The sequence below is a fragment of the Cynocephalus volans genome, chromosome 10 (assembly GCF_027409185.1).
Source record: "Cynocephalus volans isolate mCynVol1 chromosome 10, mCynVol1.pri, whole genome shotgun sequence".
Lineage (NCBI taxonomy): Eukaryota > Metazoa > Chordata > Mammalia > Dermoptera > Cynocephalidae > Cynocephalus > Cynocephalus volans.
In genome coordinates this window covers 78,586,163-78,730,341 of record NC_084469.1, presented here as the reverse complement: position 1 = coordinate 78,730,341, position 144,179 = coordinate 78,586,163, and the positions used below count along the sequence as shown (strand labels likewise).

General features: G+C 38.6%; 1 protein-coding gene across 2 annotated transcripts; it reads right to left on the bottom strand.

Annotated features, from left to right (window-relative positions):
- Positions 1-39,654: 39,654 nt before the first annotated feature.
- On the bottom strand, positions 39,655-141,449 carry TOX3 (TOX high mobility group box family member 3). Of its 2 annotated transcripts, none has more exons than XM_063112924.1 (7): positions 141,363-141,449; positions 67,760-67,825; positions 63,482-63,736; positions 50,746-51,015; positions 46,473-46,700; positions 44,840-44,920; positions 39,655-40,416 (listed from the first exon to the last, which is right to left on the bottom strand). In XM_063112924.1, the coding sequence occupies exons 1-7, from the start codon at positions 141,447-141,449 to the stop codon at positions 39,655-39,657; spliced, it is 1,749 nt and encodes a 582-aa protein (XP_062968994.1). The 2 variants fall into 2 exon arrangements, with proteins under 2 accessions (XP_062968994.1, XP_062968995.1); XM_063112925.1 differs by having other exon boundaries at positions 63,482-63,733.
- Positions 141,450-144,179: the final 2,730 nt, after the last annotated feature.

Below are 144,179 nucleotides of genomic sequence, written 5' to 3'. Positions count from 1 at the left end.
AGTAGTAGATTTTGGATTATCCAGTTAGAAAGGTCTACATGACTCTTCCTGTACATTGCTCAGCGCTGCCTCATTTGCATTTAATAACTCAGTGTCTCCTGGATGATGATGACCATATGGTAGCCTCAGAGAGTCACAGAGTTGAAAGGGATAAAGAAAAGACCGGAGGAAAAGGGAGTTGCCTCCCCCTTCATATCATGATCCATGGGGATGTTAATAAATGTGCATTTTTTATTCAAAAAACATTTATTAAGCATATGTCATTTGCTATGAGCCCAGCGTTGTCTAAGCAGTGGGCATGTAATGCTAATCAAGAGTGACAAGGTTCCTGCTCTCACAGAGTTTAACTCGTGCAGGAGACATTCAAAGATGCCTAAGGAATTAAACCAAAAAATCTAGATAGTGATGTGTTGTGAAGAAAACTAAAGAGGGTGATGGGATGAAGAGTCCCTGAAAGGGAGGAGAGCTAGTTTAGATAGTTCATGGAAGGCTTCTTAAAGTGTGCAATCTGAGTAGAGAAGAAAAAGAGGTACACAATTTGGAGAGGTCAGGGAATGTGAGATCCAGGCAGAAAAAAAGTACAAAGACCCTAAGAAGAAAAGAGACTGGCATGTTATAAGAATTTATAGTGGGACAGTGCGGCCTTTGGAATGAGAAAGCATCGTTTGTAACTTGCCTGGATTCATAGGATGTCAACTCAAGAGGTGTATGTGGTCACAGGTGAGACCATATCAATTTTCTGCTCATAACCCTCAAGAAGCATTTTCTTTCACTCAGTGTAAAGGCTCGAAGGGGCTCACAGCTCTCTGTATGACTTGCTCTCCTGGTACCTCTTTGACCTCATAACCTTCTGCTCTTGCCCACTGTTCACTCCACTCTAGCCACACTGGCCTCCTTTCTGTTCCTTTAGCATGTCAGGTAAGCATTCGCCTCAGGACCTTTGTACTTACTGTTCCCAACATCTAGACATCTCTTCTCCCAGATACCCACTTGGCACCTTCCTTTGCCTTGTTTAGTGCTATACTCTAGATTCTGGAGGACTGCCTGCCATACAGCAGATTCTCAGTAAATACTGATGATGGCAGAACATGCGACAGCCTGCAGGTCCCCACCTTGTCCACAGGGGTATCACAAGAAACCAGGCCCAGAGATGTTGAGATACAGTAGGCTATTGCATTCCCTTGAACTACCAGTCTAATAATCATATTTTTAAAAGAGAGAGAAAGAAATGAAATTAGTTCTGCATAGCTGTTAGCTCCAGGGTCATTGCTTTCTTTACTTAATGCTAACAAAGGAGCTGTTTAATAATCTATTTTCCTTTATTGGCTTTCTTAAATTGCAAAAGCAATGCATGCTCATTGAAAGAAATTCTAATAACACAGAAGAGTATAAAGAAAAAAAAAATGATGGCTATCCTCTCCTCCCTTTCTCTCTTCCCAGATGTGACTTCTGTTAACGGCTTGATGAATATTTTTCTCTTCTGTGCATATGCATAGACATATATAGAGAAATATACTCCTGTGTATATGTAGTTTTAAGAACAAAATAGAATATTTTGTGTGTGTGTGTGTGTGTGTGTATTCACTTACTATATGGTAGGCATCTTTCTATGTCCACACAGTTCTTGTTTTGTTTTGTTTTGTTTGTTATTTTGACAGTCAGCCAGAACAGGGATCTGAATCCTTGACTTTGGTGTTATCAGCACCATGTCTTAACCAAGTGAGCTATCCAGCCAGCCCTTCTATGTCCATACAGTTCTATCTCCTTCATATTTAATGGCCACATAGAATTCCATTGCATTCATTGATTTATTTGTTTAAAATGTACTTAATTATTTTATGATCAGAGACATAAAAATGTGGGGGTATAGATAAATAAGAATAGCAAAATACCGATCATTGTTATAACCTGGTGGTGGACATATGGAGTGTGTAATAGTATTCTCTCTACTTTTATGTATATTTGAAAGTTTCCATAAAAGTTAGATTTAAAAAGAAATACACAGTAAATCTCATATTGAATGGTGAATTACTGAACACTTTCTTCTGAGATCATAAACAAAGATACCTGATATCACCACTTCTATTTAACATTGTAATAAAGATTCTAGGCACTATATAATAAGGCAAGAAAATGAAAGACATAAGAATTAAAAATGAAGAAATAATACAGTCATTATTCATAGATGACAATTTCATATAAAGAAAATCCTAAAGTATCTAGAAAATATTAGAATAAATTAGTGAATTGAGCAAGGTCTCAGAACACAAGTTTAATACACAAAACTCAGTTATAGTACTATATACCAGAAAAAAAAAAGAAAAGAAAATGAATTTTTAAAAAGATCATGAAAATATCAAATACTTTGGAATAAATGTAGTGATAGATAAATAAGACTTCTATAGTGAAAACTACATACCATTGAGAAACACTAAAGATAATCTAAAAGCAATTACTTAATAAACACTTTTATGTTATATGCCAGACACTCTGCTAGGCTGAGGATGCAGTGATAAGTAAAAACAGACACAGTCCCAGCCTTCTTGAGTTTGCAGTCCAGTGGGATAACCCACATTCATTGGATAACCATGCAAACTAATGTGATATTGCAAATGTAGGAAGGATTACAGGGAAAGGTACCCAGTGCTATAAGAGCTTTGGAAATGGAATTTAACCTAGCCAAAGAACCAGGGAAGACTTCTTGAGCTGAGCTTTAAAGAACAAACAAGTTAAATAGATGAAGAGAAAAGAGCGTTCCAAAAAGAGGCAAGAGCAAATATGAAGACTGGGTGCAGAGAGTAAATATGAACTATAATTCACTCAACCATTCACAGTATTGATGGTTACTTAGGTTGTGTGGTAGATTGTCTGCCAAAAAGGCTGCAAAGATTCCCTTCCCTTGGGTAGTACCCTCTTACATGGACTCTGGGCTAAACCGTGTGATTTGGTTTGGCTGATGGGATAATAGCAAATGTTGATGTGAGCGGAGACAAAAAAATGTTGTACATTGCAGCTTTCCCTCTCTTTCTGCACTTAGACCCTGGGACCACCATGTGGACAAACTCAGGCTAGCCTACTGTAGGATGAGAGGCCATGTGGAGTAGAGGGCTGCTGTCCCAGCTGCTGCACCACCCAGTTTGCCAAACACCAATCACAGGGAGAAGGCCATGTGAGGCCATCCAGCTGCAAGTCAAAATGTCAGCTGACCTCAGTCAGACATGAGAGAGCCAAACAGAGATCAGCCTAGCCAGCCCAGAGCAGAAGAACCACCATCCAGCTCATAGAATCATGAGCTAAATAAAATAGTTATTGTTCTAACCCAATACATTTCAGAGTAGTTGTTAGGTAGAGTAACAAATGTTGTTAGGAAAATTAGGAAGTAGCATAGATGAAGAAATTGAGACATGGCTAAATTAAACTGAAATACCAAACTCACACATAGGGAAGCAGATATTTGAAATTAGTAGCCAGGTCTTCAAATGTCAATTCAACATTCATTGAAATCCATCATCCTCTTATCTTGCTAGTGAAGAGAAAGCAACACATTTTTCAAAGTCAAAAATCAAAGAAGTTCAAATTCAGTTTGCTGGGTTTCAATCAGCCAATTTTTTTTTTTAACCTGTGCCCTTTAATCCTGATAACAAACCTGAGCTTGTCAGGCTTTTAGGAAGAGAGTTCCAACAAGAAAGACCAGAGAGAAGGCTGGCTCCAGTTTCAACAGAGAAACATTGCTGTCCCATGGGAAGGAAATGTAATAGACAATATTTCTCTGACCTGACTGGTCCAACACTACCCACAAATCATGAAGAGTTAAACAAAGATTATGAACTTTCTTCAGCAGGGGGTGGTCAAGTGTGTATATATATATATATATATATATACATATTTTTTTTTTTTTTTTTTTTTTTTTTTTGTCCAGTTTGGGAATTATAAAAATATTATTTTCCTAGAATTTGGATGAGAGTTTGGCAGACAATATGAATTTCAAGAAAATATTTTTGCCATTAATTATGTCATAAGCAAAAGAGTAAAATAAACTGTTTATTATCACATATAAAATGCTTTTGATCAGTCAACTGAAAAACTAATTTCATTTTCTCATTACACTGCCTCAGGCATCCTTTAACGTCAATTTTTATTATAGCAAAAGCAAGGAAATTAAAATGATCAGTTATGGTGCAGAGAGAAACATTTGCTTCAGAGTTTTTAAAAGTTAAGAATAATAAAGCACTGAACCTCTTTTATCATTCATAATAATCACAACCCTTAGGAGGAATTCTGTTCCAAGGGTCTGAAGTACCATCCCACCATAACCCTCTCCTTCAGCCACATGGAACCCTCTGGGTTGGTCAGTACTGAGAGAGATGCTAGGGGTCCTGTTCATGTGTCTAGAACAAGGCGGGTTACATTTTTGGCCTAACTGGGTCACAGTTTCACTGATGGATCCAGGTGGGAGGGGGCTATACACCCAGAGGAGCTAAAGAAGAAAGCTATGCAAAGGGCTGCAGCACAGAAGTTGGTATTATGGGAAGAGAAATGATTCTGAAAAAAGCAAGAAGTTAGGTGATAGGTGTTTCAAACTTGGCCCTGCCCCTTACCAACTATGTGATCATGGGCACCTTTCTCAGACTAAATGTTCTGACTCTCTGCAGTGTTATGCAGGGTCTAACAAGCCTGTGTATGTGAAAGCACACTGTAAAGTAATAATCAAAGGCCACTGAACAATGGTCATTAAGATAATAGAATGCATTGGCTGGGGTGGACCTGGGACTTGGTTGCTTCTGTGGAGAATCATTGGCTTTGAACAGAGCTTTTGCTTTCTGGATAAAGGAAGAGGAAGCTATTCTGGTGACAGGGATGACAGAATGGGCAGAAAGAAGGCTTTGACAACAGAGTGATATCAAATGTCAGCTTAAATGATCTGACTGAGCACCCCTTCCATGGAGTCAAAGTACTGGTCCATTTGAGGCTCCCTTGTCCTCTCTGAGCCATTCCTCCACACACAGTACAGCATTGGCAGCCTGAGCCAGTTACATTTCGTGAAACAGATGTGCTGATACAAGTCTTCATAAGACAGCAAAGGCAGAAAGAAATGAGGTGACTTGCTCTAGAGTACACATCCCTGCCTGCCTCAAACCTGGGGGTGCCCTAAAAAGCTCAGGTAGAGTTTCTTTGTTGTGACTGTTGGGACTGGTGAGAGAGGCGAATCTTAGCTAAGGCCACCCACTCTGGCTATCCACAGGCCTGATGGTGTCCTCTGTGGTGAGAGTTGAACAGACATCCCCATTTTCCCAATAGTCCCAACAGATATAAGAAACGCTGAGCCTGTACACTCTAAGCAGCTCTGCATGCCAGGTGAGGGAGAAAACAAGTCTTAAATAGAGCCTGCCCTCAAGGATAGGTCAGTTTACCAAGAAGTCAAGACTTAGAGAGCAAATAGAAAATACTATGTGACTGTGTGGCTCCAGTTAGGAAGGATGGACAATGTGGAGGGAGGGTCTTCTCAGAGGAGGTTTGGCTTACAGAAGGATAAAGCACGTGCCGGTATATAAGACCTTATTCTTTTTTTTTTTTTTTTTTTTTTTTTTTGTCTTTTTCATGACCGGTACTCAGCCAGTGAGCGCACTGGCCATTCCTATATAGGATCCGAACCCGCGGCGGGAGCGTTGCTGTGCTCCCAGCGCCGCACTCTCCCGAGTGCGCCACGGGGTCGGCCCCTATAAGACCTTATTCTTGATAACAATCTCCTTTACTTTTCCTTTGCCTCACTTGCTTCTGAGAGATCTGTGCTGGTTGTACTCCCATCATGAACTCCAAGAAAGGACTTGCTGATGGGTGGCTATACCCAGATACTCAAATGACATGGCCAGTGTCTTTCTCCCTCAGTTTTGCTTTCCCCAGCATGGGCTCAATTCTCAGGTGTGCTCTCCCATGTGTGACTAAAATGGCTACCAGGAGTTCCAATCTGGCATCCTTCTAGCATCAAAAGAAAGATGGCTTCTCTTTTCTAACAGTTCAAACACAAGTCCTAGAATCGAGTCTCTTTGGCCCTGGATGGCCTGGCTTGGGTCTGGTGCCCATGAGAGCCAATTGCTAGTCCAGGACAATACAATATTCTGATTGGCCAGGTTTGGGTCACATGATCTCTCCTGGGGCAAGGGTAGAGTCAGTTCCTCCAGATACGCATGGACTAAAATTGAGAGAAGGGTGGTTTCTCAAGGAAAATTAGGGTGCCCTTCCAAGAAAGGGCTGGGGATAGGGCAAAAATCAGCAGCTGGCTCTCTAAGCCCAACAACATGCTTAATGTTTTCCAAGCTTGTTAGGGTTTGGTTTGGAGCAGGGAGGAGATCTGAGGGCAGATCCTGGATCTCCTCATGCCTGTGGCACTCGACAGGCACATGCAGGTACCAGGTGAGTACAAGACAACCCTGTTTTCCTCCAGCCAAGATCACCCAGCCTGATGAAAAGGACGATTAATCTGGCTGCCTCTCAGTAATCCCCCAGCCCATTTGGTAACCATCTGTACTCTTCATTCCACAAGGCAGCCGAAATTAAAGAGGCCTATATTTGTTTTCTTGGAAAATGTTATGATTTTTCAAGTAAACAGTCGAAACTTCATGAAGCCATGAGATTTATTGAAACTGCCAAACTGTCTGGACTTGATCAAATTGGTTTATGCTGGTTTAAATATGTGCTCTCTTCCTTCATTTTATTATCATAAACAACAATTTCTATTTATTTATACAAGACTAGAATTTCTCTTTATGTTTTTCACATATTATTTTATTTGATCCCACCAAATCCATGTGTGGAACAAAGGTAAGTACTATTGTCAGGCCTGGTTTATGAACAGGGGCACTGGCAACCTAAATTTTTATGGGTTTCCAGAACTCAATTTGGTGCCAGGCATGTGGGGTTTTGAACTCAGATCTTCTGGTTGAAGATTGTCTTCATTCTGGAGTATCCTGTTGGGCCCTGTCTCAGCTCACACCTATAACACCATTCACATACCCTATGGCCTCATTCTTCACCAGTCCAATCTTTTAAAAAAGGAATAAATAAAAGAGTCATTTGCTCATTACCCACACCTGGGATCTGTAAGACTTGTGACCTAGACAGGCAAGGTCATTATATTCAATTGGCAGATTTATCACTTCTGTGGAAAAAATAAACAATAATAATAAAAAAACACTTTTCTAAACACTCTGGTAAGATACACAGATGAATAAAGAATGTCACTTGTCCTCAAAATCTTGATGTCAAGTTGGGGAGACAGGATAAACTTGAGGAAAACTATACATGCTTTTGTAAATTTTATAAAAAAAATTTAGATAGATGGATTGATAGGCAAATAGACACACACAGAGAGACAGAGAAAAGTTTGAGACAAAAATAAGTGAAAAGTTAGCCCTACACAATATATGATAAAATTCCATACAAATCATACAGAGGAAAAATATAGAAAGGGTTCAATGGAAAGATGGTATCTTAAAAAGCCACCCTTTAAAGGCCCTCCTTGGCTGGCCAGTTAGCTCACTTGGTTAGAGCATGGTGTTGGTAACACCAAGGTCAAAGATTCGGATCCACATACCAGCCAGCACCCACCCCCCACCCCTGCCCCCCAAAAGCCATAAGGGCCAAAGGCCCTCCTTGCCTGTTAAATGACAGCAAATCACTTGAAGTTCAGGGTTTTCCCTAAGACCAAGTCAAGACTCTGGTCCTACTAAAAGCATCATAAACCCTACCCCTTAGGCCATTTGTGAACAATTAGAAATTATTATTTAGCAGCTAGTTAATGATGTACTGGAACTGTTCTCAAATATAGAAGTGCACAGACTTGTCTTGTTGTATTAGTTAATCATAAGCCTCGGGAAGACGGAAGCCTTGTTCTCTACCCCATCTTGTGGATATGAACTCTTGCCTAGCAAGAGTTCATATCCACAGCAAAAGCTAAATATTCTAAAACTGGCATTGAAATAAATCTAACTTAGCTAATGAGCTCTAAGCACATAGCTGCTTCATCCATGCAGTGTTTCACGAATACATTCCATGAGAGCCTGGCATAACTTAGAACTAGATGGCGACCTCAGAGCAACTGGGAAACAGGACGCCATAAATTCAGGCTACCACTAGTAGCAGACACTCATTTGCCCTTGCCTTTGATTTTCCACCTAGCACACCATGGGTTACCTTGAAAGAAAGGAAGGGATGAGTAGCTTGACTGATCAGGGATTTATCCTAGACCATTAGGATAGGGGATACCTATAATAGCTCTCAGTGACCTCTACCCTACCTTACTGACCTTTGCTCCATGATCATTTGAACCAAGAAAGGGTTTCCCATGGACAGGCAATTTAAAACAGTACTGTGCACCAAGAACTATAGGAAGATGCACCTGAATGGGAATTAGCACACGGGATAAATTAAATAATTGGAATTTCTTTTTAATTCCATGCTTCAAAAACTTTAGCTTTTTTCCCTTCTCTACCCCGTTAAATGCTTCCACTTGTGCTTGTAAGATCCATGCTGAAACTGCCTTAATAAATTATTTCTCTTCCGAGCAATGAGTTGATCCAGCCTTGTTTGGTACATCTGTTATAACACATCACAGCCTCCCATAATTACTCTTTTATTTAATTCTACACATTCTGATTAGCTGTGTCTGTTCCAGGCAAGCACTAGCAGTGTGGTAAGTGCCCTTCATTCAAAAAGAGTTCTTCAGAACAGTATGAAGTGAAATTAAAGTAATTATTAAGTCATAGAAACTCAACGCAATTCCACAGTAGGCAGAAGGGCTGGCAAATAGCTCGCACACCACAGTCAGAGAAATGTTCAAAGCTGCTTTCTGAAATAATTCCTAGTATATGGCTCTTGGTAATGACACGCAGTGAGTAAAGAGGCAGGAAAACATAGAGTTGGGGACCACTTTAAGTTTTAGAAGGAGTCTTCTCCCAAACACTGGTAAGGAACTAGAGAAGTAGTCTTGGAGAAGGGAGGTGGGCGAGCCTCTCTCCTTTAGCTCTTCTCTTTAGCTCTCATGAATATTCTGTGGGCCAAGAAGTCTTTAGTACAGAAGAGACAATTAAATCCCAGCTTTTTACCGTTACTTCTCTCGCACCAGAGTGAGCAATAGGGCATAGGGCAATAGACTGAAATTAGATTGTAGCAGAACATGTGTACTGACCTTTTCTCAGAGCAGATCTATTTACTTTATAATGCAGTTCAACTTGTAGGAACTGATGTACTCCAAGCTGGAGGAAAGGTTAAGAAATATGTGCATCTTAATTCTTCTGGATTTCCAATCTGCTCTAGTCTTCTGCTTACTATAGACAAATGCATATTGGCCTCAACAAAACTGAGAAGGCAAAATTGTTTTGAAGTTAGTAACACATGGGATCTTTTATCATTTAGTGCAAAGGTTCTTGAAGTGTGCTTTTCAGCAGTAGTGTCAGTATTACCAGGGATCTTATTAAAAATGCAAATGTAGAGGCCCTATGCCAAACCTACTGAGTCAGAAATTGTTTCAACAAGCCTTTCTGATGTACACGCTAATGTTTGAGAACCACGTGTGTGTGTGTGTGTATGTGTGTGTGTGTGTGTGTGTGTGTGTGTGTGTGTTTTAACCCTCCAGGAGCTTTTAATGTGTAGCCAGAGTTGACAGCCACTGAAATAGTCCATTGTTTCCTAACATGTGGGATGCAGCAGGTACCACTAGTGATATACAAATGTTAAGTGGTAGATAAGTCACTTTGTGGGGTCTGGGGAATGTGATTTTAAATGACACTGGAATGCAATTTTAAATATTCAAATCTCTTAGTGAGAAAGCCAGTTCTTTTCTACCCTTCTCGCTATTCAAGAAGACTCAGTTTGCTGTTAATAGACTCTCAGCATCTCTCTAACATTTGTTAATCTCCCTTTTAAAATAAAGGTGGAGCAGGACCCATCTGAGCTAGAGCTCAGAACCTCTAGCATTCAACGGTGTCAAGACAGAATTTGATTAATATCATTAAATTTTATTTGGGCTATGTTTATAGGTTGCTTTTTACTTAAGTCAAATAATACTAGTTTTCATTATATGATAGTGATACAAATTTTTTATTTTAATTAGCTTTTTGTCAAATAAAAAAGTAAACCAACTTAAAAAGAAATATTTAGTAAATCATTCAAATAATAGAATATAGATGGCTCTCAAAAACTCACAGGACAGGGAGGGAAGGCAATTTCCAGGGCATTACTTGGTCAGTACACATTAAGCCTAATTTCCAACACTGGCTCAGTCTCTATCGCTAGGACTTGACCTTCAGAAAGATGACCTGAAGCCTGAGACATTTGCCACCACTAAAGAAAAATTACATTTCAGTTACTACACAGTTTACAAAGAGAGAAAAGTGACTCATACATTTCAGAACAATTTCTCATTACAGCATTTAAAATCAAAACGGTTCTGAATTACCCAGATAATTAAAAAGTCAAAAATAGCCCATTTGGCAAAATTCAGGGTAACTGAATTTGGGTTGGTTTTGAAAAGAAAACAGATTTCTAATTTTTATAAAAACAATGAGGTTTTTCAATATAACATTTGAAAAAAAATAGAATGAAGAAAAATATTTCATCATCCATGGTTATGACTCTTAAAGGGACTGTTGGACTGGAAAGATTTTGGTCAATTTCCTTCCAGTCTTTTTTTCTTCATGTAATTGTGTACCAATATATTTACAATTCTGTGCTTTACTTTCAGCATGAGAGTGTAATTTTTTCTCTTATATTTTAATTAGGATTTTATTGTGCAGATAATAGAATAAATAAATCACTTTATATTAAGGGTTTTTATGCCCATATTTTCAGTATAAAAAAGTATATCTCTTAGATTGCTTTTGGCTGCAAATAACAGAAAACCAAATTCAAATTAGCTGAAACAATAAAGACATTTATCATCTCACATCACAGAAAGCCCAGAGTAGACTGGAGGATGCTGACCAGCTTGACAGTGACGTCAAAGACCTAGGTTTTTGCATCTTCCTGATGTGAGCTCCATCCTCAGGTTGGCAGTAAAAGTTTAGCAGTTTTAGTTATCAAGGCCAGATGCCTATGGAAGAAGAAATATCGTCTCTTCACTTAGACTCTTCTTGGAAAAGAGAAAACTTTATGCAGAAATTCCTCTAACAGACTCCCCTTACCTCTCATGAGATGGAGTCAATTCATATGCCCCATCACTGATCAGGGAAAAGGACCTACGCTAACCACTTACACCAAGCTCTTTGGGGGGAATGCATGTTGCTGAATCAACTATCTTTCCTTTCAAAAAAAGGAAAACAGATAAGGAGATCTTTTTAGTACATTGACATAGCAAATAGTGTCATACAATGTTAAAAGAAGATATTTAGCATCTCTCAATGACTAATTGCTTTTACATAGTGCATAAAATCTAACTAGCTAATACTTAACTTCTAATCCCTCTATATTTTGGTCTACTCTGCTTCTCTAACTTTACTTACTCACTGTTTCTAAGATACTTTTACATTCTAATCAGTCTCTTTTCCCTTTTTCCATGAACATGGCATTTTCTTCCCCAATAATGCTATTTCTAACCAGGTTTTACTTCAACTCCCACTCCATATCCAAGGCACTATACTTTCTTATATTTACAGAGCACCTCTTAGTGAAACAGCATTTTCCCTGTACATTTGATGATTCACCTTCTACAGTAACCATATCTTGCCTTTGTCCATCCAACATCTACTCCCTCGTGTGTCTTACTGGGAGCCCCCAAAATTTCCATGGAGGAACACCCCTCCCCTAATTTCAATTTACATGACTCTAATCTCTGTTCAACAGAGAATCATGACTAGACAGCCACAAGATTACTTTAGGGATACACAGATGACCCAATCAAGGCTCATTAACCTGAATTCCAAGACTTCTGGAACTGTTGGGAAGAGCAAATTTGCTTTTCACTAGGGTTGCTGATGAGATTTAAATCTAGAAATCCTGTCAGCAGACCAAACACAGAAGAGAAGGAAATAAAGGGCATCCAGATTGGAAAAGATGAAGTCAAACTGTCCCTGTTTGCAGATGACATGATCCTATATATCAAAAAGCCTAAAACCTCTACAAAAAAACTGATGGAATTGATAAATGATTTCAGCACAGTGGCAGGATACAAAATCAACACACAAAAATCAGTAGCATTTCTTTTCTCCAATAGTGAAAATGCAGAACGAGAAATCAAGAAAGCCTGCCCATTTACAATAGCCACCAAAAAAATAAAATACTTAGGAATTGAGTTAACCAAGGAGGTGAAAAATCTCTATAATGAGAACTACAAACCACTGCTGAGAGAAATTAGAGAGGATACAAGAAGATGGAAAGATATCCCATGCTCTTGGATTGGAAGAATCAACATAGTGAAAATGTCCATCCTACCCAAAGTGATATACAAATTCAATGCAATCCTCATCAAAATTCCAAAGACATTTTTCTCAGAAATGGAAAACACTATCCAGAAATTTATATGGAATAACAAAAGACCATGCATAGCCAAAGCAATTCTGAGCAAAAAAAATAAAGCTGGAGGCTAACACTACCTGACTTTAAACTATACTACAAAGCTATAATAACCAAAACAGCACAGTACTGGCATAAAAACAGACACACTGATCAATGGAATAGAATAGAGGATCCAGAAATCAACCCACACACCTACAGCCATCTGATCTGTGACAAAGGCACCAAGCCTATACACTGGGGAAGAGACTCCCTCTACAGCAAATGGTGCTGGGATAACTGGATATCCATATGCAGGAGAATGAAACTAGACCCATACTTCTCACCATATACTAAAATCAACTCAAAATGGATTAAAGAATTAAATATACACCCTGAAACAATGAAACTTCTTAAAGAAAACATAAGAGAAACACTTCAGGAAATAGAACTGGACACAGACTTCATGAATACAACCCCAAAAGCATGGGCAACCAAAGGAAAAATAAACAAATTGGATTATATCAAACTAAAAAGCTTCTGCACAGCAAAAGAAACAATTAACAAAGTTAAAATACAACCAACAGAGTGGGAGAAAATATTTGCAAAATATACATCTGACAAAGGATTAATATCCAGAATATACAAGGAACTGAAACCACTTTACAGCAAAAAAACAAGTAACCCAATTTTAAAATGGGCAAAAGAGCTAAACAGGCATTTCTCTAAGGAAGATATACGAATGGCCAACAGACACATGAAAAAATGCTCAACAACACTCAGCATTTGGGAAATGCAAATCAAAACCACACTGAGATACCATCTCACCCCAGTTAGGATGGCTAATATCCAAGAGACTGTTAGTGATCAATGCTGGCAAGGTTGCGGAGAAGAAGGAACTCTCATACATTGTTGGTGGGACTGCAAAATGGTGCAGCCTCTATGGAAAATGGTATGGAGGTTCCTCAAACAATTGCAGATAGATCTACCATACGACCCAGCTATCCCACTGTTGGGAATATACCCAGAGGAATGGAAATCATCAAATCGAAGGTATACCTGCTCCCCAATGTTCATTGCAGCACTCTTTACAATAGCCAAGAGTTGGAACCAGCCCAAATGTCCATCATCAGATGAGTGGATATGGAAAATGTGGTATATCTACACAATGGAATTCTTCTCAGCTATAAAAAAGAATGAAATACTGCCATTTGCAACAACATGGATGGACCTAGAGAGAATTATATTAAGTGAGACGAGTCAGGCACAGAAAGAGAAATACCACATGTTCTCACTTATTTCTGGGAGCTAAAAATAAATAAATAAATACACAAATAAACTGGGGGGGGTGGGGAGGAAAGAAGGCACAACAATTACAATTCCTTGAAGTTGATACAACAAGCAAACAGATATGAGGTTGTTGGGAGGGAGGGGGGAGAGGGAGAGGGGAGGTAGATTTCAGTAATGGGCCACAATAATCAACCACATTGCGTACTGACAAAATAAAATTAAATTTAAAAAAAAAAGAAATCCTGGCAACCACATTGCCACCAAAGAGACAGCCTGCCTGGAAGTGAAGCCAGCATAAGGTAAAGCAGACATGAACCAAGAGTTCGGGAAGATGAGACCAGGCTCTGAGAACACCACTGGATCCCCTGGATACAGCCATGCCTTAAACACAGTGCTCTCTCCAGACTTTTCAGATACCAAAGCATTCCCTTTTTCACTTAAGTCAGTTTCACTTTGATTCTATCCTTGCAACCAAGAGAACCATAGCTGATATGGCTCCTCCTTCATCATTCTAATTCTATTTATTTTCTCTCTTTTTTTTTTAAGTTACAGAACTAAGGTTTTTATTTTAATTATGTGTGTGTGTGTGTGTGTGTGTGTGTGTGTGTGAGTGTGTGTGTAATTGATTATACATATTCGTGGGGCACAGAGCTGACCACCAGCACCTGTGCCCAAGATATGATGACCAGATCAATACTGTCAGCATGCCCACCACCATAAATTGCAATTAGGCTCAGTTCAAGTGACAGCTCCTGCAAGAATTCTTCCCCATTAGCCAGTCTTCACTTTTCTCTCTCTTTCTGAACATTTCCATCTGTTTATGGCCTATTTGATTTTTTAAATGAGTTTTAACCCTAAGTACAATATTGCAGCCAGAGGCCATGTTTCATGTTTCTTTTGTATTCATCTCAAAGCCTGGAACAGAGCGTAGCACATAGTAGAAACTCCCTAATTTACTGAATGACATTTCTCAAAAAATGAAGTAAAGATGCTTATTATGAATAGGGTACTTGGGAAGGGGTCAAGATGGTATTAAACTTTTCAAATATAATGTTGTGAGTATCTGTGTACACACCTATTTCAGACTCTGAGGGAGGTCCCCCAAAACAGAGCCCCTCAACCCTACCTGGCATCTATATACATTGATGAAACAAAGAAAAAAAGGGATGAAGGCCAAAACATCACTCATTAAATTAATAGAGACCCGGGTGGAAGAGAAACCATTAGGAATAATAACCATGTGATCTTACTAATATTGATCCCCAAATCAGGGAGACTTAACTGCCTAATCTCGGTAGCACTGAACGAGGGGAGCTCTCTCTCCCTAGAGTAGAAGGAGAAGCAGAGAAATTATGCTCCCTGGGGACAGTTCACTACCAAGAGGAATAAAGTCAGGATTGAGCCAACTACTCCCAGTTAGTCTTTTCTTTTGCAATCAAATGTCATCCCACCTCCCTAAGGAAAGAGTGGAGAGAGGAAGAACATAAGTGCCACACCTGAAGAATTCCCTCTGCCTTGAATGAAACATCAGGACTCAGGGAAGAGGCATGCCCATCCCTCAACATGTACTCGCAGCCACTTACTTCAGCCATACCTTAGGAACATATGACTGATGGCTGCTAATGGTCTCCTCTTACACTCCTAGTGATAGAAAGTAATTCCCAAAGAGATTTTGTGGAAATGGTCTACCAGACTGTGTAATACCATTGAGGAGAAGTAGACATAATATCACTTCCTATGAAAATGTTCTCTTCTTTCATTATTTCTATCCTGGCTTTTTCTCTTCTAAAGTTTTCTTTCTAAACCTTTCTTTTCCATGTTTTTGGGACTGTGCTGAAATGGAATTTTACGCTTCAAGAAGAGAGTTGATGAATCATGGAAAGAGTAATTGACAAAGAATTGGCATGTTTTTCGCTCTTCTTTTTTCTGCATCAACTGAATAAGATTAGTGTCTTACATGGATTATTTTTTCAATAATAGACAAGGCTATGTTGGCAACAAAAATTGCAAAACAGCAACATCATAAGCTTGCCTAACCATCCAGTGGAAGAGAATTTTCAACTTGAAAAACACTCTTGGTCCAGCAAACCAAGGACCTGAGTAACAATTACAATTGAAATCATTAAACATCCACATTTTCTCCTATGGAGAAATTGGATCCTGTGGGGTTCTTAGAGGAAAAAGAAGAAACATTAGAGGAAGACCTTACATAATAACCTTTCTGTAAAGCTTGAATGGCACAAATGATTTTGTAAGACACTCAAGTCACATGTCATTAATCAGAAATGACAGTCTTTATTCACATATATTTGACTGAGCTGCATAATTTCAGACTCCAATAGGTCTAGATAAATGACCCTAAGTATTGTACTTTTTCAAATTGACAATGATTGATGATGGAGAAAAAAATGAATGCTGAAAAGGGACCCTGAAGTAAACATTAAAAATCAGTTGCACTACTTTGGGGAAAAGAATTTTGAGGATTTCCTTCTTCAAGGCTTTTCCTCTTTTTTAACATCTCTATCTCCTTAGTTCTCAGTTCAATAAATTGGGCATTGCCAAACTCTCCATATTACAACTCAATTCACAATGAAAAACTTAGCCTGAGTCTATTTAAGCAGGAAGAGAAGATAATTATGATTAATACAAATTCATTCACTCACCAGCATTTCCTGGGCCTGTTATGTGCCAGGCACTGTTTTAGGTACTAAGGCTTCAGTAGAAACTAAAGCACGTATAGTTTTTGCTCTTTGGGCACTCACATTTTAGTGAGGAGAGACAGGCAATATCTAAGAAAACCAATAAATAATTGAGATTATTTCAGAGTTCCAGGTTGCATACAGGAAATAATACAGGGTGACTTAATAGAAAGTAATGGGGAATGAGGATTTTATTTGGGAGGTCAAGGAAGGCCTTGCTAAGGAAATGACATTTTAGCTGAATAGAAGCCAGGTTTTCAAAGAGCGTATTATGCAGAAGGAGAAGCAAATGCAAAGGCTCTGAGGCAGGGACAAGCCTGACACATGGCAAAAATAAAAAGAAGGACAACACGTCTCCTTTTGTGAGTAAGAGAGAATGGTGTAAGTCAGGACAGGGAGACAGGGACCAGATTATATAAAGCCTTTTAGGTCATTATAAGGAATTAGAGCATTAGGCTATATGAGGTTTTAGTAAAACAGAAAGACGCTCCAGTCTCATCAAAATAATACCTACAAATTCCATGGAACCCTTATGAGCAAGGCATCATGCCTGATATACTTCATTTTCATTATTATACAACATCCTTGCAAAGAAAGTTATCATTGGGTTTTAATGATAGGGAAGCAACAAGCTCTGAGCAAGATTGCTGAGCTAGTAAGGAATGAAACCAACATCCAGATTCAAACCTTAGTTCATCTATTCCTGAAGTCAAAAACTGCCCACTACTTCCACAGTGAGTCCTACCATCATATTTTATTATTAAAGGAACAAATACGCAGATAACCATATACATATAGTTGGCCTCAATGAAGTCATGAGAATGTTGACCAATAATACATTGTGGGATAATTCGTAAGATCTATGTTAAATGTTTGCATACATTTTTTAACCTTTTTTGGTGCTTGATCAGCATGTGAGGCTGTTTCTTACTAATTCTCCTTGGAGAATAGCTTTTCTTAATGATTTGAGAGGAAGCTTCCGATGGACAGGTGTTATCGAACACCTATTGAATCATTCATTCAATCATATATTGAGTGGCCACTGTGGTTCCAGATACTAGGGATGCAATAGTAAATAAAACAGCAAAAATACCTCTCCTCATGAAGCTTACGTTCTAATGGAGGAATTATCTACAACCAATATGACTTCTTCACCAGAACTTTCCACAGTCCTTGTGGAAATTTTGAGAGCTCTTTCTAAGTACATTCTCTCCTCTCCTGTACTCTGCTCCAGAAATTCCAGCTTCTTAGGCCTCCACAGTATCCAATCTCTTTCTCCTGAACTCAGTAAGACTGCTTTGCTTTCATTGAATTTTCCCACACTGTGCTGTAATCCATGACAGGTCTCAAGCAAAAAGTTTTGGTGATAATTGGTCTCATATTATTTGTCTTCCTTCTTTCAGAGATTATGGTCCTGTGCTATCTGTTGTCCAATATCTGAAAACCACAGTGAAGAAGGTAGGTAGTGATTACTCTGTCACAGTCAGAAGTGCAAGTCCAGCACCATTAAGATGAGAGAACAGTTTGGAACACATGACAAATAATATGTGATGGAGAAAAAGGGACATTAGAGAATCTTCATGGGAAACAATCTAGAATTCTGGTTAAGAAAATGATCTTTGAGGTCTGGCCGATCTTGGTTCAAATGCTAGATATGCATTGTGATGAACTTGGGGAAAATTATCTATTATTAATTCTAACTCCTTAATGGGATAAAGTGAGGACTGAATGAGATGATGCATGTTAAGCCCATAGTATAATATTGGCCCAGAAAAGAACCCAATGAACACTTGTGAAAAATAATAATGAAAATAATAAATGAGTACTATCTGGAGAATGCAAAGTCTTGTGGAATGCTTCAAATAGTGAGAAAATAATCTCACATGCATACAAAAGAAGAGATTGATATAGTACATAAATGAGAGAGGGCATTTACAAATTTTTAAGCTAGATAAGTTTTCACAGGTATTGCCTCTGATCCTATTACTCATACTAGTAAAATATTACTAACATGATGATTCAATGACAATGAAAGTAAGAAAACAAGCAAAGAAAACAGCTTGTGAAAGAGTGAACAACTAGATATGGAGATCTTGTCCATGTGGCACAATGTCTTGAAGCTGGGATGCCATGAATTCTGTGGAATACAAGAAGTATACACTAAGCGCTACATTCATTCATGCATTTATTCAACGAATACTTAATGAATATTAATTTAGATTACACTACATGTTGCATATCAACAGGCATTTTGAGCCCCCTTGGCCCTGTCCAGTCCCATAAAATAAGTTACAAATACCTAATCTCTGTTGTCCCAGGTTCTCTGGCTGCTATGTGTGATCATATGGTGCAGATCTGATATGAGATAAATTAATTTTCCCTTCTTTTTTTCTTTGGATATTCTCATGTGAGAACTTGATACTTAGGGTACAGTAGCCATCTGTGAATTTGAGGTGACAAGCCTGAGTATGAAAAACCAAGAGACTATAGATAGAGGAATGGATGGACAGAAAGAGCTAGGATCCTATATGCATTAACAACTAAGTTATCTGTGGAATCACTGAACTGCAGAACTCTTATTACATGAGAGAAGTAAATGTCTTCAGTTTTTTATCCAGTATGAGTGGAGTTTTCTCTAAGTTTCAGCTGAAATCATCCAGACACCATCAAGACTACCAAGATGTCAAGTCAGTCTGACACTCTCATTTCCTATAACAGGAAGCTGGGAAATGCAGACATATAGCAATAAAGTTTAAATATAGATTTTAAAAATGAATCATAGGTAAGAAAATTTCCAGCTGGGTCAGTCATAGAAATCTTAGTGGAATAAATAATGTTTAACTGGAATTCTTGTTGAAACTGTAACATAATTCATGCAAAGTAGAACGTAATAAGTGCCATAAAGGAGTACAAATAAGTCAGTGTAAACTTGGAGAAGGGAAAACTACATACTTGGCACTTGAGGTTAATGCTAGGTGTTAACTTGATTAGATTAAGGTGTGTCAAGAAACCTGGTAAAGCTGTCTTTTTAGGTGTGTCCATGAGGATGTTTCCAGAAGAGGTTAGCATAAGAGCCTCAGTGGACTGGGTGGGAAAGATCCACCCTCAATATGGGCAGGAACCATCCAATCTGCTGGGGTCCCAGCAAGAAAAAAAATGGAGGAAAAAGGCAAATCTCTCTCTCTCTATTCACTGGAGCTGGGATACACACTTCTCTCCTGTCTGTGGGCATAAGAGCTCAAGACTCTTCAGCTTTTGAGTTCCAGGACTTACACCAAGGATACCATTGGCTTGCCTGATTTTGAGGCCTTTGGACTTGGACTGAGCCACACTACTGGCATCCAGTTTGCAGACGGCCTGTCATTGGACTTTTCTTCACAATCACATGAGCTGATTCTCCTAATAAATCCCCTCCCTCTCATATATTTGTAACATATCCTATTGATTCTGTCTCTCTGGAGAACCCTGACGAATACAGCACTCTTGAAGGCAGTGTGGGACACAGAATAGAAAAATAAGATGTTCACTGGTCTTAAGCAACTTAAAATCTCTGCTGGCAATTTATCAATGCTAATACATCTGAAGCAAGAAAGATGAAAACATGGCAGTTTTCAAAGTAAGACTATAAAGGACATGAGATCTTTCCCTTGGACATGAGATCTGAGAAACAGTTCAATAGTACCCCTGGGTAGTTTCCAGGAAAGTTTTGTTGGCATCTCAGCCAGTGGTTTCCTGCTTGCAGCCTTGGTCTGTGGCACCTCAATGAACTTCTCTTCCCTCTGGTGGGGTAGAGTCACATTCTCTGCAATGAGATGTGAGTATTGGTCTTGGGGAAGCCCTCTCTCAAATTTATTCCTTTCTGTATTCTTTCCAGTTCTCTTTATTTCTTGGTAACTAGTCCCTTAAAGCTAGTTAATAATTATTTTATATTATTTTTGTATTAAAAATAATCATTTTATATTCAAATTACTGCACAGCTTGTGTCTCTTGACTAGACCGTGACTGATGCTCATGCTGTTTTATATCCACATCTCCTGTATTCTGCCTGGAGTGTCACATTGTTTACTAGTGTAATAAAAGCTCTAAGAAGCACCAATTTAATTGTGTTTAACTAAGAGTTTCCTGGGTTTATTTGACCATAAGACCTTTTTATAGCTGAACACCTGTTACTCAAGTACCTTAAAGGACACCAGTATTTCATGGATCAGTTTGGGAAATGCTGCTTTGGGGACTCATTGCTAATCTAATTGTTTCCTAAGAAGATGAAAGTGCTCACAGGCTCCAAAGGCACAAATTTCAATTCAGTACATTATTGAATATCTACAGCATTCAGGACATAGCACCACCAGAAAGCTTACAATAAGCTTACAATAAATGGAAATGTGAATGGTGTATGTGAATGTGAAAAAAATGCCATAGGGAATTTTAGGATGTTGTGGAAAATGAGAAGAGTGAGCAATTCATTTGGACTATGAAAAGTATCAGGAAAGTATTTTTGGAAGCAAGGACATGTGAATTCAATCTTAGAGGATGAGCAGATTTTGACAGAGAGGCAGATAATGGAATGGGACAGTAGAAGAAAAGCAGGCATGTGAAATAGGATGACAAAAGGTGTGGGTATTGGTGAGCACTCCTAGTCTGCCAGTGACAAAAATCGAACTCAGTGGCTTAAGCAGAAAAGGGAATTTCTTGGCATGAATAATTGAGAAGTCCAATTTATGCTGCAAGCATAACTGGATCCAGAGATCTAAATCATGTCACTAGACTTAGACTCATGTCACCTCTTGGCTTCACTTTCCTCAGTGGACACCATTTCCCTTCATGGAGTGTCTTTTTGAGAGTTAGCTGTTACATTTGATTCTGAGCTACCATAATACAAAAGAGGATTTTACCTTCTGTAAGAGACCTAGGGAAAAAAACCCAGAATTCAGTCCCATCGACTGTGGCTGAGTCCTTTGTCCACTTCCAAACTTTTTCCTGGGCCAGGAAGACACAACACTCTCATTGGCCCACCTGGTTCACACGTTCATCCTGGGGCCAAGAATGGAGACAGCAAAAATCCAAGCCACATAGACATGGAAACACCAGCAAGCAGTTGCAAAAGAAGAGAAATGGCTACTAGATACGCAAAAAGTGGAATAAAACAAGAACTGCAGATTATACTTCACTATGGATATAGGAAAGAGTAGAAGATGGAATTTTATGATGTTAAACTTAATGCTGGAGGCCGATGACCTGAAAGTTCAGGTTAGATTGGTTCATAAATGAATCATTATTTTACACATGAAAAATAGAAAAATCTTGCTTCACCCTAAGGCGCACATCAACCTTCTCAGGATAGCAACAAAACTGGAGCAAAATCCGTAAGCATAGATCTAAAGGCAGCTTCATTACAGCAGAGGAAGCATTAGGAAGGTTTTAAATTTTCAGAATTCATGTGGACAATTCCACTATGGTATTTTGTGATCAACTGTAATGCTCATGGGGGGGAGGGGTAGGGACTAAAAATAGGACAAGATGGCATTGCTTCCTGACAGTGGGTTCATACAGCTGATAGATACTGAGCTACAGTGCAGAAATAAGGACACTAAACACTGCCCCATTGGAATGTTCTTCCCCAATTCCTCATTACCTAGGAGACTTAATATTAGATTAACAAACTAAAGCTGCCACAATGCTGATGGGCCCTGGTGAGGAACTGCTAACAAGATGTGAGCATGCTTAATAAAACGACCAACTCTTGCTGATTTATAGCCAACTAATTACCTGACAAATATCCAGGCTGTGTTTTCCATGCCGGAATTGATAGCAAGCTGTCAACGTAAGAAGGGACAAAAAAGCCATTCAGGGTTAAAGAATAAGAAGGAAGGTTTGATATATTATAGTGGACATTGTAACTCTAGATCAATTTACCTCAGGCTGCCTAGAGTCACACTGTCAGCCAAGTCCAAACTGGTATTTCTAGAGAAACCTAGAGTGACTTAGAATCCCATCCACATGCCAAATATTAGTAAGGGATGGTAAAAGATATTTGTAAGGTCTGGCTCTCAGGATCATAGAAAAGAGAAAGCATGTTAGTGCTACAGAAATCAATTCAAGAAAAAGATGACTTTTTGCAGATATTCCTTCCTCTGAGACCCTAAAATATGCATACATACATCCTTCTTACAAAGATTCCTTCTTCAAAAGACTGTCCATTTTGGAAAACTCTGCTTGTTGCATTGTTATTAATTTGGACCGCATTGTGTTGCAAATTTTCTAATGCTCAAGATTGAAGTTAAGCTAGAGATTTTTGGTTAAATAAAAAAAACAAGCCAAGTAACATGACCACTAGAGTTTGACCCTTTGGCAGGAACATCCATGTGCATTTAACAGACTCACCTCCCTTAAGTAGGCAGAAGCTAACTACCAGTGTCTGGGAATTAAGAGACTTTAAATAAAAACAGAACAACTCACTGACTGTGTGCTCAAGGAAAAAAAAAAAAACATTTGACCCCCTGGCTTTTCTTGACCCAGCTGTCAAACAGGGGATCCTGGTGCTTTTCCAATTTAGCCAATGTTTATCTCATATATCAATGTTATATCCAATGATGAACACTCATTCTTGCACAAAGGAGATATTGACCAAGAAAGCCTGGGGCATTGGCTACTTTCTGAATAGAAAATGACAGAAAGAAAATAAGGCATCAGACATATAATAATAGGTCACATAGGTCTGCAAAAGCAATAGCTACAGTTTGTTAATTTTCTTAAAGGGTCAGGGTCCCTTATTATCTTTTTCTCCTTTCCAGGGAAAATGAATGTAGGGCATACTATAGTATGGAACCTTCCCCAACCAGCTCATGGTTTTATTCAATTAGCTTATCTACTCTTGCATATTTATCTGTGGCTTTTCGTCTCTTCTGATTTCAATATGTAATTCCCTTTGGCTGGTCCCTCAAGAAATGATATATTTTCTAATTAGTAGTCTTTTGTTGTAAGCAATAGAAACTAACTCTGGTCAATTTAAAGACAAGAGAGAATGTAGTAGGCTTATTTATGGAATGAAGAGTTGAATGCTCTCAAGGACTTGGGAAGGCACGAGCAAGCCTGACATGGAGATCCCATAGTGAAAATTCCTAGACTTTAACAAGTTTTTTTTCAAATCAACCTGATGATAAGAATCACCTAGGAGTGCTTGTTAGAACACTGATGCCTGGGTCCAACCCAGACTTGTTGAATCAGAATATAAGGGAGAGTAGCCTGGAATCTGTACACGTAACAGGAAAGACAGAAATACTGCAGGCAGTGCTAACATTAGCTCCACTCCACTGGCCCTCAGGCTCTGCTACAGCTGGCAAATTTCACTAAGTACTAATCTGATTGGCTCACCCAGGGACAGGTATCTGCCCCAGATTCCATCACCTATGACCAGAAGTGTTATGTGGAAAGACCCTGTCCAATTGATCAGGGCCAGTGCAAGAAACGGAGAAATCATCAAGGGCAGAGAATCCGCAGCTAAGTAGTCTATTACCAGTAAAATAAGCCAAAGCCATACAGATTTTATTATCCAGTCCTTAAAATTCATTTAAAGTTCTGAAATACTGTATCAACTATTTTGTTTTAATTATGAAACATGGCTGTGCTGGAACATTGGAGGAAGTGTCCCAGTGGCAAATCCAACCTGAATCAGGAGTTTGCATGGAACAAGTGGAAAGAAGCCAAGACACAGAGTCTTACAGTGACAAATGCTACATCTGGCATATCACATGCTATGGAGGGACACCCCCCTCTTCCCAAACCCCAGCCACACACCCTAAATGTCCCCAAATTGAAGTGCATCCTCCTGTGCTCCATGAAAAGCATCAAGTCAGTGTACATACTTGGGAAAGCCCCAGCACCTCACTCTTGGCTAGCTTGTGGGGGCTACCTTACATATCTTCTGCTCTTCCCCCACGAGGCCTCGTGACAACTAATTTCGCCAGATGATGGCAGCTTAACAGACAGTCTTCTTTGTCCACAAGGTCTTAGTCACCGTGAAAATTCAATAGATGGTTTTGCTGTGGGCATATTTTCAAATGCCAGGAAAGCATCTGACAGTGTTGGATGTTTGGAGGGCTATTGTTAGAAAGATTAAGTGCTGTGCCACATTCAATCATTTATTCAACAGCCACACACGGAAGCTAACGAGAGGAGGCAAGTGTGGGATGGGTGTTTGGTGGGTTTTATAGAGCAGAGTTTCCTTATTTTATGCATAAAACAAAGAACAGGGAATCTGAACAACAGGCAGGTCATGTGGCCTCACTTTGAAGGATAGAGTTGACTCTAGGCAATGTCCTCACATAAAAGGCAGTCTGAGAATAAGAGAGAACACATTCCCAAAGCCATAAAACTAATTATTATGGCATCCACCAAAATGCAAGTTTCCCTTTTTCCCAGACTCCTGCTAAATGCTTTGTATCAGCCAACCCTCTGAAAAGAATTTCTTGTGCAGAAAATATGTTGTATTCACTGTTAATGCCACCCAGCATCCACTCCCTCTTCTTCTGGCAACAGAACTCTAGTTTTCCACAGGGGAGCTACCTCTCACTGTTCTCAGTCCATATACTTTTAGTGTGGAGCTGAGTCCATGCTGAGTTCCAGGGATGAGCAGGTGACTGGAGCTTGACCAATCAGATCAGCACGTCACCATAGCCCACAGTGATTGATTTATGCTTGGGCACAAGACCCAATCAAAACTGACTTAACACAGTGAGATTTTACTGAGATGCTGAAAGGAGAGACCCTTCTCTTTTCTGCTGGGAATGCCAGCGGTAAGGATATCATGAGCTGGGCTTCCGGGAGTCATTGAGTGGAACCCGATGATGAAGATAATACATTAGAAGACAGAGCAAAGACACAGAGAGAAAATGAGTCCTGATGATTTTGCACTGTTGGCACCAGTTGTGTCTGAAATTAATCCTGTTCCTGGACTTTCAGCTACACAACTAAATAAATTTCCTTATTTCCCCTAAACCAATTTGATCTGGGTTTTTATCTCTTGCAATTGAGAGTCCTAATTAAAGCAGGAGTAAACAGAACAATGCATTTTCTTAATTCTGATTCTTTTAAAACTATCTATTGAGCATGAAAACTGTCTATCGAGCACTTGCCATGGACTTCTAAGAAGGCATTGTCCTTCCAGGTTGCTCAAGGAATAGACAACGTTCATTCACAAAGTAGAGAATCACTTCCAAGTATAGCAATGAAAAGGGTTTTGTATATCAAATGATATTTTTAAAAAAAGAGCTGAGGTGATGCAAAGAGGAAGATCAACGTGGGAGGCAGAGGTAGGGTTTTCCTGGAGGTGAGATAAGCTGGGTCGATGTTGAGTTTGGCACTTCTCCCTTAGCCAGATGGGCCTGGGCCGAAAGGGTTTAAGCAGGAGGCAGCATTGAGAGTCTTGGCCAACACTGTGATCCTCTTAGGTGCCACTGGGAAATCTAACCAATTCAGCTTTCCCTTCTCATTTGCTTTTTGGTGAGTTAAATTTAGGGAACTATCCAGATGCTGCAGAGGCTAGATCAGATCAGCTCTAGTTATCCTGCCATCCCCCCACAATAACTGTAAGGAAGGACACTATTCTTGAACTACATGTTGAATTACTGATTTCACCTAAAAATTATCTAGAAATCAGTCAAACAATATCTGTAAGCATCTGTTGAGGACCCAGCTTGGTGGAGAGGGGAACAAATGTTCATGTATAAAACACGGACCCTATACTCCTTGAGCTTTAAACTCAGTAGTGACCTCCATAACAAATTAGATACTCATCAAGTGCTTATTTGTCTTCTTTTTCAAAGTGCAATGATTGGTTGAAGAAGAGGGGGTATCAGAATGTAATCTCCCTAAAGACAAAGTTTGTGCCTGAGGCAGATTTTCCTCTGCTAAGTGCAGGGCCTTACAGAAGGCACATTGACTATCTAGTTGTAGGTTAAACAAAATTTACTGAAGAAGGTGTCTGAGAGTAATATTTGGAAGATACAGCCCAGGAGGATGGGGAATGCTCTGCTTCTAAACTTGTAAGATTTCATCATATAGGGAAAATGCCAAAAATATCATTGAAGACTGGTTGGATAGATTTGGCTGGACTTCCAAAGTCTTCTGTGCATTCACAAGTGAGTGAAAGTTGAGATACTAAGTTCCTATATGTTGGACTCTAAAAGCATTTCTTCTTTCTAACATTCTTAGCCTTGCCCTGCTCATTGAAAATCAGAAATCAGGGCAAAGATTGAACAGGTAACTGTAACTACAACATTAATTGCTTCAGGTAAAGGAAATCAAAGATCTTAAAGGACATTTGACTTTCCCTGCTATGGGAGATTCCCTGAGTCATCTCACTCTCTCACATACCACAGTCTGTCCATGGCCTGAAGTACCATTACCCTTTCACAGTATATCATCTGCACATGTTCCGCTTTGCCCAGCAATGGTTGGGTGGAGTGACAATATGTGTGTTCAGCCTACCTTCCTGTGTGCCCAACATTCTCCCTATCTCAGCTTTTGTCTGTAATTGGCTGGATCTCCCAGCCTCTGGCCTTGCTCCCCTATAGTTTATTCTCAACGCAGCAGGCAGAGTGATCTGTGTCAATGTAAGTCAGACTGAAAAAGAGTATAATCCCAAGTCCTAGTAATGGCCTGGAAGACCCTATACCAGCGGTTCTCACACTAACAGGAAATTAACAAAGAGGCTTCAAACAAACAAACAGTGTCTATGCTGCACCCAAAACCAATTACATCAATTTCTGGAGATGTTATTTATTTTAAAGATTCCCCATATGATTCTTTTTTATATTATTATTATGGAGAATTTTGAACATACACAAAAGTAGACAGAATAGTACACTGACTTACATGTACTCATAACCCAGCCCCTACGTCTCTCAACCTATGGCCAATCCTGCCCCTTCCACATTCCCACCCACTTCCCCCATCTTGTATTATTATGGAACAAATCCCATCATCTCATTCTATCTATAAATATTTAAGAATGCAGCTCAGACATTTAAGAACACTTTTTTTAAAAAAAACACAACTGCAATATTATTATCATAACTAAGAAAAAAAAAAGAACAGCTACTGTGATCCACAGTGAGGATTGAGACCCAGCCGCCCTACACAGCCTGCCTCCCACTTGGATCTCATCTACTGCTTTTCTCCTTTTCATGCCTCTCGAGCCACACTGGCTGCCTTGCAGCATCTCAGACACTCTAAACATCTCTTTGCACTCACCTTCCCTGGCATGATCTTCTCCCAGAGACAAACAGCTTCTTCCCTCACCCATTGTCATTTTCTGGATGAGCCCTTCTTGACTATCCTATTTCAACCTGTGGTTCATCCTCTATAACCCCCCATATCCTCTCTATCCCCCTTTTCTGATATTATTCATAGCATTTTATTGGGTACCCAAATGCTTATTGAATTAACAAAACTGTATCCCTCATCAGAATATAACTCCAAGAGAAGCACCATGTAAATATTTGCTGAATGAATGCACGAATGAATGACTCAATTGGATAATGTTATGTTTACATGTGAGCCAATGAGATGATGAGATGAGAGGTAGCAAGTCAAATAAATAGATACTCTATTTCATAAGCTTAGAGAGAAGCCCTAACATTTGTGAACATGAAAAGGTGAGCATTATTAATAGGTAATACATTCACAGTGAGTTATTAGTGGAAGTTAGGGTGTTTGAAATAAAATCCTAAGTGCTGAGGTTAACATCAGAAAAGACAACTGTTCTCTTTTATTAACAGTCCCTTGGGCTGCTTGTATCATAAAATTAAGGCAGGTTGGTAAAAAGGGGTACTGTATAGTCATAAAGAAACAGTTGCAATATATAGGTCAAGCTTAGCAGTACATAAATACATATGCATATATTTATGTGCAAGTCCAGGCCCATGAAGGCAAAACCCAAAGCATCCTTGCTCATAAGCATGCATATTCTCTTTTCTCGGGAGAACTGATCCTGGATTTCATTGTATGCGTTGCTGTTCTCACTGAGTCAGGAGTATCCTTGGCCATCCTCGAGGTATAGGAAATAGCAAGGCAATTGAGAATCCAAAAAACTACAGCTGCACACTCAGGTGTAAAGGTACTAAACCTATACTTCACTGCCTCCCTCCTCCAGGGCCAAGGAGGACATTTGGAAGCATTCCCTTTGGAAACCATACCTAAACCAGGTTGTCTGAATCTGGGCTTGGAACATTAAGCACTGGCCTCCAACATAACAAGGGAGCTTACTGTCACTCTCCCAGGCTGCTAAGGCACAAGATGTCCTGTTAGTGGTTACTCAGCAGATAAATATTCAGGGGCACCGTTGTTATGACACAAAGAAATGGGCTTGCATGTGTAATGTTCTCCAGCCTGGCACACACTCCTCTGTGTTAGAAATCATGGAAACTGGAGAGATGTCTAGACAATAAACATGCTTCTCACTTCTCAATATTAGCAGCACAGATTAGAAACCTCTTCATACTACTGTGACAAAGACTCCAGTCATCAAAACCTAGCAATTACCCTGAAGAGTCACAGGCAAAAGTTCAGCAACTGGTGCCACCATGAACAAATGTGAAGGAGCTGTGTTGATTTCCATGCCCATTACATGTGTGTTAATAAATAAGACTATCACAAAAGTCAGTTATTCTAAAATTTCCTTCCATGCAATACTGTTCCCCGCATGAAGAGCTGCCATGCTTATGAACACAGATTTGTATTGTAAATGCAGTTAAAAGGAAAGGAATTGATTGGTGGGGGGGCGGCTGGCCAGTACAGGGATCCAAACCCATGGTCTTGGTGTTATAAAGCTGAACTCTAACCAACTGAGCTAAGAAACAGACCTTTGGACCAGTAGAATAAAATAGAGAACCCAGAAAAATCAAACCACAAACTTACAGCTAACTGATCTTTGACAAAAGCACCAAGAACATACACTGGGGAAAAGACTGCCTCTTTTCAATAAATGATACTGGGAAAAGTGGACATCCATATGTAGAAGAATGAAACTAGACCTGTACCTCTCACCATATACCAAAAGCAACTCCAAATGGACTAAAAATTTGAATATAAGACTTAAAACTATAGAACTCCTAAAAGAAAGCAGGGGGAACACACACTTCAGGAATTTGGACTGGGCGAAGACTTTATGAATATGACTCCCAAAGCACAGGCAAGAAAAGAAAAAATAAACAAATGGGATTATGTCAAACTAAAAATCTTCTGCACAGCAAAATCAATAACTAATTGAGAGAAAAGACAACCTACAGAGTGGGAGAAAATATTTGCAAACTATGTATCTGACAAACGATTCATTTCCAGAATATACAAGGAATTTGAACAACTTAACAGTAAAAAAACAACCCAATTAAAAAATGGGCAAAGGAGCTGAACAGGATTTCTCAAAGGAAGATGTACAAATGGTCAGCAGACACATGAAAAAAATGCTCAACATCACTCAGCATCAGGGAAATGCAAATCAAAACCACACTGAGATATCATCTCACCCCAGTCAGACTGGCTATTATCAAGGATGCAGAAAAAGGGGAACCTTCCTACACTGTTGGTGGGACTGTAAATTGATGCAGCCATTATGGAAAATGGTATGGAGTTTCCTCAAACAACTAAAGATACAACTGCCATAAGATCCAACAATTTTACTGCTGGGTGTATGCCCAGAGGAATGGAAATCATCATGTCATACCTGCACCCCCATGTTAATAGCAGCTCTATTTACAATAGCCAAGAGTTGGAAACAACCTAAATGTCCATTGTTGGACAACTGGATAAGTAAAATGTGATACATATACACAACAGAATACTGTTCTGCTATCAAAAAAGAACAAATACTGCCATTCTCAGCAACATGATGAACTTAAAATCATGTTAAGTGAAATAAGCCAGGCACAGAAAGAGAAATACCACATGTCCTCACTCATAAGACGGAGCTAAAAAATAAACAAATAAACAAACAAAAAGAAAGATACAAAAATCACAATAATAGGTCGAACTTTGAAAAGGAGAGAACAGAACTGAGGTTACCAGAGGTGGGAAAGGCGGAGGGGAAGGGGAGTAAAGGAGAAATTGGTAAAGGGTGATGAGAAATGATTACATTTTATAATGTTGAATATACCAATTATCCTGATTTGAGCATAGCATATTGCACACAGGTGTTCATATTTAACTCTGTACCCCACAGATATGTACAATCAACTATGTCACAATAAAAAATAATAATAATAATAACATATTCACCAGAGGTTTTTATTTTGAAATAAATGAACAAAAGGAAATGAAGCTTCTGTTAAAATTTCAATGAATTTTCTTTTGGGTTGTTTTGTAATTTGTGGGTGATGGGGACATAGGCTTGTCTTTTCTTCCTATTAGAAGACACAGGAAATTATGTATATAATGAATGGATACGCTAGATTCACTAATTTCGTCCAGAAATATTAAAATAAGCATTGTGCTAATGTGCCCATTGCCACACTTTGTCCCAAGAGAACTTTCCTTTGCTGGCTTGGAGAAAGCTAGAGAACTGGGTACTTTCAATAGAACAGACCCATTTTTCCTTTCTCTTTTGTAACTGATAAAATATTGTTATTCATCTCCATCTGTTCATATGGGTGGCCCAATGCAGTTGGCTCCAGAAGTCCCACAGGTGACTAAAAAGGGAGTTGCTACTACAGGTGAGTAAAGACAACTGGTTCCCCTAAGGATGCAAGGAAAAAATACAGACTTTTATACCTAAAACTTCATCAAACCTTGTATAAGTTTGTAAACACCATAAAATACATTACGATGCTTACAGCATATGTCTCTTATTGTTAAGAACTATTGTGGAACTATGAGCAGAGTCTACTTCTTAAAATATATTTTATATAATAGTTATGGCATTCAATTATACAATAGTAATTGTGAATAATTATACCAAGCCCCAGTCTGTTTTATGACGACTACTCACGCTGAGCTCCCATACTCTATATAAACACCATCTGTATCCAACATAAAACTCTTAGTTGTTGTAAGAACACAGGCTTACCAAATGTAGCTTATTAGTTCTGGGGCCAAGCAGTTTCATGACTATTGCCTGGGTCCCCACAAACCACATGAATCCAATGATGTTCTCAGGCTGTGCTGTTTGACTTAAAGCCTAGTTTTCCGTATAGCTCAGGCTCGTTGCAGGAATCACGGTCCACATGCCCAGAATGCTGACACACCTCTGCAGAATTTTGTTTAGCAATGAGTGTGCTGAGTTCGCTCTGCAGAGTTCTGCACATTTCCTATATTTGTGGTGGAGATTTAAGCACCTGAAGTTGGCCAACAGTGGTGCTTTCTAAATTTCCTCTTGTGAAGTGCTGGCACGAGGTCTTTGGGTTCCAGGCTGCTCCTCCAGAAATCCCCAAATGAAGCTTTCCCCATAAAGACACCCCTCACTATGTCAAAGGTTAGAACAGCAACATAAAGATCACTCTGATCTTTAAACAATTTTGGGGTCAAGAACTTAAACCTCTATTGACAACTATCTAACCTATTTAAAGAGCATGGCTTTGCTAGAAAAATTGAACAAGGTGCCTATTTTTTCCCCCACAGACAAATAAGTTGTTCTTTAGCAATAAACTTCAGATACAACCTATGAATAAACAGAAATTTCTTCACAGGAATTAAACTCAATTGAATGAAGATCATTTGTGCCCATTATCAAAAGTCATTCTGCTTTGAACGGTTGCTTTTGTCTAGCAGTTGATTAAGCCCAATCAGCACATTTCTGTGCTTTTGGTGATCTAGAAGCAAATATCATTGTCAAATTTTAGCATTTTTAAATCTTGAAACTTTTCCATGGGATAAGTCCTAATCTCCTTGCTAACTAAGATTTTAGGATTTCAGCTATGAGAAAACATACTTCTTCATCTTTTTTTTTTTCAATAAGGAATTTCTACCTCCAAATAGCATAAGCAATTATGATTTTCTTTGCCGCATGCAAAGAAGACTGAATTTCTCCCATGGAATTAGGCTCTATGTTGGAAAGAACTATGGCTATCCTCATATTCACTGGCCAAAATATTCTGAACATCATTAAAAAGTTCCAAGATAGGTGTGCCAATATTTGGACACAATTTATAAAAATGTTTTATTATGAACAAAATGATACCAGTCCTTCCAGGTAACTGTCCAAAGATCCAAAGACGATGTCTTCATTTGGCATCCAAAAAACACACAAGAGATCAAACTGTATGTAGGTAATTTCCTCAGATGCTATTATTTGTCCCCTGGGATTCCACATACTCAATACCAATTACAGAGGAGAAGATTAAGAATGGGCAGAAAGGGTGAGGGCTGGAACAGCAGGCTTGAATGATTTGGACTAAGATCTTGTATCAAATTTTCAAATTACCAATTAAGGCAGGTTTAGAACATGGCATCATTTTCGCTCATTGTGACAAACTGAAGATTAAGGCTCTCTGTGCATGTCAGAGGGAATGACAGCAATGACATATGACAAGGAATGTTATCAAAAGCATCTTTCTTGGTAACAACATATCCTTGGACACGAGGCAAATTGACTGGAAAGAAAAAGTAGGCCAAAAATCTGAGAATAAACCCAAGACCTGGATCTCAAAATAACCATTACTGTATTGACTCTGGTTAAGTCACTCAAATACCTTACAAACAAAAGCTCCAAATACCGGAATGCTTGTGCCTGGTGTTCTGGATGAATATGTTTAGAACTATCATCCACTTCTACTCAGTCTCAGCAAGTGACCATTTGCAAGGTAGTTTCAGTGCTCTGTTCATTTAAAATTAAGACAATAATAAAATCTTATGGACACAGGACATATCTCCTTTGACGAGTGGCAGCCTGTGGTAGAAGACACCCCACTTAGCAAAGAGCTTGTGGTCATAGAAATGGAGTGGTAACTTATGAGGCAGTATGCAGGGTTTTACTACGTAATCCCTGGGAAGACACATTCCCTATTCTGTCTTTGATTTCCCATGTTCAATATTGGAGCAATTCACTGGATTACCTAAATAATGCATAACAATGGACACCTATCTGATGCTCACCCATCTCTATCTTCCTTAAAACTTGCTGCTGCTTTTTTTTTTTTAAACACATAGAATAATATTATGAGTTGACACTTTTGTGGCACCTCCAGCCCTAACACTTGAATACCACAAGTCAAAGCTGTTTGCCTGAATACAAAATAATGACAGAAAGAGAGACCTTGATAGGGGAAATAATCAGACTGGAAAGTGTTCACATCAAAAAAATTGCCATGTGGCATTATGCCCCATTGAGAACACAGGCTAGGTGGCACTTGCTCTGGTTTACTGCCTAGCCATGAGGAAAACATGGACTTTTAGTATTGTGATGGATTTCTGTCATCTCTCTAGCTACATGCACAAACATGTATATTTTCACATCCTATATACAAATATATATGTCATACATATACAAATAGTTGAAGGCAAATGAAGTAACAGGAGACCTAGAGTGAGAAAATTTCCATTCCAATTCTGTCTGTGCCTCTTATCAGCAAAGAGCTATTGGAACATGCTACAACTCCTTCTGTGCCTCAGTTTCCTAATTTGTTACATGAGGTTAACTCCTGTCCTATATAGAGAGGGAACCGAATGAAGTAATCCACAGAAAATTGCTTTGAAAAGTACAGAGTGCTATACAAATGCCAGGGATAATGAGATGTTTTACAAAAGAGCATTATTCCTTTGCTAAGAAGTGTACATCCACATTCACGTTTTCTATGTGTGAAGATTCTTCTTTGAAATTAAATTGAGACCATAACCAACATCCCTCCCAGTGCTGCCTGAGGTTTTACTCAGCAACAAAGCAAGGGCTCCTTTTCATCATTCATCACGTTGGAGTTCAAGCACCAAGAGGTACTTTTTACACAGCAGAAACACAGAAAATGATCTTTCTCTTGATACTAATGTAAGGATAAGGCTTATTCTACAGTTGCCATAAAAAAAAAAAAAAAAAAAAAAAAAAAGAAGCTTGATTTGGCTTTGTCGATGGTGTGTCCCTGCACCAGGAAGGTGGGAGTGGTATGAGAGAGAGCACAAAGTGACGGCTTTATTTATGCATGTGAATAATTAAATACTGAGATACATTTTCAAGTGGGGATCTTGTTCCATTTTTCTTTCAGCTTTTAGTGCCAACTGAATTGTCCCTTCTAAAAAATTAGACAAAGCCCATCATGCATTCAGTCAACTCTGATCATACCTTCCTTACTCATAACTTTAGTGCTTTTTGAGTTAAGCACACTCCCAAGCAGACCTACAAATTTGATCCCAGACTTCCCTTCCAGTATTCTCCTGCTCACCTCCACAAAAGCATTGTGTGTCCACTTTTGCTAGATTCTCTACTGCTGTTTTGAGGTGCCTGTACTTTCAACCTGAATGGCTTTTCTCTGCTTTCCCTGGGCTGGAGATGTCTCCTACTTCTATCTACCTAGATACGTACCAGGATACGACTTCCATCTCAGCCTATTGAAACCCTATGCAACCTTCAAGGCACATTTTAAGTGCCTATAATTTCATGCAGCTTTCCCTAATGCCCCTAACCAATTACAATCTCTCCCCTTTCTAAACGAATTTTAATTTTTGCAGATAAAACACACACACATACACATGTGTTTTATGTCTCTTTTGGCACACATCATGGTTTGGTGGGTATTTTCTCCACCCCAATAAAAAATGAAAGCTCCTAAAGTTAAGGATGGCCTTGTTCTTTTATCATTTTATTTTTTTAAATGTTTATTATGGAAAATTTCAAACATACATAGAGTAAACAGAAGGCCCTGTTTATTTTTGCATCTCCTTTGGGAGCTATCACAGTGTTTTGCATGCAGCAAAAGTAAATTTAAGTAATTAGGGCCTTAGGCAAATGGAGCTGTCTGTCTGCATATCTGACTCCATGTCTCCTGGATGGTTAAGCTTTTCCTCAGTGACACACACTGACACACACAACACACACACCTGTAGGATCACAATCTATGCTGACTAAACCCATCCACCAGCTTTAAAATTCAGGGAAAGTGTTTATCCTTGAGGTTAGTGTGAATAGTCAGTAAAGCTAACTATATTTGCGTGAATATTTAAAATTGAGAAAAATTTATATAGTGAAGAATATTTTCCAAGAGAATTCAAGTCTGGTTGTGTCTATGTGTGATTTCCTTAATAAGGCATATTTCTTATAAATGCACAATATTTGGTGGATAACCTACAAATATAAGAGCTTTTGACTCATATCAGAATTACAGGTTTTATCTCACATTAACTGATACAAATAACATTTTTAAATGTCCTCCCCTTCCCAAAACCTCAACTTCAGACTCCTAAGTCTACTGTCTTAGACGCATATTTTTTTAAAACTTGTGCCTACTTAGCCCACTAATTTTTGCGATTACTAAGGGTGTGCGTGCGTGCGTGCGTGCGTGTGTTGGGGAGCGGTGGGATCCTTAAAGCAAACCAGAATTCTAGAGTGATAGATTACATGTCCATGCTGTGTCATATCCAATTAACTCAAATTGACTGTACACTGCATTATTCTGTTAGTGCATGGAAGATCAATAAATATGGGGAAAATCCACTGCAGCTCTCCACTTTCCCATGCGCATCTTGTAGGTCCGAGGCGGATCATGCTACTGTGATGTGAACGCCACGGCTAAGGCAGGCAGGTGGTGCATAGACACCATTCAAACTTGGCCTATTCAATCCCAACCCCTCTCACTCTCCATTCATGCATAGCAAAACACCATCTGGTCCTATTTTGCCTCCAGCAATCACAGCTGACCAAAAAACGATAATAACAGCTGTTACAAAACAAAAGCCAAACAAAGGGGGTTGGGGGAGGGAGTTAAGGTTAGATTGAAGTCCAGTGCTGAAAAATGCTCCATGAAGTGAGAAATGGGAAAGAAACCATTCAGATGTCTAAAACCCGCTGAAAGGACAGGGAGGAGGACTCCTACTTAAACCTGAGATATTAATCCATCTGTCTAGAAAGCCTTCAGACCTCCGTCAGGTGGTAAGATATTGCAGAAATTAAGCGGCATGAAGGCATTTAAGCTTTTGTTCTTTGAGTCGGGGACTAATGACCTGGTATCAGCTCAAAATGAAAACTCCTTACGTTCTTTCATCATATGGCCAGTGGCAGTACAGGTTAATGCAAAAAAGAACATGTTTAGCCAGAGTAATAAAATAATGTCCACACAGCAGGGGGACAGACAAGGTGTGTGTGTGATGGAGGTGGGGGCGGGGGGAGAGACTCGTTAATGTCTGTAGGCCACTTAAGAGGGGAGGCACTCAGGCCATTCTGGCGTCACACTAATCAGATACCACATTTCTCATGCCTATTTTTCATTACCCTGATTTATTTCTGACCTGGAACAAAAAAAACTAAACCAAGTACTTACTTCAATCTCAGGAATAGAAACCAATCACATGTGTAAATTGAAATACAAGTTAATTCATAATATGCTTTCATGAATCCTGAGAAAAATAATTTGGTAACAAAATTGGAGAATTCCTTTCATGATTCAAGCCTTCCGACATTTAAATATATAGTTTTGCCTGGTGATTAATTTTTTAAACTGTAGGGATTATACTTTTTTTTTTTTCCTGGAATCAACCGTCAGTGGTTTAGCAGCATTTAATCAAATGTGATAAAACCTAAGATTTATAAAATCATTTAATAGATGTTACAACACCTGCTTCTAACTGCAAACAGTTGAAAACAGACTTCACTCGCAATTAAGTCTTATCAGTAGTGACATTTTTTTCCAAGCAATACTTCATGGGTTTTCAAAATGACAATTACAGAACTAATACACAATTACTGTCACATGTAGTTTAGCAATTAATTTTGAAGACATTTGTCTAAAGGTTTCACAACAGAATATAAAATGGTTCTTATTGTTATGTAACGTTAGTTTCAATTCACAGAAAATCTTTTACCATCAGCTCTGCTTCGGATAGGTCTGATGCAAGCAGATCATTTCTTTGTGGAATACAATCACCCCCTTGTAGATGTGATTAGGTATCATTCTAAGACTGTTTGAACACTGATACCTGTCAACTAATACATCTTATGAAAAGCTTCAATATAGACATAAATTTTTCTACAGCAAGAAATCTATAAATTTATAATTAGAATCTCTTGCTGTTCAATATTTGTACATAATACAGAGTATGAGAGGATTATGAAATATTGAAAGCTGAATTCATTATTCATAACCCACAACATACAGTAAATATTCTTTGAAATACAACAACTTGGAGGAATCCATATTCCATTATTTTTGAAAGTCTTGCACACAGTAGCTATGGACAGCACCACGCATACCCTCATGTTTTCCAGATTAGGATTCTGGTCAGGGTTGACACTTGCTGTTTTTAATTTTCGTTTTATCATAAGCAGTTTAAGACTGTTGCCAGTGGTAATTTGCAATTTTTATCAAGACCTCTTCATTATAGCTTCTGACAGGACAGATGCTGTAATTAATCATGCAAGACAACTGGGGATAGTGGTCATACTGCTCTCAAAGAGGAGCCACTACAGAGCAAGAAAAGGGGGAAGAAATGGGCACTGAAATAATTATTTTGGCTTAAGAATTAGTATTCACCATCCATTTTAATAGCACAATGACAGCTACTTCTAGCCTCCAATATCAAACGAATGCTTTTTTCTCTATGCTTACCTTACACTTGCATCTTAACAAAAATACAATTACAAAAATATTCCCCAGGGGTTGTTTATTTTTTTAAAGGGCCCTGATTTGGGGTTGTGCAATCCAAATTCTTAGCCATGAATATCGAATTTCCAGTTGGAAATGGAAGATGATGCCCAGGCTGAAATAAAACTTGGCATATGGCATATTTCCCATCTTAAATGTAGTCAAGGAACCAAAAGTGAAATTTGACATATCATTTTATTTGAAAAGTGAACAGTTTCCTTGTTGTTGCATCAAAATACAGTCCACAGTTTTTACTGAAATGTGTTTATTCTATAGCAAGATAAAAGCATTTTTGTTTTAGTTAAGCAAAATACAAACAACTTAATTGCTGCTATCGTAACTCATAAAAAAGTATAAAACAGCATAAAAACACAATAAGCAACGTAGCAATGAATGGTTTATGTCACCAGTGTTTACGTTAAAGCCTCGTTTAAGAAAACTTTACAACACATGATATGAAAACTTACAACTTTGAAAGAAAATATTTACATTGATTATTCCAGATGTGGTGTGCCTTTTAAATATTCTACCGGTATCACATCATAATAAAAACTCTTGCTTTTTTCTTTTTAAATCTTAACTTTTGTAATAACTGTCTTCATTTAAGTGCATTTCCCTTTTAAAAATACAGTGTTTTTATTTTTTGAAACTTGTCACTCAAAACACGGAATATAATATTCACATTTCTTTTCTTCTAATTGGAATGAATATTATGGGCTAACAGTGGTCATAGATATTGTTACAACATATACAGTGGCTTGATTTGGAGAAGTCATGGATAAAAAGTGGAAATGAGTTAATAATTGAATCTAATCACTTGCATTTTTTTTTTTTTTTTTCTGGAGAGATTTAGGAAAAAAAATAAGAGCTTTGGCAAAAGTCTGTGTTTTACATTATCTTTTTCATGACAAAAAAAATGCCATCAACAATTCACGTCATACAAATGTTTGTATGAAACTGGATCTTCATACTTCAGGTAGTTACCACTGTGCTTTTTATTTTTAGGGCTTCAGAAGTTCAAATAGCCTGGAAGTGTGATTCACTCACTTCTGGAGGAATAAGGCCATTTTCTATGACTCAGAGAGGCCAGTTTATAGTCATCAGTATGTCCCAGGATTCATTAAACGGTTTGATTCACATATTGTAGGTATAGCCTGAATAAATAAAAAAGGCATCACATAAAAGAGCACAGCTTTTCTTGTTTAAAAACAAAGTGATTTATAGTCAACTAAAAGATGTTACCCCGCTACACTGTAGTTCTTATTGCCTATCTAATAGACACTTGAGAGGACCGTTTGATCTGTCACACATTTCTGCATAACCAACACCACCTTACAAGGTTCAGCCACATATGCTTTACCCTCCTATGCCACTCTCCTTGGTATCAACAAATCCATCTGCCACGTGCTTCTTCAGAAAATACTGACCTGCGATAATACTTGAGTCTGTGTCTGAGACTGTATTTGTGACTGGTGCTGCTGGGAGGCTGGCTGGGGGCTTCCGATGGCAGGGAGGGGGGATGTTATCTGAGAGGCGACGGGGGAGTGCTGCCGAGGAGAAGGCTGCGACTGGTGCTGCATGTGTTGCAGCTGCTGCAGCTGAAGATGCTGCTGCAGCTGCTGCTGCAGCTGCTGTTGGTTGAGCTGCTGCTGGAGATGCTGCTGCTGCTGCAGGTGCTGCTGCATGTGGTGCTGAAAATGCTGCTGCTGCATCTGCTGCTGGATTTGCTGATGCATTTGGTGCTGCTGGAGTTGCTGCTGCTGCATCTGCTGCATCTGTTGTTGTTGCTGCTGCTGCTGCTGCTGCTGCTGTTGCTGCTGCTGCTGCAACTGCATCTGATGCTGTTGGGTTTGCACGGAAGGGCTCACTTGGGTGGAGGAGGCTGAGCCAACCATGGTCGTTCCCATGGAGCTGATCAGTGGAGCCCCAATGTTCGAGGGCATGTTGGCTGCAATGGTGACCGATGTGACAATCTGGTTCATGGGGAGTCTCATGGTTAGAGGTTTGGGAGCAATTGACCTAGGGAGCGATTGCTGGAGAGTCTGAGGTGATGCGGATACTGTTCCATGTTGAGACAGTGGAGTGTTGAGAAGGAGGGAGGATGTCAGATTGGTCGACGCCAGGGTCTGCTGGACAGATCGAATGGTTTGGGCTTCTGCTGATTCAGCAGCAGCCTGCATTTGGGGGGAGAAAATTCCAGAACGTTATAATATGAAAGTATTTAAAATATTTTGCATTTGGAGGGAGAAAATTCCAGAATGTTACAATACACGATACACAATATTTAAAATATTTAAGTTTATTTAAGTATCATAAATTGATTTAGAAAGCGGCCACCATTATTCATTTATCCATGCTCCCCATATCATGCTTTGTCATGTGACTTTTTAGCTCCTCCCATAGGTGGAGCCAAATTCCCTACTCCTTGAGTCTGGGCTGGTCTTGTGACTTTGCTTTGGCCAAATGAAAGTGATGAAAGTGAAACTGTCCCAGTTTCAAGCTGAGACCTCTAGAGACCTTGTACCCTTCCACTTTCTCCCCTTCCACACCCTGCCACTGCCATGTGAATGAGGACAAACCTGTGGCTCAGTTACCCCACTCAAGAGCCAGCCAACTGCCATATATCCAAATAAGTGCAGCCCCCTCCAACCTGCAAGCTAACTGCAGATAGAAGAGCAGGGCTAGCTGACCCTGCCCAGCTTAGGCTAGATCTGAAGAACCAGCCAGCTAACTGGCATTCTGAGATAAATGCTTATCTTTAGGGGACTGCACTATGGTTGCAAAAGATAACTGATATTTAAGAGCAACAATTCTGCAGCATTTCAGTCTGTATGAACCTCACCACTGAGTAGCATGTGTAGAAAGATAAGAGTGCAGACTGCCTGAGTTCAAATCCAGCTCTACTGCCTAACAACTTCATCAGATGGGCAAGTTAATTCACCCATCTGTTCCTCAGTTTTCTCACACACAAAATGGGGTTATATGGTATTTACCTGTGTAGAGGTACTGAGAATTAAATCAACTTGTGTCTTAAGCATGTAGAACAGTGTCAGACCTATAGTAAGCACTTAGAAAATGTTAGCTATTTTTATGAATTAACAACTACTACTACCACCAGAAGACTACCACTGCTAGAAAACTTCAAAGCCCTGTGTTTCATCAAAGTAGAGAGTAGAAAAGTAGTTACCAGAGGTTCAGCAGGGGAGTGGGGAAAGGGGAATAAAGAGAGGTTGGTTAATGGATACAAAACTGCAGCTAGATAAGAGGAATAAATTCTAGTGTTCAGTAGCACTGTAGGGCAACTATAATTAACAACACTTATTGTATAATCTCAAACAGCTAGAAGAGATCATTTTGAATGTTCCCAACACAAAGAAATGACAAACGTTTGAGGTGATGAATATGCTAATCACCCTTGATTTGATCATTAAACATTATATACATGTATCCAAATATCTCATTGTATCCCATAAATATGTACATTGTGATGTGTCAATAATAATAATAAATGAGTAAAATTAACTTAAAAAGACCTGTTTATGTGATTATTTATAACAGTGCTCTCTTGAATAGAAGAAAACATAATTGGACTCCTCAGAGTTATTAAATTGAAGTACAAGTTCAGACATGTTTTAGTTTACCAACTATTTTCGAAGATCACAGATAAGGGGAGAATGTTCAACACTCACATGACCCACTAGCCTATTATAAGATAATCAGCAGATCTAGGGCTCAAAATGGGGAGAAACTACCTATTACATTCTGTGTTAAAACACATCATTACCTCAACAAAAATAAATTATTTTACTAATGTAACAGTGATTGGAATTATTCATCTTAAAGACTATTTTTTCCTCCCATTCAACACAAAATTAAGGTTGGTGGGGTATAAGGGCATCTTGGAAGCATCAAGTTGCCATCCACTGTCTTTAATGATTTTAAATGCTTACGTCTAGATTTTTATTACTCAGATTTATAAAATCCTACGATTGGAAGGAACCTGATAAAAGTGACCTTATCTGGAAAGTCACCCAATGTAGGAAAGGCCATTTCTGATGGCTTCTGTTTGAACGTGTCATCATTGTAAAGAACCCTCCGTTGGTGGACACCTCTCTGCTTATTAACAAAAGCTCAGTGGAGGGTCACATTCTAAAGTTTTAGGATAAGAAGAAACTCAGAAACATTCAACATTTCATCTTCAAGAAAACCATTAAATCACCCATAAAGTAGGATGCACACAGTTTTGTACTCATAAACATGTACATAATTCTCATATATATACTCTGATATTTAAAAATCACCAAGCTAGTAATAAGAAAAAAACCACAAAGAAATCTTTATGTAGACACCTGGGCAAGTTGCATCACTGTGCCTTTAAAATGCTACCTTAATGGTAAATGGATATGGGTGGATGATTGTAGAGTTCCTCTTTGCCTGCCAGGTTTACTCCCCTGTGGTTCAATAGTAAGCTTCTATTGATTTATTTCATTATTGTGAAGATTTGAAGTGACAGTAGAGTCACATCTAAAAGGAGGGGTCCCAGGCTCTGCATGTGGAGGCCTAAGTTAAATGTGTACATGATGCAACCCTGTTGTTATTTCTTATGTTAGGAATGAAATCTTGCTCGCTGTAACCTTACTTCCTGGATACGTTATTCTATCCGGGGTACAGAGATCAAACTTAGCTTTCGTTATATGATGGCCCTTTATATTTGAAGACTAAGGTCATATGCCCCCAAATCCTCACCTCCCTGATTCTTTCAATCATTCTAATATGATTTGATTTTCAGTTCTCACCGTCACGGAGACAATTCTTTGGAGGGCCTTCAGTTGGTCACCGTCTCTCTTTAAATTGTGGGGTCCAAAATAGAACCAATTCTTCATATGTGATCTAGTCATCACCCTGTACAATTAGATGCTGCCTCCTTTGAGATCCCTATATCAGCAGCTATTTATACTTTTGGTTCAGGTTGAAATGACTCTAAACTTATATCTGAAGGACCACTTTAGTAGCCTCTCAGGTCTCTGAAGATAAATTTAGGATCTTCTCAAATGGCATTTAGTGAATTAAAAAAACAGTATTTTAGACTCATTCTTCTAAAATTCTCTCCTATTGGTTTCTTAGGAACATTACATTCCATTTGGAAATTTTTCTGAAACCTGATTGTAGTGTACAATGTATATCTTTTAAGTTATCCCTTCTAAGTCAGTCACAGACTTGATGAGCCCAATCATGGTTGCTATTTCCTGAATGTCTTTTGAGATGTTGGGTCTTGTCTTAAATCTATGTAAGGTCAATTATTCATGCTGTCATGCACAGAAGTCACCTATACCTGCTTCTGGGTAAGTGAGTGAATAAATGATCCACTTAAGAAATACACGCACACTGTACTCTACTCTCTTTACTCCATCTGATTAACCACCACCTGCACCTCCATTCTGAATATCTGTAGCCCACATAATCAGTTGTTTTCTGGCAACGTGCAAATCTGAATATAAAATCAGTATATCTTCCAACGTATGTCTTCCAGAGTCTCAGAAAAAGGTTTTTGCTATTGACCTGATGACTGTTTTCTTTTTCTACTGACATGGCAAGTGTCCCAAAAGCTGTCAACAAAGGCAGGAGGACCTCTGTTGATCTGATTCTGAGCAGCTGCCAATGCAGATCTTTATACAAAGAAGAAACAACTCAGGTGAAGAAGAGAAAAAAAGAGAATAAATCCCTTTAAAATGGCTTTGAAGCTCTACGTTGTACTTAAGACAACAATGACAATAAAATGGTATCTCTGATTGCTGGAAGAAACTTATCAAAAGCAAAAATATATTATATTTTATCCTCTAATATATTTGCCTAATATAATGGCAGAAATATATTAGATCTTATACTGGAAATTATCCTCCCCAAAGCCTCTCTAAATTCTAGGAAGGCAAAAGACAACATTAATTAAATATTAAAATAATCTAATGTAACAGCTCATGCTCCTTTTGGATCAAGGTAATAATTATCTAGAGTGACATTTGTTTGGGATATTGGTACATTTTATAATACATCAGGGTCCATTGTATACTCTATGTATAATATATAATACATATGCTTTTTTTTAGTACTTGGAGCATAATTTTATTTTAAATAATCATGAGGTTTATTTATTTACATGATGAAGAACAGTTTGGTCAAAAATACAATATCTCCTGTTAAAATAATGTAACCATTGGCGAATTTATGAGATGATGTCCAAAAATGCCTAACAAACATACCCAGTTTAAATAGAAAAATTAACACAGAGCCCAGTCCCTGACCAAAAAAAGAAAAAAAAAAAATGAATCCATTTAAAATTTATCTATATACACGTTCATAAAAAACAGCGAATCTTTTGGAAACAATTTAGATTCAACAACAGCTTAAATTAACTCGTATTTTTCATGTCATCATTTGGGTAATCTCTAAAGGAAATAAATAAGTTTATGAGTCGTTCAAGAGGCTTTTTATCAACTCTCAGAGGAGTTGCATTTATGTTTTCCATGCTTGAGAGAAGCTTTCCCCATTGTAACTATTTCAAAGACTGCCCTCCCCCACCCCCCACCGCCAAAGGTTTACCTTAGAAACGAGGCTGGCCCGGTATGCAGCCAGGGCCTTCAGGTATTCTTTTTTGGCAGCTTCCGTTTTCCTTTTATATACCTATAAAAAGACCACAGTTAGTACCACCTTTAACATATACATTCTCAGTTATAAAATAACTGCTGCACAAATTAGGTCACATAAACATAACATATAAAAAGCTGGTCTCCTTGGTTTTGATTTTTAAATGTTAATACACACACAGAGCTATTAAAACAAAACAAAACCCTGCCACCCTCACTGGAACATAATTTTGATATTTACTATCTCCGATGAGAAAAAGATTCCAGGCTGCAACAAAGATTCCTTGAGAGTATAGCTGAAGGCCTTGTGCTAAGGCAGTAAATAAGGAAGCAAGGAGAATAAGCTTGGCTACAAACGCCTTAGATCATATTAGAGAATGTAATGCGTTTCTCCATCAACGTCTTCTTCCCTTCGCACACATTTCTAAACTATCCCAAATCAGAAGACTAAAAACAACAGGTGGAATGTGTAAAGACAGAAGAGAAAAGACGCAGGCCTTTCAACCTTGGCTTTCTTTCAGAGAAAATAAAATAGAAATAGTGAAAGATGGGAGATTTCCACTAGTGAGAGCAATGAATTACATAAATAAATCCCACTATATTAAACATGATTTAGGCTTCCTTGTCTTAAGTGGTCTCACGGCTGACCAAAGTACAATTATCTTTCTCTCCAGAGTTTAAAAGTTAGGTGTAGCAGTTTCCCAGTCCCTTAGAATTACAATTCTGAGATAGAATAATCAGTCTGCTCCATACAGTGATAAGCTCACTGCAAATGAACAGGAAAATTCTACAGTGGCACCATCCCAATGAAACAAGCTAATAGGAATGACTTTACGAAATGAATTCATGATTTGAAAAGAAAAAAATCAAGGGTTTTCCACTTTTCATTCCTGCAACAATTACTCTGTTTTATCACTAATAGGGGTCGATTCTTCCATGGCTATGTAAAAGTTAACTCCTATTAATGGTAATTGGAGTTTCATGCAAGGAGCAAGAGGAGGACCGACCCCCAAGGAACCCATTTGTGTGGAGGAGTTGCGTGAAGGAGAACAGGAGACTGAGCCCCGAAGGAAGTCGCTCCCACCAGCATGGCTAATCTCTGAATACCTCTCATACTGCCAAGCTTTAAAATGAACTTGGAATAAAATTTCAAATGCCTAGTGACAATAATGAGACATGCAGAGGCGGCTTCAAAGTTTGGAAACCCACCAGGATAGCACAAGCGTTCAGAAAGATGATCAGTGGCAAGGAAAGCAGGATGGACCTAATCTCTTTGTAGTGCCCTTTTTGAACAAAGGGAAAAAATTCCACATTATTTAAAATGAAAAGATTATCATCAAAAGTCTATGCTTGCAGGAGACTGCCTGGATTTCTTCCAACCCTTCTCTGAATGTGTTCTGAACAGGTACCCTTAAGCTGACAGAGAAACTGAGAGAACTGGAGAGTTGTTTGGATTTATGTTTGTGCATTTTAATTCCATAGCTTAGACAGGCTTGCATAAGAAGCGATCACATTAAGTGAATGTATACTCTCAGAAAAGGTGTAAGGAATACTCTGTAATTTTTTATGGCCGTGATGGAATGCCTTACCTGCTTTTGTTCTTCTCCAAGGCTGTCCCACATAGAGGCTACGATTTTTGAGACCTCTCCGAAGGTGGCATTGGGGTTTTGACCTTTAATTGCAGCCTGTGTGTCTCTAAAAAATAGGGCATATGCTGACACTGGCTTCTGTGGCTCATTGGGATCTTTCTTTTTCTTTTTCTTTGGAGTCTTGGGCTTCTTGCCAGAATCTGGAGCAGCTCTTTTCTCTCCAATGGCCTGCAAAGCAGGAAGAAAATTCACTGCCTAGAATGGACTTGCAGAGAATGCAGCAAGACTTACTCAGATCCATAATTGTTCTTTTAAGGTTTTGTGAAACATCATCAACAGATGAATCACCACCAAAAGCGGAGGAAGGGTAAATTTGCTTAGAGTTAACTGGACAGCAGAAATTAGCATTTAAAACATTGATTAATGAGACCCAGAAGTATCTTCATGATATTTACAACATATGCTCTAAATAGCAATTATGACTAATGAAAAACAGAACACTCTGTACCAGGCGATGCTATATATATGCTATGCTACACATGTATACATGAACAAAATATTTTACATTTTCAAAGATTTTATAAATAAAACCTAAATAATATTCAGGATGTTTATCATCATATTCAGATATTTTAAATGAGGTCCCTTGCCATAGTCACATGCCATATGTATGATCGGTCTGAATTGATTTTTTGAGGCTGATTTTTTTTTATTTTACCAGAATGTTACTTTGCTAATGGGTCTCCGGAAACTCAAATGGAAATTAGCTACAATCTCTACAGTTGCACAATAAGGGAAAGGTCATTTATTTTCTAAAATAACAACAACTTTCTGAAGAATAGGATAACAAGAAATGTAAAAATGTCAAAAGTCCTTTAGCTGGAGATAAAAAAGCAATTGATACACTATAAAATTACAAACCTGTAAAAGAGCAATAGTTTACACTTAAAATCACCAAGACTAACAAGAAATCTAATAAGAAGCTATTTATTGTAGATGGTAAGTGACTACCATGAGAATACTGCCATAGAGACTCACACATATTCACAGTATGAACTCTGTGAGATCAGAACCATAGAAACGATATGGGTATAGCTCCCAATTTATATACGACTAAGCTCCATATTCACCAGCTACTGTCATCAAATTTCAGTGATCATATAATATGCTTACCAGAGGAGAAGAAATGATTTATCAACCTTGTTTTATTTCCTCAGATTATAGTATGATTATATTGAAGATAACCTTGCAATTAACTTCATCAAAAACCCTGAAGTGTTTGACAAAATCTGTTTTAAAAGCCAGCCTTGGGCAAAATCAACCAAGATAGATTCCAGTTACTAACAGACTGGCTTTTTTAATGGCCTTGAATTCTAATTCAGGTTTTCTAGAGCGTTATTACTTTCTCAATGAGGGTCATTTGGAACTTAATCCAATTACTAAAATTCTCAGGGAGGAAACAGATAAGTAACTTTTCTTTGTGAGCTCTGAACCCTCAAGTGTTAAGAAACCACTGGCCTGCTCCTAGGTGGGCCTGTAGTTTGCACTATTTGAGTGGTAACAACATCCACACTTTATACAAGTGGTTTATATGCTTCAGATGGGGTTAAGTCATAACTCACCTCTCCTCCAAAATTCCATCTTTCATAACTCACATAATGCAATAATTCTCTAGACCCCATAGTCTTTCTAAATTCTCAGAATAAGTGAGACTTGTTTAATTCTACTTAATGACTGAACTTGCAAGAGTCAGATGCTTTTCAGTTAGAGCTTCAACTGGAGCCAAATTTTCCTTCAATGAATATCATTCCTTTAGCAACGAGAAAAAAAATACACACACACACACATTTTTCTCATTGAGCCAAACAACTATATTCTTTTCCTAGAAAAAAACTTGGCACTATTAGTGTCAACAGTACCCTGACCAATGGCAAGATGAAAGCAATTTCCAGTGCAGCTTTTTCCCAATGAGAGGAGTTCGACTTCATTCTCTGTAAGACAAGACTCAAATGTTGACACCTTTGAAGCCTTTCTTGGCCCGAATCCTCATTACTTTTTAGAATAAACCAGACATGAAGAGTCCCACAGTTTAAATAAAAGCTCAGAATTAATTCTCCTAAAGAAACTTGTATGTCATTGACTTGAAAGGGTTGGGAAAACTGAAGAAATAGCTTTACCCAAAAGAGACATAATCAGTGATAATTTGAATCTTCCTTTCTTAGCTAAGTTGCTTAAAAGATAACAAATTGGATGTCTTGCCTTTATACAAAACCTAGATCCTTGCTTAAAATGGAGCAAGCTAGGAGTCATGTAAAAGGTTCCCTTTAGACATGATAATTTCGGTTTGGTACAGAGGTAAGTGCTAAGATCAGCGGACAAGTGACTGGAGTGAAAGGAACCCATCTGAGTGCATAGTGGCCAGTTGTAACCTAACTGCATCTCACACACCTCGAGTTTCTTTAACCATTATTTTTTACTTCCCACACTGAGGATCTTGTGAATATGAGTATAGACTGTTAGTGCATTTACAACACTGTTCCCAATGGGTGCTAATTAAATGCTATGGACCAAACCCTCCATCTTGAAATCCCTTTGGTTTCTGCAACATGACTCAACCTCTCTCTTCTTTTCACGTCACTCTCAATCTTCTCTAGCTCCTCTTCTTCCATTTACTACTTAAAAATAAATGATGCTCAGAGTTCTAGCCTTGACTTAACTACTTTCGTCCTCTAAGAAATCTTTATTCCTTCCACTTCCTCACATCTATATGCTGGTGGTCCCCAAATCTATAGTTCCAGCTCCAATGAACTGACATTTAAACAAGAATGTAAGAACCTCAAATTCAACTATAACATGCCAAATTCTCATCTTCCCCTTGGGAGTAAAAAACACTTTTCTCTTTCTGGGTTGATCGTCTCATGTATTGGTAACCATGCCGGCTCTCAAAAACCCAATTTATCTCTTACTTCTTCAAATTCCAGTCGATTACCAAATGTTAATGATTCTCCCTCTTACATGTCTCACTACTTACACTACTTACACATAGTTATTGACTGAGTATCTGTGCTTCCAGCACTTCCCAGTATTGCCAGGGGCACAGGAGAAGTAGAAGATCCTGGTAAATCCTGTCCATTCCTGCTTTTCATGAAACATAACAAAAGTGTCTACTACTTGATTTCCTTTTCCCAGGTCCCTCCCTTTATAATGCATTCAATATATAGCCAAAGTTATCTTTCTAAAACATAAATTTACTTATGCCATTCCTCTGTGCAAATAATCAGCTCTTAACTACCAGTGGAAGAAAGGCCATCACAGTCAAGCCATTTCTTTCTTCAACTTCTATTTCTTTCCTCCCCCATATAAAACTTCCTGGTAACCATAAATTGGCAGTACTTCCATCCCTCCTCACTGTTCCCTCTACCAAAACGCTGGCCTCTCTTCTGCCTCACAGACTTTTTTCAATGCATCCTTTTAGACTTAATTCAAATATCACCTTCTCAGTAAAGTCTTTCTCAAATCACTCTCCCAAGTAGAGTCAATTATAATCTCAGCACACCAGATACATCAATTGCACCCCTAATCACATCTGGAGCTACATTAAATATTGCTGTTCATCCCCAGTGGGGAGTCTCATGGGCAGTAATTCTCCTACAAATCTTGATTATCACTAGAACTAAGTAAAATGCCAAGCACAGAGTAGGTGCACAACACACAATTAATGAATGAGTAATAAGTAACTGTGTATCACTATGGTATTCTTTTTCTTTAAAGTTTTGAAGTTACGCATTCAGAAAAGTCATACCAGCAAATGAGTTTTTATTTCAAACTATGTATATTTAAAAAATATACATTTCCCATGACAAAAAGATGTAAAACGATTAGAATTTATTAAGTGATAAACATCATCGAAGTTGCAAGGCTGTCAAATGTGGCAACAGTTCAGACAATGAACTGGATGAAACTTGCTCACATAGACATTAACTTAGAACAAGAGCAGCTTAGAACTTCTGTAAAATCTAGAATTTCTGGAAATCTCTAGAAAGGGAGGGCAAGTCCTCCTAGTAGAAGCCAGATCTCCCAATTTCCAGTTCAATTCACTCTAACAGAAAATAAGTAAAAGAGTGAAGGTAAAAAAATTAAACCATCATAATTTAAATGCTACTCCAAATCCATAAAGAAAAAGAACATAGCACCGTAACTGAAAGTCAAAGACATGAGCACAGTGAGATCCCGCATTGTCTGGTAGGTTACATACTAATGTGGTCCAGCTTACTCTGTTGGCTTCATCAGCATCCTCTTCGTTGATGGAGCTGGAAGGGGAGGGAGTGGCCGATTTGCTTGCTGGGGGTGAAGGAGATGTGTGGGGTATACTGGCACCTCCCAAATTCAACCCCAGCTGGGCACTGAGCTGAGATTGGTTGATGGTGGAGAGCTGAGCAGGAGGCATGATCCCAGAGCGAGCAGCATCGGTCATGTGCACGATGGACCTCATGATCAAGGATGGATCCTGACGGTATTGTGAGACTTGGGCATGGCTCTGATCCTAAAAAGGCAACATTGATAGGGGAAAGGACTTTAGTTTTCCCAAATATGCATGAATTTCTAGCATTAGCAACTCCTTAGATAGATCTGACCTATTTCAGGATAATGGTCTCTATTAATTCAATGAATATAAGGACTCATGACAGAAAATTGCAAGTCAGGAGCACAAAACCTAAATATCCAGCCCAGACTATTTCACTATAGAACTGTCAAGGATGACTTAAGAAAAAGGAAAAAAGAAAGACTATTAACAAAAGGAAAAATAAAGTTCCAACTCTTGCTTCTTATTGAGGGACTGGTATCAAGGAAAGGGTTGAAGCAGAGACCCATCCCTTCCAGGATCTCGGGTCAGTTTGCCATCCTTCTCATACGCATAGCTCTAGTTCCAATACCCTTTATCCAGCTCTGGGAGAGGAGAATCAGTTCTTTATTTTTTCCTTCTAGGAATGCATATGACACACAGAGAGGATGGGCTGTAGAAGCACAGAGCTTTGGTTTCACAGAGCAAACATCTGTTTGCTTTAGGGCACCCTTTCTGTAAAACCCTCCGTGGTTAACCAGAGGGTCATTCCGATTCTGAATTACATTGTCAGAGGCATCTGGAAGTCATTCAGTGTCTTTGGGACTGTATTTCACTTTTTTCATTTAAACCAACATTGTTTTCTTTTGTTCAACCCACCATGATTTAATGCACTAATGGATTTTTTTAAATATGTATAAAGAGAAGGTAGAGATCATCAGAAATAGCTTTCTCTGAAAGACATTGAAGTTACTTCAAAGGTAGCCTTCTCTGTTTTTGGTAGACATTCATAAAAGGTTTTAGAGTTGTTGCTGCTGCTTTCTTTCTTTCTTTTAATTCCAAAGAATCAAAAAATGAAGACATGCTTTTCAAATGACTTACTTTAAGACTTGTCATTTAGAGTGGGTCTGTGATTTTACTGAAACCAAATTCTCTTGACTCACAGTGACCCAGAATCTAATTTTATACACAAGCCTATGAATTCTTAACTGCTCCTCTTTTGAGTCTTTCTGATAAAGCTTATTTTGGCTCTTTAAAGAAACAGAATGAATTGTAAATAACTAAATTGGAGCATTTAGTTTCTTAGTATTAAATATATAAATGTCACTAAAGAAGAAGCTATATCAAAGGAAACTAGTTGAATAAATTATGATCTCCCCATACTACAAAGTGTTAGAAAGCTTTTAAAAATAATGAATTAAATTTATGTGCATTGACCTAGAGCAGGGTTTCTCAATCTCAGCTCTATTGACATTTTAGACCAGTTAATTTTTGTTTCGGGGGCTTCTACTGTGTATTGTAAGATGCTTAGCAGCATCCCTGGCCTCCAGCCACTAGAAGCTGATAGCAACCTCCCTCCCCCAACCAGTCACGACAATCAAAAGTGTCTTCAGACACTGTCCCCCCTGGGGGGGGGGGGGGAGGGGGCAAAATCACCTTCGGTTGAGAACCATGGATCTACAGTGATACCCAAGACATAATAAGTGAAAAAGCAAGTTGCAAGATAATTATAGAGAACAGTCCCTTTTTGTAAAAAAAAAAAAAAAAAAAAAAAAAAAGTGTATACATAGTGTTAGCAACGGTTACACTGTAAGCGGTAGGACTGAAGAAATGAGGAGGGGAGGGTGTTAACTTTTTTTATTTATATGTGTATGCTGTTTTGACAAGTTGTGACCAAAATATAAAACAAAATAAACAGAAACTAAAACACTTCAGTCAGGAAAAACTAAAAAGAAGATAACACAATGGTTAAAACAGTCTGTAGCTAATTGCTCAATTTTAATATTAAATACATAAATTTCCCGTTTCTTAATAATTTCCAAATTATTAAAATACTGTGAAATTTTGGAGAAAAGTGTCACACGTATCAGAACGATCTCACACTTCTTTGTCTCACTGGCAATGCTCTCTTCTGTTGTTCCTAAAATATGACATTCTACTGGCAGGCATCTTTCTGCAGACTTGTGACATAAAAGAGATTTTATTTAATCAGTTTGTCCTAAAAAAATTTTTTCCCCCATTGGCATGTTACCCCAACATTTACCCATTTCTCCTAGAAAATCTGAGCTGTCCACCCACTCTTCCATGTTCTTCTGAAGTTCAACCACTGCTCACTATGTCACTCCCTCCCCTCAACTACTGGCAATTCAACTATCTTATTCTTAATTTTACTCTCTGTATACAACTTTCAGAACGCTTTTTACCTTTTTTTTTCTGCAGCTGGCCAGTGCGGGGATCTGAACCTTTGACCTTGGTGTTATAACACTGCACTCTTACCCACTGAGCTAACCGACCAGCTCTCAAAATGCTTTTTAAAAATCTTTTTGGATTTATTTAAATCTAGATGTCTTAAAGTATCTACAAACAACTTCCAGAGCAGATTTAAATGAAGTCTTTTAATTCTGACTATATGGATCATAAATTAGTCAACTGGCATGGCCATGAAATATGATAATCTGATTTATGCAGTTTTCTCATTAACAGAGGAGTTCTTTTGCTCTCTTTGGTCTGGTCTCTATGAAAATCAGCACATATACAGATGCTTGAGTGACTTACCCCACCACTACAGTGTTCATTTCACATGGATCTCATAGTCACTTGATCTTAGCCAAAAGGCCGAGAAGCGATGGATCTCATAGTCAAATGGAAGGCCAAGACGCATGTTTTCATGGCTTCATTGGCTCTTCCTGAAATCCATCTGTAATTTATGCCTTTATTATGGGTCTGGTTGCTTGAGAGTTCCTGTCAATGGAAGCCAAGGTTCACTGTACTAAAAAGGAATCTTTACTGTGTGTTTGCTGTGTGCCAGGATTTGTGCTAAGCTTAACACATTTTCTAATTTAACACCCTAAATAGCTCTCTGAATTAGATACTATGACTATGCCCAATCTCAGACAGATCAGGGTGATTCCCTAGGCCATCAAGCTAGCTAGTGACTGATGGAAAAAACTGTGCTCTAAGGAGCCATGGTACCTCAATGGTACCAACAGAAAGAGATAAATAGGACTCCAGGCTCTCCACCACCATCATCCCCCTTTAATGAAGACAACTCCATTTCCATTTGTTTTATAAGTTTAGATTCCTTATAATATTTCACTACAAAAAATAAAGTTCTTCTGCAGTGGAGACAATATGGAAACCATTCCTGAAGAATACTGGTGGTGGGGCCACAGCCTTGCCAAAACTTAAAGTCATCCACATAGTCTTCAGATCCAAAAATATGCTGGCCCTTTCTTATCTCTCACAGGACAAGATACCAAGAACCTCTAGACTATTTTCAAGTAACTTCTGACCCACATAATCAATGCATCAAAATGTGTTAGCATTTATCACGTCCACAGTTATCCAATAATAACTTCCTATGAGCAAGGATTATGGTATAAGAAGATTAATGGTTAAAGTGTCTCTTTAGAAATTCAAGCTCTTCTAGGGCCACCAGTTATTAATAACTGCCTAGGGGAACTTGAGGATCCCAACAGCTCCAATCATTTTCCATTAAAAAAAAAAAAGTAACCTTTAAAAGATGTTTCCTTTGATCTTAGGATTGCCACTTGAGAAAGATGTCAGCTCAACTTAAAAGCATTTGTTGAGAACCTACTATGTTCCAGGCCAGAGAATCCAATACACCCATGCTCATATCTTTGAAAATTAGAAAATCATCATGTGATTCTTTTAAACATTACTCTAAGCAAAATTTAGAATGGACTAACAAATTTACTATAACAAAGAGTAGCCTGGAGTAATTTTATACTCCTTAAAATAGCTCACAATTTTTCCCCATAGTAATGATATAATAAGGAAATGTATAACTATGAATACAGCCCAGAGAAACCTAATGTGTTTTTGTAAATCATTATCTCTTGCTTATTAAAATTAAGCCTTGAAAGATTCACCAATGACCACTTTAAGGCAAAGCAACTAGTGGGTTATAAGAGATTGCCACCATTACATCCAACAATAGGAGGTGAATGCTGTAGCTTTTAAAACTCCTTTCACAATTATATTTTACATGTAATGCTGACATATCATTTCCTAAGTAGTTCAGCATTTGGGAAAAACTCATCTCTCTTCCTTGTCTCACTCTATCCTCTAATTGATAAAATTAGACAAAAGTTTCTCAACTTCAGCAGTATTGATATTTTGTTCTGGAAAATTCCTTGCTGGGAGAGGAGCATTCTGTGAATTTAGACTGTTTAGCAGCATCTCTGGCCTCCACCCCCTAGATGCCAGCAGTGTCCCCTCCCCCATCAGGCTGTAACAACCAAAATGTTTCTAGACGTTGGCAAATATCAAAATCGCTCTCATTTGACAACTACTGTATTAGACCTATATTATGGAAATCATCTTCTGGGGGCAGGGGGCGGTGAATGTCGAAAGTCTATGTCTGTCCCTAAAAATAGACAGCATGTCCGTAAACAAGATTCAAAATGTGATAAATATTATGAAGAAAATAAATAGGTTAATAACAACAACCACAAAAGTCATGGGGGGGGGCAGTTATATTTGACTAGGTCAGTAGGAAAGACCTTTCAGAGAAGATGACATTTGAGCTGATACGAAAGGATGAGGAGAAGCCAACCAGAAAGTGAGGGGAAAGCATGTTCCAGGCAGAGGAAACAGCACATGCAAAACCTGCAGTGGGAGAGGGTTTGGCATGCTTGAGAAATGGAAAGGAGACCAGCAGAGCTGGGAGCAGGGTAGGCAAGTGAAGAGTGGAAAGCAATGGGGTTGAAGAAATGGGAATGGGCCAGATGATGCAAGGTGGGGAAATCACAGGAGGCTTCCCTGTGGAGGTGACCCACTAAGCTAAGGTACAAAAGGAAGGTGAAGCTAACGAAGCCAGAAAAGAGAGCAGAGCATCCCAGGCAGACAGGAACATGTCCAAGGCCTGAGGCATGAGAAAGCACACCATGGATGAGGAAAGGAGAGGCCAGTGTTACTAGGCCAGGAAAAGCAAGGCTGGCTATGAGGCTGGAAAGGCAGAAAGTGACAGGTTTTACAGTCCGTTTAGAAAGTCTGGATTATATTCCCAGTGCAGAAGGATGCCAGTGAAAGTCTGAAGGTATGGTGTCAACCTAGTGCAGATATTCATCCCAATAATAACAGTTGACCATATCTCATGAGCAACTCATCTAAATCAACTGAGAACCTTTCGTTTAGTTTAATGTATTGCCTGACACCCCAATCTGTTTTGAAGAGTACCCAAGGAATACTTTTTGCAATCACAGGTCATTCAGGATGGGCAGGCCAAGGACCTGAAATGCTCTTACTGATAGGAGGGCACTGCCTTCTACCTCTCAGGCTGTGAGTACAGTCTGTGTGTGTGACGCTCAACGAAGCCTCATGGTCTGTGTATGGGGGGAGGGATGCTGTCATCTGCAGCTTGCTTCTCTCTCCACCTGATGAAAGGGCCTCTTTGTCTTTTTTTTTTTTTTTTTTTTTTTAAACAGGAAACCAATGAATGGATATTTCTGGTAGCAGTCCCTCATTTTCTAAAATTGCCTGAAACCCAGTCTATTATTGAACATTAATCACTTGAGTGAACTGCTAAAATCTCAATCATTTTATATTAAAAAGAAAACTTTAGATCACTAATGTAAATGAAAAGCTAGAATGACATGTGGCCAGTGGAATGCCAAATAAGTACCAAGAAAAGAAAATAATACCTTTCTATAGTCAGGGTAAATACTGGGGTCTGCCTAAGGCTCTGGGCCTGAGTTCTGCTTTCTCTTATTTAAGAAAGACAAAAGAAAGGTGTGAAAGACTTATCAGCCCCAAACTGAGACTTTCTCCTTGACTTAATCAAAATGGAAAGAGAACTGAAAAGTGAAAAACTTTCTTATGTGTAAATTACTGTGTTATATTACCATGTCCATACTCATGTAAAGATATGTCTTTGGAGTGGGAGGAGGGTAGGAGGGAAATGGATAAAGTTTAATCTCATTTCCTTAGCCAAGAATACTCGACTTCCTGTACATATTTAAATCTTTTTTACTCATTGTTTCAGGCCTGGAGCAGTGTACACGTTTTATCTTTGCGCTGCATACTCAGTAGTATATATTACATCCCCTAGTATTTTGTTTCTTTTGCAAATGTAAGATACAAGCTTTCAAACTGATTTTTTATTTTAATTATTATACATTATTATTTTATTTTACCTATTTGTACTCATTACAGTGGTGCTCACTTCCACCTGGGTTGATTTCATCATGAAAGATTTTTACAGATCTAATATGCAAATATATTTAATGCACTGTCTATCTAGACTTACAAATAAATATTCTCCATAATGATCCAGTATTAGATTTTCATAATAGAGGATAACATCCAATTAAGAAGCAAGTAACTCAAATATATTGGAGAGTGTGACGAAATATATTTTCAATACGCAAGGTTTCTAATCAATATTCCTTGAAAAATGGAATAATTAAACAGTTATCAGTAATAAAAATTACTTCGTATTAATAAATATCACAGTAACTACAGTATGAAATTCAGGCCAGTAATTTTATGCTCAATTATTTAGTTATGTCCCATGGCAATGTTAAACTTTTATTTCTAGGTTAACAACAATCAATCAAATAGTTAGGCATAGCTACTACATTTCTAACCCAAATAGACCCTGAAACAAATATAGTTATGCCAAATGCATACCAATGATAATTACAGACCTACATATCACCAACAACCAACTTTATATTCATCAAAATAGCTGCACTGAAATAGATCATTTTTTCTTAATAACTATTCTCAGGGTTATAATCAAACCTACACATCAAAGTTTTGTGAAAAACAGTCTTCCCTAAAGTTAATTAATAGTTTCTTAGCAAAACAAGATTTTCAAGAGTTCATTACTAAACACTTAATGGTATTTCACTTACATACCCTGTAACTCCTTTGTTTTACCAAAGTAGTCAATTTCAAGCTTATTTTATTCAGTCCTAAATTAAAATTTTAAAGAGGAATTCCACTTTTACAGCTGTCTATACTTTGAAACCCCTCCCCTCCATTTTGACTTAGCAGACAAGGTGTACTCTTAATAACAAATGAATATTCTTTCATTCGTTCATACTCTGAACAAGTAAAATACATATTGCAAGCCTAGTGTGTGTGCCAGTCCAGTCACTGCTCCAGGCCCAGCAATGACAGCATGCAGCAAATGACAGGAGAGGTTCCTGCCCTCCTGGAGCTTATATTCTGGTAAGGAGTGGACAGGTGGCAAACAGGCTAAGGAGACCATTTCCAAGGACAAGTGCTATAAAAAGGAGACTGGTATAGACATTAATTCTCACCCTCTAAAAAATATTTCAGTTTTATCCAGGAATCTGAGTGCTGTAAAATGGTGTCTCTGCTGTCTCTGAACCACTGCTGTGTACTAGCAATACTCAGCTATAGATAATACATGTTTAAAAAAAAAAAAAAAATACAAGGAAATAAACCATAGCTGAACTTTCTAATAACACTTTGCCTTAAACGATATAAATCAAACAAATACTCACGTATCATGCTTCACAATAGCTAATTGTGTTTAGCATTAGTATGGAACACACTCCTACTAGTTAACTCAACTCTAAAGACAACACCCACCTCTTCAGGGTCAGTGGTATTTACAGACCGAGAACAAAGAATATTTATTTTAAGCTCTGTGTAGTACAAGGCTATTTGCTCTGCAAAGAAAGGCAGCTCATAAAAATGTCTATGGCCTGGGCATTTTGGGCAGACAATTGTCAAGGTATAGTAACAGCTAAATTAAAGTTGACTTTTGACGATAAGCCTCTGAAGCAGTAATTAGACTCTGAATTTCTGTATTACATGGAGGACACACCGGTAATCAAGAAAACAATTTCACAAATAATGTAATTAGTCTCTAATTATTAAGAACATTATATAGCACTTAGTAGATGCTCAGTTAATATGCTGCTGAAGGTTAATATGGTTTTAATTTTATAATTTAGACTTTGTACACATAGGTCCTAGTCCACTCAAAATGATTTTTTGCTTATGGAAGTCGTTACTTTTCTATTGTTAATTTACAATAAAAATACTTTTTGACCATAACTTGACCAAAAATAAACATTACTGAAGTAATCATTCAATTTGTATGAGAAATTGTTGGTTCCCCCCAGAGTACTCATCCTGTGGAATTCAGCTCCACAGCCTGTGTTGACAATGGCAATGAACATGTTCATAACAATAATAAGCGCTTGTTTTAATAGAACGTTCCACACATTAAACACATTAATGACCCATGAAATAATTGTTTTATCTGTAACACATTAAACAACATTGCTAAAAACAATGTATTAATTGAAAGTCTGCTATTTCTCTTAATGTAAGATTTCTTAAAGTATAAAAATAGCATGAAAGTCATTTTGTAAAAAACAATCATAATCCAGCTTCAAAATCAGAGCCATGCTAAATGATGGCATGAAAAATAAAAACTTTTAAAATAAGCCTGGTAATTGTAGATGTATTATTTTGATAAATTCCCATTTTCCCGATCAAAAACAATATCTGTCCAAATCATGACTTGAATCTTACGAATATTTTAAAACCTCGTAATTTTCTCTGTGCATGAGTGTCTCCTATAGGACTTTTTTCTCTCTTTCTCTTTCCTTAACAGGTACAGATACTACCATATCCAAATATACCTCCCTTACTCCCATCTTTTTCAATTTTCAAATACTATGTCTGATATTAAGAGTACCAGTATAGCCCTTCCTATAAATATGTACTATCACAATTAAATCCAAAGTAATATCAAACAGAAAACGTCAGTCCTCTAAACGTGGAAATATAATGTATGAAGAAAAAGTATGTGAATTATCAGTGTGTTTTAGAAATTCTCTTTTGGGGGGCATACAAAATATCAGACTAGAGACAATTATTTTACTGTCTGTTTCTTAGATATCAAAGAGAATTTTGAAATTCATCAAAGCTAACCTTCTGTTATGTACAACAGACTAAGCTGAAAAGAATGTTAACAAGTTCAATTTTCATTCAATCAGCACTACTGCTCTCTGAAATGTTTCATTGCAGGAAAGAAATAAAAATAATCTATATGGTAATTATGAGGATGAATCCCCCAGTAACTTTCAGCTACATGAAAGGTCAGTTCTATTCAAGATATTTTATCAGTCCCCTGCACATACTCCTGTCCTGTCATTTTAAATCTGAACAGCATTTTATTTTCCCATTTACAGCTACCTGCAGAATTAAGTACTTAAGCCAAATAAGAAAAAAAAAAAAGAAATGTTGAATGCTGGCAAAGGCTATAATAGCATAGAGATAAATCGTTCATCTGCTCTCTCTCAAGCCTCTAGGGCTGCAGATTTTTCTTCTCCTGGTGCACTGTGGGTATTCAAAACTTGTTCAACATGATTTCATTTCATTTCAGGCACTGCCTGAGAAAACTAAATTACAGAATCAATCATACAGAAGGTCAGAGTGAGACTTCATTACAAGTATTGCATGCTTGCATGAATATCTTTCATTTATGACTGACCCAATATGTCACAATAGCTGTCTAGTAAAAATAATCCACTTTCTGAAATTGATGTACTACTGATGTCAATGCTACTCAGCAGGCTGGGCAGATTATAGAGAGGTGTTAAAAAAAAAAAAAAAAAAAAAACCTTTGGAGCGCACATTGTAGATTTTTAGAATTGCAATCTTTTGTAGATTAAAATAATTTCCAGATGATCATCTGAACTGACAATAATGCTTAGAGGTGACGAATTTTAACCGAAATACACTGTTGTATATATTTTGACGTGCCAAACACATCCTGTCTTAAAATACACGTACCCAGGACAGGCAAATCAAGGTTGTTCTTTGAAGTCACGAATGCATCGACATTCAATTTTTCAGCAATTCGCTTTTGAATACTAGGGCATTATTTGCATATTTTGAAATGTGAATGCTAATCATTGGACACTTTTTAATCCCCTGTTTTTGTTCCTGCTTTCTGTTTTTAAATATAATAGCATAAATTTAAGGAAGATAAACATGTTGCCAACAGTAATGCAGCTAATCAGTAATGTGACAAACTGTCACTCTTTCTAAAGGAAAACCGATGAGGCTCTGAAGAAAAGCTGGTTCAATATAACATAAACAAGCTGCCTTTTCTTCTCATATGATAGTCTTAATTCACCATAGCAATCCTTAACAGAGAGCCGTATTCATTTGGATAATAAAACTTCTTACTTGCATAAGGTATGAAATATCCAGCATGCACTGGAAAGCTGAATGCATGATGTATAGAGTATTATTCCCAGTGACCTACCTAAGGGAAATCTCCAAGGAGGCTTCTGTGGAGTATTATGATGTAGCCAGCCAACTCTGTACCCGGAGGGAGATACAGAAGAGCCTTGACATAACCTATTTTTAACCATGCCTCTGGCGATTCTGAATTCAAGTTTATAGGTGAACATGTCAGGTAGTACATAGAACAAAGCCAATGACACATTGTATTCATCATAATTCTGTCCTAGTACATTTTATTTTTTCCAATATTTGTGATTTAAAATCCCATGACATTTCTTCAAGGTGAAATTCTACTAGAAATTTCAGCAAGATTAGTTTGTTTCAAGACAAAATAAATATCATTCAGGTTCAGCAAAACTTCAAAAAGGCACCAATAGATGTGATGAGGTTCATGTAAATGCCATGACAACAGTCTGCACTTAGCTAAAGTACCTATACTTTAAAAAATCAATGAAATAATTCAACTGCTTTAGTGATTAGCCATACATTACAAAAGAAGCATTAAAAATTGAGTCCTCTCTCCCAACGCCAGTCTGTGAAAGCATTGTTCTTTAAGTGTATGTGAATATCATAATTATTTTATGATTCCATCTTTAGTTCTCTCCAATACAGTAAATTCAATTGACCATGAAATGAAATTTCATAGTCAAAATGCCTCCTTTACACTTTTTTATAGCAGCAATAACAGTTTTATAGCTTTAAGGCAAGGTAATTCATCAGATGTTTAATTTAAAGGCAGATTCTTATATTATTAATAAATATTTACCAATTTAATAAAGTACACATTTTAGCATGCATTATATGGCCTTTCTACAACTTAAATGAGCCTCACCAAGCATTTATGAATAATGGTGAACCCTGGCAAACTCCCTTGGTGACTAAACACCCTTTCCATTTTTATTATTTTCCAGGCACAACATTGTAAGCCTGACTGTAGAGAAACAGAGGATAGAAGCCTCCATTCCAGTGTCAAAAGGACAAAAATCTAAGAAAGTCCATAGGAAACAATTATTTGTGATGTCAAATAATGTTTATGAATACTTAATGACCATTTCCCGACTGCTCACTGCATTCTCTTCTGACAAAAAAAGTAAAAATAAAAACTCTGATGTTCAGCTCAAACACAAAAGATCACAGGCAAAGAAAATTATGTTGCCACAATCTTATTTGGCAAAGTAATCTTATATTTCAGAGAGCACACTGAATCTTTGCACCACTAATCCACTACGTATTTTGCAATCACATGTTATTATCTGGAGTATTAACAATGAAACCAACAAACATCACTAGCATGGTCCTAATGTGCAGAAAAATATGTAAACAAGCAATAGGATTTGTTTTTTGTTATACCAACACATCTGTTTCATTCTATCAGGGTTTAAAAAAAAAAAGCCCTATAAACTATTAATCTCGTTTTTAAATGTCTGCTTAGTATCTCACCTAGATAGAAACAAATGCATTACATACCAAGGTGGGGGGAAAAAACAACACTAGCAGAAGAGTTTAAAATACTTAAGCAGATTTACTGTGGTGATTGTTGACTATAATTGCATGCTAAGAAAAATAGAGCCAAAATTATTGCATTAGTAATCTTGGCTCTCTGGAGTGCCTTATTTGATGTTTACAACAGTAAATAACACAATTAGGTGTATTTCACACAATAACCTGTTCTATATTTTCCTCTGCTGGTTATAAGCAATTATATTTTTTCCCTTTCTCTGTATCACAGTTTGATATTTCATTAAGGTAGAAGTAAATCATATATCATAGACATTATGCTACAATCCAACAAAATCAAAAGACCTAGTTACCTGATAAAGGTTTCCATTTCCAAAATCTTGCCCAGGCAAACTTTTAACTCAAGCACACCTCCATATTAAACCAAAGGCAAGAGAAGACTGGCTACTTCCAAACCAATGAATCAGACCTCTTAAAATCATTTCTAATCAGAAGGATCTTGTTGGGTCATCCTCTTTTTATGTGACTGTCAACCAACCCAATACCCTCTTGTTCAATACCAAGTAATGATCCAGTACCTGTGTTTAAATGGCACTAGGAATAATAATCTACATGTCCACCAGTACGCAGGCAGAAACATGTTTCAGAACATGGACTCTTAGATGTTTACCATGATTAATGCAAATGATAAAAAATACTTTCGAGCAATAAAGGTGGTGCCTACCATATGCAGCCCACTGCTATGAAGCACGCCATCTTGTTCCACAAGATTTCTTGAGATTGTAATAGAAGGAAGATCCAGGCTTTGAGGGGGAAACTGGGGCGTGAATTCACTTCCCTGGGAAGGCAGTGGATCACTGAGGGCTTGAAAAGGTAGCAGTACATCTGGCATGCCCAGGGCGGGGTCTGACTCTGGAGGAGGCGTGATCGGTGGGATTTCAAACTCCTCATCCCCGAGGCTAGGCGTATGGAATGTCTGCTAAAAGGAAACAAAATATAGATATCTTCATATTCTGTTCCTATATCTTATTCCTCCTTGGAGGGAAAAAGACTGCATGAAAATGCTACATATCTAGCCAAATATTTATTTCTTAAATGAAAACATCTTAAACACAGATTTCCATATAAAGTTTTGCTGATCATTCTGATTAAAGATTTAAGTCTCATTATCATATGCTTTTAATGGAGTATCAGTATTAACAGTTTTTTAATGCGTACTTAATTAGCAACATCTGTCTTTGTTGTTAGTTGGAGCATCAGCGACATTAGATTTGGCTATATAACAAATTGCCACTTTATTGATACGTTAGTGAAACAGCTCAAAACGTTTACACTATCCACACGCTTCATAAAATGTTGACAATTCTGTGGTGGACACACACACAAAACATTAATCCAGAGGTGAACATTACACATATTTACTTTCTGCCACAACATATAAAGCAAGTAATATTAAATTTGTGGTTTAGTTTTTTAATTTCCTTATTGGTATATTCCTAAGTGCAATGAATGCTTCTATGGAAACTGTTACTATTTGTAAGACAACATTTTATATAAGGATTACCATAGCTCATATTAAAAGGTGCCAGTGCTTTTATTTAAATGGTAAGGAGGGTTATTTTCTTTTATAAGAACATTTTAATATGTATTTATCAGAACATTTTTTACCAGTCTTCAACTTTGAAAGACTATCTAGAGAGCACAGACCTATATTGATATAGGTACACTAACTACATTGATGTTGCGCACTGACTTAGACAAGTGCTGTATCTCAAGATTTAATTCTTCACTTCTACTGAAATTCTTAAAGGCAGTGTTTTAGAGTAGGGCCTTGTGATGTAAATCAGGGCTGTCTTGCTCAACCACACTAACCATCTTTCTTAAAATAGACCTTGCATTTTTTTTTGGTGGGAGGGAGTGAGATGTCAATGTCTAGGACATTTTTTAGTGGGGTGAAAGGGTTGGAAAGTCACTCAGATATCTTTTATTCCTAGCTCAGAGGGTCATAGTTCATTTATTATTAATAGTATTTGAAAGAATGAACTGGTACAAGATAATTTGAGTCTGCTATTATGGGTTAAGAGAACTAATTAAGGGCTGAAAATCATTCTTCAAACTATCAATGATGATACAATGTAATAACCACTTGAGAGAAAAGAGAAACAAACTCAAGGAAAAAAAAAAAAAAGCAACAAAAAACAATTCTTGCATATAGAACCTGTCAAATGTTATTTGTATCTCACCAGAAAAAAAAGTGGACACAAGCTATGGGAGTCTACAGTGGGACAATTAAATATCTTGAGGTTCTTAGCAGATTCAATATATGCAAAACATTGTGGAATAATAATGTACTTGAAAGCTAGCATGAAATATTAGATTTTTCTGACATTTTTATTCTAATGACCCCAAAAGATGTCAATTTGTTACTGTGGTACCCCGAGTTCTCACACACAAAGGGATGAATTGGCCACAAACGTGGTTGGCTAATGAACGTAACCCTATGGCTGCGTTTGCCGTTATTTTGGCACTAATGTGGTCTAGTAACAGATGCAACTGTAATTTGTGACTCATTTGCTACCCCATTACTGCTTAATGAAATCTAACATATCACATTAACAATACGGATAAACACTCATTCTTGATATGTGGCATTTGGCTGTTTTCATTACCACTGTAATTAACACTTGAAATATTATTTCAATAAATATTTAAAGTACTTTAAAAATGGTCAGGGTAATCATGACACAAACAGAAAACATAAAGCAAATGTGTGAATTTCAAACTCAGAGTATCCTTGTCCCTGTAGTGTTGTCTACAGGACTATGTCTATGTGAAGGGAATTGGTTTCAGGCACAATTTAGACTCTACAGCATGCAAACCTAAAGTCTTCCTGAATTAGTCTGCAATAATTAAAATGTTAAAAAATCAAATAAATTTACTTTTAATGCAGTGATTGGGAAATTAGGCACATGCTATAATGCAGCATTAACATTTACTTGGGCTTTATTTTTCGTTCAAGCAAAGATGTGCAGTGAAATCATTACAAAAGATTACTTCTTAAACTGACATAAAGCAGGTCTTATGCTAGGCAGTCAAAATGAAGAAAGTTCTCATTTTTATTTTTGTTAAATAATAGAGAGCGATGTCCTGTATATAATATGTCCCTGTGGTATAATTTTTTAAGAGACAAAATAATTTTAAGTTAGAATTTAGTAAGATTACTATATTCTAGCCTACCTATTAAAATAACATTGTAATATATAACCAAGAAAATGCCAAAATCTTAACTGCCTTTAAAGAGAGGTAATATATTAAATATAAAATTAAGCACTATTTAGAGAAAAGAGGAAGCTAAAACACTGGATATCTGAGACTATAAAAATAACATGTATGGTATCAACAAAAAAAAGAAAACATTGACTTTCATAACCATGCCATATGAACTATATCAGATTAATCATTTAGAGTTTATATGATTACTTTTTACAGATACTGGCTTTTCAGTGTTTACCTTGAACATGTTAAAGTAGTATGTACATGGTTAAATACCATCTGTACTGAAATGTTCAAAACATTTGTTCCTTTTGATAAAAATGCAAATCTGGAGAACTGTTGTATCAACATATAACAGCCAATGTCTGACACGGTGAATTATCACAGCTGGAATTAAATTGTCTCTGAACAGCTGCTGGCAGTAGAGCTTTCATCAATGTTTGATTCAAATGTAGGGAAAAAAAATCCTACAGAATGAAACATCATGTTGTCCTTACAGATGGGGTTTGTGTTCATTATCACAAACAACACAGCAGCCAGTGCCAAACAATATTCCCTTATCTAAGCTGTCTTCTTGGTGAGAGAGATCATGGTCACTATAAAAATGATTAATCTAGGAATACCCTTAATTCTTAATTCCCCACTTATTCTAATAATTTCTCGAAGTTAATTCCTTTCATATCACTTGCTTCCCTGTACCAAGATCATTTACAAAGCCATTATTATTTTCATTCTCTGGGGTCAAGCTAGTTCAGATTCCTATATTTGAATGTATTTGGAAAATGAAGATTTTTATTACATGAACCGCAAGAGGAAACGTTCCATTTGGACCAATTTCACTTCTGTTAGCTCTTATTTTAAAATCTTAAATTTCACACAGTCTGCCATTTTTAGGAAACCATTTTCTTGATCTAATCAAGAGCGAGGCTTTTCTGTAGGGAAGGCCAATGAGACCAGACAATAATCCTATATCAATTATAAGAAATGCAGTAAAAACAGCAACAAGGCGGCCACATTTGTCCCATTTGTACCTGTAAACTGAAGACAAACACGGAGCCAAAGTGACATTTTAGATTCCATCACCCAGTTTTCTCAGGTGTGACCAAGTCTGGGAGTATACCATGAATTCATTCATTCACTCATTCATTCATTCAATAACTATTTATTGAGCACCTATTATTGCCAGGCACCATACTAGGCTGTGGCGATCTGACAACAAATTAAACACTCATTTCACATCACCCTACCAAAACTCGAAGAAATGATAATACCGTTCCGCCACATTGTTTCCCAAACCATGGCAATTTAATGAAATTGTCCCTAGAGATGTGCAAGTTTAAAATATTTTCTGTTAAAAGTCACTTCTAGCCTGGTTTCCAAAATAACCACTTATTTGCTTAGATACCAATATAATTTGTGTGCCTGTGTGTATTTTTTTTAACATACTTTCTTATATGTATATTTATTTTTATTTGAGCATATATTTTTTTCATCAAGAGATTGGTGTGAAGTTACTAAGGTCAGTGACCGCCTGGGGACAAGCGATGAAGATTTGTCAGGTTATTTTCTTTTCCAGTGGGCTTTTCTCATCTCTCCTCCAAAGTCGTTACCTTGTGTCACAGAAGAGAGAGAGAAATCCAATACGGTATTTTGTTTTTTCCCTTCAAGCCTATTAAATGATGTAAATAACACACAAAACACGAACAGCCACATGAAGACAGACACCTACCTCACCAGCAGCAAAGAAAGCATTGTTCCCTTCGGCCATGCTCATGTAGTTATTATTATTTCCAAACTGAAAGAAAACAGAATGTGTGATGTTAATATGGGCACAATAAAGAATTCTGGTTGTTTACTCACTCAGCTGTGATTTGGAAAGAATGCCGGTGCTACGAGATAAAAGGGGGGTTTTACTCAGAGCAAATGTGAAAGATGACAAAGGCTTCCAAGCTCTATGCTACTGGCAGCTACCACCCTCCGAAGACAAAGCACAGAGTCAAGCTAACTCGATAATTCTAGAAAAGAGTTTTGTTCCTCATGAAGGCTAAGAGTGAAGAAAGATGATTACAAACATTTGGGCAACTGGTCACTAGTGTGTGTTGTTTATTGAAGTGACATTTGTCACAGTTTAGAAGGAAAAGTGTTTCCAAGAAAATCACCTTGACACATTGTAAAGCATGTTGGGATTTTATAGCTTACTTTTCAAGAACAGATGTCACAAGTGTGGGTAGGTTAAAATGTGAATTAAAGGGAATAAAATTCAATCCCCAGGACTCAAATTCTATTTTCTAGCAAATGGGGGGTGTGTGGTATGAATATAAATAAATAATAAGACTAAAGAATATTTTTTATATCTCCAAACAGAGCTTAAAGCGATATCTATATCCATCAGAGCTGCTGAAAACAGTGATATTCAATCTCTCAATGTAACATTAAGTGGAAAGAGGTTTAAAAAATAAGCGGGATCCTATGAACACAGCAATTTTTATTTCATTCCCTAACACAATAGCCCATTCATATCATCACAAACAAGACTCTATCCGCATTTCAGACATAAGTTCGTTACTTCTAGGAACCTGTTATCAAAATGTAAAACTTGGATTTTGGCAGAAATGTATTTTCAGGTTCAAATGATATGAAAGTGGGCACATTTTGTTGCTTTAAACATTCTGTTATCAGTCTGGCAATATGGAAAGGTTCTGTGTGCATAATTATGTAGAGTTATGTTATTTTCATGATTTTCTAGTGGTAAAAGTGTCCTTTTTATAAATCGTACTATTTCCTTCCTTTAATGCATCAAATAAAACATTTGGTCTCCAAAGGGTGAAATGTATATATCTATTCTCTAATATAAATAAATCTAGTAATTATTTAAAATAAAAGGTACAATACCGACAAGGACATAGATAGATGGTTAAATGGGTAGACAGAAAAATAGTTACATAGACAGATACATAGATACACAGAATAAACAGAATATGTATAGACAGATACACAAATATGGAAGACTCACATAATCCTCCTCTCAATAAACCGACGAACACTTATTTCTGGGGCACTCTCAGTCCCTAACTCTGAACCTGCAGGACTCGCGTGTAGAAGTGAGATTGACATGCTACATGTTATCATGCCAAGGATCCAAGAACTAAGCGGGATTTACACGAAAGACTTTAATAGTTCCGGAGTGCTATTCTGGTCTACAGAAGCAAAATCCCACCCTGTCAAACAACACTGAAATACACACAAAATGAGCCATCAGCAAGGCTCTCATAGAGCACTCAGATTCATTTGGGTAAATATCTTTATAAGCATTTCTGAAAGATGTATTTGTTAGCGCCTAAGACCTTCATCTGGTTTCTCTGAAGACATGTGATATCAAAAACATGTGCACGGATGCACGCGGGCTTGCACACACGCACACGCGCACACACACACACACACACACACACACACACTCTTACCTTCCCCATTTTTCTACAATGTTAAATATATGCAAAAAAACGTATAAGTTTCTGTCACGGAATTTTTTGATGAATTAATGATGCTAGAGTTAAAATCTCTGGCCTCTATTCTAATGTTCTTTTTAGGCATTTCTGAGAAGCAATCCTGGCCCCCCAAACTGCCTGGCAGCCTGTATCACAATTTTAACGTTATTTAAATATAGGTTTTGTTGGGGAATTAGAAATCCATTTAAGGCAAACAGCTCATTATCAGAGAGTATTTTTTTTAAGATTAAACTCACTTATTATCTAATAGCACCTAAAACAACAAAGAAAAATAAAATGGCTATTAAACTAAGGGCCTAAACAATTCAAAAAACAAATTAAGCTTAGAGTGGAATAAGAACTGGGTTAGAAATCCTCTTCTGAACAGTTAGTATGCGAATGTAATTACTGAAGAAACTACAGCTAATCAGCTGTGAATTGTATCCATTAATTAGTATTTGCCCTGGAGAAATGAGAAAAATCAGTAACAACACTGGCACCGCACAGTGCTGACGAGCCACGTGCCGGCTGTGCTGCGTTTAGTCAAGCAGGTGGCTCCAGTGGTCCACGTAATTTGAAAAGCTCTCACCTGAAGTACTGAGCTGGAATTACAAAGCACTCCTTGCATATCTTTTGGATCTATATAAGGCCTTAATTAATGGCTTTTAATTTGGAAACACTTGGCGATCAGGTGGGCACAGTTATAAATCATTTCAAATAGAAGTAAAGGTTTCTGTTCTGTTTTGGATAAAATATTCCCTCTAAAAAGGTGGCTTTAGACACTGACTTGTTGCAGGTAATTGTCTTTCTCCTGCACAAGTGGCTGGAACCCTGGTTCAGTGTGGTAGGGTAGTCAGAGAAAACACAAGACACCCAGCTAAATATGACTTTCAAATCAACACTTTTTTTTAGTATAAGTATATCCCATGCACTATTTGAGACATATTTACTAAAAAAAGTATTCTTTCTTTATCTGAGATTCAAATTTAATTGGGTGCTCTGTATTTCTGTTTGCTAAATCTGGCCACCCTACTGTGGTTTTTAAACTAATCAGAATGGAAGAGATGGCACTTTTCCATTTGATTACCTTACCTAGTTATGCTACCTTAATTGTATTTATTTTAAAATGTGACCTATGAATCCCGCTTTACTTGTTTGGTGTAAGAACAGATCCAATTCTGAGAGAAAAAGTGCTCCTTTGGGGCAGATCTCAAATATAATGACCTCAGAACAATTAACTTCAAGTGAGTTATGTACAATTAAATTTACATTATGTTCTAAGAGGCAGTGACATCAGTAAACACATTACATCACAAAAAATTTCTAGGTCCCCAGGGAAGGGACCTTAACTATGTTCACCCATGTCTCCCCCAGAGCTAAGAAAAAACTCCAATATTTATTGAAGGGAGGGAGGGAGAAAAGTTGATCACATTTGAACTTCAATGCCTCAGTGATCACCCTAAATGGAATTATTTATCACTTACTTTTTTATGATTATAATAAAAATGATAATGAGTGGTTAGCACAATGAAGCCCTCTACATACATTTCATTTCATTTTCCAGGATGGGACTAAATGTAATCTATATTCCTAACGACCAGTAAGATAAATATAATTATTATCACCATTTTATAGATCAGTAGACTGAGGCTTCTAGAGGTCAAAGTTTTTGCCCAAGATCATAGATTTAAACATGGAAGTCTGCCAGTCCTCCTACCTCATGATCTGTACCACTAACATTTCAGTATCCACAAAGACTTGAATATCTGACTCGGCGATCAATTCAGTTTTAAAACTTGATCTATTCTACTCAAAGCTAGAAATTCCAAGAGGGTATTTCAAGGTACCCAAGTCTAGTAAAATGCTCCTCAAGAAATGGTTTTACAGACCACCGGTTCCACGCTAAGTTTGGGAAATGCTGCCTTCTCCATGATGGGTCACAATGCTTGATAAGAAATTAAAGGCTCTGAGAAGTCCTGTAGTTCATTCATTCAGCAAATATTTATGTGCCTATTATGTGCAAGGTGGTGGAGACAGAATGGTGAAAAAGATCACAAGATCCCTACGTGGATGAAGCTTATATATATATATACATATATATATATATATTTTTTTTTTTTTAAGTGGGAGACAGTAAACCACCAACAATAGCAAAAAACCTGAGAATCGTTTCCATTTGTTTTTCACACGATACTCTGTGGGAACACACTTTAGGATACCTTATTCCAAGCCCTTTATTGACAACATCTTTTTATGTTCCCTGAAACCATCCTATAAAAGATAATACCCTAATCTCACACCATGGTAATACTTATGCATTTTATGAATCAACTAAGAATTTCTAAGTTATCCATTCTAAGTCACCTTAATTTGACCCTATTTCCAGACTTTCTTGATGGTAACCCTCCATTGATGTTCCTTCAAAGATCCCCTGCTCAACCATACAACGGTCTTCTGTGTAGTTTCAAGAGTCAAAACAAAATATTTGAAATAAATTAAAGGAACATTAGGTGAAACAGTTACTCTGAAGGGCATATAAAAACATATGAAAGAAATTGGCCAATTCCAACAGTGTTAAAGAGCACATTATGGGGGGGGGGGAATGGTCACTGCAAGGCAGAAGCATTTGGCATTTATGAGATGCCCTGGTGGTGCTAGGTCCTTTTCCACTTTGATAGGCTCTAATAGATGTGGTCTCCAAAGATACAGTCCCCAAAGATATCATTATAAAGCAGAACTAAATTACTCTGCGTGTCGAACTTCTGTGTCTTAATAACTTCATAAAAGAACATCTTCATTGTACTTGGAGGTAGATTTGCTTTTGCTGCTTGATGAATAATTATAGCTTCAGCAAATACAATTTATGAAGGACATCAATTAAAAAGGAGCACTACAGGATTTTTTAGAAATTAACTAAAGACCATCGTGTTCGTAGCCTGTCTGACCGTGTGAAGTGCCAAAGCAAATTAATGTGAATTGTTAAGTCTAGCACATCCAGCAAAGGGTTTGGAAGAAAGTAGAGCAGACCAGACAAAAACCCATCTGTAATCACAAGACAACTACTTCAGCTTGATGAGTCTACACAACATCATTTTCACTGAAATTATTTTGACACCCGTGTTAAGAATTGTATAGGCTTCTGATAAAGCAGCCTTAACTACAGGGTCTCAAACAGCTAAATGGCACAGATTTAATCCTACAAAAAAAAAAAAAGATAATCCTTGAATTCTCTTTTCTTTTTTCCCATTAGATTTGTTAGCAGACACCATCCAACTTGATGCCTCACTATGGACATCTGTCAAGTTGCTTACACAAATGAACTATGCCATTATGGGTCCAGTATGCCAAGCATGGTCACCTGATGGAGCAGGCAGCACTGCCAAGTCCTCACACTCTCCAAGGCTCTGTTAACTATCCCTGGAAAAGAACCTACAAGAGAGATTCAAGTTTTAACCATGTTCAGCAGTGGTCATCTGTTTCAAGGTATAAAGCCCAAAGGAGTGAAAACAAACCCACCATAGCAAATACTACTACTGCTGATGACTATCATGGTTCTGAAGCACCAGATTAGGAAACAAAGAATGACTTGGTGAGTAAAGATGGTCTATCCCAAAGGCTAGGGTTCAACAAGTGTGGAAACAAAAAACTGCAAACAATGGACTATGATGTATAATTGCAGAAACAGATATACATAATTTTATATATATATACACACACCCAAACATATCCACACAATTCTACCTATACATATATATATATAATTATATATACAGAGAATTATACACACACATAAAATTATACATACATACACACATATACACATGCCTTTCCACATGCTAGAAAATACTAGATGATGATCTCCTGAGCACCACACTCTTACATTCAACTGCCTACTGCAGCTGGACGTCTATAGGCATCTCAGTCATATGTCCAAAACTGAACTCATCTTCTCCCCAAGCCTGCCTGCTCCATCCAGTCTTCCCCATATCCTTTGAGGGAGAAGTGACTCAGTTCTGGTGACTCAAGCCAAAAGTCATTTATGAATGCACTCTTTCTTTCTCCCCTCCCCCATCAAATCCTAAAAAGATTCTGTTGACTCATCCTTCCAATTATACCCAAAGTGGACCACTTGTCTCTACCTCCACTAGATCCACCAGGCCCTAGTCATCCATTCCCTCCTGGATCTCTGCAGTAGCCTCCCAGCAGGTCCCTCTGGCTCTATCAAACTCCATAACAGACTATTCTCAACACAGAGCCAAGAGGCCCTTTGAAAATCTATACCAGACCATGTCACTTCCCTGCTCAAAACTTTCCAATGGCTTCCCATTCACTCAAGGAAGACTCCCAATTCTTACAATGGCCTCCGTTCTTCTCTGACCTCTTGGCCAACGTTCTCCCCCTTGCTCAGGCTACTCTAGCCCACGGGTCTCCTTGCTGTGACTTCAACACCCCATACATTCCGATCTTGGGACCACTGCACTGGCTGTTTCTCCTGCCTGGACTGTTGTCCCTCCAAATGTCCTCATGGCTCATTCACTACCCTCCTTTCCTCAAACATCACCTTCCCTCTGACTACCCAATCAGATTTCTTTGCAGCCCCTCCTCCACCTCTATTTTCTACATGGATGTCCCAGTGCCCAGAAGAGTTTTTGGTAAATAGTAGGTGTTCAATAAATTTCTATTAAATGAATGAACAAATAAATTCCTGCATGTGAAATGATGGTACTCAGAACTGTTCTCCAAGCCCATGAGGGCACTTGAAATTCAAGTGAAAGTGAGAAGCTCAGAAGCTACCACCACTAGTCTCTCCCCAAACCACATCCACAGGAAAAAAAGTGGTAAAAGGAAGACCGATATTCTAATAAAAGTAATATTTTAAACCTTAGGGATACCTAGCTAGAAAAGTGCTTTATTCTAGAAAATACACCAACCCTATTATAGAAAAGATGCAGAGGCCTAGGTGGGTGGAGGTGGGGTGTTAGCAATGGGTGTCTCAGGTGGTTGAAAACTAACTGCAATGAACACCACAGATTGTGGCCTGCAGGCAAAATGCTGAGAGAAGAGAGAACCAACAGCTTAATGTCAACGGGGGCAAGGATTCAAATATTAAATTTGACAGCTGATTTTTTTTCTAATTCAAAATATCCTCTATTTAAAAAAAAAAAATTGCTTTATACTCTAGGTCAAGGTTTCTCAAACTGTTGTACCAAGGACCACAAAATAACCAGATGCCCATTACAAATGTGGATTGCCCAGTCCCCACCCTGGATTTCCTGTATCAGATTCTCTAGGCAGTGGGGCCCTAATATCTGTCTTTTTAACCAGCTTCTCAGAAACTCTAAAGCACACTAATATTTGAAAACTACTAGTCTAGTTCATTTCAGACTCATGTGGTGGAATTTTCTTTTTTTAAAATAAACTTTTCTACACGTCTGAGGATGATCGTACAGAAATGCTGATATAGCACAAGTTGTTTTGTTTGGAGCAATAAAGGCTTAGCTCAAGTACTTACAATCTCTTCTTGCCTTCCTCACTTATAGGTAAATGTAGTTATTTGTGAGGTGACCATCCACCCCCTCCGCTACTGTCATCATAAGGAAAAAGAACAGGAACACCCTAAGTTGGATCAAGTAGGGAGTACAAGTTCCCACTGTTGGATTTTTCAGCAACTTCTGTGGACCCACACAAGTAACAACAATGCCTAAACATATGGACTCTACTCAAACACGGAGGCCTTTGGATTTTCATGATCTGGACACATTTGAGTCTGCAAATCACATAACCATCTGGACTAGTTAAAAGTGGCAAGGAAAAAAAAAAAAACACCCTCTCAAACCCAACGGCACTTGTTTAACATCAAAAAAACAAATATAGGTAGAGGGGAGGATACTAAGGTTCCAGAATCAAGTTTTTTTAAGCAAAAATGGAATCACCTTTGGGACTGGCCAAGCAACCAATCATCATGAATATTCAGAGAATAGGAAAAGAAGGCCTCCAATTTTCCTTACACACACATCAACAAAAAAAGTCAATGGTAACACATACACTGTTAAGTGACCACACCTTTTGCATTAATTCTTGTTTATCTCTCCGCTTCCTCCCCAAAACCTTACCAACACTTCACTGAGTACTTATATTAGATACTTATTAATAGGATCTATGTTTAGGGGACTTAAAGGATCCTAATTAATAGAATCTATGTTTAGGGAACATTATGTCTAATGTTTAGGGAATATATCTACTTCTCTTATAGTAGCTGTGTAGATAAAGAGAAGTAGAAAATATGATTGTTGATTTTAAGGGATCACAACTCGGTTGGGGGTGTGACCAAAAAAAATGTACCAACCTAAGGGCCAAGTTGGTGACAAATGGCCTACAAATTTAGAAGAAGGAATCAAAAAGGAATGGCCTCTCAGAGGTACAAGTCTTGAACCAAGAAAGAAGGCAGGAGGAGAGGAAGTCCCAGGCAAAGAGAACAGGGTAAGCAAAGCTGCAGACTTAACTGGGCACAGACTCTGTGCAAAGAACAACGCAGAGAGCAATTTGGCTACAGGAGAAGGGGCACTAAGCTGGGAGAGATGGTAGGTAGCCAGGCTCTGGTGAGCCTTGAAGGCCAACCTAAATACTTCAACATATATTAAATAGGAGGGTCCATGAAGGATTTTGTTGGAAGGAAGAGGCAGAGAGAGAGATGTAAAACCCACACTTGAGCATATCAATAGTCTGGGATGCACAAGATTAGTATTGGGAAAGATGGGAGCAAGGAGCCAGTTAGGGACACTTCAAGGCTGGCATGAGGTTACAAGTGTCTAGACCCAGCAGAGACAATGGTAGAAAAAATGAAATGCACAAAGCACTTTACCATGAGTCAGACTGGCTTTGAATTCCAATCCAACCACCAAACTAGTTGTGGGATGGCAGGCAAGTTGCTTAACTTGTCTTAAGGACAAGTTCAAATCCCAGCTGGCTACTTGCTAGCTGTGTAACTCTGCACAAGTTATTCAGCCTCCATGGGCTTCAGTCTTCCTTGTAAAATAGGGATAAGAGTAGCATTTGCCTCATCATGGGGGATTTGAGGATTAAATGGGTTAGTGTATATACAGCCACCTTTTCTATCTGCACTAACAGCCACAGTGATATTTCAATGAGCCTTGCAAAAATTACAAAACAAACCAAGCATATCTGTTTTACAAGCTGCTGTGGCTTACAGGACAGGAGAATTTTCCTACTTAAAGAACTCCAATGGTTTCCCAATGATATTTAGAGTAAAACCTGAACTCCTTTCCATGCACTACAAGCCCTTACATGATCCAGCTGCTGGCTGGCTCTCCCCGTCCTAGGAGTACTGCACTCACCCACTAAGATCCAGGTGCACTACACTCCCTGCTGTTCCTCAGTCCCTTCTCTGAGCTTTTGCAGCTGCTGTTCTTGTCTGCACCATTCTTTGCTCCTGTCCTTACTTTATGTAGGTTTCCATTCAATGTCCCTCCTCGGGGAGTCCTTCCCAGGTCAGCTTAGCTAAAAGGACATGCACACCCAACCTCAGTCTCTTGCTCATTCCTATACTTTAAATCTTGTCAGATATAAAGTCACTTATCACTGATTGACGTTACTGCATTTGTTTGCTTCTCTGTCTACTATCTCTCTCCACACCGGAATGAAGAGTCCATGATGACAGTAATTCCTCTGGTTCAGTGCTGCTTCCTCTCGCCTTAGGACAATGTCTGGCCCAAGCTAGGGGCTCAGTATGTGCTGTGGATTGATTGAATTGTGTCCCCCAAAGTTCATTAGAAGCTTAATTCCCACTGTAACTGTTGAGGGTAGGAAATCCTATTATGGTAATTGAAAGGTGGGGCCTCTTAGAGATGATTGGATTGTGAGGACTGCACCCTTGTGAACAGATCGATCCATTTTTGGAACAGTGGATATCAGGGTTCTGAGGGCTTTAAAAGGAAAGTGAATGAGGAACTCTCTCTCTCTGCTCTGCCATTTTCTGCCCTATGAGACCCCTGCATTGCTGTAAAACCACCACCAAAGAAGTCCCTCACCATAAGTGTTCCCTGGACTTTGGACTTCTCAGCCTCTGAAACTGTAAGCAATAAATTTCATTTTCTTATAAATTACCCAGTTCCAGGTATTTTGTTATAAGCAACAGAAATGGACTAATATCTGTTGGATGCATGAGTGAATGAGTCAGCCAGGGAGATCCAAGTCCAAATCCCAGCTGGATATCATCAGGTTAAGTGGCTTCATACCTCCCTGAACTTCCGTTTCCTTATTTCTAAGGAAGGGAGGATAGACCTTTGTGGGACTGGGCTGTGTCAGGAGAAGCAAGACAACAAAAAACCCCTAGCAAAGAGTCTCACGTGGAAAGAGGCACTTGGTGAATGTCAGAAAGTGGACAGTGGGAAGCCTGCGAAAGTAGGAATTCAATCTGGGGAAAATAAATGGGTCACAGGAACATTTCATGTAATATTTATTAAGTGCCTTCTACATGAAAGATACAATGTTAGATATTAGGTTAAAAACATGAATAAGACCCAGTTTCTACCCAAGAGGAGCTCTAATGAGAAAAACAGATATGACAGCAGGACAGATGCGAAGTCCTCCCCCTGGAAAGTCAGCAGAAGGTTTCAAATAAGAGGAGCCATTTGAGTGGGGTCTTGAAATATATGTAGGAGCTTGCTGTGAGAGAAAAACACTCTGGTAGAAAAAAATTCTTGGGAAAAATCCTAATGTCATAAAAGTGGGTGCCGGCAGACAAGAAATGAGGATGCACGCATTCTCAGCAGAGAGGACAGCAGGAGGTTGATCTGGGAGCCCACAAGTATAGAGTAGGCTTTGGGGAGGTTTAGCTCGAACATGCTTTGGGATAAAAGAAGATTTGAACATATTGGTAGGTGGAGGAAAGACTTAGCACAAAGGAAAGAAAGATCAGCCCACAGTAGCAGAAGATAAGATTCAGAGTATAATTTCCAGAAGGTAAGAATAATTAATGTCTATTCTGTGTGTCTTCTACTGTAGTTGGCCAACTAATGGGCATCTCTTATGTAATGAAAGGAACTTAACAGAGATGTGCTTGGTCTGTTTTGGTTTTTGTGAGAATCATTGAAATGGCAGCTAAAAGTGACCACTAGTCCAGATGGAAAAGGTGGCTACTTTCTTTGATATCTCTAGAAGAACCAGAGAGACCCATTCTCCATAGCCCAAAAGATGTGACATGAACATGCAAATTTCCGTAACTAGCAGTACATCCTTGGGTTTAGACAGGGCTGTGACTCATGATAAATCTAATATCACTAGGAGGAATAACAACTTAGCTCTAATCTGCTGTGGGCACTTTAGGGTGAATTGGTTTATAATAAGTAGTTCTGCTGATGCATACAGTAGGTATCATCTTCAAGGATGCTCAGAAAATATTGCCTTGGAAAAGCCTTCCTTGGCACCACCTTCCCCACCCCTGGCAGGACTGGAGTCTCCTCCTCCCAAGCTCCGAGGCATCCTGTGCATCATCACTCTATGCTGCGTTAAAAGAATCGATTTCAGTGCCTGTCTCCCTCCTAGACTACTTGGGGCAGAGGCTGTGCATCATTGGCCACTGCAGCACCAGGGCCTGACACATAGTAGGTATGCAACTGATAATGCAATGGTCTCAAGTATCAACCCCAGAGGTACTTGCAATCGGCAGCCTCAGTGCGTTTAAAGATACGTGTTACTAAGCCATTTATTGTTCTCTGCACTTGACTCAGTCCACATCAAATTCAAGTAAACCACTGCTATTATGGGTTACCAAGGTACTGCCAAGACTTCATACAAAATAGAAATGAAAAGTCATATAAGATAAAATCTGAGTTATTTTCCTTGTACTGCCAGACTTTGTAGTTCTGGTTGCAATCAAATAACTAAGGACCTTAGAGACTTTCTGCTGAAAACAAACTTTAAGGTCTCTAATGACATGACATATTTATACTGAACACCCTTAGTAAGTCTCCAGGGCATTTAGTTCTTGCACAACCACCTGAAATTGCAAATGTAAAAAAAGAAACAACAAATTAAGTAAAATGTTCCTCGGTATTTTTAAATAAAAACCTCTTAACTAATTACAAAATTTCCTTAGTTCAGTAACAAAACACTACTAATGAATGGTAAAAACACAAATTCTCTAATTTCAATCCATCCCTCTCATTATTCTTGGGTATAAATTCCATCAAAACATAAATGACTTCCTATATTGTCTTCCTTAAGAAGACAATCTCTATTAACTAATCTCTATTAATTATAGAGACAATATCTATTAATCTCTAAAGGATAACATTTAATGCTCTTAAACCATAATATTGTTTAGGTACCTAAAACAAACAGACTAATATATAGATGCAGATAAAGCCATAGAGATACAGATATAAATATACAGATATATAGATCAGTGATTCTCAATCAAGGGCAATTTTGTCCCCCCGGGGACATTCGATAATGTCTGGAGAGAGTTTTTATTGTCATGACTTCTGGAATCCAATGGATAAAGGCCAGGAATGTTGCTAAACATCCTACAATGCACAGGGCAGCCCCCTACAACAAAAAATTACCCTGTTCAAAATGTCAACAGAGACTGAAAAACCCTGGTATGGATCAATCCATACATTAAGCATAAATAAAAGATATTTAAAGTATTTTAAAATAAATATTACAGACTCATTGCTTCTATATGATTCAAACACAATTAGTGTTCTTCAAGTGGCCATTATGCTGACATTGGATATACCTACTTATAAGATGACTGACTATAATTATTATCTTAAATGTGTTTCAAACATGTATCAACTAGTTGGTTGTCAGCTATGAAGCTTTCCATTTATATAAATACTCAGTTGCTTTTTTCTTTTCTTCTGCTGATAGTAAGTCAAGGAATAGAAACAGCTTACCTTGTTCTTCTAAGGCTAATGTTAAAAAAAATCGATAAACCTAAATTCCTCATAAAGCATTCTAAGTGACTCAATGTGTTTATTTTCTAGTCTCAATCATATTTGAAAAACCAAATACATAAAGTTTACTTAGTTCATAAGCATATATAATGTATAATCATTTCGACCAAACATGATTACATAAGAGTTCTACTAATGTCTATAACGTCACATCTATCTTGTTTAAGAGCAAGTCTCAGATATTTGGTAAGAAATTATAAGAATCTATGAAACCATTGATACCAGTCTGGCTATAGAAACATGACAGGGCTAGTGTTTTACAGTGTAGTAGCAAAGAGCTTTTGTTCAAACTGCAAGAATATCTTGATAGCATAAATTTTTCTGTGATTTTTATGATTGCCTAAATTCTGTTGGAGCAACTTTTTATCAGATGGGTGATTGTACAGCTTTCATTAGTTCTCTGTATTTTACCAGTTATGTTTGTTTATCTAAAATCTTTTACTAGGAAAGGGCTCACATGAGCCTCTAGATCCCACTGCTGATGAGGTCTTAGGGCAGGAGGGAAGAAAATAACACTCTTCCCAACCAAAATCCATAACATAAGATTTTATATCATATTTATTTTATTTTAATTTTTATTTTTATTTTTTTTACTTCTCAGAATATATTGTACTTGATTTTCATGCCCCTTTACCCATTCCTCTCCACCCCCTTCCCACCCCCACATTGTATCTGTGCACTTGGCTTAAATAGTTCAAGGAATTTTGTAGTTATTCTGTCTTCTTCCCCCCACCCTTTAAATAAAGGGTGTTTGTGTGTTTATTTATTTATTAATTTTTAGCTCCCACAAATAAGTGAGAACATGTGGTATTTCTTTCTGTGCCTGACCTGTTTCACTTAATATAATTTTCTCTAAGTCCATTCATGTTGTTGCAAATGGTAGTATTTCATTCTTTTTTATAGCAGAGTAGTATTCCATTGTGTAGATGTACCACAGTTTCCTTATCCACTCATCAGATGATGGACATTTCGAGCTGGTTCCAGCTCTTGGCTATTGTATAATAGAGCTGCAATAAACGTTGGAGTACAGGTATCCCTTCGGCATGATGATTTCCATTCTTCTGGGTATATTCCCAGCAGTGGGATAGCTGGGTCATACGGTAAATCTATCTGTAATTGAGGAACCTCCATATCATTTTCCATAAAGGCTGCACCATTTTGCAATCCCAGCAACGGTGTATAAGAGTTCCTTTTTCTCCTCAACCTCTCCAGCACTTATCATTCTCAGTCTTTTGTCAGCACCACGCTCACCCAGTGAGCCAATCGGCTATCCCTATATGGGATCTGAACCCGTGCCTTTGGTGTTATCAGCACCACACTCTCCCGAGTGAGCCACGGGCTGGCCCCTTCGTTCTCAGTCTTTTGGATGTTAGCTATCCTAACTGGAGTGAGATGTGAGATGGTATCTCAGCATGGTTTTGATTTGCATTTCCCGGATGCTGAGTGATATTGAGCACTTTTTCATGTGTCTGTTGGCCATTCGTATATCTTCCTTTGAGAAATGTCTGTTCAGCTCCTTTGCCCATTTTTTAATTGGGTTATTTGGTTTTTTGTTGTAAAGTTGTTTCAGTTCCTTGTATATTCTGGATATTAATCCTTTGTCAGACGTATATTTAGCAAATATTTTCTCCCACTCTGTTGTTGTTTTTTACTCTGTTGATTGTTTCTTTTGCTGTGCAGAAGCTTTTTAGTTTGATATAATCCCATTTGTTTACTTTACCTTTAGTTGCCTATGCTTTTTGGGTCCTATTCATGAATTCTGTACCCACTCCAATTTCCTGGAGTATTTCCCCGATGTTTTCTTTAAGGAGTTTTATTGTTTCAGGGTGTATATTTAATTCTTTAATCCATTTTGAGTTGATTTTGGTATATGGTGAAAAGATACGGGTCTAGTTTCATTCTCCTACATATGATTATCCAGTTTTCCCAGCACCATTTGTTGAAAAGGCAGTCTCTTCCCCAGTATATATCATATTTATTTTAAAAGGAGGGTTTTTTCTAAATCTGTATTTTAATTAGTTTGAGTATAAGCCTAATGTTTTCTTAAACATAACCATAAAATAAAACCCTTCAAAGTAGGGGCCACTGGCTTTCATCTTAAAGACAAATAATGGAATTCAGTCAAGATGTCAATGTTAATCTGGTGTATACCTCAAATTTATTTCAGTATTTTATATAAAATAACCATGAATTTAGAGCTCCTAAATAAGGAAGGCATTTTATTCTTGGAATCCCAAACAGTCATTGTATACTAATGCATTCAAGATTACCTTAACATTTCCTTACATGAATTTAAAAAGATGTGATTATACAGCAATTTGTAAGCAGCTCTTCTTAAATCATACATCAAATTTTACTCACTTCAGCAAAAACCTTCTAAAAAAAATTCTAAAATGTTCCATTTTAGAAGAGTGACTCAACTGTATTTAGGCAAATTATATCAAGCTGTAAATGCAAAAGTGATCAAAAGGGAGGTAAAACAGATGTAAAAATCTTCAAATAGTCACAAAGGGATATCAGTTAGGCTGCATTTTAAGATAAGACAGTATGAATACTATCTAAAAATTTATTAGCCCTCTTGTTATGCCACAATTAAAATGCAACATATTTGGGGAGGAAATTCTTGCTTAGAAACTAAAAAACAAACAAGCAAAAAAAGCAAAGGACTCGGCTTTAAAGTAAAATGTTAGCACCTTATTTACAGTGACTCTTATTCAGAGTGCACACAAATTACCATATATACTGACTCCATTTATTTCTAACAAAAATAATATTTTTCTCGTTGCTACTAGTGAAAGAATATATATGGCACATAGGGAAAATTACTACACATTCTACAGCACTGGTTAATAACTGAGGGAAAAAGTAGAATCCATCTGTAAAACTGATCTATCAACTTCTTTGGCCATAATAAAAATAAGTTAGAGGTATGATTTTTTTAAGAACTGCAGCTGCCTTCATATCAAGATTAATATTGAAAATAAACCCCGTATAATAGGGCCCCTGGGATAAGTAACAGATTCCGTGAGGGATGTCCATCTGGTACAGCCCATAAGCTGCTCCCTTCTCCATTGTGCTAAACACTCCATACCAAAAATATGCCCTTGCAGAGAAACCACGCCTTCAAAAATGATGCATATCACCCACACTGTTTCACTTTCATGTTTTAATGACTTTAATAAGATTATAAAAAGATGAAGTATCCTAATGCACAACTGCAAAAAAAGGGGGGTGTGTATGAAAGGAAGCTCTCAATATAAAAGACCAGAATTCTCCGTGGGAAAATAAACCCTCCAAAGATAACAGGAAATATGGTATGTAATAATAACTCAAAGTTCTTGACTCTCGTGTTGACTAGAAGGGCTAATATAATAAAACACCCAGTGCTTACCTCACTCCAGCATTCTACAGTTACAAACTCCCCTCACGTGCCTTTGGATAACAAGAGCTAAACTCCTCTCACGTGCTTACCTATCCACTGTTGGGTAAAATGTAAAATGTTTCTTCCTCCCTCTACTAGACTGGGCAGTTTCTAACACAAGAAAGGTAACTTTACCAAAGAGGCAAGATTAATTCCTAGTGGTAGAATCCAAAGTTAATGCTTTATGTGGTCATCTGGAACTATATACGGTGTTGCTCTGTGATAAATATTGACCAGGGAATTCTCACACTGGCATTGAGAAATCTGAATGATGTAAGGTCCAAATAATGACATGGAGTTTTATAAGGTAGCTGTAGTTACTGAAGCAGAAAACGTATTTTTAACATTAAACAAAATGTAATATATTTTAAATGTAGCCTAAAGTTCATTAAGCCTTATGGACTCCAATACTGTAGAGAAATTTCTTTAACTAAAAAAGATCTTTCCAAGAGTTCTCTTGCATTCCAAGATAAACATTCTAGAAAGATTTTATATCTCAAATTCATTGATTTTATTTTAAACAATTCTGAAGTGCTTTGAATGATATAGGAAAATGGCCATGATATAATAGAAAACCATGATTCAAAACCATACACAGGGTGACAGAATTTTTTTCTTTTATTTTTCTATGCTTTGCATGCTTTCTAAAATTAGCATCTAGTAGTTCTGTAATCAGAAAAATATATATTTACAATGGAACTGCTCAAAGATTTCCTTAATCTCTATTGGCATAAAGTATGTAAGTAAACATAAATCCTGAAAATTACACAGAGCAATGATCAAATGTTACTGTTCATTCATTTACTAACTTTACAACAAATATATTCTGATTAACACCTATGTGCCAGGAAGTTAGCTCAAGTAGTCAGAATAAAACATGAGTCAAAAATAGACGGTCCCTGCCTTCATGGAGCATCTAGTCCAGCACAGGGAAACAAGACAGCAATCAAATAATTAAAGATATAACTGGATGAATAAATGAATGTGAAGCATCACTTGTGAAGTATGCCAGGAAGAGGGATACAGGGTGGAGAATGGATTAGAGTGGGTACTGGTAGACCAATCAGAAAAATAGTGCATCAGACCAGATAAGAGATGATGGTACAAGAACTCAGGTGGTAATGGGGGCACAAGAGTGAAGATGGGGAAAGATGAGAAGTGGATGGACCTCAGGGATTTTCTTAGGAGTGTTTCCTCCAGACTTGCTGATGAATTGAGACAGGTGAGAGAGAAGGGACTGTTAAGGGAGATATCTCGGTTTGGGGCTGGCATAACTGGATATGGCAAAGCCATTCATCCAAACAGAGGAAGCTGAACAGAATCAGCCTTTGGCAGGTGGGCTGAATCGTGTGTCCATATTAAATGTATTGGGGTTGAGGTGCCAAGAGATGTCTGTAGTCTACAGGAAAGGTCTCAAATAGACTTTCTGTAAGAATTATGGGTATAGGAATTCAATGAAGCCGTGAACATGAATGAGATTGGGAAGGGACAGTCTAGAGTAGAATCTTGAGGATCTCCAATACTTAATGACCAGGATGTTGACCCAGCAAAGAAGCCTGATCAAGAGTGGCCAGAGACATACAAGAGAAGCCTAGCGAGGGGAGTATTCCTGACATCAGGAATAGACTTCAGTAAGGAAAGAGTGATCAATAATGTCGAATGGGTTTAGTAAAACTAAAGACACTTTGCTGTAGATCCGAAGCACAGCGCACAAATGTATGGGAATGATAGTATCCGCTACTCTCACAGAGCTGTGAAGACAACACAGACAGACATGCACCTACATGGAACCATGCCCAAAAGAAACTCAAATACTCCAGTTTACTGAAACTCCAGTTTCAGTGGGAGAACGAAAAAGTGGACAGGAAAGAGGGGCTGCTGTGGCTTAGAAAGAATTAGATATATAAAGAAAATGTGGTGACCGCCCACCATATGATCTTGATTTATTACAAGAGAAAAAATAATAGGCATTAGTGCCCTTAGCATATAAATTATTTGTCAATAGATAAAAAGAATCCAAAAATGTCTGTAAAATTCCTTAGAATAAGTGAACAAAAACAATTTTCTTATAATAGAGGATGCAATAGTTGTCTATCCCAGAAACTGTTGGTTTCTGACAGTGATATGCAAAGTGCCCATCCCACGTCCCTCTCCATCACCATTAGCTCAGGGGCCACCAGAGCAGCTGAGTCAGATGACATAGAAAGAGAAAAAAATATTCCCCTCATCATGAATGGTGACAAACAGAGAAAAATGCATTTTCCCAATACCCTTTCACTACTAGGAAATGCCATATATCATAAGGTAATGTAGATTGATTTCACCTCAAGACTTAATAATTCTAAAATAGGAATATTTCAAAATTAAACATGCATGTATTGAGCAAGAAACAGCCCCATCTCCAATTTTATACATCCACATACTTTAAGTATGAGAAGTTATCCAGATGTGTTCATAAGAAAATGACATCTAAAAGAAACAGGATTAAAGGATTGCTTCTGTGTGACAACAAATTTATAAGCCTGAAACTGCCATTATCCCATATCTTCTCAATAATGTCCTAAAAACAAGAGAATCAGACTAAAGCTTGCCGTTAAAGTTAATGCACGAAATATTAACTGGGAATTTGAGGAAATTTCCAATAAAATTTGAAATCATTTCTCACAAAGCAAATTGGTTTTGATAAATGTTGATGTTGGGCACTTACACACTGACGGTTTTGTCTGTGGAGCAATGTGAACTCCTACAAGTCTGCAATTTGGAGAATTTAATGACTAATAGGGAAAAATGGATTTTCCCCCCAATTCTGATATGTATAAAGCATGAAATTCACCCACAATGAATCTTTTCCTCTTTCATCTAAGGTCCTGTCAGGTCTATTTAGTAAGCAACAGGTAAACTTCCAAGTGTCCAAACCTGAACATGAGTAACTGACTGTACTTTCTGCATATAGATGTATCTGCACATGCATCCTATTGTATATTTCATCTCTTGAACATACCCCATATGTTTTCCCAACTTCAGGCCATCTCCTCCATCTGAAATGCTGCTTCTTCCCACCTCCCAAACATCCCTGTCCCCAGCTAGGAGCCTCCTGCTGAAATTGCGTGCTCTCATCAAGGTCCAGTGCAAATCACCTCCTCTCCTGCAGGAACCTTTCTCAGCTTAGGCCACCAGATTTGCTGTCCCCTTCTCTGGAATCTTCAACATGCTTCCTTTCCATCTCTTTTATGATACAGCCTGTGCTGGTAACAGTTCATTCTTCCTTTGTTCTATTCCACCACCACCATACCTACTAGAAGCTTCTTAAGGACCAGGACAATCTTGTCTCCCATGACTATTTTGCAGAACTAACTACATATGATGTTTCACCCACAGAAGGGACACAGTAAGTACCAGGCTTAATAATTTTAGTAATTTTTAGTAATATTTCATTCTTGCATAAACTTTTATTTTTAGTGGAAGGGGAAATACCAACTGTAGAGAAAGAAAACAAAGGTCACAAAAGTAAAGCATAATGAAGAAAAGGGATTCAAATCCCGACATATTACTCAGGTTCCAGAAAGTAAAAAACATATATATTGTTTGCAAATCTACAATGATTAACTCATTTATTCAAAAAATGTGTGCTAGGCTCTCATTATGGAATATATATATATACACACAGACACACACACAAACAAATACACTCGAACACACAGACACAACTAATAAGCCTTGGAGACATGAGCACCAAAGATGCATTATCTCCTAACAGGCAAACTGCCTTTATGATTACGTTTCTGACCTCAGCAGAGCCTCTCCAATTCTCAGCAATCTCTTGTAATTCTTCCTCTCCCATTACCCCACAGCCGAACTGCCAAACCTCTGCCCCTCCCCTCAAGCTCTCTGTTCCAATTCTCACCCACTCCTCCACTAAAGACCTTTGTCCCTCACTGAGAAAACAGAGGTCATCAAGCATGGAGTTCTTCAACTGTCACCCCAGACCAGCACTTGAAAGCATCCCTTGCCTTCCTTTGCCAAGAAAAGCATGTTCTCCCACCCACCTGTGCTTTAAATCCCACCCCCTCCATACCCACTCTATCCATTTACCTCTCATTTGATTCTTCAACTTTTCCCACTCTGCTCTTTCCTCCCTCGACTGATCAAACTGCGCAAACCCTGCTCTTCCCTAGGGTGTAGGGGAGCAAACACCGTCGGGCCCCTCTTAATCTCTCACATCCTTCCCCAACCCCACTAACCCCGTTTCCATATCCACATCTTGATCTTTCACCCACTCCTTAACCCTCCTACGGTGATCTGTCTTCCTCTATTTAATGAGCTGCTATCATTAAGTCTGCTAGGGACTCCCTATTACCGAAGCCCACAGACACTTCCCCCATAACACCTGTATCTCAAATGATCACTTCTCCTCCTCTGTCACTTTCAGTCACTCCCTTTTTTAAACTGTTTTCATTTGGCAATAGTCATTCTAAACCAGTGTTCTTATTCCCCTGAAAATTCCTCAGTTTCTTCCTACCACATACCCTGATAATTCACCATGTCCCAACACAACAACCACCAACAACACTCTTCAGTCTAAATATCTTTCATTATACTGGGTTGCAAATTCCCAGCTCCTTCTGAATATCACCATGGATGTCTTACGAACGTTTATTCAATGAATCCAATGCACAGCTTATCTGTACCAGTCTCAGGCATGTTCCCCCCAAGTAATCCATCGCTATCTGTTAAATTTCCCATCCCAGACTACCACCTTTGATCCTCCCTCATCCTCCACGTAAGGTCACTTGGCTCTGCCCACCACACAAAAATCTCTCAGGTCACTTCCACTCCTAATGGTGCTGCCAGCCCTAACCTAGCCTCAGACTCCAGCTTCCCCCCTCTCATTCATCCTCCACACGGTGCCCGGGGTTACCTTTCTTTCAAATTTTCCTCTAAATTACATTTTTATTACAGTGTAAAGAAAAAAATGGAAAATACTGAAAGGCATGAGGACTAACCTAAAAAGTATTTCTCACCCCACCCCAATATGACACTCATAATATGACAAGATACTTTTCCATCTTTTTTCCCCTCTTTCTCTGCAATGTATATAGTCTTTAAAACAAAATTGTATCAAAGTACATATTTAGTATACTTTTTAAACCTCACGGTATTCTGTAACCATTTTCCTCATGTGACCTTCTAACATGTGATTTTTAATAGCTACATACACAGGATGCCAAGGCATGGCTACAGCATAATTTGCTTAAACAGTTCTCAGTAGGGTTAGCCCTCCGAAATGGAAATCTGACCATGCATGCCCCTGTCAGGCTTAAAATCCTTCAGCAGTTACCCATGGCCTACTGATTACACACTCCTTTCCTCGCTGGGGGAAAAGGCCATTCACAAATCAACACCACCTTACCTACACAGCCTCGTCCCCTTTGGTTCCTGCTGCTCCTGTCCCCCACTGTCCACAGCATGGCCTCTACTCCACGATCCTCCACCTCCTCGTTCTTCCAGTGCCTCTTGCAGACGGGCCCTTTCCTCCTCCCGTCCAAAGGTGGGCTCTCCTTCCTCACCCCTGGCCTTGCTGCCACGATGCCCAGACTCTCTCACACTGGAATATGATTGGTTTCTTTGTCTTTCTCCCTAATTAGGCTATGAGCCCCACCCCCCAATAGATACATCATCATACTGTACAGCTAGACTCATAGCAGCCCCTCAAATTTGTGTTAAGTAAGTAGGAACAATGGTTTTTTTCATTGGGATTAGTCACCAGAAAAGGACTTATTGTGTAATATTTTAATACAAGCTCACATTTACTGAGCTCTAAGTATTTGCCAGTGAGTATAGCCTGGTTTGATCTTCAGAATTGCAATTTTACATGTATTTGGGTGATTATTTGACTGATGTACTTGCCCCACACATTGACTGCAAATGTCACAGAGGAATTGTGTCCCTTTTTGCTCACTATGTCCCTTTGTTCTCAGTATTGGACACACTATGTGGGACACTGTAGGTGCTAAGTAAACACTGCCTGCATAAATGAAGCAATGACTCTGCTAGGTCATTAACAATGTGATCTCCACCCTTAGGGAGGAAAGAAAGAAGCATAAGCACTTTGGTTGGGGTTCACACCAAAGATCAGAAGATGACAAGTCAGGATGTTTCAATATCCCATTATAATTGTCCTGATGGATTCTTGCGTCTCTGGAAGAAAGGCACCCACCGCCACATGCCCAGCTGTGCTGGGGACTACACACCCCACTGCTGGGAACAGTAGGAACCACCTGGCTTTTAAAGACTTCATTCTGGACAGTTAGGCTGGCCCCCTAGGCATGACAAAGGCTGACTGAAACATGATTCCATCAGTTGTTCCTGGCCTTATAAACTAAATCTATTTTTCAAAATGGGTCTGCACAATGAATTTTAGTATCAAACTACTTTCTCAATAGCTGGGAAACTTTTTTATGGTGCTATGTTGTCAGTCACTTTTAAATCTACAAAACAAAACAAACAAAAAAAGTATTCCTTAATGTTTCCTTTCCTGTAAAACATTCTTGAGAAACTAAATGTTCATATACTGTATCTGGGGCCTAAGACCATGGCCAATCAAAATTACACTCTTCCCCTCATCGACTGAGTTAGGGCCCCAAACATTACCAGGTGTTATCAGATATGACAAGAAAAATAGAAGGCCATATCTTTGCTTCTGATTTACAGGATGATGAAAAGCATCTTCATTTTTTTCCTCAACAGTAGCTTCTTTCAACTCCCAATTTTGTTTTCATGAGAGGCACAAGGTAGCTCAGACAACCAATTGAAAAAAAAAAATTCACCCCCGCTTTTACACTGAGAACAGTCAGATCAAAAGAATTTTTCTGAAGGCAAAACAGATGAGTTTTTCCCCTTTATACTTCCAAGTGAAACAAATATGTACTTTGTACTTTCACCGAACACTGAGCAAGTGAACAGAACCGGCCTTCCCTGTGCTTAGACAGAACTCACACCTGCACGGGACTCCAGTTCTGCAAAAGGAACTTATAACTGGGCAAAGGGCAAAGGATCTCAAAGCAGAATTTCAAACAACTTGTGCAGAATTGTGTGCAACTGAGAAGTAGGTGTAAGGTAACATTTAGAAACATTTAGCCTTGGACACACATATACATATACCCACACCCACCTACCCTCCCCCCCACACACACTTATACACCCACAGGCACATCAACCCTCTTCCTCTCAGATACCAGCCCTTTGCAAAAGTAAGAGAAAGAATTTTTATTCAAGTTTAGCATATCCATAAATTGGACCATAAAATGAAAGTTTTAAAAGGGTGAGTTCCCAGGAGAGGTTAAAAAATAAATGTATAAATAAACTATAAGGTGAAGAGCAATAAAGTACATTTTACACCAAATATCATCTGAAGAGGATTACTTACTGGCAAGAATAAAGAGAGACAATCGGTTATAAATATTTGACGATTCTAAATACTCTTGTTTGTCCTCCTAGTTCCTCTTTTTCTCACAAAACAAAATCTCAAAGTCTTCTTTGCTTTTATCCCAGTCCATCTCGAAATCTTAAAAACTGTGCTGTGTTTAGAGAATGTGCCTTCTCATCCAAACAGCCTTTGCCTCAACCTCTTGAAATCCCACCTTTCTTACCAAGCTCCCCCCTTTATTGTAAGAAAGGTGGTAATTATTTCCGAAACTCCTATCCATTTAAGCACATAATTACCCAGACAGCCCTTCAGTCACTGTCACGCTCCTTATACTCAATGTCAATACTTCAGATGCTTTTTCACTGTTTATAATTCTCCCTGTGGGCACATGCTCTTTAAACATTTATCTTCACCAATATTGAAAAGCTTGAATTTTATATCTTAGAAGAACAGATATAGAAGAACAGATATCTTCTGACTGATCATCCAAAACCTCCTTATAGCCCTTTCACCCACACTTGCAAGAATAATTCCATCATCACTTCTTCCAAGTCCCCAAAGAAGCCTCTAATGTGGCAGCTACAGCTAATTATTTCTTACGAGTCATGCTCCTCTTTCCATGGTATAGAAATAGTGGCTGTTCCCAAACTCCTTGCATCTTGGTGGGGACATGCAACCAGCTCTTGGCAAATGCAATATGAGCAGAAAGAATGTGTCTCACTTTTAGGTCAAAGTAGTTGAGAAGCAGGTGTGATCTCTCCACCTTCTGTTTTCCCTTCTACACCCACTAGATGTTGGCACTTAAAAGAAGATGGCACTGCCAACCGGAACAACTTTGAACTGTGCAAGTGAACCAGAAATGCAGCCCTACTCCCTCATTACACATTTTGGGTCTATTTGTTATAGCTGTTAGGCTATTCGGAGTTACCATCTCCTATTTACTCATTGCTGCTTCCCATATCTTTTAAGGCCATGTGAATAATTCTACACTTCTTAGATCATTCTGTGTCCTTCTTGTCCTTCAAATCTCTGATCAAATTCATCTCTCTAATAAAAATTTCCACTCAAAATCATCCTCTCCACACTTACAAAGTGTTTGCATTACAGCCACTTGAGTTTGGTTACGTTACTCAGTCAATCTCTCTCCATCGATAAATATTTATCCTGCACTATTACGTCAGATGCAAAGTTATTTTGCCAACCTGATTATATGATACTGGAGGAGAGAGGATTTTTCAGTTTCACTGCTTTCCTGTGACAAACCACCCACCTGTGTAATACCCCAGTGGGTTCAAGGTTTTATGTTAAATGGCTAGTGGGGTTTAACTAGCTCATCTACAACACCCTCCTCAACACCATATAGGTAGCGGAGGTTAAGAGACCTTCCATGAAGTCATTCTCTTAAGAAAAGGAATAGTGCCTGCTGTGGTTAAAAAGGGCACTGGTTTGTAGTGCAGGGGACATGGATTCAAATCCCATCCACTAGCTGGGGTTATGTAAGCTCTTTACAAGTTCCTTAAATTCTCTAAGCTCCCATTTTCTTCACCTATAGAAGGAGATAAAACTGATGCTGACCTTGAGAGATTATTGTCCAACATCTGAGGAGGATATATGAGAAAGCCCCCTTAACCTTTAAGACATCATAATATGACCTTCAAAGGAGTCGGGAGCTCAGAAAATGCTTTTGGAAACAGAGAAGAGCTTCCTATCTCCTCAAAATGCAATTCCCCTATGCCCTATTTTCTCTTTAAAATTCATTTCTTCAGAAGATATGGAGAACAGCCATGTGACTTTCCACTAATGATTATCAAATAATTTGCTAGGGACAGGAAAGGAAGTACTACAGCTACTGCTCTGAGCCAGCTTTTCCAAATCTCACTAGCCCTAACACGTCCAACAGACGAACCATAGTAATAGTAACATTTATTGGCATTTCAGTACATTTGACCCTTATCATAACCCTATGGGAGAAATATCATTTCTCTCATCTGGTAACAGTTCAGGTTCTCAGAGAGGCTTAGTATCTTGTTCAAAAACCACACAGCACCTGCACATGTGGTGGACACAGGATTTGAAGCCAGTCAGTCTGCTATCAGATGGGATGCTCTTAACTACCACCACAGTGTTAATACACACCCATGCCTGTCCAGAGCACAGCTAACACATATACGATCTTCAAATTCTTGCAGCAGGGCATTTGATCCTACAATTTCCCACAAAACTCATCCAGAAATGATCCAAATTAAGTCATGGGGTGAGAGAGCGAAAGATTGTCCATAAATCTCTATTTCAGTAAAGTGATACTTGGATATTACATCTTCTTTCATTTATTCTCATTAGAATAATACAATCTCATTAGAATACGATCAGTTTTCAAAAGCACCTCCACCCCATCATCAACAATGATCAAATATTACTATCATGAACCACGGGGTAATGAAAAGAGGTGCTATTTTATCCACTTTTACTAAATGCTATTCACAAAAGAGTATCAAATTCTACCTATCAGTTTCTCTCATTCTTTTCTAACTAAAGACTTGAGAGCCTACATAAAATAGTAACTGGGAGCTTTAAAAAACATGTAAAATACCATATAATCAAGATTGTTTAAATGTATAAAACTGTCAAGCAGATTATCCTTTATGCAATTCAAATGAGCCTTTGGGAGACAGAATTAACTGAGGGCAAACAAGAGCTTAACTTTAAAAGACAAAGAGTTGGCTTATATCAAGTTGACACTTCCAGATAAGATACTGCATTATACCAGGTTATACTCAGAGTAATAATTTTTGATTGGCATATCATTTGCCACTAACTACTGCTTGGCTTCCATTGAGCACACACAACATACTATAAACTGTTATGAAAGATGTCTTTGTATTGTTCAATATTTACAGGGTACGTTATTTTATAAATGCTCCAGTTGGCAGAAGTTTAAAAAAAAAAAAAAAAAACATTAAAACATTTCAGATCAAAATGATCCCCTTTGCCTTACAAAAGAAGTACTTTCCAAAGACAGGTGACAATTCTGTTCAGAAATTTTCTCACCAAGGCTAAGTAAATGTTCAGCGATAAAAACAGAATTGCTCTGTTCAGCTGCACAAACAGATTTCTACATTGCTTCTATTTGCGTGTTCCTGAATATCCTCTTTCAGATCCCACTTTTATGGGAAGCAAAATCAATTTTCTTTTGGACAAAAAAGTGAGATCTGGTCTAATGATTTTAATCTTTTAAATAAACATGAACTGAACTTGGAGCACAAGCTTTTCCCTTAAGAAAAGATCTTTGTTGTCCAGAAAGATCTCCTTCAACCTATGAACAGTTAACGCCAACGACAGTCTAACCTGGAAAAAAAAATTGGAAAATATGTATTTATACCGATGTTCTTTTAAAAGAAAGAGCAAATGTTTTTAAAAAAACAAAAAGCCTACAACCACATTATCTTGCCCCAAATGCAGACTGATGTTAAGTTTAATTTTTGAAGCAAATTAGGTTCCCCAATTCAATTTTAAACAAATAGAAAATGAGAAACAGAAATCTATAACATAAAACTTTTATTGCTACTTTGCTAAAAAAGCACACTCATGTTTATGAAATAGAGTCTCCCTTAGCCTCAAAAGGGGAATTATTTTGAAAATCAGCAATACTTCAGGATCCTCACAAATACCAGCCCGGTGCAGCCTTTCCAGGCCTGTTTCAGCCCTGCTAATAGTTATTGTTTGTACAACTGTAACTAAGTACATTACCAACCAGTTGTTCAATCTATATAAATTTAAGAAACACACATTGCCAAGGAGTGACTCATATATCAGTCTATTATACGCTACAGGGCTGACTGTATTAAACAAATCACTCTGCCTACAGCTGAAGAATAGAAGCTATACACAGAGCAGAGGTTATTGTCTAATTTAAATCTTGGCTCGCTTCCCAGTGCTGTACAAGATTCCAATTTGTGGAAATGTTGCTCTTTGCTACTGCCAGAAAGGCTACAGAAAATGGTATTGGGAGCCTTCCAGAAATATGTCTGCAAAATGCCAATCAACAAGTCACTAAAGATTAACAGTATGACTGTACCAAATTAATTTAAATTATAGAAACATATGGCTAGGATGTTTGCTTTGCACTTAAGACAACACCTACCTCACAAAAAGCTAGGTTTGTTCCACAGTATAAAATAATATCCCAATGTTCAGATTATTGCAACATATGAACATCAGCTAATAAATTAGGAGCTAGATGTCCTTACAGAGCCAATCTTTTTGAATGTTTACAATCTTATTGTTAATATATTCAAAACATACGGGAAAATACTTTTTATAACAAGGTATTTTTCTCCCACAAAGATATAAAGAAAAAATCAACATTATTGAGCAATTGAAAACAATTGGCTCTGTAATATGAAGAAAATTCTAGCTTTATTAAGATCCACCGTAGAACGCAGAGGATGATATGATCTATTGTACATTATTCCCCATCCTAAAATATGATACTGGGCTAAGAATTTAATATATGGCCCAGTGAAATTCACCAATTATATGACCAAATCATGAAAATCAAAAGACAACACAATTTATACCCCACCAGCTGCTCTCAATATATGTTATATTCATGCTGCCTCCCCATTATTTCCATGGGAATCTTTAATATATACAATCATGTCATCAACCAAAAGGGGGGAAAATCAATGGCACTTCAAGCCGTAGTTATACATTAGTGTACGCTGTATTTCAACTGAATAGGAAGGGAACTGTTTTATGTTTCTCTCCACTGCTTTTCTATTATTGCCTAGCTAATGGAAATACATCAAACAAATGTTCTACAAGAGCAATAAATATTAAAGTTGACCTATCCATCTGGGAGAAATGAGAACAATACTGCTCACTTTTAGCCCAAATATGACACTGATAAATGAAGCGATGAGATTCCATCACACTTCCAACAACCTGGGCTGGGAGCCCCCGCATGATCCTGGTACCAGCAATTTTCTTCATTCATCTTCATTAGGCAGTCACTTGACCTGCCTCCCAACATCCCTGTCAAATCAGAACCTTGGGAGGGGGTGGGGGGCATTGTTGTACTTTCTAACAGTGTAGCCTAAATGTGCTCTTCCTTCATGTTTGTTTAAAAAAAAAAAAAAAAAAGCCAAAAGAAGGCCTCCAGGAGCATGAAAGAGGATGCAAAAAATTCCTCTGGAAACAAAGAGACATCCAATGCTCCTCATGATTACAGGGAAACCATAGAACCAAACTGGTCCATGCAGCATCACCACGGTGGCAGGGAAGACCTCCGAGTGGGGGAACAAGCACCCCCGGAGCCATCCAAAGACAATTACATATTCAAATGAAGGATGTACACGGGACCTTATCACAGATGTAGAAATGCTTTCCATTTCCTTCCTCAATCACAGTTTCAAGTGAGCTGGAACAAGAAAGGAGGACATTCTTACCCTAGCACAATGAGTGAATTTCATCACATTAGCAGTTTTACATTACAGTCCCATTATTTTCTATTTCAACGGCATAATAAGAGAGGTGCTGATTTGATTATTCCGTAATAGTGAAAATGAATACCAATGCAATATAAAATTGCTATTATAACACAAAGCTACTAATATGATTCACAAGACCCCCTGGAAATTAGGTTTTATAACTATGATCACAGGGGAAAAATTAGAAAGCCAGTAAGCAACAGAAGGGAATTAGGTGCTCCACACCAGAGTCTTAGCAATGCAGACAGCTGCTCAAATGAAGCCAGGCGACATTTACTCCGAAACGACATGCAAAACCCACTCCTTGCAAATTATTTGAGAGCTGTTCCTTTTGTTTTTCTTCATGATATGTGCTCCAGATACTCATAATGTTAACTAAAGCCGTGTTTGAGTGTAGTATTAGTGCAAGGTTTTCTGATTCAAAAAAAAAAAAAGCATAAATGAAATGAAATGGTAAATGATGCTAAGGAAAGAATGAAGAATCTATTCATTTCTCGAATCAGATTTTTAGGGCCATAGTGATTCTCAAAATCCAGAATAAACAAAGTGATAAGTACAATTGCCTGAGGATTTTGATCAAAGTCCTCCTTGTTCACATCCCTCACCTCAAGTGACAAGGATGCTAAACCTTGTGATTATTTCTAAACCAATCTCCTCCCTAGTAGTCTGGATGGATCTAAGATCCACCTCAGGATACTCTCAGCTTGTAGAACAGTGCACACCTGGACTCCATGGCTCTACTGAGCTAAAAATGCTTCTCCTATGGCTTCAAATACATACCTGCCCAGACAGGTAGGGAGAGGGTGAACAGAACATTGCCAAACCCCAGGTACAAGGAAAGGATGTGAGGTCCTTCACAAAAGCTCTTTCCAAGTCAGTTCTCCATCAGGTTCTGAGAATGTACAATCTGAGATAAGCAGAAAACCACAACAAGCATCAATCTTTGGCCTGAACACAAGAGTCACTGGCTACAAAGTGACAACTATAAATTTCCACTTCCGACCCAATGTAGCAAGGGCTATGTTTAAGTTGGCCAGAAGTTTTCCATCTCTGCAAGGAAAAGGGCATTCTAGAACTGGAAAAGAGACTGCTGATCGTGGTTTTCTTCTCCAAACAAAAGAGATTATGCTGTATTTAAGAGATTTTAAAAACACTTACTAATGCTTAGTTGGCAAAGGAAGCCAAATTTTACCCTATCATCTGCACATTTCCTTTTTGTGTTTAAACATTTTAGTTATTGGAGGAGGCGGCACTGTGACCTGAACAAAAAAAAACAAAGAGCATGTTAATAAAACAGGCACATCCCACACTCATCACCTCTTCAACACAGGCCTTAACTCCTGATACAGACTTACAATCAACAAATACTGTGCTAGTTGATGGGTATTGGCACTAACTCATCAGCATCCAATCCTAACTCATCCATAAACCTATACATGAAGAAGTTTCACAACGATATTTGGAGAACGTTAAAATGCTGCCATGCTTCTCAAGCCGGATACCGTGGGAGTATTTCCAAGAGTTGTGAAGGTGGAAATCTACAATCCTACTAGCTTATCAAGGGCTGATCTCCAAAACCCTCCAACTACCACCACTGTACTTTCCTCTCTCGCTTCCCTTTTAGAATAATGCATATGCCAATATATCTTAATAATAATAATAACAGTTACCATTTGCTAATTAGCATTGCACTAATCACTTCCCATCTATCCTCTTATTTATCCTTCACAACAACCTTATGAGGTAGAAACGATCACATTTCAGAAGATCGACAACTGTTGGTTATAACATATAAGCCAACCGCGAACATGTTAAAATGTAAAAAAATGTGTGCCTTAGTCAATGAAAATATGCTATTGTTATTACTACCCCCATTTACAGCTAAGGAAACAAAGCTCGGAGAGATTAAGTAACTTGTCTACAGTCACAAACAAGAAAGCCAGAACTCAAACTAAGAACTGTTCGATTCTGAAGTCTTACATTCTAAATAAGTAGTCTCCAAGTATTTTTTATTACACTCCTTTACATAATTTATCATACAGATTATAATAGTTAACCCTTGCATATTACTTACCATGTGCCAGGCACAGTTCAAAGCCCTTCCCATATGTTAACTCATGAATTTCTCACAGCAACCTATGAGACAGGTACAATCACTATGCCCATTCTACAGAGGACTAAACTGAGGACACTGGCAAAAGCCATACAATGATGCAAGTGGGCTCCCAAGTCCATGCTCTGAGCCATTGAACTGCCCTCTCAAAACATGGTCATCCACCTCCTACATACGAAGCTTTATTTATTTTTAAATTATATGTACAATTACCACTATCCTGATAGATTACGCATATTTCAAAACATCCCCCAAATTATAACAAAGACGGATGATAGGGAACATAGAGAGAATTACTAATATTGTCTTCTCTAATTCGAATGCTCACTCCTGAGTGATGAGGATCATACTAGGAAATTATTGCCCTAAACCACCCATTTAAACAGATTCCTTTTAAGAGCTCTCCCTATCTAGAAAGATCTACAAGAGACAACCATACCTCCAACTAAGGCTCCCTCTGCCTCCTTTCCTGGGCTAGCAAATATGGACTTTTCTCACTATTCCACAATTACCTGAGGGAAGGAAGCAACAGAGAAGGGAAGGAAGGTATCACAGTTTCCTGACATTTAAATACCCACCAAATAAAATTTGAACCATGTCAGTAAGGGAGAAAGTGGCCACATTTTCCCAATGGCTTAGCAATATATAGTTTTCTGACACATGCAACTCAATTTTTTCCTAAAATATCCTTCCAAGCCTACAATAAGCCAGGTAAGCATTTCCTGAGCACCTACTATTTGCAAGGCCACTGCAACACCAGGAACACAAAAATAAATGCCAAAGCCACTCAGGAACAAGATCTCAAAGTAAAAATAGGAGGAAAATCTAACATGGAGAGAAAAAGCCACACCCTTCCATGCTTCAAGTTTAGTTTCCATTTCTAAACTGTCTTCCCTTATATGTTAGCCAGAAAACCAGTTTCCAACAAGAGAAGAAACAATAAATATTATGAAGGTCAAACCTACAAAAATGGGTCTTCAAGGAACAGAAACCAATTTTCAGTCAAAATGTAAAAGTTTATTCTCAACAAAAAGAAGATTGAGAAAATATTTCAATAGCAAAGAAAGGAAATTGCCGTGTTTAATAAAAAGCAGTAAAGTTTTTAAGAAAATCTTTAGTATTGAAGTTCAACCCAATAAATTAATTATATTGCAGTCAAAATGAAGAATGCCAGAAAGTTCTCTCAAAAACAACTTTTAACAAAACTAAGAGCAGAGGAAGTATTTTTCAACATTACATTTTTTTTTTTTTTTTTTGAGAGAGACCAAAATTAGAATTCCATGAAATCCTAACAAAAACTGAACCTTGGTAACTCAGTTTCTAAGAATTTTAAAATACTGTCAAATAATATTGCTTCTTGCATAAATGGTAACATTAGCTTGTTGGTACAATCCTAATATTAATAACAATAACAATGCATTTTCACATGTTACTTTAAATCTGGTCAGAGAACTTTTTCTTAAAGCACCAGATAGTAAATATTTTAGGTTCTGTGGGCCATCCAGTCTCTGTTGTAACTACTCAACTCCACCTGTGTAGCAGGAAAGCAACCACAGAAGATAGACGATGGATAAACAAATGAGTGTGGCTATGTTCCAATAAAACTTTATTTACAAAAACAGGCAACCACTCTGAGCTATAGTTTGCTGACCGCTGGTTTAAATTATTATTTGTATCTATTTTTTTTAAAGATGATGTTTTGTAGGGTCTTTCTGCCATCAAAATTACATTTGTTCGTTACATTTGCAAAGTATAAAAATGCAGAATGAAGAGCCTTGGGCTATGAAGTTAAAACAGGGCTGGGTTCCAGGACAGCTGTGTCTGAGCAAGTGACCTACCATCTCTAGGTGTCAGTTTCCTCCGTGTAAAATCAAGATGGTGACAAGTCCTGACCTCCTAGGTCATTCATTGTGAGGACAAAACAAACAAATACACATAAAGCACTTAGCATAGTTATGCACAACCCCACCACCTACCCTATAAAACTATTTCTGTCGATTTTCTTCTAGCTTATCACTAGTGATATTACAAAAACACCCAGCACAATGCCAGCATAAGTAGGTGTTCACACTGAATGATTAAGCAAATGAATGAGTGAAAGGAGAGAGGAAGGTGGCAAAATATTATCTTAGTTTTCAAATTAAAATATAATCTGAATCTCCTAATGCTTTACAAAAGAAAAAGGCAACAGAAAGTAATAGCTAATATTTAAAGTGCATTGATAGCTTTTCTAGAGAAAATTCTATATAATTTGTTTTTCTCCAGCTCTCCAAAAATAAGAAATAAAAAGTAAATGAAAAGAGCTATTATTCTAAAACATTATCTGAACCAAAGGATGTGTTTAAGGTAACAACACACCCACTGTAAATTAACCAGTTTCAATACTATAAAACAATACTCCAAGAATAAATGTCATATAATTTAAATAAGTACATCATGTCAGCTAATTTAAACAAATTCACCCCTCTATATAGTAAATACATCACTCCAAAATCTGCTTTATTGTTGTTTGTGAAATCAAGTCGTCATATTCTGGTGTTTGTTCTCCAACATAATCATCACTGTCATATTCACTACAGCATGAGATGAGATATTTAATACATAAGAGGTCATGATTAGGGACCTCTCATGATTAGGGATTAAGCAGTTTCTTTTAGCAAAATTGAACATGAGGGCAACATATGCCAACCATTCCTAGTAGTGCAACAATTTTTGTTGTTGGGAGAGGATGAAAAGGCCCAATAAATTCCCTTAAGAAGCTCATGCTTTAAAATGACAAGAAATGGGAAATGTCTAGGTGCACACCAGGCCCCACATGGACACATTAGTTGGACAGTATAGTCATGTCTACACTCTCTCTTGCCCATACAACATCATTTCAAGGCAGAGATGAGATTTAAAGGATAGAAGAAACGGAGTTTGCTCCACTGATGGATAAAGGAAACTCTTAGACGCCTATGGGGTGACAAGTTAAAGAATAAATGAGAGACAGAAAGGCAAGGCAAGAGACTTGAACCAGGGAAGCTGGATGAGAGAAGTCCAAAAGAATAACATTCCCAGGAGATGTATAAAAAGGACAGCAACTTTTAAGGAAACAAGATAGAAAAATTGGGAGAAAACTATCTGGGAAAGAAAAGACCTGGCTAGAAATCCCTGAACCTTCCCATGTCACTACTCTTTTTATTCATCCATGCAGTTAAGAACCAAAGCAATCAAATCAAATCATTGAGTGATTAATTTGTGTCACCAACAGCTCTGATTTTATTAGCCCCTGATTCCAATAAAAAATAATCATCTGGTTAATCCATTTCTTCAGAGGGATTACTTGTTCACTTGTTTCTTTAGCTATAATAAACTCTCAATGCCAGAGTCTCCAAACTAAGCATTAAACAAATTGATTGATGATCTGGAAGCATAGGAATAATTACAGATTATTCTCGACAATATAACTAGATTGGGTTTTCATGAAGCTGATGACTGGATTTTGCCACAAAATTCTCTAACTGCTTTGGCTTCCAGAGAATGGCTTCATGGCTAAGCCCCAAGTCCCAGAGACTACAAAACACTCAAAACTACATTCAACTAGCTAATAATTTTTAACACAATAAGAATTTAAAAATCTCTAAGAAAGTCTCAATTTTTATCTAAACCTATCTGAAACCTCAATGATAAATTTAATTAACTTAGCCCTGAATTGACACTAAGTCAAAATTACAATCATTGTAGGAGAAGAGCCTCAGTGTTCAACTCTAAGGCTATTTTATATACATCCAAGAATTTGGGGAGCAGTCCCATTAAAGCCCTTCTCATACTAAAAACCATGCACAAAGAGATTTTGGTTTCAAGTCTGATGCCTGAAATGCAGAATATGCTCAAGGTCCATTACCCACACATCTAAAGGTCTAGCAATCAAAAGACAAAAACATATAGAACAGGTAAAAAGGAGCATTGTTCCCCAAGTGGTAGAAGCAAGTCCAAGTTGAAGAAAGAGGACAGAACAAGAAGGTCAACAACCTCTCATAGGTGAGAATTCAAAACACATAGGCACCAATGCCTCCAACTCAACTCAGCCCACCAAAAATTGTATCAGATTAGGTTGCAGACAGAAGGAAGACATTGTTAAAGGGCTGGAGTGCACAACATGAGAGTCTTGTGGATTCTTGACCCCACAAGAGGGGTTTCTAGATAGAGATATAACCACAGGGTCATGAAAGCCAGCCCTCTACCATAAGTTGCTCTGTCCTACAAGCATATTGGTCAGGTTTGTGAAGTAATCAGGATTCTTTAGAGGCTGTAGGTTGCAAGTAAAGAAGACTCATACTGGGGTGGAGTGAGGCATGGGTGATTTATTGGGAAGGCCTCCAACAAGGAGATGTCACCTATAATTATTTTATTTTAAAGATTCAAAACCATGATTAAATAGCAGGTTAACATTCTCCTCCTCAGAACTCGGACTCTCCTTAGAATGTCCTTCTAAATCCACTTCATCTTAAAAGAGCTAGCCTTTATATAATGTAGTATTGTTTGTGTCAAATTCTCAAAGGAGGCTGTCTTGGAGGCTAATGGATTTAAGTATCTGGAAATCTTCCTCATCAGAGTTCCCCACAGAAATCTAGATTCTGCTCAAACCCTTCAAAACTTCCAAGGCAGTCATCAACTCTCAAAGTGATGAGACCCTTATGAGTTCACATTTAAAGTCAAAATGTGTGCACCCCAATTTTCAAACTGGAGTACACAAACGCCTAAGATATATATTTTTAAAACTTTACAAAGTGACAGAATGAACTTGATCACTTCCCAGATTAGGAACGTTACTCAAAGAATGGGAGGAGAAAGGGAGCCATGACTTTTTTATCACGGCAAACAGAGATACCATGGAAAAGAAGTCAAAATCTCCATTAAAAAGTAACAACAGATGCTTTAAAGAATAGCTGCAGGCTAAATGACTTCAAAGAATATGAGTTCTCCACCTCCTCTGTCATTAGGGGTGCTTCTGGAATGAAGTTTAGGAAGGTAAACCTTGCAGGAGTCACCGAAGGCTTCATTTCAAAATATGCACTAAATTGTTTGCACGTGTTTTAGTGAGCAAAATCAGCCATGAATAAGCAATATTACTTCAAAAAACTATTTTTAAGAAAATGATATATATTCAATTATTTCCATATTAATGGAGGAAAGGAATGCCATGAATAACCCTAAGATACCAATTAATCCAGAAGTTATATACTGAGAAATAAAATACATTAATTTTTACAGTGTATCTAGGATCTTAATTACATTAGTAGGACTAATGACAGTCTTTTTATTTTTTGGCATTTTGAGATTACATTATTTGAAAGTAAACAATGGATTCAAATCATGTTAGGTGACAGAAGAAATGCCCGGTTAGAAGTAAAAGTAAATCAGATGGCTGAATTATATCACAATTAAGCCATGAAGTTTGCATAACTGTAACAACGTTATAAATGAGCCTGAGGTTTGTTATTGAACATATTTAATATTGGATCAAAAATATTGAGTACTGGTGACTAAGCACTGTAAGCAAAGAAATATGCTATCATAGCAGAACTCCTAAAAGTTTCAATTACACAAGAAAATGTTCCATTTGATTTAATTAGAGAGTTAATTAATCATACAAATATCTGGAGACAATTATGAAGGCTGACTTGGAGGAAATGTATAACACAGATACATTCTGGGTGGGAGTGTAAATTAGTACAACCACTCTGGAAAACAATTCAACATTACCTAGTCAAGCACATAAAGAAAAACCTATGAGTTCCACTCCTAAGTAAAGACATGGGAGGAACTCTTGCACATGTACATCAGGTATACACACAAGGATGTCTGCAGGGATACTTTTCATAATAGTAAAATGCTGGTAACAAATCAAATGTCAACTGACAGAAGCAGTATATTCATCCCATGGAATACCATATAGCAGTGAAAACAAAAGCAGTGCAGACACATGTACAAACTTAGATGACTATTACAAAAATGATATTGGAAAAAAAAAAAAAAAAAAACAAGTCCAAAGAGAAAATGCATAATATAATTCCACTTAGGAAGAGACCAGAAATATGCAAAATTAAATAATATATTGTTGAGGGATAAATAGATGTATGATAAAACTATAAAGAAAAACTAAGAGAATGGTAAATGTAAAATTCAGGAAAGTGACTATTTCTGGGGGTAGGGAGGGAAAAAGTTGCAATTGAGAAGGGCACACAGAGGCCTTCAAAATTACTGATAGCTTCCAATTAAGTTGGGTGTTGGGCAAATAGGTGATCATTTTATTATTCCTCTTTTAAAATACTCAATAATTATGCTCTTGTATATAAAATAAATTTCATAATTTAAAATCACATGTATAACTATAGATACATGTATACATTATATACAGTATAACAATTTAGGGGTATAAAATGCTATAGAAGAGTGTGTAAGCCCAAATCTCTAGCATACTGAAATCAAAAGATGTTTGCTATTGAAGAAGTATTTCAAAAAGGAACACGAAATCTAGAAATCCTGGTTGTTGTGATGTTCCTTCAACCCAGGATAATAAAGTTTAGGAAGTTCTACTTTGTACATTTTTCTTCTTAGCTGCAAACATGAATAAGTGTTTATTTGGAATTATCTCTATAACTATGCTGGAAGCTAATGTTGCAAGTAAAGCTATTTATATAGCTTCATCATTGGTTTGAACGCTTATCATTGCAGCTTCAAAGAACATCCAAAAGATTTTTTTCCAAGCTAAGAAAAAAACAGTACTATAATAAGGTATCTTACATTCATGGGTAAAAATACTCCTTTTAGAGAACATAACATAATTAGTTTCTATTCCGAGTCTGCCAGCGTGCACTGTTAACCTCCGACAACTATACATGAACCTTTTAATTAGCATGTTATCTTTGGCACAATTAATAACTTGTACTTCATGTTACAAGCAAATTAAAGTTTTCCCACTAAAACCAAATTCTTCAGTGTAGCTCTAAAAGTGTTTTGTCATGTAAATAAAATTTTAACATTCAGACTTCTTGCTCCCAAAACACATAAGACATTTTTTTCAAAGCTAGACAGTTTTTTGCTATCAACATTCTTTCGAATATTTTACCTAAGACAGAGAGTCTCATATTAAATTCTGTCTCACACTTGCCAATCACACACACCCTCTCACAATTTCTCTACATGATGCAATATGGCCTAATGCATATGTGTGTGTGTGCACGCGCGCGCACACACACACACACACCTAAATACATGTAAACACACTGCTAGGTATGGGTTAAAACAAACAGACTTTCAGCATATCAATTTATTATGTATTAAACATGACTGACATTAGCAGTCCTACTAAGGTAATTAACTTTCCATTTGAATCAGCAAGTCCAAAGTCTAAGATCCATAGCAGTGGGTCTCAAACTGGTACAATAATGGCCAGTCATGGTGTTTGCAAGATGTGACTAAAAGGGCCTCCAGTCCTGCCCCTGCCAGAAATTAGAGATATTTGTGTTGACAATGGCCAGGAAGAAGTTTCTAAGACCAGTTATATTCCTCCAATCCTGAGAAACCTGCTCACTCCCATTTGTATCTCAAAAAATATCTGTTGCATTTACAAGGGAAAAAACAAAAGGTACAAGCCTTGGTAAAGATGATGCTGCTTACAGGATAAAAGGCACAGTGTTTTATTTGTTCTTCCCCTTTCTCTTATGACAAGCATAGATAATCTCAAAATATTTGTACCAATACAGTGATTACAATAAAGTGATGGATGAGACATAAGATTAAAGAAGAGGAAAAAAAAGTGATTCTTAGGACTAGGGCCTTAGAAGCTAGAGGATGTTGGTCAGAAATACATTTTAAAAATTTATATTAAAACAAAATAAAAATGAATTCAGTAATGCTGGACTTAAATGAGAAATAGCTATTGAACTCATGATCCTTAAAAAATTATCTTTTCTAGATCTCTCCCTAAAAGGCCTAAGAGAGGAGTCACGTCTTCCTTCTGAAAGCACTTGAATGGAACAGTTAGATAGGACTTCTAACCATCCAAATTTTGGACTCTAATACTGTGCTCTATTAAAGGAATCAGAGCTCTTTGGAGAATACCATGAATTCTCTTTGGAGAATTCCATGTGTTGAAACAGGAGAAAATCAAGATCAACTGGAACTTCTTGTTTTCAGAAAACAAAAGTGCTTTCAGGAATGCCTGGAGGCAATGCTAAGAGGTCCATGAGGAAGCTTAAAGTGGCTCCCACAGGTCGTGCTGTGACCATCTGAGCATCAATATGAGAATACAAATTATAATTAATTAGAACAACTGCATCCCATAAAAAGCTGTGAGCCCAGGATATTAAAACAGAAACAGTCTAGTATGCAAAGCAAGCATTAGTAATACAAAAGAAGTATGCATATGAGAAGATATTTCAGAGCTGCAGGTTAGCTTAGTTGGTTAGAGCACAGTGCTGATAACACCAGCTCCAGCGTTCAATCCCTGTGCCAGCCAGCCACCAAAAAAATAAAATAACAGATTTTATAATGAAGTTCGAGAACCATTAGTTCATGCTCTAATGACTTGAAAATATATTGTATGCTTAAAAAAAATTATTCGGTATAAAACTGTATTTGCCTTTATAATTTCAAAGAATACTTAAAATACAGCAATACAGCTAATGCCTAACTGGATAAATTCAGAACTCCTGAGGGAGGCAGTAGAACACAGTGGAGAGGTGAACTTGAAATCAGATATTCCACATTCAAGCACCACTTTGCCTATTCCCCACTTTTAAAAATAATAATCCCTTGGGCAGGCTGGTTGGCTCAGTTGGTTCGAGCACAGCCTTGTAACACCACAGTCATGGATTTGGATCCCCATACCAGCCAGATGCCAAAAAAACAAAACAAAACAAAAACTAATAATAATAATCCCTAAATATCTCCCTCCTGGGGTAAAAGTGAGGAACAGTCCCTGTGGCCTCTATTGGTTTGATTGTATCAGGTCGTTCACCTTAAGACAGTTTGACCAGGAAAAGAGCAAGATACTCTTTATGACCATACCCCAGAAATGAGAACACCTTCTGGAAAAGACACATAAATATTGGCTCAAATTTGATTTTGTTTCAACTGAATCAAAGGGATAAAAGTTTGTCCCAGAAATAGTTGCCAAAGTGCCATAAGGTTTCAAAGGAAAAACTAGGAAGTTGATGGATTGAGTGTTCAAACTGCTCAAAATGATTCCATCCCAAAATGCTCCATTACCCAGAACTTTACTCCAGGGGATATTCCATCCAAAATGAGTCTCTGTTTTCTATTTACCAAGAGCATAGTTACTGCTCAATACATCCATTCGTGCAACAAATGCCATATTTATTACTACACGCCAAGTACTATTGTACGTGCTTAAGATGTACCTTGCAACAAAAGAGACCGTAGTCCATGCCTTTGAGGAGCGGATGACAGTAAAAAAGAATTGTAGGTGAAGAAAATAAAATAAGATCATGTGACTTAAAATGACTTGGTGGGTAGGATATTTTTGAAAGGTAAAACAGGAAAGGCTTCTCAGAGGAAGTGACATTTTGCTCTGAGACATAAATGATAAGGAGCTGGCCTCACAAAGAGCTGGAGAAAGTATTCCTTGCAGAAGAACAAGTAGAAAAGCCCTGAATTGGGAATGTGCCTGGCATGTTAAGAAAAAAAAAAAAAAGGAGGAGGAGGAGGAGGAGGAGAAAAAAAGAAAGTTAAGATGGCTTAAGCAAAGTGAATGCTGGGCATTGTTAAGACATGAGTTTAGAGAGGAAGGAAAGAGCTAGAGAACATGGCATCAACAAATCAACAAAGGTAAGCAAAACGAATAAACACCATTCTTAACATACAAAAGTTGATCAATTTTCTTTTTCCAGTGCCAAAATATGCATGTGTACACCACACTGTGTACCAGAACAGTGGATCACAAGGAAAAAATGGCTAAATGCAAACAGCCAGCAACTGATTCTTTTGGAGGCTTAAGAAAAAGAGGTCAAGGCACCAACACAAAGGCTGAATAAATCACAGCCTTATCCAAAGAACAGTATTAAGGGCACATGCTGCAAAAAAGGCAACTGGTTCTTCTCATGCCCTCTGAGAGCCATCACTATCAGCAGCACCATCTTCCAAACAAGGTTACCTCTGTGTTCTAGAAACATTTGGGGTTATGATAACTGGAGATATATGATATATTCACCACATAGATGATAACCATTTTCTCTCTGTATTCAATGTACAGAGATCCCTAGGACCAGACCAATACTTCGCAAATATTCACACAACTAGAATTGTTGCAAGAATAAAGGCATGAGTTACAATTACAGAAACCTAGATAAGATGGAAAGTGAAAATACATTGAAACCTGAAGACTCTCATGGTTAAAATAAGATAATATATGCAAAGCTCCTAACAGAGTATCAACAATCCTATAAGGGCTCAGTAAATGTTAGTTTCCTTTCCAAAATAAATGTGACATGATTTTTCTGTGTTGCTTCCACTTGATTTCTAAAACTAAAACTCTAGTAAGTAAAAGCAGAGTGACAATCTAAAATTGAAAAATCTAAAATGTAAAACTTTTTTAAAAAGTAGAGGTTCACTACTTAACTTATTTGATACACTAAAAATACTTAGCAATTTTGAAAATTCTTAAAGCTGTACACTTATGACCTGTGCACTTTTATTTTTCAGTAAAAAGTTTAAACAGTAATAATGAGAGGCCCATAGTAAATCATTCACATGAAAGTTTCCAACATTAATCGACTGATCAAGATGTTTGGGGTATATTGAAAGTACGTCTCTATTTTCTGAAAACCTTGGCTTGGAAAATTTAAACTTAAAATCAAAACATTTGCACAGAAAAAATTATTCTAAATTTTGCTCAATAAAAGTCATTTACCATTTCAGGAAAAAAAGGACAGGGAGTTTACATACATTTTTCTAGATGCTTTACATCCATTAGACCTTACAATGAACTTGAGGTAGGTATTACTATCTCCTTACTTCTGAGGAAATCATGGTTTTGAGATATTAAATAATGTAAACAAAGGCACAAAGCTAACAAATGGCAAGTCAAACCTAGGGTTATTAGGCTCTAAATCCATGTTTTTCCACTATATCAAATTGCCTCTCAAATAAACAAATTTAACAAATTCCAAATTATTGGAGCCCAAATAGATACTTTCTAAATAAACACTGCACTTTCCTTTTATTTGGGATATCATTTCAACCCATGAATCAAGAGCCAATGCTTACAAAGTTAACTCCACATGACTGGTTTTGAGCAAGATCTCAACCACTTAACTATTTATATAGCACACTTCATTCATCAATGGAGAAGCCATTTAAGAAATGAAGAAAATAGGTATTGTTTTCTCAACACGGTTAGAAAAAGCTGAGATAAGAACAGTTGTAGCAAGTTCAATAGCGCCAGAACAAGACAAAAGCCTTGCAAAGACTGTGGGAGGATGAATGTTTTGGAAGAAGACCAGTAGGTTGAGAATCTAAGAAGAGGTATTTATATGGGAGATTGGAATTACCTTGGAGGATGAGCCAAGCCCCAGAAAAAGAAAAAGAGCATATAACAACTAACTTTATAAAAGGACCCAAGAGAATACAATTCCATGAAAGCAGAGCTCTAGTCTGTTTTGATTTGTCACATTACCTATTTAATACTCAATAGACAATTTCTGAATGAATGAATGAAGCAAGTAAGTAACTTAAAAGCATAGCTACACAAACATTTTTTAAAAATTTAAGTGGGGAGAGGCATGCCTGTACCCTTGTCCTTGGTCCTGAATACTTGTATTTGGCTAAATATGACAGTTTCCTAATGCTGGTTCACGTGTCCAAATTCTACTAGTTTTTTCTTTGTTTGAATGTTCCATCTTTATGAAATAAAGTCTGGTTTTTTAAGCTGCAGAAAAAAATCATTCCATAACTTAAGTTCTGAGTATGCATAGCCGACTGCGTGTACTGTCAACAATTCCATCCTGCTTAACACTTAAATATTTTCCCAACCCCCTTTGGCAAGTTGGGTGTTTTGTGTTTCTCATCCTCCCCTGATGTTATACTTTAATTTAAAAATAACAGTCATTATCACTCAATTATTCAGTGACCAAGTGTAACACCAGGTGCAAACAAAAGTTCCAACAACACGAAAACATGCCCTTGTTACTGCAGACGGTTTAAGAGCTTTGCATTTATGACGCTAGTGATCCTGTTACGCTCTAAATTTGAAGCAGGTAAAACGGAACAACAGCGTGAGCTGACTTTTTTCTTTTTGTCCTTTCAACTTCCTTTTTCTTGTTATTAAGGATACCTATCACACAATGTATTAGCTTTCTATTTTCTTCAATTTAATTGACATTAAACGACACATAAAATGTTTATAAATTATTTTAAATTACCTTTACACTCAATCCTCTAAGCCAATAATTTTAAAGTAGCAATAGCACAATAACTTTGGGTTTTACTCTTTGCATTCTCATTTAAAATTCGTGTGTGTGTACATACATACAATGCATACAAATCAAATATAGACACACATACATTTGTTTTTAAAGAAAGAACACTCAAAGAATCGATCATGTATTTCAGAATTCAAAGGGCATTTGAGTTCATCTGGTCCTAAGCCTTGGTGTTGGAGATGATCTCAAACGTAAAATAACTTTCAAATTTCACACAGATATGTAATGGATAGAATCCCTAAGAAAATTAGCCAAAGATTAACATTAAGACATTCAGATTAAAATATCACCTCATTTAATATTTTTTAACAATTTCCAAATTTCAGGAACTAAGTCTAATAGCTTGTTGATATAACTAGCACTACATAAAAAAAGTTACAATGTTTTTTCCATATACAAATAGACACATAAATGAAAACTTTAAATTGCAAGGAAAAGGGAACTGGATTCATCACTTACATGCACTTAAAATATATCTCATTCATCAGCAGTAATGAAGAAAAGCTGACAACAGAGCCAAGTATACTTACTTTCTAAGTAACAAGTAATTTGAGGAATTTTATATACATATATCCATAAGACATGTTATATCTTTACCTTAATTGGTATAAATTTTTACTCAAACCCCGAATTTCTGACAATTCCTCTTTCTACTGATGATGACTCAACATTACCAAAATGTAGTAAAAGATTAAAAAAATAAATAAAACATATACGCTAACCATAAAGGTTTACCAATATGGATATATCTAAACATTCACATATTTACTGGTTGAATTTAGTCAACTTAAGCATAAGTGCATATCATACACATTATGTAGACAAAGGGCAGATCAGTGGTTGGGGGCAGAGAATTGACTGCAAGGGGCACAAGGAAACTTTCTGTAGAAATGTTCTATATTTATCATGTGGTAGTTCACAACAGTACGTATTTGTTCAAAGTTATTAAACTGCAAACTTAAAATTGGCAAATTTTGGGCCGGCCTGTGGCTCACTTGGGAGAGTGCGGAGCTGGTAGTGCCGAGGCCACGGGTTCAGATCCTATATAGGGATGGCCGGTGCGCTCACTGGCTGAGCGTAATGCAGACAACCCCGCCGAGGGTTGCGATCCCCTTACCGGTCAAAAAAGAGAAAAAAAAAACTGGCTAATTTTATTGTATGTAAATTATATTTCAATATATCTGACACCCCCCCCCAAACCTCTGATGTACCATGTCACCTAAGGATAATGTCTATAGAGTATCTACAGAGAACAACATGAATTACCCAAACATTAGTCACGATCCAACATAATAGTACAAAGTATGCATGCATATAGTGATTCTCCTGTAAAACTACACACACACACACACAATTAGAGAATTATAAGTACAAAAATTGGGTTAGGCACCATAATACAGAGCAGAAAACAAATTTCCCATCCCCTACTGTAACTATCACTTACCAATGCTCAATCTCATTTAGGGTAGAAATGGGGGAATTTCTGAGAGTGTCTTAACTCACTTCCTCATGATACCACCACTCAAAGATTTCCTTGGTTCTCAGACACTTCAGCCTGGTCTCACTTCATGTTCATATTATTTAAACCAGAAAAGAAGAAAAGTAGGCCTCCTCCGCCTGTGGCTCTGCTCTATACTAGAAAGAATTAGGCAAAGAAAGAGAGTCAAATACTGGAAGGAGAAAAACATATTGGCAAGCCAGGATGGTTTGCTACGGCAAAATATTCTCCTCTGGCCACAAAGATAGCTCCCTTCTCCTTGGTGGTGTCCTGGCCCACCCCCAAAGGTATACAAAAATAAAAGAGAAAAAAAAGCACTAATAGAAAGAATTTTAACATAATAAAATAATTTACGAAGGATAAAATATTAGAGTCCCAGGAGCTCCAAAAGAACAGATAGACTACACGCATCTTACCTACAAGTTCAGTATTAAAAATGCCAACTGTTTTCTGCACTGTATCCCACCAAAGAAGCAAACAAATTGGGAATACTGCAACTTAATCAGAGTAAACACACCAAGACCCCTCTGAAAGTATGAAGGAAAACAGTAAATTAAGAACAAAACAAGATTTTAAAAATATAAACTAGTTTAAGAGCATCAGAAACATTTCTAGTTAGTCCATCTGTAACCTCCCCCAAACCCCCAACCAAAAGAGACATGGATTTCTGCTTCCAAAAAATGACTTTTTGAGGGCTGGCCCATGGCTCACTTGGGAGAATATGGTGCTGATAACACCAAGGCCACGGGTTCGGATCCCTATATAGGGATGGCCAGTTAACTCACTTGGCAGAGCGTGGTGCTGACAACACCAGGTCAAGGGTTAAGATCCCCTTACTGGTCATCTTTAAAAAAAAAAAAAAAAAAAAAAAAAACCAACAAAAGATGACTTTCTGCACACAGGATAATACATGTGCTTTCAATTTTATTTAATAAAAAGTAGGGTAAAGTAAAAAACAGGTGCCTCTACAGATGGAGTATGCTAAACACATGTAACACTTCTGATAATGCTGAACACCCCCCCCTTTTTCGAATTTAAGACATCCCTAAAAAAGCCTGCATTTTCAAATATTGCTAAATATTTAGAGTCTAAAAAGATGAGATTCATTATTTTGCAGAGTAACATATCTTCAAATAATATTTCAGGCTAGATTTGAAGAACTGCAATTGATATCTTTTCCATATATACTTAACCTCCTACAGATTTATTTGATTCTCAATAATTACTATTCTCTGGTAAAAGGCATATGTTATTACAGTACACTGCACTCCCACAAGCTGTCCATTCAGTGTATTTTAATAAATCTCTGCCAGAGCTGTATAAATTTGATCCTGTTTAAATTTAATAAGGATCAGAATATATCAAAGCACAAATACCCATGGGAGAAATAGATATTTTGCATAGTTATTGAATGGCCTATTCAGGGATACAATATGTAAGACCCAGACCATCAACCTTGAATTAAAAAGAGAGATTAATGTGTTCAAAGCTGGCTACTTGTTAAATAACATATGAAAATAGTATTTAATAAAACATCTTCTCTATATTGCTGCTAATGGTATCAGTTCTAATACAGCTTTAATATCAATATTCTCATGCACAGAATTCTAATATTTATAAGAATTGTCAGCAACATATTTCTTAAATATCTACATTTACTTTAGTAAAATGCAATACTAAATGAAACTGATGAAGAGTACTTCATAGTAACTTAGAATTGGAGGCTTAATGTTCATTTGGATATTATAAATAAAAAAAACATCTACTTTGCTGGATATATTTTTCACAGATTACAAGCATAAAGATCAATGAACTGCTTTCCCAAACATTCTCTTCTCTGGCAGGATGTTTCTGATTTGATTCATATTTCAATGATCATTAATATTCTGTGGTTGAGAAAATCATTTCAATTTTTTCCTACCAAAACTTACAGTTGAGTGTAAACACAAAGGATAACGACTAATGAGCCCGGATTTAGAAGCTGGAGTAGAAACAGAAGGGCAAAATGTCAGCTATCAGGAAATCCCTCCTCAGAGTGAAGGCAGCTTATGGACAACTGTTGCCAAGAAGATCAAAGGCAAAGAGTATTGCTCAAGGCATGTAAAACCAACCTTTTCTAGCACCAAATGTCCTGGACAGATGGATGGTCTAAACTGTCTTCCGTTATCTACAGATATTTTAGAGGCCACAAATTGTTTAGAGCCTGTGAAACCTACATTAGCTCATGCATGTTATATTCAAATCTACACCTCGTTATTCTTAACCACTTCCATCTTATTTAAACTAGAAAAGGGATAGTTCATTCATCAAACAAACTGATAAAATACCCTGTCAGTTGGCCTTACCAAGATCCATTAGCCAACCTTACCAGGACATTAGGTCTTACTATCAGATAGGTAGTTATCAGGTAACAATGGCACTAGCCAATGTGCCCGGCTCTCTGAGCTAGTTTGCCCCTAATTACACTTCACTTTATGTTCTATGAGCATCTTAGTCTTTTGTACCACATTCTGTCTCTTCTCTCTCTCTCTACAGGATGGCGTTGGGTGAAAGAAGTGAATCCTAGCTGAGCAAAACAAGAAAGGGACGTGAGGGTTGGGCAACTGGCGATTTTTCACACTGAGAAGACAGGCTTAAACCAGATATCTCTCCTTACCAAGTAAGAAGTAGTAACATGGCCTACAAGTACAATGCCTCAATGGCAAAAGGAAACTGGAATATGGACGGCGATATCACATGTCAGATATGCCAGATTTTATTAAGTATCTGTATATAAAATCTAAACATAAAAAGCAGATTCATAAGAGTAATTACTGCATTTTAAAATTCATTTTAAAATGCATTTTAAAAATCCTGAAATAACATTTAAAACTAGCTCTTGGCTGAGTATCTTCAATTTTCCAATAAAATAGTGTAATTTATTATACTATTATTTTTCTGAGAAACTTTTATTTTAAAAGACCAAGCTTGGCCGCAGAACTAGCACCTTATCTATGTAAAATACAGCCTCTTAACAAATACTACCAGCTGTTTATAGCAAGCAAAAGCTGAGAAACCGTATTACATGTTATGTTTGTTCTGCTCATGTTAATATACTCACCTCAAATTATAGCTCTTCTTCCTAGATCAGTGTCTGCCAAATTTCAGTTATTTGTATACCACCTTCCTGGATTTTGTCATTTAAAGCAGGTTCACACTATTCCAAATCCAAAATCTTGGGGCCTGATGTGTTTTACAGTTGAGAGTTTTTAAGATTTAGAAAAGTAATACAGTGCATATTCCATCTATTACATAATATCTCTAGTGGTCTGAGGCAACACCCCATAATCAAACACATGGATATTTTTTCAGCAAAGTGTCTAAATATTCACACAAAGAGAGATAAATACAGAAAAATAAATACAGTTTCACATGAGTTCAGGTCAGGCTTTGCTGCAAATGTGTTTTCATAAACTTTTTTAAAATTTGTTTTTCAGAGCATCTAGAACTTTGGAATTATGGATAAGGTACTGTGCACCTTTATTTGTCTTTAATTCACGCATTTGCATCAAAATAAAATGCTTTTTTAATTAACAAACAGAAACTTTATATCATAAGCAGAAAACCAGCATTCCTTGCCATAAATAAAAGAGAACCATCAAAAGAAATATAATAAAAGCAAAATTATCTATTTAATTTGAGCAAACTAATAACTACAAAAGGGTTTGTAACTGAGTCCTGCATGTTCTCTCTCTTTCTCTCCCTCTGTCTCTCAATCTCTCTGTTAAAAAGGGGGATTAGCAAGTATTAGGTGTTAAAGACACATTGGCACCAAAATGAGATTTTCTCACTGAAGTAATAAGAGCGACTGAAAGAGAAATGGAAAGCGACTGAAAGAGAAATGGAAAGGAAGCTCTGTGTAAATCAATATGGCTTAGAAACATATCCTTGTAGCTAAAAATCAAACCACATCCACCCAATGGTAGAAGCCCAACATTATCTACATAGTTTCCTCTAGTCCTGTATCACCCAGCTCGTCCTAGTGTTTGTTCATGTCCCTGGCCAACCCTACCTTCTCTGCCAGATGTTTGGAAACAAAAAGAGGTCGCAGTACTCAGCTGAAAAAAACCTTAAGTGGTATAAGACCACAGGGATCAGGAAGTGTTTATTTCACATAAAACCCATTTTATGCACGTTAAATATGTTTTGCCTTTGTGTATGGCTGCCTGTGCCGATGACATGTTATCAGCGGAGTATGCAAATATGACTGCAGAAACCAACTGTGTATACACAGCTCCCGTATATTCTCTACGATGGTTCCTGGTGACTTCAGAGGCCTTGGGATGGTTCAGAGCAGTGCTACTCAAACTGTGACCCCAGGTGGGCAGCATCAGCTTTACCTGGGAACTTGTTAGAGATGCAAATTCTTGGGGCCCACCACAGACCTAGTGAATCAGGAAGTCTGGGTGTGGAGCCCAGAAACAGGGTTTTCAATGAGCCCTCCAGAGATTCTGATGCTCACCAAACTTTGAGAAGCATGGGGGTAAGGAGCACAGTCTCTGGAACCACCAGCCTGCTGGGTTTGAATCCCAATCAATCATCTCCAAGCCTGTGACTTTGAACATGTTATTTAATCTTAGCCATGCCTCCATTTCCTCATCTGTTAATTGGGACACTAATAATACTTACCTTGCAGAGTTTTGAGGATTCAAGTTATTAATACATGTAAACTGCTTAGAATAGTTCCTGGAAATACTCCACAAATATTAATAGTACTCCATGTAAGCCACCTAAAACCTTTATATATAGCTAATAATGCTATTTCTTTTCTCCAAACAATAAAGACATTTAAATCTACATTCTTCATTTAGCATGTAACATTGAGGTTCACAGGTCTCCTAAAGAATTGGAAGCCTGGATAGCCTACTACAGCAGAAGTAGCCAAATGGCAGTCCACAGGCCGCATGCAACCCTTAGTTTCCAATCAGTGCTGACATATAAAAATCCAAAAATATCACAGAAATCAAAAAAATTCTGTTTCTCCTTGAAAAGTCAGGAACTCAGACAACACTGGCCTACAACTCCCTAGAGCTACCATTGGCCAGAGTAGAGTTGCAACCTCCTCCTTTAGGGGGCCTGTGTTCTTCTGTTCACCACACTCCCTGGTCTCACACACACATGCTGGTCAAATGCAGTCACGTATCATCTTCCTGGTGCCTGTGACACATACGTTTGTGATCCCTGTCCTCCTGAAATCTCTAATGGCTTCAAGTTCTCTGTGCACAGGGTGACCAGCCATCCCAGTTGCCACAGACTGGGGAATTCCCAAGACACAGGTCTTTCATGATAAAACTGGGAGAGTCCCAGGCAACCTGAGATGAGCTGGCACCCTATCTTTGTAGGTATTTCCCAAATCTACAATCCAGGTATCTCTCCTAACAGTCTGATCCCCGTTTCCAGCTAATGGGAAATATTTTCCTTGAAAATCCCACTTTTGTCTCAAAACGCGCTTTCCTTCATTCATTCATGCATTGTACAAATACTTCTTGGAATACCTCTTCTATAGCAGGCACCGTCCTGGGCACTGGGGAATAAAGCAATGAACAAAAGAGACAAAAATCTCTGCCCTCAGGAGGTTATGCTCTAGCATGGGGGAGACAAGCAGTGAAATAAATAAAACAGACACTATGGCTGATGATGGTAAGTGCTTGGAGAAAAGCGAAGCAGGGAAGAGGGAGGAGAGTACGAGGGAAAAGGAAGACAATTTGATTTTAGATGGGTGGTCACAAAAGGCCTCCCTGAGAAAAGGACATTTGAGGAAATACCTAAAGAAGACGAGGAAATGAGCCATGAAAATATCTGAAGAAAGAGGATTTCGGGCAGAGGGAAATAAACCAAAGACCTTGAGGTGGGAGCGTACCAAGAGCTTCCAAGTCATTACAAGGAGGTGGGGATGTGGAAGAGGGGGAGCAAGCCAGGCCTAGATGAAGTCAAGGAGATAATGGCAGCTGCTGAGTCAAGACTGGGCCTTTACAGGGAATTTCGCTTTACTCTGAAGGAATCGAGGAACCACTGGAAAGATCTGAGCAGAGGAGTAATAGGACCCAGCTCACTTATTTTTCTAGGTAAGTCATCAACATCTAGTTGTTTTTACCTCTTATTCATGTAGGTCAGTTCAAGGAAACTCGATTCCCCTCCTATAATTTCAGCACCCCTCCCACTGAAAGCAGAAACCACATTTAACATCACTGGGTCCTGTGGCAACAAAGATTGACATAGAATCAAGGAGTGAAAAGCCAGACTTACCTCAGTTTATCTACTGGGATTTATATACTACAGGCTAACATTCTATTTCACTGGAATATTTGTGTTTATGAAGACATTCTGATGAACGATACTTTTTTTCATCAGTTCATGAAATTTTCAACATAAAAGAACCCTGAATTCCTATTTTGAAATCCATTGTGCCATTTTTATTCTGCCTATATTTTAATATAGCATCAATATTTAACTACTCATTAAATGAAGTGTGACTTTTATAGTGAAAATGTCAGTCTTTGCAGTTCATTAAATTCATTTAAAGTATAGCTGCTTGATTTTTTTTTTTTTCCTGGAAGAATAAAAGGACTATGAATTGAAGACATAAACTTTAAATTTAAGTATGTTTTCTTCAAAATTAACATTCAGGATCTGTAACATTATTCATAAGACTGAGGGGCTGTTTGCATCTTCCTGCATTTACTTAGCGACTGTCGTCTTTTATAGAGTATAGAGCTGTTTATCACAGTTGGATATGACCAGTGGAATGTCACTGTGGACATTAAGATGTCATAAGCTATTATGAATCTCTGGAATTCTGCATGTTGTATTAAAAAAACATTAGCTTGAACTATGGCATCAGAAAAAATAAACCCTGGAAGATGTGAAATTTAATAACTTGCTGAATCCAATAGGGCCTAAAAGTGGTCTATTTCAGTTTTAAAAAATAATTCTGACAAGACATTAGACTGCCTGAAAGAAAAGGATATATTAAAAATGGAATCTGAGAAATGAATTCAAATGAATTTTTTAGATGTTTGCAATTCTTTCTTCCTAAAATTACTATGATTTACATGTATGGAGCAGTAAATGAAAATGATTTCCAATCACCACGGGAACGTGTACACGACTACAAAGTCTCTTAATGAGAATTGAGAAGATTTTGGCATTCACTGAACAAAACGTAAAGGAAATAAACGCTTCCATGCCCTCCCTTTCCCACAAAAGGCTAAAAGGGATTCACCCTGGTTACAAGAGCATGGCCTCTCCTCCTTCTCTTTCTCTCCCCATCCATCCCTCACACTAGTTCCAGCCACCTTCCAAAACTAAAATCAGCTCTCCCCTTGAAGACATTGAGCTTAAAGGTGCATGAAAGGTAAAGCCTAACTCTGCAGCACAACATGTAAGACCTTTCAAAATTCGGCCTCAACCCTCCTCTCTAACATGTAAGACCTTTCAAAATTCGGCCTCAACCCTCCTCTCTGGGTCTTCTCTCTGAGAACCTCCCACTTTCTGCCTTTTCAGGACTCCACATCTTTGCATAATGCTACTTCTGCTCCCTGGCACACCCACCCCACGTTCTTCTGTTAAGGTACAATTCCCCATAAAGTCTCTTGATCTAGAGTGATCATTATAAAACAAAAACCCTACTTTGTTCTATTCTGGTTTCAAAACCTAAAAGGCAAAATATTTGAGGGGGGGGGAGCAGATTTGTTGGTTTTTAAAAAATAAATTTGCAGGACCCAACAATTCCATGCTTTGTGTATGCAGATCACATGGCACCTAATTAGGTACAGTAAATAAAATGACTTGAGATCCTTTCTGATGAATGCAAAGGTGGATGACATTATGAGGGCAGAGAGCAATCCATGTATCTTCTTTGAGTAAAGTAAAGATCTACTTGATCAACTTTGTGGATTTTTTTTTTCTTTTTCTTTTTCTTTTTCCTTTTTCTTTTCCTTTTTCTTTTGTCCTTTTTTCTGAAGCCCTTCTGCTGGAAAGGAAATGGAAAGAAAACTTATCTGGAGTCCAGAGTGCCTACCTAAACTACCAAGACAATATAGCACATACATAATAAAATAATCAAATTCTACTTCAGGCATCTGGACACTTGCTAAGAAGTATGCATCCTGCCACCAGTAACTTTACCATCCATACCCAGAGGGCAAACGCTAATCTCATACCTATGGCTACTGTCAAGCATTTATGAATTAATTCCTTTGCATCTTTGCTATTAGAGCAGTGGGGGCATGAAATATAAAGGTAATCACTAAAGGGAGGGGCTCTTCTCGTGTCTCTACTCTTCCCCACCATTGGGAAGTCTATATGAGTTTCACGGAGTGTACGGGGCCACATGCAAACGCACACACACCCAAATCCTTCCAACATTTACACTATTTTCCCACTCTCTCTCTTCCCTGTTGTGGGTAACGGCATAATATTTTAATAGAAACCTGCCTAGTGAAGCTAAAGGCAAGAATAATTTTTTTAAATGTTCAATACATCCCAGTGAGAGAGGTCCACCATTCAATTATTTGTTCCTGTTTTTAAATAGTACAAATATTGGTATGCCAACAAAAAACTAAATATTAGTTTGTTTTCATATAGATCTTCCATGTTCAGGAATTGTCCATGTTGTCCAAAGGTGCTACTTTTTATAAGAATGTCCCACTGCCTCAAAGACATTCTCCAACATTCCCATTGGCTTAAGTATTCTCATACTTTTCTGCCCAAATTTGTAGTTTCCCAAGTTTAATTACCCCAGAACAATCTGGTCATAAACAATCAACTAAAAAAGGATGGCATTTTTCCCTCATAAATCTATTCATCAAGATTCAACCAAGCCTGGAATGTCCAGGGAAAGCTTCAATAATCAGGGGAGAAATGAGTTGCAGAAACTCAAAGAGAACAGAATAGCCAAGGCAGGAGATTACGAAGACAGGAGATGAGGGCACACTGAATTAAACATTCTTAAGCAGACTTACATACATAATGAATTGGTCAATTCTGTCCAATGTTTCTGAAAGAGATTACCCTTCCAACAAGCCAAATGAGTGTTCAAGGATGGTAGCTCAGATGGATTCCTGAACAAAATAAGTGTTAATCACTTTATCTCCCCCAATCTTTTTTGTGAAGAAGAGCAAGTTTTCATTTCCATAAAGCCTTGAAATCGTTGGCTGGCAGGGGGTGGGGGGGTGGGAGAGGGCTGGTTAGAGGATGCGGACAATGCAGTCCCTGAAAAGGGGGATTTCCTGACAATAAAACCCTGATCAGAGCCAGAGAGGGGACATTGTTGTCTTCAGCACTGCCCTCTCCTTTGGGAATTCCAGGCATAGTAGAGAGAGGAGGCTCACAGTGACAACTGCTTTGGGAAGAGGGATCTACCAGGTAGGCTTTGTGATTTACTACTTGAGAAGTGCTGGACTACCACAATACGTTTTCTTGGAATTTGTTCTTTTAAATGCATTGCTACAGGCTTACTTAAGACATCCTGTCAATTGTTCCAAAAATGTGTAATCAGCTTATGAAGTCTTTAAGCGAAGAACACTAAATATTAGCATAGAATCTTGCAACTAGTTATGAATCGAGATTCTCCAGCATACCAGGCACAGTGCTGGGTATGGAGGACACAGTAGCACACAAACTGGACACAGTCACTGCCCTCTGGAAATCACAGCTTGGAAGGGAAAAATTGCTTCTTAAATTTTGGTGCACTCCATGCCATACACAGTAGCCATTCCATACATATTTGAGGAATGAATGAGTGAATGAATGAGGAAAAGACTTCTGAGCATGGGGTTTGCGTGACTCAAGACCAAAAAAATAAAAAATAAAAAACAAGCAGATATACTGGGAATGATCAAACAACATGAAATAATCAACTTGAGTGTGCCCCCACAATATTAGCAAACAACTGGGAAAAGAAATCAAAATCCCTGACATCCAGATCCTATTTGTTTTACTAATATAACCTTTGCACAGAACCTGTCATTGGTGGCATTTTAACAATTCATCCTAAATAGTTTTGTGACTTACTTCAAGCACCCAGAGACACAGGTGAGCCCTAACTGAGCCAATTCCCCACAGGTGATGGACAATTTTTTTCCTCTAATGAACACAGATCTTCTCAGTCTACTATATCACACAGCTTTGTAAACTCGAAAGATATTTTTACTAACGCAGAGAGATTGCCAAACAGAAAGAGGAAGAAGGAAAAACAAACAAAACAGTTGGCAGGTGCCAAGACAGATGTAAATTGCTTTACCTGGCCCAGGAGCCTCCTTCCCTGGTGACCATCTACTTCTCAGAATGAGCACTGGCCTTCTTAGCTATTCTGGGGAGCACACAGTGATAAAGGCTCCTTTTAGCTCCATCAGACCCTGGAGAAATAACTGCCCTATATTTAGATAAATGCCCTTTGTATCAAAGGAATAACTCATCCCAGTTAGCACTTTCCAAAGACAAAAGCAGAAAGTTCTCCAAAATATTCCTTTAGCTCAGTGGTTCTCAACCAGGGGTTATTTGGCCATGTCTAGAGAGATTTCTGGTTGTCATAACTGGGGGTGGGGGGTGCTACTGGCATCTAGTGGATAAAGGCCAGGGAAGCTGCTAAATATTCTACAATGCACAAGAAAGTCCCCACAACAGAGAATTATTTGACCCAAAATATCAATCGTGCTGAGGCTGAGAAACTCTGCTCAAGTTATACATTAAACAAAGAACAGAGGGTCCATCTATCAGTGCTCAAGGGGTAAAGTCCTCCAAATAGTTCCGTGAAAATATAGGGATATTCTAAGGCAAGATCCTTCTCCCATAGTCTATGTTCAGCAATCTATCCATACGTTAAGAAATTGACCTGATCTTAGGATAATATCTTAGAATAATAATGACGATAATAGCTGACAGTAATAAAGTGCTTAGTACAGAGAGAGTTAACAGTCAATATTTACAACAACCCTATGTTATAAATACTATCATTATCCTCTAGAAGGTAAGCTTATTTATTATACATAATAACCCTATGGAATAGGTGTGTTTATAACGCCCTAAGACATAAGTGCTATGGGTCAGGACTTGATCTGTTTTTGTTCACCACTGTCTATCCAGCACCTAGCAGAGTAAATTTCTATTTTAGAAATGATGACGCCGACAGGCTCAGGAATGTGCTGGAAGATCACAGAGCCAATAAATGGTGGGACTCTGGATCACACGGGCAGCCTGCCTGGTTCCCTAGCCTCTCCCTCAACCCTGCCGGCCTGACAACTGCTCTGTATTTGGAGTCATTGAAACCCATTAGACCTCTTAGGTCTAACCTTAGATAAGCAGAACCAACAGTAACCTAAGAAGAAATGTTAGGCTGCTTTCCAAAGTTACCAAAGTCAAGTTTTCCAATTTTCAGGAAGCTGATTAAACAAAACAGTGACCTCAAGACAATGGAAAAGTACATTTGCATTGCCATGAGTCACTTGAAAGCAATCAAGGGTGGCTGGTTTTACAAGAGGTTAACTGCTTCTCTTAATTTGAGCAGGGCTCCTTCGGCACCACGCAGGCTTCCCAAAGCCAAGACGGCAGCACTTTCTCAAAGGACAAATGCCCCGGACGAGCACATAAACTCTTTCCAACCACTAGGAAGCCTCCTCGGGGATCACGGGACACGTGTGGACCAGCCAACACTTGCCAACTGGCCCAATGGACCCCTAATGCCAGTCTTTAATCTTAGCACAGTCTTCAGGTAAAGTTAAGATAGATATTGATTATGTCATGAGATGGACTTTCAGGAATTAATACTTTTTGAATGATAAAAGAGTTTAAACATTAATTTAAAGGCTTAGAGAGTGCACCAATTTCCCTATTTTTATCATTGCTATAGATTTTATAATTCTGGGGTAAATGTCCTATAAGTAACAAACTCTATCTAGCAAGTACTATAAATTAAGAATTGTATTCACTTTTATAAAAAGACCAAAAAGGGAAGGGATGAGTTTGTTTTTTAGTTTTACAATATTGACATAGTAGACAATTTTTTAATGTGGAAATTTCCCTTTTAGAAAGGTATGAATAGCATCCTTGACACTACACAGTCATTGCACTTATAAGTACTTTAAGTATTTATTTATAACCTATTTAAGTATTTATTTTAACACCCCATTTCTAAGCATCAATAGATATAATTTTAAAATTACATTTGATTTTAAATAGAGGGGTAATAGTTATGAGAATCAAGGCAAAGAAAAAGTACAATTAAGAAAATAATAAAGTCTCAATAGCCACCACACAGAAATGCATGTCCTCCTGGCTTGGTTAGCTACTAAATGGGTTTCATGTTTGACTCCAAACTTCTTGGCAACCAATGCAAAGAGAGAAATAAGAATGACAATATTAATAATACTCATAAGATAAAACTAAGATTTTTTTTCAGTTCTTCCTGATATAATAACCTAAGAAGATTCTCTGGTAAATTATCAGAAAAGAAGACACTGTGAGATGTAATGGGCTCCATGCTAAACAGAACAAAAAATTTAAAAAAAAAAAAAAAAAAAAAAGGATGTTCATGAAATTATTACTCATGATTCCCCGCAATGCAAAGTGAAGCCCTAATCGATGTGCAATTCAATAAGAGAGAGGCCAGTGAAGGCAACTGTAGAGGGGGGTGCACAGCAACATATTGTACTGAGCACCCAATCCAGCAGAAGCCTCTCATCAGATGTGGTTATCTCATAAATGGTACACTGCATCTTCTTAAGGTCATTCTCCATAAATATATTATTTCTTACAAAAGATGGGGTTTTTTAATGTGGTCTAAGCAGCAGACCATAATTTCTGATAAAAAAAAAACTGAAGGACAACAATTCTGTCAATGATTATATATGATGGAAAATTTTCTCATGAGGAAAAAATTTCCCAAGAAGTTGAATTCTAATGTATGGGTTATATTAGAATGGGAAATTTTAGATAGCAACTGTCATCAAGCAATGAGGTTTTGTCTGTCATCGAATGCATCTGTTCACTTAGGGCTGAACTGGCCTCATTTGTAGAAACACACACTTCTTTTTCCTCTCTGCAACTGGGTGCTGTGTTTTGTCCCTCTCCCTTACATAAGGGTCTCCTACATCACTCTCCTCCACCATACCCTTCTTGTCTTCTGTTGTCACTCTTCTGACTCATTATTAAATAGCCTATCAGAATTCCTTTAACTTGACTTGGTTTTCCTTTACTTGGTTTCTGTGTTGGATTTCCACTAGTTTCCCCTTAATAAGCACGCAAGCTTGAGAAACATGGAGGAAGAGAGACTCTAACTGCAACATGCCATCTTGCACCTCCTTGAAGCTCCAGCATTTTCAAAGTGTCTAAACTATGAAGAGAAGCTCAGATGATCAAAGCTGTCTAGTCATGAGTACAGTGTCTTCTAGGAATCTAGGACTGAGACGAGCCATAAAAAAAGGGAACATCTACCATATGATTTTACCCCACTGGCAATTAGAAACCTATTAAGCCAAGGCCACGACGGAGAGGATATTTGAGAAATTATTAATGCAGACAGAGCAAGGCTATTACGCCACCAAGAAAGTTATTTATTATACACAATTGGGCTTTGAGGCACAAGGAATACAGCTATTTTAAAAACAACTAATATATCTAAGTGCAAAAATTAAAGACAGGAAATCCTAGTTTGTGGTGCTGGTCTAAAACCGTTGCAATGACAGTCAACAATGACTCTTAGCAAAACTCAAACATTTAAGAAAATTCACCAGCTGTTTTCTAAGAAATTTGTTTTTGCTTACTATAGTTAACTTTGATACTAAATATGGAGGATCTTCAATGTCAAATTGAATATATAGCAATTTACCCTGTAGGCCAGTGCTCCCAGTATCTATTGTGCATACCGGATTAATTTAAGTGGTATACAAATAAACTTTTTAAAAATTTTAATAGTTATGCATTGATTGTATCTTTATGCACTGCAAACAATACAGGGTTGCCAAATGCAATAGTTATATAAATTGAAAGGTGAGTCAACGTAAAAAAAAAATTAATAAATAATACCAGCGTTAGGTAGTTACACAGCAAAAATAAAGGTAGCAAGTCAGAGAAAGCATCACTATTAACAAAGATGAGCCACTGAAAGTGTTTTTAGAAGGAGAATGACAGCTTAGAATGATATCTTTCTGAGGATTAAACCAGAATGAAGCAGACTCCACTGAAGGTGACAAAAACAGAGGCGGTGAGGGACCCATGGCCATAGCAGAGGCCTAGACTAGGATACTGATGGCAGAAAGAAAGACAACAGAAGAGAATGAGATCATTAGAAGGAAAAATGAAGAACACATGAAGACTCACTACAATAAGAGAATGAAAGTGGCCAAGTAATACAAATGAATTTTGCAGCTTTGCATCTCTGCAAACAATAGTGGTACAGAAAGAAATAGGGAAAACGCAAAGGGAAGCTTTGGGACAGGAGGAATGCAGGTTACCATACGCCTTATGTTGGATTTGAACTGATGGCAGACAGCGAAGGGGTGACAGCCCTGTAGAGAACTGTTCTACAGGAGATGAGAAATGTAGATCAAGCTAGAGATGAAGATTTGAGGCCTTGGTGTAGATTGCAAAAGTGGCCACAATTCTTCACGCCTTCCTGTACCTAGGCCCTTTTGTAAGGTCATTTTGTTGCTTCTCCCATAAGAAATGGGATCTTTTTCCTGCCCGCCAGTGGGCTGGCCTAGTGACTTGCTTTGACCAGCAGAATGTGGTAGAAGGAACAGTATGACATTCTGGGCCTGGGCTCAAGGGCTCTTGAGTACTTTCCATTTCTCTCAGAATGCTTTCACTTTCTGATAACAAGCCCAGGTTAGTGTGCTGGAGGTGACAAACTACATGCCAGAGAAATGTGGGGCCCCAGTTGACAGCCAGCCAACCTCCGGAAGCAAACCCTCCTAACCAATCTGCAGTTGATGGCAAACACATAAGGAAACCCCAAAGAGAAGAATAACTGCCCCACCAAGCCCAGCCTACATTGCTGACTTGCAGAATCATAAGCAAAATATATCTTTTTTGCTTTAAGTCACAAAGTTTAAAGGTGGTTTGTTACACAGCAATAGATAACAGATACAAGCAACATCAGAGAGGAAACAGCTAAAGGCACAAGACAAGATCAATATAAAAAATGAAAAAAATACAAAGGAGAAAGGAGAAGAGACAAAGCTTTAGAGGGATATTCCCAATCCCTGGGAAGAGAAGAGAAAGCAACAGACAAGTGACAGAGCACAAGCAATCAGAAGCATCCAAATGTACAATATTAGAGAACCAGGGCATGGGACAGAGGGACACACAGGGATAGGAGTCGGGATGGGAGATTTCAAGGAGTCATCAGAAAAGTATAACCCTAGGACTTAGAACTTAGAACAGTATTTGGCCTAAAGCAGGCACTCCATATTTTTGCATGAATAAATGAAGTTTGATCTGACAAGGCAGAGCTCACTGAAAAAGAGTGAGAAGATAGTGCCAGTAATACAAGGAGTTACAGAAGTGGTCTACAGGATATTAAGGAGAGCCTGGGTGGGAAAGACATGGGACTCTAGGTAAAGATTACCTGTTTGAAGAGTTGTTCAGAGAAGACGTTAAAGAGAGAGTCAACAGAGTTGGGCAAAAGTGTAAATGTGGATGGTCCTTTCTCTAGAACGCTACAACTACAGGTGTGGCTGGGGACCAGCCACCTCAGCATCACCTGGCAATTTGTTAGCAATGCCTGTTCTCGGGCCCATCCCAGACCTACTATCAGCATTTTATTCAGATCCCCAGATGGCTTATAAGCACATTCAAGTTTGAGGAGCCCTGCTCTATGAAGTCTAGAGACAAGGAAGAGAGAGCATTCAATTACATGTTGAGAAAGTCATTCTGTTTTGAATTCCCTTTCAAGCCCCAGAAAGAATCAAAGACTAAGTCTCTGTTTGGTGCTAACATGTCTTCAACACCTCCCTTACACTTGCAAATCTCCCTTTTCAACAAACAAGAGAGCAGAGCCTTAGGCAAGCAAGGTCTCCAGTGAGATTTCCATAACACTGTTTACTCCCCTTCTGTTTATTTTTAGGATTTTCTTCCATGTGTGGAAAGCGATTGGATTTTCCACTTGTGGTAGTCTTAATTTCACATTAACTTATTTAAGGGGAAAAAGTGAGTGAAACAAAAATATGACGCATATGATCATGCGGATGGAATAAGAAGACAGTAGCAGTTGGAACAAGGGAGGTGGTACGCAATAAACTGAAGACTGGAAAATCTCTAGGGGAGGTCAGAAGACATCGGGGCATGTCTGAAGGTAGAAAGGAGTGAGGCAGGAAAGATAGGAGCTCTCTGCAGAACCAAGAGTTCCAACAGTCCAGAAGGGATAACCACACTGTTAGAAGGACTTATCCCAAAGAGTAGAGCTGCTGTCCCCTGTGTCTGGAAGAAAGAAACCTTGACAAGTACTGATGGCAAATGACAGATCCACGGCAGATGATATCAGATGTCTCATAAAGTGAAAGATCAGAGTTCCCATTGAAAAAGGAGGGTAGGGCTAGTTTGACTGGGATTTGTAAAGAGTGGGAAAGACTTGGACCACCCATTGTGGAGAATGCCCAAGAGAATAAACAGATAAACGAAAGAACGACACAGCAAGGGCCCAGGTATAGTCAGACAGCACTAATTTCCAGTAAGGAAAATGGATACAGTTTTCAGTTCTCCTGAAGAAATGAGACTCTGGCTGAAGGCTGTCACAAAAGGTATGGCAAAGGAAAGGGGACTGAGGAGGTTGAGTAGTGGCCAAGGTCAGCTGACATGTCCTTGTAGTCAAGGTTACATACAGTTAAGAGTCAAGGAAAAGGGCCAGTGGATTAAGGGAGGAGAAAGGACATAAAGGACTGGGCATTTCTAGGGAAGAAGATTTTTGGTAGATGTAAGGATAGAAGGAGTCAGAGGGAAACTGGATTTGATCAGAAAGGAAGAGCATCAATTTTTTAAAAATCAAATTTAAAAAAATGTTGACTGAAGACTAACTAGTGCTCAACCAATAGGTGGAACTTGAGAAACGGCACCACAAAAATTCAAGAGGTTATTTTGAAAAGCAGAGAAATCTGGGCCTAAAATATAGGTAATCAATTAAAATTAGGACATGATGATTTGCAGTTCCTGCAAAGAAGGACATAAATCACTGGGTATTTTAGGCATGCCCAAAATAAAACCCCAAAACTGAAGGATTGAAAAGAAATAAATCTTATCACAGTTTCTCTCTCTCACCAAAAGAGGATCTTTCCAAGAAGCTAATGAAAACGAAAACATTGAAATTCAGAAAAAAATAGAACACTGTAGTTTGTACACAAAATCTGAAACTTGGAAATACCCAAGAATGGTTTCTTGAACCTCACCCATGACTCACACACACCTGCTAAACTACTTGTTTGTTGCCCCTTACTACCCACTCACTCCTTCCCCAGTAACTGAGTGTTTAGCTGGGCACATGGCCAGTCACAATATAGACTACATTTTCTGGGTACCTAGTAGTCATGGGTGTGGCCATGTGACTCAGACATGTGGCAGCTTCTGGAAACTTCCTTTACCCTTGACCACCTTCTTCCTTCTTGCTGGTTGAACTGAGTTGACTGGAGCTGGAGCTCAACTGTGAACCATGAAGACAAGGGTCACATGAGAGCCAGAGATGGTTTGGCTCCCAGATGTCTATGAAGCCCCCATACCTGCCCTGGACTGCTTCCCTCTAGACTTGGTTAGGGAAGGAAGAAATGAAGGTCTATTTCATCTAAGCCATTGCCGTTCGAGTTATTTTTTTCTGTTACTTGTGAGTTGAACTCTGATACACTCCTCTTTGCCTGCATCAAGGTCTTTCCTTCCTTGACCACTTCTTCACCAGCTTGAATACTTAGATTACGATCAGTCATTTCAATGCTTCCTTCACTTGTTTCCCTTAACCCCTGTTCTCTCACTCCTGCCTGGCAAGATCCATCACCAAGTCACCTTCACATCCACTGCTCTATTCCTGCCACCAACATATGAAATATGCTTAGAGTAAGTTAAAAATAAAACTTAAAACTTAAAAACTTCTCATAGGGATCATTACAACTACAGGCCAACTCCTTGAAAACAGGACAGGTGACTCTTGGCCGCTAGGTTGCCATTGTTTAGAGGTACCTGGCACATTGTAGGTCTAACCCATGTTTATTCAAAGATGAACCTACAACCAGATCTCGTGTTCAACAGCATTTTTACTCCTCTCTAGTTCTCTCCTATCGCATGTTCTTTTATGTGCCAAGCACTGCTCTAGATGCCAGATGCAGTGGTGATGAAGCAGAGTCAGTCCCTACCCTCAAGGAGTTCACCTTCCAGTGGAAAGAGATAAATGAGAAACATGAATAAATGAATGAACAAAAATTTAAATAGTGGCACGTGCTATGAACAAAATTATAAGTAGAGATGTAGTAACTGGAGGAACAGGGGAAAATATATTACAGATACTGAGATATTTTCAAATGTCAGGCCATCCTTGAAGGTGACATTTGTTTGGGCTGAGACCTGAATGCAGAGAAGGGGCCCACCAAGTGAAGATCTTTGGGGAAAGCGTTCCAGACAGAGGGAACAGCAAGTACAAAAGATGGATGAAGGCTGGTGTGGTGAGACACTTAAAGCAAGGGTGGACGGGGTGGTGGTAAGAAAGGAAGTAGCAGAAGTAGGCAGGGGTGGACCCGGGGCTTGTCAATCAATTCCCATACCCCTTCCTAGTCTCGTATTTCTCTCTCTCTCTCTGTCTCTGTCTCCCCCACTCCTTCCCTTCTCTGCCATCTTATCTACTAATGTGTGTATATATATGCATGTGAATATTCAGCCATCTTCTCTTTCTTTCCTATTATCTCAAAGAAATGGTTACAAAGCCTTCATTTAAAGGCTAACTCCCTTTATCAACTGTCTTCAGTGCAACACCAACTGGCCGCCTTGTCCGTCCTTCAGTAGCTCTCTCACTCACTCTCTCCCACGCATCTCTATTCTCTCTCTCAGATATTCTCAAATACAGTCTTGAACATATTTTCTTTAGCTCCCCCTTCAAAATGTCATCCTCTACATAGACACACACACACACACATACGCAAATACATATACACATACACACACATGAATGTACCGACACATACACATCCACACACACTTCACTAGTACCTACTAAATAAAACCTCAGATCTTTCACCAGACATTCTAGTGTCTCCAAAGTTTCGTCTCAACCAACCACATCTCCCACCATGGGAAGACAAAAACTCCTCTCCTCAGATCATCCTGTGGGACCATCCTGTGCAGGCCACTAATGGGACCTTTGCTCAGGTGTTATGCTCATGCATCAACCCCTGCCTGGGGCTCCTTCTCCCGCTCTCTCATCTCCTCCAAAACCCTGTTTTTCCCTCTTGTCCATTCCAAGCTCCCAGCCCTACCCTCCTTTTTCAATGGGAACTCTGATCATGGTCTGTCCCTGACCATGCCATCCCTCCTGAACTTCTTCCTCATCCAATCTGCTCGTGGAGCACTCTTACCTGCACCATCACAGGCTCTGGCCCAGAACATCTCTTAAATACACATATTCACAAACACACATGTATTTCATGAGCCTTTCTATATACACTCCTGCTTCCCAGCCAAACTGGGGAGATCACATCTTATCTCAGCCCCTAACACGAAGTGCATTCCTAATATAAACAACAATTATGATATCTGCATTCAATTACAAGCACAAGCTAATTCTGGTATCCACAGAGAATAATAACAACATGGATAATGCAAATCCTCAGAAATCTTTAAAATCATCAAGCTTCACTTCAGTTAGCAGTTTAAGCGTAATTTTTTTTGGTACCCCACACCCACTTTCTCTCACTATGACATCGGCACTTTGCTTTTCCTCTGAGGAGCCACTGGTCCCTACTCTCAGCCCATGTGGTTTCAAAAGGAGATGACAGTATCTGACTCCCCTCCTGAGGTGGCTGTGAGACTTTGGAACCAGGCATGGGACCCAAGTCTATCCAATGAGACTTGATCCAGAGAAGATGCTGCAGCAAGCAGGAAAGAATCTCTCCCTCTTGGGGGGGCTGAGCTGTGACAATGTGACCTGAAGCTACTGCTGTACATCTTCCTGCCACTTGAGTAGAGCCTGGCTGACAGAGAAGCTGGAGACGAAGCAGAGCTATATAAGAAAGTCTTGTAACATTCCTCGAGACTCTGGATCCAGCTATGCCTGAAACAAAACTCACAATTCCTTTTCTATTTAATTCAATTTGACATCGTTTTCTCACTTGAAACCAAAAGGATTTTTACTACCACAATAGTTTTAGCCACTTCTCCAATGAATTCTTTTATTAGAATTTTTTAAATAAGCCAAATAATAAGGGTTGAGTTTCTCATTAAAGATGCAGGCATCAAGGAGAAGAAAAACATCTACTGACTATGTTTTTTGACTGTTCAATATTTCTAGATTTAACATCCTTTTTTCAAGAAAATCAGCTTCCAACCAATCATACATATTTCATAAAAGTTTTCTAGTAAGGTCAGCATTTTGGACTTCTACTTTTTATACCTAGGAGATTTTTAAAAAGAAACTGTAGAACTTTTACTATTCTACAGCAAATCCCTTGCTCATTACAAATAAGCTGTAGAAATTGCTGGAAAATCTCACAATATGGTACAGTGACTTATGCTACATCAATTTAAAATAAATTAAATTTAGAAACTCATTCCCATCACCATCTTTAATACAAATCTTCTGTATAAACAATTTAGTCAATGTAGATAAGGCCACGTTAAATTTGCAACATTTGGAACAGAACATTTGGGGAGGGGACCCAGCTTAAAATGTAGGACCTCCAAAAAGGAGTGTATATCATTCAAATATGTACTTAAAAGTCCAAATGTATCTTGATATTAGCCAATTTGCTTAATTTACAGATTATCAAGACATTCAAATTGTTCTTTTATAAGCGAAGCAAAATTAAATTAAGACTAAAGATAGAATGTTTGTCATACAAGAAATGCCATTTTCCAGTGGCTGATGCATTTTTTACACAAGCATGGAACATATTTAAGAGAACATGGCCTCCCTGAGGAAGAGATTAAGGATATAAACCTAGGAAACAAGGAAAATAAAATAATCTACCTCAAAGGGAGAAGATAAACCCTGTCAGAAGCTCATGCAGATCTTGAATAAAAGCCTCTACTTCTTATATTTTAAACAGGGTTTTTCTTTTTAGAGTTAAATCTACCTTCAGATATATTTGAATTTATGATCATACTTAGCAAAAATCCTGTCCTTCTTTACTAACCATACTCAAAACAGGTTCTCTAAGATATTTATGACATCATTAATATCTCACAAAATCCAATTTAAAATTGCACTTCTTACATTAAAAAAATTTAAACGTTTCATTTATAAATGGTTGACACAGTTTTAAACTATGTTATTGCAAATTATCCATCATTGCCACTTGATAACAACCATTTAAGAATGTTTCCTTCCAAATAACTATTAAGATAGAAAGGATAGATCATCATGCAAACACACATACTCCATTTTTATACCATTGTTTTGATGGTACAGCAGGATTTCCAATTCTCTGAGTTCTCCATATTCCCAAATTCTTGCCTCACTAACTGGAAAGTTGAATTAGCAACACCAACCAACCCTCAGGACCAAGGACATGCCCTCGCATCTCCTGCCTCCTCACTCTTGAAGGATTCAAGTCCATTTCCATTGCTTTTCCACATATAGGAAAATTCCAACTTTGGTTCTTCACACCTCAACTCTCTCTTGAGTTCTGGTGCATGTCTATGTGGGAATTAACATTCCACTAAAATATCCAAAATCAGCTTTATCTTCCCTTCAAAACTAGCTTTTCCCCTTACTATTCACCCAGGCCCCGTGTTCAAACACCTTGAGTCACTTCTGCCTCCTCTTTCTGTCCTTCCCAAGTTCTAAAGATATTGTTAAGGACCTTCCTCTCCCTTGCCTCCATATTCACATACCCTTGGCTCAAATACTTCTCATACTTTACCTCCATTGGATAATGTCATCCTAGCTGGTCTCCACACCTCCAGTCGGGCCCTACACCAATCTAGTCAAAAGGTCAGATCCATCTTCACAAGGTACAACTCCAACCAAAGCACTTGACCTGCTCAAAATTCTTCAAATGCACTTGGTAGCACACACTGCTGGTTGTCTTCCCAATAGCTTTCTTCCTTGCTAACATAACACTACTTATGTTCGTGTGGCAATGCCCAGCCCCAGGGGATGATATGGGACTGGTCTAAGCGGACCACAGAAATGTCCTTCCTCTTTGCCAATGAGTGGTCTAGGGTGGGCATGCCACCCATTTCTGACCAATAAAAGAGAGAGTCTAGTGGAAAAGGTTTTCCTTCTTGATAAGAGTTGTACAGAAGGAAAAGGTCCTCTTTTGCTACCACTTCCACCATTACCTTGCTCCCCAGTCTGTAGTGCTATCATGAGAGGATGTGATGCTCAGAGCTACAGCAACCAACCTGCAACCATGAGAAGACTGCTAAACTCCAAGGATGGTAGAGTAAAAAGAAAATCAAAGAGGGGTCCTTGAAGATGTGATTGAACCATCCAAAACTGCCTGAGACTGCCTATCTAAAGACTTCTTTATAAGTAAACAAATGTCTTTATGGTGTATGCCACTGTTTGTTGGGTTTTCTGTTAACGAAAGCCCAAAGCACTCTGATAAATTTACAAAGAACAAACTCTTCACCTTACCATGAAAGGCCCTCTGCTCCAAGGTACTCAAAGCGTGGTCTGCAGACCCACAACCTCAGCATCGCCTGGGAGCCACCCTCAAAGACGTCTGAATCAGAATCTCTAGAGGTAAGGTCCAAATGTCTGTGTTATAACAAGTTCTCCAGGTGATTCTTGTGCATGTTAAAGTTTGAGAAAAACTGCTCTATAAAATGATCACAAATTACTTTTTTCCATCTCATCTACAACCCTACATACCATGGTGTACTTGGTCTGTAATTTCTCCACTGACAGTAGCCTAATTTCACTAGGTTTGAGTATCATTTGTTGCTCATTTAGTTTCATCTCTTCTTAATCAAAGTTTCCAAACTCGAAGACTCCCAGAACTTGACGGGAACACAGAGGGCTAAGTGTGAGAACAGAGAGTGGAAAAGACCATGATGGGCTGTGGAGTATGTGCTCTTCTGAGGGCACCTAGCACATGTAGCCATGCAAGGATACAGGTTCAGTGTTGCTAAATTTCTGATTATTTCTAAATAAAAAGTGGAATCCAGACTTACATGCAAAGATTTTTAGATACATACGACCAATTGAGTTTTTTTTTTAATACTGTATAGATTAAACAAAACAAGTCCTTAAGTGGATTCAGCATCCAGCTGAGTTTATGACCCGAAGTAGATAATTCTTGAAATATTGACACATACTTTGAACACGGTGACCACATACATTCATTGGCTTCATCTAAAATGACTAAAATTAATTTTTTTTGGCTAACTATATGCTGGTCTCTACTGAGCACAGGGTTTTCATCCACATTCCGCTGTGTGAAGTGGCCACACAGGGAATTATGCAGCCTTCTAGTTAGTGGCAGCAGGACTGTTTTATCCATTAGTCACTATAGACCACACATCTAGAACTGCAAGCATCTCAAGGGCCCAATGTTTAAAATGTTAGAAAAATAAACAAATTGGCCACACAAAAAAACTACAAAATTAAAAACAGACACATAATGAAATATCCAAAACTGTAAACATGTCAACTGATCAACATCAACTCATATATTATATTAAATATTATATTAAATGCATATTATATTATATTACTATATATATCATATTATATTAAATGCAGAATGTGCATGCATTTTAATGTTTGATACAATGTGGAAGGGAGCCCAGATCAATAGTTCTTAGGACCTGCTAAGGTCCTAAAAAGGCCCTGAGTAACAATCTAAAACCAACCATTCTGTCGTAAGTCTAGTCTTTACAGCTATCACAAATTTCTTTACTCAGTTCTCCACTCACTCAACTGTCCACACAGTTGGACATGTGAGTAGAACTGTCCACATAGTTGAACATAAGTGATAAATGACTTATTAAAACATTGTTTTTGAATCCTCATCTACATATGAATTTGTCTGAGGCAAAAGTTACAAAGCAGCAGCACACAAGCGTGTTTTGAGGGTCCCACATAACAATTTTAATTATTTATTAATTTATTACCAACACTTAAAATTCAGGATATTTCACATAAAAATCCAGATTTACCATTCTTTTGAAAAAAACAGTTGCAAAATGTGAGATACCGTGCCCAAATATTGCATGACAACAATCTACTAATGCTAAACAAGTCTACCCCTTTAAATGGGGCATGTTCTCCACTTGGCCATAAACCTACTTTCATGTAGGTTAACTGGCTTTCTCTATAGACATTAGAGTTTATGACCCCTGTTCTAAGGTCCTTAGAAAAGACTTTTTTTCTTTTTCACAATGTGGCTTCAATATCTTGTTTGAAGGCCTGTCATGGAAGGACATGGAAGTCTTTCAACCTGCTCTCAAAATTCAACACCTTCACACTCTGACCCCACAAATGAAATAATTACTTCTCATGCTAGTGCAAGGTATCAACCTAAGAAGAATTTCAATCAAATTTCCCTCTCAATATGTTCTCAATTTGAACCACATTCCCCAAGAAGATAGACAAAAGAGGAATTACCTTTCACTTTCTCTTACTCTTCAAGCTAGCCAAGGTAAAGGCTCAACCAGGTGGGGTTGAAGCACTAACATCAGAATATCTTAATTAAACAGAGTCATCAATAAATAACACACTTAATAATGAGAAAGTAAGGTTTGGGACAGATGGAGTAAAAACAATCTATACAAGGGTAAGAAGTCAACAGCCATATGAAGGGTCTTCAAAAAGTTCATGAAAAGATTCACATTATCTTTTAATTCTATTTTTCCATGAACTTTATGAAGTACCCTCATAATTTGAAAGGAAAAGAAAAACCCTAAAAATACGTAAAAAAAAGCTAGTAACTAGAGTTTAGTCCAAGTTCTTTACTAACCCACAGTATGGCTTCACCTCACTTAACACCCACATTAAATACAATATCTTATTTTGAGGTAACAGACCTCTGACAATTATATGCAAATACATATTCTGCATATTATTTTCCTACTGGTGAAAAGACAAATTGAACCCAGGAAAAGAAAAATTCCAGGTATATAGTCAATAGGTTGCCAGTTTACTTGAGTAACATAGGCCTTTTTTTTTTAATATATAGGTTTTAGTTTGTTAGCCACATCAGAAAAAGAAACGTTCAAACAGTAGATCTTCCACTTTAAATTAAAATGGAAATTAGCCCTTAGAAAACTGAGAGGACTTTAAGTTTATACATCAGTGGCTGGTTCATGAATTATTAACTGATTTTAATGATCCTGGCTATATTTTATTTGAAGTTATTCTCCTACTTGCAAGGACTTTTGAACCCTCAAAATTCTTTCATCCATTCTCCATAGAAAGAGTACACTTCCACGGGCGCTGACATTTAAAAAGGATCCATATACTCACAGAATGTAAAGATAATACACACGCATATAATTTATACAAAGGACTCTAGTCATTTGTTAAACAGAGAAATGAATGAAACCCTATTATTCACGGTTTGTAAATAAATTTAAAGATAAGCACTAACTTTTCACTTGTTAAGCCTGGAGCTGAGAGTTCTGTGTTTCTTCTAAAGTTTTCCAGAGGGTCCTTAAAACAAGAAAGGGCAGAAACATACATTCTTTGAAATCCATCATTTCCCATCCAGAAAGATAACACACATCATCAAAAGTTAAGTCTTAAGAGACTAACAATTACAGGTATTTTCAAACAAAATAAATGTATGCTAGTTGTTACATTTCCAATATAAACCTATACTGAATAGCACCACTCAACACACAAGTTAGCTGTGAAACAAAATGCTATGAACCCTTAATTAGCACTTGCTGTTTTCAACCCATAAAGTTAATACCTCCTCTTCTACTACATTCTCCGTACGAAGAAAAATTACAGGGAATAAAATTGGATTTCTCACTCCAGAAATTAAGAGTAGGAAAATATAATATTGTGGCTCAGTTTAAAGATCATTATATTTTTACCCGCAAAGTAGTAAATCCCTTAGAATAAGTACGATTTGAATCCTACCAATATTAAATGCTGTGTCTAACTTTCTTACATTGGGTACACACAGAACTTATGATGATCAGATTGCTGAATTACTACGAAAGCAAGTTATTTCGGGCAAATAGCTGCATTAAGAAAATATGACAGCAAGCCAACTTGCATCCACACTCCTTAAGTTGAACAAGCATTTCAATAAATAATGTCTGTTTTCAAGCTTTATCTACCCTCCCTGAAATAAATGTTCTGAGTTTGAATTGACTCAGAATAGCCTTTCTCAGAAAATAAAAAGAGACACACACAAAACACCCACAATTTCCTCTGGTCTCTTGAAGTACCCTTGGGATCCTAGTGAACAGAGATTTGCCACGCATTGCAGTGACTGGATTAGTACAATAGGTTTCTATTTTGGTGTCATTCGAGTGTTGCTGATCTTAAATCAGAGAAAGAAGTAGTTACATTAGGCAAGGTAATGGCTTCCAAAAATAAGAGCATGCCCAGTTTATACAAGGCTTCATACACAGGCTAAGTTTGTAAGGAGATAAATAATACCCCACTGGAACAATTAGCTGGATTTTCAGAAACACTACATACTTAATTGGGCTGCCTAAGTCCCTGACTGAGCATACATTGGGGACTTTTTAAAGCATTTAATAACCTGAGTAGGTCCAAAATCAGAGGGTAGAAATTAATCCTTAACTCTGGCTATAGCGATCTGCCTTTTCTCGATTCTCTTTATTGCTTAACGTATCACTCCTGGAATTCTGAGAGCATGAACGCCCCCCACCACCAAAGAGTTAAAACACACTTAATAAAGTCCCTTCGTTCTAAACTTGTTGGGAGGCCCCTTTGTACCAGACGCGTATCTGGGCAATGATGACACAGGGGCGAGCAGGAGAGACCCTAATGGTCTTTTACAAACTTCAGCACCGGAGTTCGGAGCAGAGTATAAACAAGCAGAGAGGAACACGAGCCTCCAGCAGCCACGGGGCACAGCGAACTGTTCCTCACTCTAGATACAATTCCTCCTCTTCCTGTTATTTATTCATTAGTTTTGTATAGCACCTTTCTTTCAGCAGCCTCCTTATTTCCTCCTCTGTTATCCAAGCAATCATAAACAAACTACGATTTGAAAGAAAAAGGGAGGGGGGAGGGAGGAGCAGGGGGAAGGGGAAAGAAAACCACATTCAAAAGGCACACACAGGCCATCCAGAGCACCGCTCTTTCTCTGAATATCGCCCTCAGGGTGATGTTTTCGCCAAAGCTCGGCCTTGGGGGCTTCGGGAAGGGCAGAGACCGGGGGTCGGCGCGGCTCTAGCACAAGGGCTGCAGCTCTCGCACCGACTCACTGCTCCGGGCTGCGCCGGCTAACCTTCGGAGATCCACCTTCGGCCACCTGAAACGCTCGGTCCTCGAAGTTGGCGCAAGGGGAGGTGGAGAAGGGGGAGTGACCCCAGGTTGGGGTGCAGAGGTCTCCAATCCTGGCCTCCCCGAAATGCAAAACTTACCCCTCATCCGTCTCCCCCCAAAAAGAAAGATGAGAATCCACTTGCGCTAACCCGGGAGGGCCGGGCACCTCCAATCCATGGACCAAAGCGCCCTAGCGAGAAGGCAGCAAAGGCTACCTGCGAGGGTCCCACCACTTCGGGGCCCCCCCAACCCCCGGCCGGATCACGCTCAAAAGTTTGTTCCTCTCCTTCCCTAAGTAGCCCCGGGACCAGCTCTCGAGTGGGTGGGGGAGGTACGAAAAAACGGAGGGGGGGGGAAGGGGCGAGATCATCGGACCACGAGATTGGAGACCCCTGCGTTGCCCCCCACCCAACTCCGGGGGGCTGCGATCGTGTTTACTAATAACAGCAACAAAGAATCACACGCGAGTCCCCTCTTCCAGTCCTCGGGCTGCTCTTCGCTTCTTTGGGGCAGCAAAGGAGAGTCTGCGGGGGAGGAGGGAGGTGGGAGGAGAGGCCGAGGGGCAGAGGAGAGCGACAAAAAGCGGGACAAAAAGCGGGATGGGATGGGGCAGAAAAGAGGAGGAGAGAGTTGGACGGAGACGAAGGCGCAAAGGGAAAAGAGTGGATGGGGGAGGAGAGGGGGGAAAGAAAAGTGCAGCAGACGGTGAGCCGGAGCGCGGGGCGCGCCCGGGATGGGGAGGTGGCCCCCGCCCCACCACCCCCCGGCCTCGGCCCGGCCCGGTCACCTTGCTGTAGCCGTAGTACCCCAGGCACTGCGCGAAGTCCAGGCCGGCGGGGTCCCCGGCCGCCGCGGGGTAGAACCTCACATCCATGCCGGAGCCGGGCCCGGGGCCGGGGGCCGGGGCTGGAGCTCGCCGGGGCTGGTGCCCGCCTTCTCGCAGCCGCTAGATCCACCGTCGGGGGCGCCCGGCCGGGGGCGTCCAGGGGTGGCGCGCGGGATTCGCGGCTGGAGGGGCGCCGCGACCGGAGCCCAAGGAGCCCGGGAGCCGCGGCCGCCGCACACAAAGGCGCGGCCACGCGAGCCGCGGGAGAGCGGGAGGCGGCCCGGGAGACGCGCCCCGCCGGGGCACCGAGGCAGCGCTGCGCGTGGGCCGGGCGCCCGGGGCGCGGGGCGCAGCGCGGGGGCCCGGGGCGGCGCGGTGAGTTCAGGTGCGCTGGGCGAGGCTGGGACGGCGGCGGCGGCGGCGGCTGGCCCCGCTCCTCCTCCTCCTCCCCGGGCAGACTGAGGAGAGGAGCCGCGGAGACAAGGGGCCCGGCCCCTCCCCTCCTTCTCCCCCTCCTGCCTCCGCCGCCGGTCCCCTCCCCGCGCCGCCGCCGCTCCGCCCCTCCCACCGCGGGCAGCTGGCGCGCCGCCCGCCCCGCCGGTGCGCTCCTCCGCCCGGACCGCCTCCGGCCGCGCCGACCCCGCCCCGCCCGGCCCGGCCCGGCCCCGGCCCCGGCCCCGCGCCGGCCCTCAAGGCTCACCCCGCGCCTCGCGCAGCCCTGGCCGTCCCCATCGCCGCGCCTCGGCCGCCCCCTCTCCCGGGCCCCTCTTCCTCCCACCTCGCCCCCCTTCCCTCTCCGGTCCTCTTTGTCCCCGCTGCCTCCGACCGTTCCTCGCTCCCCTTTTCCTCGGCCGCTTCGGCCGGCCCCGCCGCCGCCGCCAACCCTGTGCCCCGTGCGTCCCACCCTCCTCCTTCCTCTGCGACCACCGCTTCCCCCGCCCCAACATCCCCGCGCCGCCCCTTCTTAACATCGCTTTCCTCTCCTAGCCCCCTTCCTTCCTCATGGGTCTCTCTCTCCCGGTCCCGCTGCCCTACCCCGCCTTGCCCCCCCCCCCCCCGAATGTCCCCTGAGTGAACACACCTAAGCCAGCAGCTAACCTGCAGGAGTGTCTCCCCGTAGCCGGGAGCCGGGACCCCACATGCACCTGTGCTCTTTTCCAGCAGGGGTGCTGGGGCTGACCTTTCACAGGTAGGCAGACTTGAAGCTTCCCGGGTTAAGCCTCGTGTCGGTTCTCTCCCTATTTTCTCTGCTCTTGTTTGTATTTGAAAGGCATGTGAGTCACCAGATCTAGGCCGATCGTTCACTGTTCTCTGCGAGAAAACGTCTCTATTTTCCTAAAAGGTTCTGGGTGATTAACTATCCCCACACTGCGCTCGCCCACCCCCTCTTTATTTCTTTTTCTTTCTGTAAGCTACATTTTTTATTCCTCCCCCCCCCCCTCGGCTTTATTGCTTTGAGTTAATCTGAGAGTTTGGCCTTCAGCCTTGGCGAAGGGAAGGAGCTTTACACTAGAGAGGAACGTTAGGGAGAGGCTGTCCCCTCCCCAACCGAGGTATCTGTGAGCTCCTTTCCCAGGAAGGGAGAAATTTTGAAATAGTTCATCCGACAGTCGCTAACAGTTTGGTCCCCTGATCACACTCTGCTGGAAGGGCCTGAACTTTTTCAAACAAGCACTACGTGGGTCCCCTCCCCAAAGTAGACGCTCGGACTTGTGACACCTGCGCGTGTACCTTCACACAATATTATCTTTCTGGAACCAAGCAGGAAAAATAAACTTCAGTCAGGTGCAAGTTTGTCTACTGGCTCTTCGCAGAAACTTGTGTTGGGAGACAGCGTGAGAGAGCGGCGTGTATTCAGGCAACGAACAACCGCTTACATTGTCCGTGCGTTGACTCCGATCCCCCCTCCCGAAAAAGCTTTTGCTCTCCTCTCCTGAGTCTCCATTTAACGTTGACAACCCAGCGGCGCTCCCTAATGGCCCAGCGGGTTGCACAAATTGGCAGTGAGCTGAGATATTATCAGGACAACACCCCATTGAGTAAGTTCCTGAAACGCAGAAGTGGAGGCCCTTTCTCTGGGCCACTGGGCGCCTGTGGCCTTTCCACCAATCAGAGCTGGAGGTTGCAGTGGCCACCTGTTGTCTCGCAAGAGAACATCTTTTAAGTTTCACTATTAGTATTTAACAATGGCGTATAGTGCAGGATCTGGCCACAGGAGAGGAGCAGTCTGCTCATCTGGGGTACCCAAAGAGAAAAAAAAAAAAAAATTGTTTCCAGATAGTTCTTAAAAGGAGTCCCAAGGGCTAGGAAGCCGAGTTTTTCTTTCCCATTCCTCACCTTCTGCTTGTTCTGTCGTGCATCTGGAGCAATCTGAACTTGATTACAGAGGATGAAAGAAAGTATAATCAAAGTTGTAGAGAGACTAAACCTGACGTTGTAATCAGACCTCGAGGATCGGGAATACAAATACGCCTCGAGGTGGAAACCCCGCTAGCAGCGAGAGTGGGAATTGCATGTGGGCTGATGTATTGCACGGAGCACTGGGCTGTGGAGCTAGAAACTGAAGGGAGAAGCTTCCCCCAGGAGGCTCTCAGGCGTTAGGAATGCCTTCTCACATTCCACACCACCTCTTGGCCATTGTTTTGGGAAAGGCTTTCTCTTAAAGTCCCCTTCCCTGTCAGGATGCAAATCCCTTTGAGAGGGGAACAGTGTTCCTCAGGCTGCACTTATGATGATGATTTAGGATGTTAGGTAAGCAAAAGCTCTGAGTGTAGATGT

What these genes read in the sequence shown, in the direction of transcription:
- TOX3 (XM_063112924.1), bottom strand. Translation starts at nt 141,449, where the DNA reads ATGGATGTGAGGTTCTACCCCGCGGCGGCCGGGGACCCCGCCGGCCTG. An exon ending in GGTACTACGGCTACAGCAAG is followed by an intron (nt 67,826 to 141,362) that starts GTGACCGGGCCG and finishes GTTTTCTTTCAG; the next exon opens with TTTGGAAATAATAATAACTA. An exon ending in CTTTCTTTGCTGCTGGTGAG is followed by an intron (nt 63,737 to 67,759) that starts GTAGGTGTCTGT and finishes GTTTCCTTTTAG; the next exon opens with CAGACATTCCATACGCCTAG.